At 37.5% G+C, this 136390-nt stretch overlaps 2 long non-coding RNA genes across 2 annotated transcripts; both read right to left on the bottom strand.

The window, feature by feature from the left end:
- Positions 1-15982: 15982 nt before the first annotated feature.
- On the bottom strand, positions 15983-61299 carry LOC120222489. Its single transcript, XR_005526060.1, has 4 exons — positions 61256-61299; positions 34992-35101; positions 28932-29088; positions 15983-16046 (listed from the first exon to the last, which is right to left on the bottom strand). It is a non-coding gene; the product is annotated as an uncharacterized LOC120222489 (long non-coding RNA).
- Positions 61300-64388: 3089 nt separating this feature from the next.
- Positions 64389-71778, bottom strand: LOC120222490. Its single transcript, XR_005526061.1, has 3 exons — positions 71700-71778; positions 65002-65189; positions 64389-64713 (listed from the first exon to the last, which is right to left on the bottom strand). It is a non-coding gene; the product is annotated as an uncharacterized LOC120222490 (long non-coding RNA).
- Between the last annotated feature and the right edge of the window lie 64612 nt (positions 71779-136390).

The raw sequence follows: 136390 nt of genomic DNA, 5'->3' as shown, positions 1-136390 counted from the left end.
AAAAAAAAAAAAAGTTAGGAAGATTCATCTGAGAGCAATGTGTAAGGTATAAAGATGTGAAAAGAGAAAGGTGGTAGCCACCGAAGTATAAATTTTTATATGATGGCATGCAAAGCTACTTAAAAAAAATCTCTAAGAATGAGATAATTAGTCAGTTGTTTTTAACTTATAAAAGTGATCAAAAAATGGTCAGAGCATGCTTTATTGTCTTTGCAGGTAAAGTCCAGATACTAGGACTGAAAGTTAGACATTGAGTAAGGTAAGGGTAAAAGACATTTATTGTGTGCTTACCATGTATTTTCCACTGTGCTCTGGTTACATGAAATCAGGAAACCTTCACGACAATGTTATGAGTTATATATCTTTACAATCTTCACTTCTGACTCACACAGCTAGTAACTGGTGTAAGCCCTTGCATAGGAATTCCCAGAGCCAACAATCACTATATCTCTAACTGCCCAATTCTCCCTATTTCTATTGTCTCTTCAACCTTGGTTGATTGACATAAACTCTTGGGTTTTAGTTTGTTCATCTGAAAGTGGTAAAATTAAATTAGATCACCTCTTCCCTCCTATTCAGTTCAAATACTGCCTCATTCATTAACTTATTCTAAAGTATAGGTGACTATTTCTGATTGTAAACAAATAGGCTTTCCTGCCACTCCTCATTCCATCCCAGTTTATGCAGATGGAGTCATCCCATCTTAACAGTAATCACTCTGAAATTCTCTAGACTTATTTTTATTATCTTATCCCAACCTTTTCTTATTGTTGGATTTGGATAGACTGGGGGGAAAATTTAAAACAACAAGCAGAAAAACAATAACAAAAACCCTCTGAAGAAAAAAAAGGAGAGATTCAGAGGAGGAAGAAAACAGAAAGAAGGGGGGTGTGGGGAGAAGGAAAGGTGAAATATGCCCAGGAGAAATTGATTGCCCTCAGCATCTTCAGCACATTTCTACCCCAGCAAAGGTGAAGAGTTTCAGGGGCTGGGTGAAAATTAAACAATCCCTTTAATATAGTATGATTAGCTCACAGTGCCCTGCACATGGTGAGCAATTACCACAACTACTACCACCACCATTATTACTGCCCTTAGTATCATTATTGTTATTATATTCTCTTTTGCCATGTGAGATTCATCTAGATAAAATTCTCCTTTAATTTTTCCCTCTCTTCCTCTGTCATCGTGTCCTCTATTTTTCTCTGTTTCCTTAAGACTCATGTAGCTTTCCTGTATTCATGCCAACTGGATGGATGAGGGTACATTCCAGGAACAGCATGCTGATTTAAATCTACTTTTTCCTCACTTTAGGATTCCTTGTTCTATAATCTTTAGACCAAACCTGGCCTTTCAAAGTCTAGCTCTATCAAACAAAGATTCCTGCTTCTGCATGAAGAAACTATTTCTAAAATGTGAAAATAGGGGCACCTCAGTCGGCTGAGCATCCAACTTTGGCTCAGGTCATTATCTAACGTTTCATAGGTTCAAGCCCCACACTGGGCTCTGTGCTGACAGCTCAAAGCCTAGAGCCTGCTTCGGATTTGGTGTCTCCCTCTCTCTCTGCCCACCCCCCACCCACTCACAATCTCTCTCTCTCAAAAATAAACATAAAAAATTAAAAAATAAAATAAAATGTGAATATAGGATTCAGTACATGCTTAAGATTACCCTTTGCTCTGGCTTCCCTCACCTCAACTTCTAAGGCTAGTTTTTAGTTTTTGTTTGTTTGTTTGTTCATCTGTTTGTTTTTCTAAACTAATGACCTAGGATTTCAGAAAAATTCAGTCTTTTGGAAGTGAGGGCTGAAAAAGATGATAAGACATGCCATTCAGATCACCCGTGAGGGCTGGGTGCTCAAGCTGCTGTGGACACACAGGTTGAATCCTTCCTCCTCTGAGAATTGTCTCAAGGGAGCTTCTCCCCAGGGAGCCTGCTTCCTTGCCTGCGGATCCTCTTTGTGGGGCCAGGAACACCCAGATCCCTTGTCTTAATTCCAGACAACATCGAAGGACCACCTCAGAGCTCCTTCTGTCCAATCCCACCCCCTTCTCTTTCTTCCACAGGTACCGTTCCTAAAAGCAGTCTCCAACAAAGCTTCTGCACATAAACCTCCAGCTTCCAGTCTATTTCCTGGCCACCTGACCAGCAAACGTGGAAGTTTTGGAACGACCCCTAAAGTTTCTGCTTTTCATTTGGTACTGAGAAAGAAACCGCAGAGATTGCAGAGATTCAAATGCCACGGTGGGGATGGGGGGAGTGGTGGTCTGGCTGACAAATACCACTAGCATTTGAAAAGACATGCCTCCTGAGGTTATATGACTTTATAGGATAAGTGTGCTTACTTGTTCCAAATGAGGGCTTGAAACTTGCCAGATCATCTGAAGCAAGTTTGAAATACAAACAATTTTAATGCCTGCTCATCATTAATCCAATATTCCACAGACCAGTATTGAACATATTAGCTATAAGAGCACAGTTTATTTATGAGTAAGGTGGGAGCAAAAACTCCCAGACTGAACTGATTCATCTTGTTTGCTGAACTCAAACAGCAGAGCCTCAAATTACACCCAAAGATACCCCGGACTTTGATGATGTTCACCAGGAGGTTTCAATTAATTTTGCAAAGGGGGTTGTTTCCTTGAAGGTACAAATGTAAATGCGACCACTGCTAAGAAGTTTCCAGCTCCTGGGCCACTGTGAATGACAGAAACAGCCAGTCTGTTTCAAGTTGGATTTTAAAGATGACTTCAAAGTATTAATCCTTGCATTTTTCCCTGCAAATTAGACCAATAGGAATTCAGTTCCTTTGACTTTGCTGGAATGACATAGACATATGATCTTTGTAAAAGTAAAAGACTTTTGTTTTTAAAAACAAAGAAGATAAAGTACATATCTTTCATCACCCTTCCTCATTGCCATATGCCCTTCCTTCTTCTCCAGAGCCCTATCCAGCTATCTTTGGGCTTTCCTTAAGGTGAAGCCTCATGTAAGGATTTTTAGAACTCACTAAGAAAAGTAATCTATTTAAATATTAAATTACAAAGTTCACATAGATATAAATGGAGTGTTTTTAATAAAATGTAAATCATTATCCATATAAAATAAGAAATACGGTTATGCATTCTTCAAAAGGTAGGAAACTCAAGACATACTTCAAGTGTTTCTTTGTAACACTCAGAAATGTAGAAAATATATACTCACAACTGCTTTTCCAATTCCATCATTTTATATATCCAGATATACATCTCAGTATGTGTGCTTATGCGAAATAACCGAAGAATTTCAGAATCATATCTGCATGTATAGATAGCAGGGAGATAAGATTGGGTGAATTACGTGTATAACACTCTGGTCTCTTAGTTCATTTTACAATTTTAATAGATATGAAATATTAACATCAAGTTATTGGGGTTTGTTTTACAAAGTATCTCTGACATCTATGCCCCTCCCTTTCCCCTCATCTTACACTAATTATTTTAAGATCTGGCCTTTGCTAAAGAAAACAAGCAAATGTGGGTGAGGCTATGTGGAAAGGGATTTTATATAAAACAGACATCCTATTTTTAGAGAAAGGAATCAGGCATCTTTGAGCTGCCCTGCAGAGGTAATATCCTTTAAACAATGAAAACAAGGGAGGTTACACAGAGAGTGAAGGGGAAAAAGAGACAGAAGTCAATTCCATTTGCCAAAACATGGTGAGTTTGAGCCGATCACGGCAATAACTGACAGAAAGAAGACCTCCAAACTACACATGTTAGTCACCCTCATGACCCGGGGACTGTTGAAGAGAATTCTCATCAACTTGGGAGTCCCTTTGCTCTGCTCCGCACAGGGATTATAGCTGATAAGTTATGACAAGCACCCAGTGGAAACCCAGTCAGCCAGGAAGGGCATCACCCCTTTTGGCTTATGCGTTCACATTACTTTGGCACTTATTATTATCATTTAAATATAATCTCACCTTAGAAGGGAAAAAAATCCCCCCATTTGCTGCCGACTTAAGCCTGATGAGGTAATTGAAATAACTTATTAAGGCTTCTAAATGAAAGGCTCCAGATATAAGAGCTGGCAGCATTGCAGAATGGAAACGTCACATGCCTCCCTTGGTGACATAACCTCATTAAACTGTGGACACACACACACACACACACACATACACACACACACACACCCATATACACATGGGGGGAGAAATGGATAAAGGACAGCAACAGATTTCAATCCAGAAAGGAAGGAGGAGCCGGTTCATGCCTACATTGCTGAACATCTATAACAGAATCACATCACCACAGCTCAAATCATAGCTATTTCCCCTTCTTACAAAGAGCAATCTGACAAGCCAGGCAGAAATGGAGGGGGGATAAATATAATCACGGATTCAAAGAAAATTTTTAAATTGACCTCTAGGTAGAAATACAACATTTTAAGACTTTCCCCTTTCTCCATTAAAAAAAAAGAAAATAAATAACAATGTCTTCTTCCCTTCATCTTGACAGGGTGAAGAGGTAGGAGGGACTAGAGACATGTAAACATAATGCGACCATGTTTTAGTCTCCCAGTTGAGGACTAGGTCACACCAAGTCTGTATGTAGTGTCTCCTGCCTGTTGGGTCCCTGTCCACCGAGGTTCTCACCAACCAGGGACCTTATCACTCCACACCAGCTCTCCAGACTGACACAGGGGAAGGATGGATGGTCTTATTACCTGCAGAAAAATTATCTGAGGCCATTTGAGCAACTCTTTGTTTTATCTTGAAGGCAGAGCACAGGGGCCATTTTAATATCCTTAAACTGCTCATCCATTGTAGGGATGACATTCCTTTATCTCCCCAGAGTTTAAAGGCTTATTAGAGAGTTGAGTGGTTTTCTAATCACAGAACAGCTCTTGAAATGTAGCTTTTCCTCTTTTGGGGTAAGTTTTCCAAAGTTGACTTTTCTTGTCTTCCGCTTCTTATTCAAAGGCTGCTGTTAGGCATTGTGCAGAAGACGAAATGAATGTCAAAAGATGAAATGATGACGGTGTACTGAATACCTATGATGCCTAAAGTAGCATGTCTTGTACTAGGGGAGTTCTGGTACTGGTCAGAAGGAAAAAGAAACTGAAGTTGGTGTATAGTCCGCTAGAGCTGCCATAACAAAATACTGGGGTTTGGTCGGTTTACACAATAAAAAAAAAAAAAAAAATCTATGTTCCCACAGTTCTGGGGACTGTTAGTCCAAGATCGAGGTGTCTGCAAGATTTGTTTCTGGTGGGGCATGTCTTCCTGGCTTCAGATGGCCATCTTTTTACTGTGTTCTTACATGGCTTTTTCTGTGTGTGCATACAGAGAGAGAGAGAGAGAGAGCGAGCTTTGGGGTCTCTTCCTCTTCTTATAAGGACAATAGATCTATGGTACTAGAGCCCCATTCTTATGATTCATCTAAAATGAATTACTTTCCTAAAGGCTCTATCTCTAAATATAATCACTCTGTGGATTAGGACTTACATATAAGAATGGGGAGGGAATATAATGCTTCTATGATTTTAAGACAGTGTGCACTTCATTTCCCTTAATATTTAAAGGTCCTGTTATGGATGAAATTGTATTTCCCAAAGAGATATGTTGAAGTCCCAACCAGCAGGACCTATGAATGTGAACTTATTTGAAAATAGGGTCATTGTTGCCACCTGGGTGGCTCAGTTGGTTAAGTGCCCAACTCTTAGTTTTGGTTCAGTTTTGGTTCAGGTCATGATCTCATGATTCCTGAGTTCCAACTCTACATCAGGCTCTGTCATCAGCACAGAAGGATTCTTTCTCCCTCTCTCTCTCTCTTTCCTTCCCCAACTTGTGGTTTCTCTCTCTCTCTCTCTCTCTCTCAAAAATAAATAATTAAACTTAAAAAGGTAAGAAAAATAGGGTCACTGTTGATGTTATTATTTAAGATGAAGTCATGCGGGAGTAGTGTGGGCACTTAATAGAATATGACTGGTGTCGTTGGAAAAAGAGAAGAAACACAGAGACAAGAGAAGACAATGCCATGCGAAAGCCTACAGGTGTCAGAGGAAGCATGGCCCTGATGACATCTGAGTTTTGGATTTCTAGCCTTCAGAAGTGTGAGACAATAAGTTTCTGTGTTAAGCCACCTCACATGTGGCACTTTGTTACAGATGTCCTAGGAAACTCACACAGGCCTCACGGTTCAAGATTTTCCTACTTTTCTGGCTACAAGTACTGCCGATTTCATACCAGCCTCATCACTTTAAATGCCAGCCAGGTTTCAATGACTTTCAACCATGTATATCCAGGGCAGAACTCTTCTGGAATCCAGCCACCTACTCGGCATTTCCAGTTGCTTGTGCAATGAGCAGCTCAAACGTTAGACAACCAACTCCTAGTTTTCTTCCCCAAACTTGTTCTGGCAATCCTACTCAAATCATCGATCCTGTAAGCAAATTCTGTTGGTTCTACTATCCAAATGTCTCCAACTTTTGCCCATTCCTCCCCACCTTCGCAGTGAGGCACCACCACCAGCCCAAGGCACCACCATCTTCTGGCCAAGGCACCACTGTCCTCTATGTGACAACCATGTCAGCATCTCTGATATGTGCATATTCTTACAGTTTATTCCATTCCTAATATCCATACTGGCTTTCTAAAAAGTAAGTGAAATGATATATCTTGTTTTATGATTCTCCATAGACTCACTCTGTCACTGAGAGGAAGAGCAAAATGCTTTTCAGTGGTTCTCTGGGTCCACCCTCTCCCTTTATCTATCAGAGCTCATCTGTTATTTGTCCCGTTGCTCACTTAGTGTATCCACTTTGGCCTTCATGCTGTTCTTCAAACCCAGAGTCATAGCCATCTTTTCCCTAGCAATACTTGTTACATAGAACCCACTTTGTCTTCATCTCCTTAATTAAATTTTTTGCTCAAAAATCTCTTTACAAATGATGCTTAACCTGACTGATCATTAAATAGCATGACCCTGATCCATCCCTCTCCATCCTTGCCCTGTTCTAATTCTTTTATCTAGATCACTATGCTTCTTATTCTATGTACTTATTATCACAGTTTTTATCTCTCTTCCACTGGAATATAAGCCTCAGGAGGGTTAAGACTTTTGTGTCTTTTATAATTTGATGCATCACAGGAGCTCAGAGTAATGCCCAGCACACATTTGGTGCTCAATGAACCATCATAGTCACCCCTCACAATCGCTCCTTGTGCACAAACTCACTCAGAATCACTCTCTTGCTAGAACACATGACTTTGATTTTTTAAACAAAGTTTGCCTTATATGTCAAAATTAATTCTATCCTCCCTCTACAAAAACAAAACAAAACAAAAAAGCCACAAATGAATTTACTTGAATATTTAAATCACGGAGTGATAAAGAACTTGTTTTTTATTTTTGAGATAAAAGTTGAGTTCCAGGGATCTCAGTGTTAATTCGTTGGCACAATCAGACGTCATGTTTCGGACTGTGATTCATGGTGGGGTGCTCCCTCACCAATGGGGGTAGCTCACAAACAAGCAAACCTGCTGAAATATGATGCACACTTGTGAAAATATCCACATCCTGTCCCTCCCTACTGAATCTATCCTTATGGGACATTTTGTGTCCCTCCCATTTAATTGGAGGCAGGCTTGGCCTCATAAGTAACTCTGGCCAATGTAATGTCAATGGAAGTGACTCTTGCTGCTTCCCAGCACAGGTTTTAAGGTCACGTGTGGTTCCACCCTCTCTCATATTTCTCTGCCCCAAGAACACCAGTATGCAGGATTAATACTTCTTCTTCCCCTGGATGCCAGCATGAAGAAGATGCGGGGCAGAGCTCAAGCTCAGCCTGAAGCAATGTGAAATATGCCTTTAGTGTGATCAGCAGATACTGACCAGTAGACTACATGATATTCACTAGGACGAAGTCCTCTTCCTGATCACTTCCTACGTGCCAGGAGCTAGGCAAACATTACTTTCTTGATTTTTATAACAACTCCATGGGACAGGTATGATAATCTTTCTTTATTTCCCCTTCAGGAAATTGGAGTATAGGGAAGCTATCTAAAGCTACACAGCCAGTAAGTGGCAGAGCCAAAGTTTAAACAAAAGGCTATCTGATTCTTAAACACAAGCTCTTAGTCTTTTCCATTAACATTTGATGTTGATTTAAAAAATAATAATAATAAGCATCCTAAAGTTAAAGCTAGTATAAGTACAGGAAGAGATTGAGCAGATAGTGGCAAAAGCTCAGATATCAGCATGTGGCATCTTTGCTGTCCCCCCAGCTCAGATTTTCCAAAGAAATATGTACAGTCCTTACAAGAGGGTTTTGACTGATCACGCAGACTCAGGCAGCAACCCCCGGCATGGGTGGCCAGGGACTTGGTTTTGTTTGTTTTATAATATGTTAGAACATTGCCAGCGAACATTTTTAAACTTTTTTTTCCCCTCTTAGCCAAACCAATTCCAAATGTTTGAAATGCTAAATTGTGGGAAGAACTAAGAGTAACCAGCAGTACACATTTTTTTCTTTTATGAAAAATAAACATTTTGAAGAAAAGCGAGATTCATCTCCTCACTTCATTGAGGAAGAGACAAAGGTAAACTATCACCCATCCTGGACATCATGGTACAGAAAGCACATTGGATTTTTTGTTTTTTATTTAAAATTTTTTTCCTTTTCTTTCTTTTTTTTAATTTACAAGATGCCTTTAGACATTATATAAACTTTGACATGATATAGACTCTGACATACCTTAGATATACTATAAACTCTGACTGATTTATAATGGAAAGTGACGTGAGTCTATATTAATTAAGATCGCTTTTAGTTGCAATAACAGGAAGTCAATCCAATTCTTCATTCCTCTCTATATCTATGGGCTTCGTTGGATGACACTGGAGTGTCTCTTTACTGTGGAAGGGAGGTACTTTCCCCAGTTGGCCCAAAGGACTTGCTTTGGCCAACAGGTTGAGAAAGGGTCAGCATGCTTGCACACTAAACCTCAAGGAACTTGTCTCATTTGTTCTCTTGCTCTCTGCTATTTCTATGGGATGAATGTGCCTCATCTAACACGATGATCCCAGGAGGAGAAATGTGAGGAAACACCAAATACCCGAAGCCATGCCTGGCCAAGATTGGATTACCCCTGGCTATACCCCCTGGCTAATTTGCATACTCCTGAGATCAATAATACTGATTGTTATTTGTTCCTAAGATATTTTATATATATATATATATATTTTTTTTTAATGTTTATTTCTTTTTGAGACAGAGACAGAGCATGAGCAGGGGAGGGGCAGAGAGAGATACACACACAGAATCTGAAGCAGGCTCCAGGCTCTGAGCTGTCAGCACACAGCCTGATGTGGGGCTTGAATGCAGGAACCACGAGATCATGACCTGAGCCAAAGTCGGAAGCTTAACCAACTAAGCCACTCAGGCGCCCCTATATTGTTTGTTATACAACAGTAACTGATTGATACACCAACACAAGGTAGCTGCAGTAAAAAAGGCTGTTTATTGGAGGATGAGAAGGTAGCTCCTAGAATCCGAGTTCAAGTGATAAATTTAGGCCTAGGGAAATGTCCAGGCCACAAATTGCATTGGAGCAGTGAGGTTAGTGGCCTTTGCCTCTTGGACTATGTCACAAGTCTCAGCTTCCGACTCTGTCTCTCTGTCATGTACAGATTCTCAGAACAGTTCATCTGATTGGCTCGACTTGGTTTACTTGACTTTCCCTTATCTAACAACATGGCTTGTTTGCTGTTAGAGCACCACTCTTCTGTGGCAAGCAGCTCCAAGAGACACTAGTGATTGGAGTGATACCTAGCCTAGAGCCCAGTGCACTGTGTCCACCTGGTACAGTTTACAGCTCAGTGTCAACCCTTAGGGAAAGAGTTATGAAATGCTCCTCAAGATGCATCAAGTCAAGGATGCCCACGAAGGGACTGTACTGTAGCTCCTACCCCAGATTTTACACTTGTCTTCTTTTTACTACCCACTCTTCTCCAAATTCCCAGGGCCCACAAACAAACAGAATTTTATACTAGAACCATGTTATATTTCCCTATCTGCCTAGAATTCTATTCCAGAAGCTTACATCAGCTGGACATAACTTCCTTGAACATAATACTTTAGTAAGGATCTGTCTGCCCCCATTTCATAGCCAATGTATGAAAATTTACTTAGCATATTAGTTTCCTGAGGCTGCCATATCAAATTACCACAAACTGGGGGTCTTAAAACAACAGAAATGTATTCTCTCCAAAGTTCCAGAGGTTAGGAATCCAGGTATCATGGAGCCATGCTTTCTTTGAAGGCTGTAGGGGAGGATCTGTTTTATGCTTCTCTCCTAACTTCTGGTGTTACTGCCAATCCTTGGTTTTCTTGTCTTATAGATGATTCACTGCAATCTTCGCGTCCACCCTCATACGGTATTCTTTCTTCATGTTGTGTGTCAGTGTGCGTTTTCCTCTCCCTGTAAGGACACCAGACACGGTGTATTCAAATCTCATCCTACTCCAGTAGGCCCTCAACTAATTATGTCTGCCAAGGTCCTACTTCCCAAAAGGGTCACAGTGGGAAAAATGTGAATTTGGGAGGGGGATGCAATTTCAGCTCAACACTTCTAGAATTATAAAATTCTGGAGTAAAAACAAAATTTCAGTGTTGATCAAGTCATATTGCTGCCTTAAAATTAATTCCTTCATTCTCTCTTGAATATCTTTCATTGATGGAGTGCTTAAGTCCTTAGAAGCCTATCAGATCTAATTTTGAAGAGCAACTCTTTAAGAATAAATTCAAATATCCATCAAAAAAAGTTAACTAAATAATGTATGTTATGTTCAAATAATGGGATACTATACAACCATTAAAATTATGAAGACTTATAGTCTTTGACACAAAAACTTTTACGGGGAGTTATTGGATGAAAGGTTATAAAACAATATGAAACAAATCAGTTTCATTTACTTAGAGATACATGTCCATGTATATTTTGAAGGATAAAAAGTAAAAAATACAGAAGTTACATTTAGGTGATGTGATTAGAGTTGATTTTTTTTTTTTACTTTATTTCTATAGTATCTGATTTTTATTTATTTTCTTAAAAATAATTAAGTCCTCCTTTTCTAATGAAAAAAATTTGCAAAAAAACTGTGTATTATTCTTTATTTTTATTAAAAATGCTCTTTCCACTAACTTCCATCATCCTTTCTCTGTTTACTCTATGACTTCAAAGTATTGTGAAATAAGATCTTTGTGAGGCTTTAAATCTCCAATACATGGGTGCCTGGGTGGCTCAGTTGGTTGAGTGTCCAACTCTTGATTTCGGCTCAGGTCATGATCTCATGGTTTGGTTCATGAGTTCAAACCCCACATCAGGGATCCTGCTTGGGACTCTCTCTCTCTTCTCATCCCCCCATACATTGTATCTCTCCCTCTCTCAAAATAAATAAACTTTAAAATAATTTTTAAAAAATAAAATATAAAACAAAAAGTCTCCAATACAATATTATTTTCAAAAAACTGAATACAATTTGGAGGCACCCACATGGCTTAGTTGGTTAAGTGTCTAACTCTTAATTTCAACTCAGGTCATGATCCCACAGTCATGGGATCAAGCCCCATATTGGGTTCCACACTCACATGAGATCCTCTGTCTTGCTCTGCCTCTCTCCCCACTCATGTACTTTCTTTCTCTCAAATGAAAAAATAAATAAATAAAACAAACAAAATTAATGTGTTCTGTGTTGCTTCATTCCTAACCTCACTTGTTTATTATAGCAAATGCATGACCTTCAGCCTAGGAGTAAAGGGAAGTAAACAGACATGATCACCAATGGTCATTTTTTAAAGTAGTGACTTCTATTTTTCCTTTTAAATTTTACCAATTTAGTAAGTATTATATCTCATAGTGTTTTGGTTGAATTTTTGTCAAAAGTGACATTAATACAGTCTGTCATTTGACTTTTGTCTTTCTGAACCTCATTAAGGTATAATGAGGCATATAAACCTGTCAATACTTTCTGTGAAGTTTTTGGAGGTTTTTTAGTACTGCTTAGAAAGAATTTCCTTTTTCCCAATTATGGGTAGTATTTTCTTACATTTGTTTTTCTGTATATACTTATTTTAGTAAATAAGGTGAAAAATTCTAGCAATATGGGCAAAGTGCCTCAGTCCTGCTGGCCTCCTTTTCATGCCTGTCATATCACAGGCAGTAAGTGGACTGTAGCCAGCTGAGATTCAAAGACCAGTACATCTAAATCTACAAATCACAAGGAACTCACAAAGGATGCTGAGCAATCCTAGTCTATAAAACAAGTTTGGTCACTTTCACAATTTCCCAGCTATTTATTCTGGTCAGAATCTACATTTTGGTGAGATAGAATAATGAGAACATCTTTGATAGCCATTCCATTAAGAAAGTTGTGTTCATTATTGTTCCATCTATATAACCAGTTCCATATGAGTTTGTATAAAATATCACCCGCAGTAGATCTGGAGCAAGTGTTATTAGAGTTATCATGATGTGTAATAATATAACTTTTTCTGATTGATGACTATGATCCAGACACTGCACTAAGAACTTTAACAGAATTACCGCAATTAATCAATAGAGCAGTCTATAAGAAAGGAATAACTTTCATCTTCATTTTCCACAAAAGAAACCCCACAAAAATTGAGGCACAAAAAGTTCAACTTATCCATCTTTCAATAGCTGATAAATAGCAGAGTCAGAGTCAAATACACATTACATTCCCCAAAGGAGAAAGCAAGTTATACTTATTTTAGATCATGTATATTTAAATGATGATAACAAAGAACAGAATATTACTATCGATAAAGAAGAAATGATGCTTCTGTGGTCTTTTCGGAACAAAGTTGATCCGCTAGTGACTATGTGGGGTTCACACTTCCCTACTGAGAGTCAAATGGTTAGAAGGTTACAGGAAATTACATTCTACAATATAAACTAGAGAAGAAATTAGCATTTCAAAGCTTACGTGTATCTGCTAGGGAAATCTCTAGAACAGATCTGCACCATGCTACATGAGCTGCTGATTGACGTTCAGTGAAATAAACAAGCTCGGTGGTCCTCGGAGGCTTCTCACAGGCATTCATCCCAGTCAAACGCTCCTCTCCATTCCCTGTCTATGACCCTGGCCCTCACTCCCAGTCCAAGCTTCCTCTCTTAGACCTTAACACACCTACATTGGCTCTCTTTGGATCATATGTTCTACAATCTATTGACTACTGTTTTTATACTTTGGAAGTATTAAGCCTATATTTGCATCTCTCATTTTATAAAACATTTACCCATACATCTTTTCTTTTAAGTCCTCCGGTTATTCCAGCAAAGTGGGAAAATGATACTCTCATTTTATAGTTGAGAAAATGTTACATGAATAGTCTTTTCACAATGTGCCGGCAAGACACTTCTCCAGCCCCATACACGCATCCTATCGGCAATGGTACTGGATATTTTTACCCAAGACATCTCTTTGCCTTTGGTCCTGCTCATTCTAAAACATTTCTCCTCAGGCCTTCTAACTTTATTTTGTTTTCAAATGTTTATTTATTTCTAGGAGACAGAGAGAGAGACAGCATGAGCAGGGGAGGGTTAGAGAGAGCATGAGACACAGACTGAAACAGGCTCCAGGCTCTGAGCTGGCAGTCAGCACAGAGCCCGACGCGGGGTTCGAACCCACGAACCGTGAAATTATGACCTAAGCAAAAGTCAGACACTTAACCGACTAAGCCACCCAGGCACCCCCGGCCTTCTAACTTTAAATCCTGATGATTATATGGAAACCAAGTTGACAATAAACTATGTAAGAAAAAAATAAAAATTAAAAAAATTAAAAAAATAAATCCTGATGATTTTTTTTCTCATTAAAACACAAAGTCTATTGAAAACATACACAAACTATTGTTGAGAGTGCTGCTATGAACATTGGGGTGCATGTGCCCCTATACATCAGCTCTCCTGTATCCCTTTAGGTAAATTCCTAGCAGTGCTATTGCTGAGTCATAGGGGAGTTCTATTGTTAATTTTTTGAGGAATCTCCACACTGTTTTCCAGAGGGGCTGCACCAATTTACATTCCCACCAACAGTGTAGGAGGATGCCCATTTCTCCACATCCTCAAGAAGATGTGGTTTATCTATACAATGGAATACTACGTGGCAATGAGAAAGAATGAAATCTGGCCACGTGTAGCAACATGGATGGACCTTGAGGGTGTTATGCTGAGAGAAATAAGTCAGGCAGAGGACAGATACCATATGTTTACATGTATAAGAGGATTTACGAAGAACCTAATGGAGGACCATGGGGGCGAAGAAGGGGAAAAATAGTGGGGGATAGGGAGGGAGGTAAACCATGAGAGACTCTTGAATGCCGAGAACAACCTGAGGACTGATGGGGGGGGGAGGGGGGAAGGGAGGAGATGGGCACGGAGGAGGGCACTTGTGGGGATGAGCACTGGGTGTTATATGGAAACCAACTTGACAATAAACTATTTAAAAAAAAAGAAAACATACAGAAACAAAATGTCAATTAAATGTATGTTTTTACATGAGTGATTATTTAAGCATCTCCAATATGAGCCAATTAATTCTAAGAACACCCTTTATCTCCACTCTTTTAATGTTAGCATAATTTCAGTATCAAGGCTGATACTCAGCTAACGGTGTCCTTAACATAGCTGAGAAGTTAAGAGTAAGTGACTAGATGTTACTAGAGTAAGTTAGAATTTTACAAGACAAGTACTTTGAAGCAAAACACTCATTTGAATAAGTACATTCTAGTTATTTTGCATTTAACAACAACAAGAAAGAAGTGTTAGTGCTTTATGTTTCACCTCCATAGCCACTTCATCTGATTGACTGGCAGAAATGTCAATGTCAGTGAATCTAGATAGAAAAATGGAAAGATAATCCATTTGGGAACATCAGTTCTGTGCCCTATGCTCCTTGAACTTAACAAACTCTTAAGGATAAGAATTCACATCCGAGGCACACAAGGCTTAATAAAGAAAAATACATCTGTATAAACAATTCAGTGTTCCTGCCTGAAGGTTTCCTCCATTTAACTGGTTTTCCTTTGATGTGATGCTCACTTCTGTTGCTCTCTACCCACATTTCTTGCTTAGTGCTCACTCCTTCTCAAAAGGATGCACCATTTGGAAAGCTGAAAGATTGCTTTGCAAGAAGAGTAATTAAAAAAAAAAAAGAAGGGTATTTGGGTGACTCAGTTAAGCATCAGACTTTGGCTCAGATCATGATACCCATGGTTCATGAGTTCAAGCTCCACCTCGGGCTCTGTGCTGACAGCTTACAGAGCTGACGGAACCTACTGTCGGCTTTGGAGTCTGTCTCCCTCTCCCTCTGCTTCCCCTCTGCTCCTGCTCTTTCTGTCTCACAAAAATGAATAAGTGTTAACAAAAATGTTGAAAAAACACATCCACTCTGTTTTTCCTCCTTGCTCTCTTAAGAAAAGTTATTAAAACTTTTCCTTAATTGGACTAGATATAGATTTCTTTTTTTAAATAGATCTAGATTTCTAAAGTAGAAGACACCTACTCATGATGTAACAACAAAAAACAAATGCTAATGTTAGTCTTACAAAAAAATACTCAGTTAAGCTTGATTCTATCTTAATGGTGACTAATATTGCAAAGACAAAATACAGTGGGTATGATTAGAAATTTCCATCAGCATATATACTCTGCTGCTGTGAATGCAACACCTAATTTGCACTTCACGCAACCAAGAGAAGGTGAACTAGATAATGGATCTGATTCTCTTCACTACCTGGGGCAGTACAAATGCATGCCTTCTGGAGTGCAGGGAGAAATGAAGAAAGGAACACGTTCCTGGAAATTTCCTTTATGTCTCTGAGCAACCAAAAAAACAATAAATTTGGTTAAAGCAGAATGCACATGTCTAGGAATCAGCAATCCTTACCAACTGAATCATTCCAGGCACCAGGCTGAGATCTTGACCAGAGTGAGGTAGAGCTAGTCGTCTTCTTTTCCTTCTTTTTCATGTTTGCACCTGTAAGGGTGAATCAAGCTATTTTTTAAAGCTACGGCTAGAAACATTTATTGTGCTAAATAAAATACATTGTTAGTCATCACCCAGGCTTTAAAAGAGTACTACTTAATTTGTGGCTAAAGTATTATTTAGGGCATTATTCTCCCATACAATGTGGGAAATTTGGATACACTGTGGTGTTGAGGAACAAAGAAGGGTTTTACAAATCAATTTTTTTTTTTAACATTTATATACATACTTGAGGGGAGGGCAGAGAGTTGGAGACAGTCCTGAAGCAGGCTCCAGGCTCCCAGTTCCAAGCTCTAAGGTCCAAGTTCCAAGCTGCGAGAGCTGTCAGCACAGAGCCTGAGGCCGGGCTGGAGCTCAGGAGCAGTGAGATCATGACCTGAGCCAAAGTTGGACTCTTAACTGCCTGAGTCACCCAGGCGCCTGTTTACAGATCAGTTACTATAGTTTTATCATTATATATACATCTATACTCCTATCTGTATTTATACCTGTACCAATCATGAAATAAAGTCAAGTAACAACCAATTATGTGGTAATAAAATACTTTTTGAATGTAGTAGTGAGTTATAGAAAGTACTGTCTGTACAGGTAGACATATATTTTCCTAGCAGTTATGCCATTTATTTCAAAGAACTTCAAAATTCACTTTAAGAAACTACATATTAACCTCTTTCTCTTGAGAATTTTGTGGTTTTCTGTTGCAATTTCCTGGGCTTGAACATTGGATTTGAACAAGACTGTGTCTTCATTGTCCATTTCGTAGCACTAGCTTAAAGACATTTGTCTATGTGATTCTGAAAAATTGCGTTACCTTTCTCTGGGATCATCAGAGTTTCCGAGAGAATTTTGTGTTATTTGGTTTTGCTTTCCACCCCCCTAAAAGGTGAGGCTTTTCATCAGCTTTCAGTAATTTTTTCAATGAAATTTATGGCTTAAATAAAATGAGCTCACCCAGTGGGTGCTATACAAGTAGCTTCCTGTGAATTCTCACGGCCAATTATTTTCAATGTACCAGTAGATCATAAATCTCAAAAGCCATAAAAATGTTTCTTCTCAAGGTATGCTCCGGTCTATAAATTCCAAGGTGGATAGCCTTCACCTCAAATTCTAAAAGTTCATTTTATCTTCCTTTTTTTATTTTTCATCATAAATGATTTCTTAGTGGCTGAGAATCATGTTTGAGGGACAGCAACGAGTCTTGAAATTTTCCTTTTTCTTTTTTTCAAAATATAAACATAAGGGGAGTAAATTTTATCCAAGTTTTGCTTTCTAAATAGCTTTAGGCATCCCTACTGACAGGGCATAAGTTACAGTAAAGGAAGACATGATTCCTAGAGTAAGAGAATAAAAGAAGGAAAAAAAATAAGGAGAAGAAAAGCAATTTTGTGTGATAAATTACACAGTTTAACAACAATTACCTTATTCCTTTATTTTTAATGTAAAACTTTCTGAGCTTAGAATGCACCTCAAATCAATTTCAGTACAGTCAGTAGTGTTCCATTTTTGTTTTCTCTTAAGACTTATTGAAAGGAAGTTATCTAAAAGATAATGTCCAAATATAGCAGAAACTATGTATTCAAGCTTGACTGTTTTTTCTAGACCTGGTCACCAACTGAGGTAGACAGAATATGAATGCATGTCCTGTGAACCTGGAAAGGTCATGAAAGTAATACATAAGATACTGAACAAGTATCCGATGGAATAGCCCAAAAGACCACTTCAAAAGCAAGCTGAAGGCTTTCAGACTCTCTCTTTTAAGAATGAAGTACTTGTCTCAAACTTTCAAGCGTCTGAGATAGTGTAAAATAGCAATAATAAATAAATCACGAGGTGATGAATAATTACATTTGGTAGAACGGAAGCTCAGGATCCATTGAAATATATAGACAAGAGAATATAATAAAAGGTTTGACATGTTAAATTCTGCTGCTAACTGTTTCAAAAGACATGCTTTACAATATGATAAAACTTAAAAAGAGAATATTTTCAGTCTCACGGGGAGTTACAAGCATGAAATAACCTAAAGGCAGCAATTATTCCTCTATCCTTATTTACTTCATTTCCACTTAACTACTTATAGTGTGGCTATTCATTTCCAGTTTTCCGAAGAGGATGATTTAAGAATTTGCCTTTTTAGACAATATTCACAAATAGATTCTAATTCTGTGATAGTGTAAAATGTGATTCTAAAACTTAGCCATGGTGGAGTACCTTTAAGATCTTTTTTAATATGCAACATTAGGGGCCCCTGGGTGGCTCAGTTGGTTAAGCGTCCAACTCTTGGTTTTGGCTCAGGTCATGATCTCGCAGTTTGTGGGTTCGAGCCCTGTGTCAGGCTCTATACTGACAGTGCGGAACCTGCTTGGGACTCTCTCTCCCCCTGTCTCTCTGCCCCTCCCCCACTTGCACTCTCTGTCACTCTCAAAATAAATAAATAACCTTAAAAAATGCAACATTAAAAATAATTTTCTTCCAAGAAAAGAGTTTAGAAAATATAATGAGGGGTTGTAGACTGGCTGTTAAAAAGCAAGGAAGATAAACCTTGCAAGGGCGTGGCACTTGTTTATTCTTTCAAGGCTTTTGTTTGCTATTGGTTTGTGTTGCTGTTTCTTTTGGTAATGGGTGGAGAGGGGTGCTTGGGTGGCAGTTTCAATGTCTGGATTCTGAGTGTGATTTTTTGAACCCCTTTACCAGTCATGTGTCCTTTTCATTGTTGAGTAAAGGACCTTTTGCTAGTTCTCCCTGGATTTCAGGTGGATGACTCATGGTAATAATAATACTTAGAAAAAGGAAAGGAAAGAAGAAAGAAAAACAGGCAAGAAAACCAACACAACTCTCACATCTGGCCCTACTGAGCTATTCTGTTCTGTTTGGCTAACAGCTGAGAATCAATCTGGGGTCCCTCTGGCTAAATTATGAACTGGTAGAGAAGGGCTGCTCTATTCGCTGTGCACACAAATGAGTTACATCCTGGGTAATAGAACTTCTTGAAGCAAAAGTGAGGTGAAGAATTCTGGATGAACTGAAGTAAGCATGACTTCTGTTCACACATACCATCTCAATTCTGTATATAAATTCCCATCTAATACATCATCTACAATGACAGTAGTCAACCATTGTAAAGAATTAAAAAAAATAAAGTTTTGCCACTGTGAGTTGCATACACATCTGCTGCCTTAGTTCATATTCTAGAATGTTATTGTGGATTAAGTATATGGTACCTTCAAAATGTGAAATAAATGAATGTTCAAAAAGGAAATGGAAGGCCAGTTTCTCAAGTCCAATAAGTGCTGGTAAAGTTATTGGGAGCCCTCCTCAAATGCAACTCTGTATTAGAAAATCAAGTGATTTAAAACAAAACCTAAAAAAGAACGATCTTGACGTTTAAGTTCATTATGGCCCGCGTGACAGCTGTGACTATGAATTACACTGATTGCCCTTGTAATGCGGTCAATCTTATTCAACTCTTGGACTTGTAAAAGTTGGATAGAAAATTTGTGTGTCTTGAAGAATTCTGGCTCTTCCCACGCAGCCCAAGTCAAAAGAAAACAATTGCTGCGTGCCTCTCTGAGCAGGCGTTCTTCCAGGCCCTGGGAAAAGTAGTGAGTGAGTAACCAAAAGCAGCATTCCTGTGAAGCTTACATTTAAGTAGAAAATAAGTAACTTAATTCCTCCATAGTATGTTAGAAAGTATTAAGTATTTGGAGGGAAAATAAAACAGAAACAAGACATTATAGATATGAAGTCTGGACTAGATATATCAGAGTATTATCTTTAGCCTTGAAGCTGGAAAACAGCACCAAGATGATGTACTAGGCAGACACTACTAGAAGTAGATGGAAAAGCGGTCTGGAGAAGGAGATCTGGAGTTTTAAAAAATGTAAGATGTAAGAGGGATGAGAACAAAGATCCAGCAAAAGAGATTGAGAAAGAGGAAATGGGATGGAAGCAGGAGAGTATGGTGTCCTGAAAGTCAACAGTACAAACATTTACAAGTGCAGTTGGTGATCGTGTATGTTAAAAGTCATGAAGAGGTCAAATACAATGAGTACAGAAGTCAAATTAAGGAGAACAGGCTGCATCCATATTAAATACCACTTGGACACCCCATGACCACAGGAAAAAAGATAAAACAGAATGTGAAGCAATAGCAGTTTTGCTGAAGGCATATTCTTAGGGTGAACTGTCTTGCATTTCTGTCAACACGTAAGCTGACTTGTTTTGTCTCTTGCCTCTCTCTGGAATGCCATTTGCTTCTCATACAACTTTTTTAGGGACTTTACCCCGATATTCCCCTTCTACCTCCTTGCTTAATCATTGTCTTCCTGTCCAGGCAATGAGGCCATTGAGAACAGAGCTAGGTGACACTTACCCCTGTTTGCTCCAAATCTATCATTATGCTTTGGGCAAAGCAAGGCTTCATGGTGTTTGTAATTGAAAACCAGAGGGAAGGGAGAGAGGTGGTGGGTGGAGGAGCAGAGGACCTAAAATGAGAGATAGAGAGAGAGGGAGAGCCACAGAGTCGAGGAAGGGAGGGAAGGAAGATGAAAACGTAGATTTGTCCACTAAACTTGGCATTAAGCCAGCTTACACAGCATTTAGACATCTGGAGAATTCTTCAGAGAAACAGGGAGTGACAGTAGGAGCAACAGACATACCGAGAAACCATCCTAATTTCCAGCAAATGGCCATTTGTTACCTAATTTATAAGAGTCTCCCTTTAGCACTACAGGCAAGGGCCAAGCTATGGGTGTTTCCCTAGTCTCTTTGGCATTTAGAACAGGGACTGTTTAATCTCAAATATGCAAGTTCATTTGGCAAAATTGCTCTGATTTTACCTAAAACCTTTGTTATTGTTTTTATTCTCCAAAAAAAAATTCACGGTCTTCTCTTGAGAGAAGTTACGAAGCCAATGGTTTTCATGAAGTCACATAAGTTTAGAAGAGTTATTAGCAAGACTCACAAAGGAATAGCAACAAAATTCTTCCAAAAAGTTCTGCCAAATGAATTTTCTGAAAGGATTTAATGAATAATTCCTCTTTCCTCTGAATATTAACTCCCCCAACTACTTCCATTTTCCTGCCAAATATCTGAAGGAAGAGTTTCTCCATGAACCCAGTAAGTCACTTTCTCGTTCTTTTTCTGGTAGAAATTTATTAAGTATCTATGCTCCTAGTGAAGATGAGGTACTATAGCAATTCTTCTTCTTTCTTTTTGTTTTTTGGGGTTTTTTTTTTTTTTTTGGTTTGTTTTTATTTGAGAGAGTGAGGGAGAGAATGAGTGAGAGAAGGAGAGAAAGAGAGGGAGAAAGCAAACCTTAATCAGTCTGCACACCCAGTATGGAGCCTGATGCAGGGCTTGAACTCACAAACTGTAATCAAGAGTTGGACACTTAACTGACTGTGCCACCCAGGTGGTCCCTTACATTAATTATTCTAAATTTACAATATCTGGCAAAGTTTCCTTTCAAACATAAATAATATTATTCATGGGACTTCTACCCCAAATGGGCATATCAGGAGGTTCTCAAGCTGTGGGCATACTGTTTAGAGAGATTAGAATAAGACACAAACAAGACATAACTTTCTTACACCCTCTCAGTGCTCATTTACTGAATATACAGTTAACTTAGCTCTCTCTGTATGTTTAACTCTGTTCTATGTTAAGGGAATAAAAAATAGTCCAAACTTGGTGCCAGATACTCAGGATAGATGGGATGCCTTGGTAGCTCAGTTGGTTAAGCATCTGACTCTTGATTTCAGCTGAGGTCTTGATCATAGGGTTGTTTGTACAAGACCCACATTGTGGTGTGTGCTGGGAATGAAGCCTAATTAAAGAAAAAAAAGATAATTGAATAAAGTAAAAATACTGGGGATATAAGTATTAACATATAGTTAATAAATTCATTATTATCAATGTCATAATCAACATCATCATCATCATCACAATAAGTAGTATTTATTGATTGCATGCTTTGTGCTAGGCAGCACCTGACACATACATACTGATTACCTCATTTTAATCTTCCCAATATCTTAAACTTATAAAATGAGAAAACAGAAGCTTTGAGAGGGAGAAAATCACATGTAAGAGCAGACTGAAATTCAAATCCAAACAGTGCTACAGATCCAGCATCTCACTCACAACATGACATTCCTTCCCAAGAAAAGAGTTTTGATTTTGAGGTCAAATAGACCTACTCTTAAATCCTGCTTGTAATATGGAAGCAACATAAGTATCCATTGATATACAAATGAATAAGGAAGATGTGGTACACACACACACACACATACACACACACACACACACACACACACACACACACAGGAATATTATGCAGCCATAAAAAATATAAGACCATGCCATTTGAGACAATATGGATGGACCTGGAGGGTATTATGCTAAGTGAAATAAGTCAGACTGAGAAAGCAAGTAACATATGATCTCACACACATGTGGAATCTAAAAAATATATATAAACAAACAAGAAGCAGAATCAAACCTATAGATGCAGGGAACAAACTAATAGTTGCCAGAGGAGAGGGAAGTGTGAGGATGTAGAAAATGGGTGAAGGAAACCAGAAGATACAGACTTCTGGTTACGGAATGAGTAAGTCATGGGTATAAAAGGCACAGCATAAGAATATAGTCAGTGGTGTTGTAATAGTGTTGTATGGTTACAGTTGGTAGCTATACTTGCAGTGAGCACAGCATAAGGTACAGAGAAGTCGAATCACTATGTTGTACACCGGCAACTACTGTAACATTGTGTGTCCACTATACTCAAAAAAAAAAGAAAAGACAAGGAAAGCATGCCTCTACCATTTAGTAATTATTGAAACTTGGACAGAAAAATGTAGACTTTACCTTTCAATTTTTTTTCTGTTTTTAAAATGAGAATACAAAAAATTAACCTCTTGGTTTGTTTTGAAGGATAAGTAAAACCTGGTTTGCAAAGGGCGCCTCATCGTGTCTGACGCACAGGGGGGATTCAGAAAGCTGTAACGACTGTTATCATTGTTACTAACGGTCTGATTCCTCCTGGTTGTCAAAGTGAGCCCTATAGCTGTTTTTCTCTTTTTTAAAACATGAATCAGTCCTTCCATAATTTCAGAGCTGAATCTGAAGTCATCAGATTTAATTCCCACATCCTCTGGCAATCCATTTTCATCTACTCATTCAAAACCTGGCATGAAATGTATTTATTTCATGAAACCTTTCCTTCAGCACTAAAGTGACTTGTTCCAACTACTTTAAATTTAAACTGGTTGACACATTGATTTATAATTGTTCCTGTACAATTTTCTCTGTCTAAACTTGTTTTCAACAAATAAATGTTAACAAGTCTCTCTTAGAAAAATCACATCTGGATTTTCTTAAATTAGGAAAGAGGAAAGACTCCTTGTGGACAGAGGCTACATTATGTTATATATGCATCAGGTTAGAAATGGGGTTACATAATATGGTATGTGCATTGGAATAGAAATTATAGGAGACAAGAACCTGACAGTGTGATAGAGTCTTTATTCAAAAGGGCTTACAATCTATAATGAGGAACTAAATAAATAAAGCCAGTATTATATTGAAAGGTAGATGTCACAAGACATTTAAAAGGAGAACATTTTTGTCACCAAGATAAGCCACACTGCAGCAGAAAAGTGCCTGGCTTTTAAAGTCCTGTGGATTTGGAATCAAACTCTAATATAGGTATTATTCATGACATCATCTCATCTAGGGAAAGTCACTTAACTTCTCCAAACCTGTAAAAGATCTAAAAAAGATGAAAGAGTGAAACTTTCTTCTAATGATATGTGGACTAAATAAGATCAAATGAGAAGATGGATTGGAAAACACTTTGCCCATCACCTGGCACACCTACTCAAAAGTCTGTTTTTTCCTTTCTCCTTCCACTATTTAAAACAAAACAAAACAAAGACTAGACATTGGCCCAATAATTACATCACTGGACGGTATTATTGGACTTAAGAATTCATTTTTCTGGATTTTCTCAGATTTAAAATGAATGCACAGATATTGTTTAATTGAAGTACAATGTGATGCCTTATCCTGAACCGTTTGAAGCTTACTAAAAAAAAGGAACACTACAAAAAAATGCATTTATATCTTCTGCAAAATCCTTGTTACAGGTATTTTCTATTATGTCCCTCAAAATGCCTTAAATTAATGCCCATCTATAAATCATGTGTAAAATTCAATGCCAAGTGTCTACTCCAAAGAACTAATACTTCTCTTTATGTACCAGAAGAATGATTTAAATGGGGATATTGCCACAAGAGAGGCCACAGATGGGCTTTACCCCTCATCCCCAGCCCCGCCACTGGAACCTACCTCTCTACCTTACAAAAGCAGCCTTTCCAAATCAATCCTGATGATAATTCTCGGTATGGAAAATGTTTGCTTTTGAGCATCTTACAAAGACTGAAAGGTATATCTTTATAACTCTTGGTCAGCACATTAATCTGCAACAAATTATTGAGGTACAACAATGTGCTTTTGAAGCAAATACAGCTTTAAGACCGTTCTAGCCACCCAACTTCCAATCATTTGTTCCACAACTAAGGACATAGTAAATTCACAAATGGATATAAATCATCATGTTTCCACTTTTCCCTCCTCTATTATTAAATTTACAGGTTTTTTTTTAACTCTGGAAAATGTTTTTTTTTTTCCTGATTTAAGTCAGATCGTATTGCACAAAATAGATTGAAATACTGAGTTCTTTTTCTCAAAACAATAGTCAACTTGGTCTTTGATGGGAAAGTCTTAGAAAGCTGCTTTCTTTCTGTTTCTTCTTCCTGCCCCCGTGTAGACTGCTAAGACTTTTAGGTATCACTCCCATAAATAAAAGTAAGTATAATTTAGTGCTGCATTTAAGTAACCATCTTGTCTCAACTTCCTGTTACAATTACCCGTTTATTTTTAAGTCCCCTAGACTAAATAAATGAACCCTTGTGATAAACCACCTCAAATCTTTTCTTGGTCATATGGAATTAAATTGAAATATATAGAAAGAGGACACTATAAGACTATTAGAAGTTTATTTGGAAAAAATGTCAGAAGTCATCTAACATAATCTCCAACTGATTTATGGATTCTTTCTAAAAACTCTAAAGTTTGTTGAGGGTAAAGGTCCCCACCATCTATTTTATTTTGTGTGCCCCATAGAACATGAAGTCCACCAATCTACACACAATGGGTTCTCAATAAATATTCCTGACAATTGTTGAAATACATAATGTATAACCTTGTTGGACCCAAGCTGTCAGTGCCTATTGGTGACTATAAATTATTTCCTGTGTTGAATATCCACCTTTTTAAACCTTAAATACTGCATAATACTGCTTGTTGATGCTCAAAACCAAGAATGGAAGCTTCTCAGAATTTACTAGATCATGGAGGGTGTAACTCAAGAACACTAATGTTACCTTAATGTAGCAGTCTGGGCGTTAATATGATATATTTGTGCTATTAAAGTTTAAGAGGTTTGAGGAGAAAAGGTTTTAGCACTGGTAGAAGACATTTTACAACATCTGGTTTGGCATTTCCTAGTATTTCTAGGAAATACTCCCTAGAAAGTCCTGCAGTCCACTCATGAAAAATGACAGAAAAAAAGTCTGTTTTTTTTTTTTCTGACTTGTATTAAATAAGAAGTTTCACATAAAGCTGAACTTGCCTGTCTCGTGGCCAATTTTCTAACAACAAAATGCATAGAACAATACAAAAAAAAATGAAGGAAATGGAATGAGGCTTAAAGAAATAAAAATGAAAAAGATGGATTCAAGAGGAAAGTTTCTCCCTACAAAGTAATAAAAATAAAAATGGAATAATGCACTCCCTGCAGTCCATGTTCAGTCACTGAGACAGGACGGCCCATGACAAACACAAAAATCTGCACAGACCTTGAAGACCTAGAAACCACCCTCTTGGCTTGGACATGTGAAAAACTGGGAAGTACGCCCATAAAGACAGCACAAGTGGTCAGTGACCAAACCTGTTAGAGCTTCAACATCATGCATGAGACAAAGATTCCTTAAGTATAGGGTTCTCACTAGAACAATATTTGCATTACTAAGGTACTTAGCAGAAAGTAAATACTAAATAAACTTTTGTGATTGCATTGATGGAATATTTTTTTTTTTCTTTTATCATTGGGAAGGGTTTTTTAGGGGTTAGTTTGTTTTCTTCTTTATCTCCTTTATGTTCCAATGAAAATAAAAATTTATGACTCTGGCACGTCATTCTCAGATTTCCTTAGAATCTCTATGAAGAACTCTATTATAGAATTAAATATATCCATAATTTGCAGTATTTTGTTATTGAGAAGCAGCATAGAATAGTAGTTAATTCCAGGAGTCGAGAATTAGACAAACAATTCTTTATTAACCAAATGACCCGGGACAAATGTCATCTTTCTGAGCTTCAGTCTCCTCATCTGTAAATCAGAGAAGACAATACTAACTGTCTCCTACGTTTACAGTAAGGATTAAAACAGATAGCACATACGAATGCTTCAATATTGATTGATCCATTTTTATGAGCATAACAAATATTAACTAGCTGCATTATGTTTCCTAACCTTAAGTGAGATGCCCCTTTGAATTGTGTATTTTAAATATGGTGTGTCTATAGGTATGTTTGCAACTGTTTCACAATTTACTAGAAAAAAACCCTGACTTTGATCATATGTGGGACTTCCATATTTAAAAACATTTTTTTAATGCTTATTTATTTTTGAGAGATATAGAGGGACACAGTGTGAGCCGGGGAGGGGCGGAGAGAGTGAGGGAGACACAGAATCCGAAGCAGGCTCCAGGCCCTGAGCTCACAGAGCCTGATGTGGGCTCAAACCCATTCAGATCATGAGCTGAGCCAAAGCCGGATCCTTAACCACTGAGCCACACAGGCGTCCCGGCACTTTAGCATTTCTAAATTTCAGGGTGTTTTTTTTTATTACTCCTTAATATCAAAACAAAATGGCAGCTGACAATTTTTTTTTTCCCCTAACGGGTACATTCTCGCGATTGCACTGGAATGTTTGCTTTTACAAGGAGTCTAAATGTCTGAGGTATAACTCCATATGTCTCACTTCCACTTTCTTTCACGATCTCAGCTCCCCATGTGTAAAATGAGTGCAGCGACATTTACTCTGCAAACACACAGGTAGTTTTGAAGACTGAAACAGATCGCATGTGTGAAGTCACTCTGAAAATACAAAATGTCTTATACATGTGGTTTTCAATTATTAATAAGAATAGATTTGTTAATAGCCATAATTGTATTAGTTTTTTTACACACTTTTCTTTATTCAAAGGACAAGGACGGCTTCTTTGTCTTTCTATTCTCTCAACAAGTCTTTTATTGATCAATTAGTATATGTGATGCAGAACTGTACTATGCAAATTATATGTGCTATCAAGTATTAAATGCAAATAAAATAGCTGCAAAGAAAGAAAATTATACACTATAAAATTATAAAAATGAGTGAAATAGACTATACACAGATGTGGCAAGATATAAACTTTCCATTAGGAAGTATTCAGAGTGCAATCTCTTTTATATAAGCACATGCCCACATGAAAAGCTCTGGAAGAATATAGGCCAAATTTCAACAGCGATTATTTTTAGACTTGAGGTTATGGAGGATTTTCCTACACACGGAGAACAAAATTATATCCCCATTTCTTTTTATAATTAGGCTGTACTATAATCAGAAAAAATATGAAATATGTGCTCCATAAATATATTTGTGAGAACTTTTTAAGCTACAAAATCTTATGTTCCAAGATAAGAAAAGTTCACTATGAAAAAAAGTTAGCGCAGAACCACTCGGTTTCAAGTAGAGGTGAGAAGCGTGGGGTTTTAGTGTCTCATCCAACTTTTGCCCACCTTTAAGAAGAAAGCTGGTCTCAGCTCTGAAGGACACAGTTGGAAACCAACAAAGTGAGTTGTGTCTACACAACATGGTAGATTCCTTGTGTGACAGTTCTCTAGAGGGAAACTGGAGCTTACTCTTTGTTTAGCATCACTTCGGTTATTCAAAAAGTAGGTAACAACAATGTAAGGCTATATTCAAAGTTTAGGGAAAATGAGAATTACATCTCATATCTGTATAACCTTTTGAAATTAAAAAAAAATGTTTTCACAAACATTGACACATTGAACTTCATACGAGCTCTATAAAGATGAACTTTCTTTTTAAGGTAGAAGAAAAAATTGCTTTGGTTTTTGTTTTTAAATGGCCATCAGATGGTAAAATCTGAACACAGATTCAAACCTTTAGTTTTGAAGCACTGATCTTTAGTAAGGCATATAGTCACCCTACTACTTGGTGTTTTAAAACATGTGGGACTTTTCATGTTGTCACAGGACTTAAGGGCGTCATTGGCATTTAGGGTCAGAAGCCAAGGATACTAAATCTCCTGCAATGTGCCAAAGAGTCATATGTAATGAATTTTTTTTTTTCCAACAAAATTTCAGTAGCAACCTTTCTATCGCTGTTGAAAAATAGCTTTACTATATTGCTGTGGTCTAGATTTTCTCAAAATAGATCTCCAAGTGGCTTTGTGGAATTTGTAGAATAGTTTGCTCTATGTAGAGCTGAAATTAGCACAACGTGTTTCTTCTGATTCATCTTCTGCTTCTGGCATTACTGTATTGGCAATAGGGAGTAGGAAGGAAAGAAGGAAGAAAGGGGGGAAGGAAGAAAGAGAGAGAGGTAAGGAGAAAGGGAAGAAGGAAGAAAAAGGAGAGAGAGAAAGGAAAGAAAGCAGACTGATGAGAACAGAAGGAAGGGAGAGTGGGATACAGAGAAATAAATTCAACTTAATCAAACACAAAAAAGGGAACTTGACTCACATTTCTTTCAACTGAAAGAAGGACTCTGTCCATCCATTATTCCCTCTTTGCCGCTGTTTGTGATATCCTTTGTTAATGGAAAAGTGACTGGCCTGGAAATCGACGTGTGGTAGCCCCAACTCCGCTATTAAATGTTCAGGCTACCGGTTTAGTTTTCCTAGGAATTCCCAAAAGAAGAGAAGAGAGGGAAGATTGACTGAAAAATGTTGAAAATATATTTTTATCTCTTCAGTAGTGCTTTACTAGTTCTCACCTCATGGAAAGCTGCATCTCTCACTTGTCCGTTACCTTGACTCTTCCCGCCCCCCACCCCCACCCCCACAGGCTTACAATTTTTCTCACTTAAATATGAAGAAGAGCCCAGAAGCTCAATCCCACAATCAGCGTTGAGAGGAAGATGGTTTGGGGACATGTGATATTTACCCTATGCTTTCACTCTGATTTCTTTTAGTTTTTGCAACTTTTTAATAAAGTATGTGGAAATCCCATTCACAGCATTAGTACACTGCCTTGTATCCAAGGCAAATATATATTTTTCTGATGGAATTAATTCATATCAACAGGTTCCAAAGATAAGGTACAACTCAAAAAAAGTATAGTTTTGGGGGTGCCTGGGTGGCTCAGTAGGTTGAGTGTCCAACTTCGGCTCAGGTCATGATCTCACGCTTCATGGGTTCTAGCCCCGCATCGGGCTCTGTGCTGACAGCTCAGGGCCTGGAGCCTGTTTCAGATTCTGTGTCTCCTTCTCTCTCTGACCCTCCCCTGTTCATGCTGTTCTCTCTCTATCTCAGAAATAAATAAAAAACATTTTAAAAAATTATAGTTTTGTATTGACTATTAGTATCGAAAATTTATCTGCCATTCTATAAAAAGTCAGTAGCTGCTTTTACATTGGTAGATTGGATGGGTTCTTCAAAAATTGGATTTATGCACAATAATTATTTGCATTACATTGAACGTTGCCAAAACACTTGCTGATAAAGCATAAAATGTTTTTGGTCACGTGTTTATCTTTTTTTAAAACATAGTATATATATTTATTTTGAGAGAGCGGGAGACCAGGAGCAGGACAGGTGGAGAGAGAGAGAGAATCCCCAGCAGCCTCTGCACAGTCCCTGTGAGCCAGAAGAGGGTCTCGAACTCACAAAAAGTAAGATCATGACCTGAGCAGAAATCAAGAGTTAGACTCTTTACCAGCTGAGCCACCCAGGCCCCTCACATTTTTATCTTAAAAAAAAAAGACAAGTCCTCAGATTTACCTTTCTTACTCTTGCCTCCCTGTTAAAATCATGTGCAGAGAAATGTATAATCTATTTTACGGTTAACTGACAATCCCACCATATGTATCTCTTTATCTCATCCTACTGGCTTCACCTCACTTCAACCTGCAGTCTGGTTTATTTACCAAGTACAATTGGCAAATGAGATGACTAATCAGTGTGTGCGTTAATTACTTTCCCATCTGTGTTCTCTTTCAGAGAAGAAGAAACAGAAATGGCAGGTAATTGAGGTGAACTATGGCCCTTTACCTCTGCACTACTTGGTTTCCTTTCTAACCCATAGGCCCCTTTGTTGCCAGGAATGTGTGGGAGAACCACACCTTGAGAGCAGTTTAATCAAATCCTGATCTAGGAAACCTTTACTCTGATTCTTGGTTCCAGTTTATTTTAAGCAAGCAATTGTTTTATTTAAAAATTTTTTAAATGTTTTATTTATTTCTGAGAGAGAGAGACACACACACAGACACAGCGTGAGCAGGGGAGGGTCAGAGAGAGAGGGAGATACAGAATCTGAAACAGGCTCCAGGCTCTGAGCTGTCAGCACAGAGCTCGACGCGGGGCTCGAACCCACGAACCGCGAGGTCATGACCTGAGCTGAAGTCGGACACTTAACCGACTGAGCCACCCAGGCACCCCATAGATTTGAAATTTTTAAAACAATTGAACGAGGTGTTCCTCATTCAGTCAGTTAGGCACCCGGCTCTTGATTTCAGCTCAGATAGTGATCTTGTGGTTTCTGAGATTGAGTCCCCTGTCAGTTTTGCACTGACAGAACAGAGCCTGCTTGGGATTCTCTCTCTCTCTCTCTCTCTCTCTCTCTCAGTCTCACTGTCTGTCTGTCTCTGTCTCTCTCTCAAAATAAATATTAAAAAAACAGTGAAGGAACAATTACTTGTATTTATAGTTTCTTGATCTACACTCAAGACACTCAATTTTCTCAGAAGGGGTATATGCTTTATGTGTGTTTGTGTGTGGGTGTGATTACGAGTGTGTATGTACTTAGAGAGACACAAAGAATTGGCAGAGGTAAAATAATGATTTTGTTCATTAATTTCCCCTCTTAAAAAACAACAACAAAAAAACAGTAACACAGATCTACTGTAAACATTATAATAAGAAAATGCTAAATGATTTAAAAAAAGCTTTCTTCAACCTTCTTTTATTTATTTCTGGGTAATAGCTGCTTAAATGTGATATTTCCACTCCAGAACTTTTTGTTTTATGTTCTGAGATAATAGGTAAGTAGGTAGATGAATACATGCACATACCTCTCTGTATGCATGTATGTTCATGTTGCTGTTAAAACCCAATTAAATTGCCAAAGATCACTGGGGATAAATGTATAGTTGGACAAAACTTAATTTCTTGGTTCAAAGAATTAAGAGCAGGCACTCCAGACTAACCATGGGATGCCTCTCGACAAGCCAGAGGAGAGAAGCATCAGGTGTATTCTTTGGGTTCTCACTGCAGGGTCCTGATTTGGACGGGGACCTAATGGAAGCTGGGATCAGTTCTGAACTGGCTGCAGCCTCTCAGGTGGAAGTAAGGAGCAATGGGATTTACTAGGGGTTGGAAGCTGTCAGAGGTGGGATAGGTTAGTCATTGGGTATCCCCAGTAGCAGACGGGTGTCCTCAAGCATGCCTGGTGCCTCAGTGGAAAGAAGTAGCAGTCACCCAGTGTCTCCCAAGGCAATTTCCAGCTGCTGCATGACTTTGGAAGATTGTTTCCTGATGACTTGGTGGCTGACTGTGTCTGCAGCTTCCTTTCACCCAGCCTGATTAACAGCAGAACTGCTCTTCTCTGTTTCAACCAAGCAGAATTTCACCACTCCCTAGGTTTTTCTCTTGTGTGATATATACCTTGGAAATGCAAAGTATACTAGATGAGTTTTCATTTACAAAATTAAAAACTAGGTTATAATATATGTATTTTAATTTTTTTTTCTTAGCAATCTGAATTTGCTCTTCTAAACCTGTATCTAAATGGTTATGGTCGTTATTTTTAATGGCTATATAACATTTAGGTATAATTTAACCAGTCCTCCACATTATGTATTTCCTACTTAAAATCACTTTGATATATATGTATGATTATTATATATAGTATAAGCACAATACAAAATATGTATATATATCTTTAAACACTTCAGCAAGTATTTTTACTTACAAATTTCTACAAATAAATTGTTAAGTATAAAGATATGTGTATTATTATTACTCAGGCAGTAGAGAAATGTAAATGTTCAGGTAGGAAAACCTCAGATCAAATACTGAAATTCTGCTACTATGCCTTGTCTTTCATTGACCATAATCTATAACTGATGCCAGGAGCAATGTGTTCTAGGCTTGATGTTACCATCGACTTGCAGTACAAGTTCAATTCCTCCATTGCAGAGTCTCTTAATACAACTTGTCTTTATGTAACAGAAAATCATATGATAATATAAGACTAGAAATTGAATTATTTTGGTGGTGAAATATTTTAATTATTTTAATTGTGGATTCTATTTATTGTACAATTTTATGGTACACCATCTTATAGAGCTAAGAGGAGCCTCTAACGATCTAAAGCAAAGCTATTTTATGAAAATTGTGTGAAAATTTTCAAAGCAAACTATCGGCCATGGTTTTCTTTGAATTTCTTATGGCTTTAGATTATTTCTTCTTTCTCCTGCTTTTTAATTCATATTAAAACATCTAAAGCACTCAGACATATGTAGCAAGTACTTTCCTAATAAATGTGAAGTAAACAAAATCTTCTCCTTTGCAGACAAAAAAGTCCTTCCCCTGTGGACCTTATCATTGAGAATAATTATTATCAGATAGTTTCCATCTTTCTAATTCCCTATTTTTTCACCTTTCCTCTAAAACCAACTTTTAGCATTCAATTTATCACTCTTAATTTGTATTTCCCTCAAGTAATATATTTCATTTCACTTGTGATTTGAGCTTTTTATTTGATTCAAATTCGTTGAGCTCAGTAAGTTTTAAATAACATTGCAAACTAAAATTTAACTCCACTCATTATTTTGGAATTCAGTGTGTCTGCCATTTCAGTCCGTGTATGTACAGGATTTCCTTCAAAACTTTGTGTTTCTAGATTTTGCTTCCCATTGGTCTGCTATCTCACTTAAACTTCAGATGACCTTGTTAACCTTGAAGTATCTAGACATCAATTAAGCTTAACAATTTTTATTGATAAACAGGATAGATAGCAAAGGATATATTAACTCTCAAAGCACTTGTACTCTAGATGACAAAATTTTCAACTAAGAATATTTAGAAATTAAATATTAAAACAAGAGGGGTGCCTGGGTGGCTCAGTCAGTTCTGTGTCCAACTATTGGTTTTGGCACAGGTCATGATCTCTGGGTTCTTGAGATCCAGCCCCATATTGGGCTTTGCGCTGACAGTGAAGAGCTATTGGGATTCTCTCTCTCCCTCTCTCAATGTCCCTCTCCCACTCACTACACACTCTCCCTCAAAATAAATAAATAAACATTGAAAAGCAAATAGGGAAATGAGCATTTATTGAAGTGATATAGTGGCAAGTTACTAGGGTTGATCAAAAGTGGGAAGACGTGGCTGTGCGCGGGCAGAATAAAGGCAGTAACCATGATTTTCCTTTGTTGGACCTTGAGTAGAAGGACATCAAAGGAACAAAATATATGAAGCTTTCATTTATGGAAAAAGTGGGAGATTGAAGTATATTGACTGCAGTCAAGTAACAGATGTTATGGTCTAATAGAAAAAGAATATTACTGGAGTCAGACACACCTAGGTTCAAACCAAGGATTCTTCTCTTATTAGCTATGTGACATAAAAAATAAATTAACATATATTTATTTTTTAATTTGAGAGAGAGAGAGTGGGAGAGAGGGGCAGAGGGGCAAAGGGACAGAGAGAGAGAATCTTAAGCAAGCTCCATGTTCAGCATGGAGCCCAACTCAAGGCTTAATCCCATGACCCTGGTATCATGACCTGAGCAGAAATTAAGAGTTGGATGTCTACCAACTGAGCTATGCAGGCACCCTGAAAAACTTTATAAAGTCTTTAGTCTCAGTTTCCTTATGTGACAAAAAGGAGATTTAAAATATATATTTAAATATGGGGTCCCCATACACTGCTGGTGGGAACATAAATTAGCACAACCATCTTAGTAAACCATTTGGCAACTTCTGCCAAAGCTGAATACATGCATATCGCCTGAACTATTCTTCTCATAGGTACACACTCAAAAGAAATGCTTCCATGTGTTCACAAAGAGACACATACAAGAATGACACATACTAGTAGTATTCATAATAGATAAAAATTAGGAACAATCAAAATGCAATTAACAATAGAATAGATAACTAAATTGTGATAGATGCATACAATAAGATACTACACAGCAACAAGAATAGGGGATCTATATCATGAGTCACAATAAACCAAATCTTGGAGGGGCATCTGAGTGGCTCAATTTGAGTCTCTGACTTCAGTTCAGGTCATGGCCTCATGGTCTGTGAGTTTGAATACCACACTGGGGTCTCTTCTGTCAGTGCAGAGCCCGCTTGGGATTCTCTTTCCCCCTCTTTCTCTGCACCTATCCCACTTGCTCTCTTTCTCTCAAAAATAAAAGACATCAAAAATATTATATACCAAATCATGGATTTATCTTACAAACACAACATTAAACAAAGACTGATGCAAAAGTACATACAATATGAAACCATGTATGTAAATTTTGAGAGTAGACAAAAGCCCTGTTGTCATTAGAAATCAGGACTGTGTTTACCTGAAAGGTGTGGGTTATGGGTACAACTGGTAGGGACCTGAGCAGTCTTCCAAGATTCAAGCGATGTTCTGGTACATGCTTTGGGTGCTAAAAACATGGATGTGTTCATCCTGTAAATAATCATTAAGTATAGCTTAATGTGCATTTCAAGCTGCATACTAACCAGTAAAATTTACATTGAAGGTATTTTTATCTGTATCTATCCTGACAATGTGTTGACAGAATTTTAGCTAATGTCATTATTTGTTTAATATCCTTCCTAATAGGTTATGAGAGAAAGATAGTGTTAGTTAAAAGAAAATAGTTTGGCAAATCGTTGAAAACTAGACGTACAACTAAGCATTCTCAGACATTTATCACAGAGAACTAAAGAATTGGGTTCACACCGAAACCTGTACAAAGTGTTCACAGTGGCCTTATTTGTTGTAGACCAAAACAGCAGAGATAATGCAGCCATCTTTAATGGGTGAATATACAAGCAGTGAATGAGCAAGCAGAGCTGTGGTACACCCATACCACAAAATACTCTCCAGTTATAAAGGAAGGAATTATTTATACAGAACAAGTTGGATGAGTCTCAAGGGAATTATAAGCTGATGGATGTGGGGAACCAACCTCAAAGGGTACATACATTATGAATCTATCTATAGAGCATCCCTAAAATGACACAGTTATAGAAATAAACAGATTAATCTTTTCCAAGAGTTAGAGAAGAGGCAAAGAGGTCAAAAGGGAGGTAGATGTTGTAATAAAAGGTTAATGTGAAGGGTCCTTGGAATGATAGAACTGTTCCATATTTTGACTATATTGGTAGGTACATGAATCTATGTTTTCCAATTGCATAGAATCAAATCTACACATACAAATGTGTACAGGAAAATGAACAAAATTTGAATAAGATCAGAGGATTATATCAGAATTAAGTCTTGGTTGTGATACTATACTAGTCTTTTTTTTTTTTTAATTCTTATAGTTTATTTATTTTTGAGACAGAGACAGAGACAGAGCACAAGCAGGGGAGGGACAAAGAGAGAGGGAGACACAGAATCTGAAACAGGCTCCAGGCTTTGGGCTATCAGTACATAGCCTGATGCGGGGCTCGAACTCACAAACTGCGAGATCATGACCTGAGCTAAAGTCAGATGCTTAACTGACTGAGCCACCCAGGTGCCCCGATACTATACTAGTCTTATAAGATGTTACCAATGAGGAAAACTGGGTAAAGTATACATGAGATCTCTCTGTATTCTCTCATAGAGCAGCCTGTGGATTGACGTTCTCAAAGTAAAAAGTTTAATTAACTTTTTGACAGTAAGAGAATGACCCCAAACTTGACAATATGCTAGATCTTGTTGAAGATCTAAAAAAGATTTTTAATTGGCAAGATCCCTCATTCAATGCAAGTCTACAAATTTGTAACTGGTCAGTATATTTGGCAATGTATGAACATTATTATTGTACTTCAGGGCACTCAAGTGGTTCAGTCAGTTAAGCATCCAACTCTTGATTTCAGCTCAGGTCATGATATCATGGTTCAGAGGATTGAGTCCCACGTTGGGCTACGTGTTGATGATGTGGAGCCTACTTGGGATTCTCTCTCTCCCTCTCTCTCTCTGCCCCTCTCCTGTTCTCTCTCTCTCTCAAAAATGAAAAAAAAAAACTTTAAATTTATTACAAATTTGTACTTGTGTGCTATTAGCAAAGCTAAGGGAAGAATATGTATTTGTTGGTGTGAGCATGGCTATGTGCACGCGGGAGGAGCAGTTATTAACTGAACACAAAGAGAATAGCATGAAGTATGTTCTGTGGACTTGCAGCTCTGCTGGAGGAGGAAATACACTGTCCTGCCAAGGTACATATGTCCAGGCAACCTGGTGGACACATTTCTCTAGTGGGAAAAGCACCTTAGGTTAGCCTTTGAAAATTGCATTTCTGATCATAAAAGCAGTAGGTACTTGCAGAATTTGGAAAATCAGAAATATAAGAGAAAGGATATTTAAATTGGCCTGATAAAGATTTGTTAAAAATTAGTACTGTATTGTAGACACATATTCTTTACTTCTTCCACTTATTCTATAGTGAGTATATTTCCCTGACACAACAGTGTTTTATTTTTTTTTAAATATCATTTGTAATGTTTGTATAATTACTTCTCTTACAGAAACACCAGAACTAACTGGTTTTATATTTCTGGAAATAAGGCTACAATTTTTTTGCCAAAGTAATATTTCCCATTCCATCAGTGCACACTATGACTTCCTTCCAGAATACAGTATGTAGAAGAGGTAAAAGGCACAGGAAGTGGAGAAGTCTGTCATCACTGTCTCAGCCAGGTGATCAAGGTTGACATCAGTGTGAGAGGACATGTTAATAGCACCCACACCTGATATGATGTGGTGAAAATGACATGTCACCTCTGCAGTCGTCCTCACAAAACCAATAAATCCAGTATAATCATTATAAAAACATAACACAAACCCAGCTGAGCTTCATTCTACAAAGTGCCTGATTTGGATTTCTTAAAACTGTGCAGGTCACTGAAAAGCGGGAGGAGGCTAAGGAGGTGTGACAACGAGCCGCAGTGTGGTATCATGGATGGGGTCCTGGTAAAGAAAAAGGAGATTAGATTTTCTTAAAAAACTAAGTAAATATGGAACAAGAAGTATAAACTTCAGTTAATAGTTATGTGTCAATATCGATTTATTCACTGTGACAAATACTCAGTATTCATTTCAGATGTTAATGAGAAGAGAACTGGTTAAAGGACATAGACAAACTCCTCTCCATAGCATGTGTGCAATTGTTACAGAAGTCTAAAACTATCCTCAAATCAAAAGCTTGTGTAAAGTATAAAATTGTCATGAGGACTTTTTTTTAAAGAATATTTTTCAGGATGCCTGGGTGGCTTAGCCAGTTGAGCATCCAACTCTTGATTTCAAGTCAGGCAATGATCCCAGGGCTGTTGGTTCAAGGTTTATGTTGGGCTCTGCAATGAGCATGGAGCTTACTTGGCATTCTCTCTCCCTCTCCCTCTCTCCCTCTCCCTCTCTCTCTCTCTCCCTCCCTCTCCCTCTCCCTCTCTCTCTCTCTCTTCTCTCTGCCCCTCTCTCTTGTTTGAACTCTCTCTCTCTGACTCTCTAAAAAGTAATTAATTAATTAATTAAAATAAATAAAATAAGATTTTTCAAGATTTTTCTTTTCTTTTTTTATTAATGTTTTATTTATTTCTGAGAGAGAGAGAGCGAGCGAGAGAGAGAGAGAGAGAGAGAGAGCAAGCGAGAGAGAGAGAGCAGGGGACGGTCAGAGAGAGGGAAACACAGAATCGGAAACAGGCTCCAGGCTCTGAGCTTAGCTGTCAGCACAGAGCCAGACGCTGGGCTTGAACCCACCAACGGTGAGATCTTGACCTGAGCTGAAGTCTGACACTTAACCAGCCGAGCCACCCAGGCACCCCAAGATTTTTATTTTCTTAATAAAAATTGCTAGAAAGAATATCTCTTGGTCTAGAGCTTTTAGCTGTGAATTTCTCACATCTCTTGATACACATTAACAAATCATTTTCCAAAAGTTTGTGCTTCCTAGACTTGTATGCAAATTTACAGATGCCTTTATCACCACACCTGCTATGAATATTTTCTTTAAAAATAACAACAGCAAAAAACTACTCTGCTCTACTCAATTGATTAAAGAAATAATACATCAACTTAATTATTGTTTCTTCTCAAAGATGAAATACATTTTTGACATTTGACATCTATAAACCTGTGTTTCTTTTCTTTTTTCCCAGCTTTTATTGTTTTATTTTAAAATCTCTCCAAACCGTAAGGCTATTAACCTTTCTTATATTTGTTGTGAATTTTTCAATATTTAATTTCTAATTTATGGTACTTTTTGAAGCACAATAATCTTAAATTTCTATATGTGGTAATTTATAGAACTTTTCTTTTGTGACTCTGATTTCCCTATAAAACGATACCTCATAGGGGTGCCTGGGTGGCTCAGTGGTAAGTGTCCAACCTTGGCTCAGGTCATTATCTCACAGTTTGTGGCTTCAAGCCCTGCATCGGGATCTATGCTGACAGCTCAGAATGTGGAGCCTGCTTCGGATTCTTTATCTCCCTCTTTCTCTGCCCCTCTCCCACTCTACTTTGTCTGTCTTTCTCAAAATAAAATAAACATTAAAAACTAAAAAAAAAAAAAAAAAAAAAAAAAAGGATATCTCATCCTTAAATTGGGACAATTTCCACCAACATTGTTCTAGTTGTTTTAATGTCATTTATTACATTTTTTGGTAATTTGTTTATATTTATGTATGGTTTGTAGAACTTGTAATTAGAAGAGTTAGTAAATTTGTGTTCTTTTTAACTAACGTGTTCCTATTGAATTTACCTCCTGGTTTGCTATGCTGTAAGTTCATGTGTTTGTCTATTTTGTGGATATTTTATTTGGTAGGTCTGTGTTTTTTTGTTCTAATATTAAAAGGCTTGAATTGTTATAGTTTCATTAAAAATGTATATAAGTGACTATAAATAGTGTGACTGAATACAAACTAGCTGTTATACTAAAGATGTTTCCTCATAACTCTCAATGATTATTTTTCTAAATGAGTCACAAATTCTTATTGTCAAGTTCAGGAAAAGTCACACTATGAGTTTTAGATTTGCATAAAACCTAAAAAAAGAAGAATTGGCTTATCATATTTAATTTTCCCATCTGTGGACTTGGTATTTCTCTCCATTTTTAAATCTTCTTTTGCATCTCTCAGCAAAAAATATTCAGATTAGCTCAGTTCAGAAGAGTTCTTATTACAATGACTTCCAAACATTGTTTTTGCTCCTGTTATGAATGAAAACTTTTCCCACACTATGTCCACTATCTGATTGTTAGTTGTATAAGGCAACCATCAAGTTTTATATGTTTATTACTTATGCAGATAAAACCAAATTTATATTTTACTTCCAAAAGTTTGATTCTGTTGGATTTTTCAGGAAGAAGTCCTTGTTAAATACAAATAATGATAGTTTTATATTCTCCCTGATATTAACCATAAATATTATTTTAGCTTCCTGCTTTATTACATTACTAGGCAGGCCATAAAAATGTTAAATAATAGTAGTCATCCTTTGTCTGATTTTAATGGGATTGCTGCTACATTTTCAAAAATGAATGATCTTGTGTATTGACTTTAATAATTATATTGAAGTGCTTTATGCCTTTTTTCTCTGGCTAGTAAAATTGGTATAGCATGGGAATCCCATGTAATGTTAAAGTTTAAAAGTTGGTGTTTCTGAAACTATCAATCTAGTGCCGCCAAAGGGCTTGCGATTTCTTGTTCACATTTTATCTGTCTCAATACTTTTGTTCAGTAGTATTTTTCTACCAAGGATATCTTTCCCTGGTTAGTTCCTGCACTTCCTTCAGAACTGTCTTCTGTATTCCCTCCTCCAAAAAGTTTTAATAGTTAGCTTGTTTCCTTCACCTAACTTGAGACTAGAGTACTCCCTGCATGGGCGGAAACACCTTAAGAAGGTCTAACACTACAATTGGCACACAACTCTGAAATTATTTGTACATCTGCTCTTAAACCATAGTCTCTTCAAGGGAAGGCACTTCATATTAGTCAACTGTATATTTCCAAGGACAATCACAGTGCTGGCAAAAGATTTTTAATTTTTTTTAAATGTCAGTGCAGAGCCTGACACAGGGCTCAATCTCATAAATGATGAGATCGTGACCCGAGCCCAGATCAAGAGTTGACAGCCGACCGAACCACCCAGGTGCCCCCTTTAAAAAATGTTTTATGTTTATTTATTTATTTTAAGAGAAAGAGGTGGGGAGGAGGGAGAGTGAGACAGAGAGAGAGAGAGAGCACGCAAAATTTTTTAAAACTGTTTTTGGAGAAAAAAAAAGTTATCTGATGATGATATCTTCAAATTCCGAAGGTGAGTCACAGATAATATGTTCCATTTGCTAAGCATTCCACTTTAGCAATTGTAATTTATCACTCTTTAGATAACTTGTATCCTGAGTTCTCACATTAATGAAAGAAATTCCTATTAGATTAGTCTTCATGACATGTTAAGGGCTTTGGAAAAATAAACCCTCATGACAAACTAGTAAAGCAAACAATATGACTTTTTTTTTCGATTCCACTTATACGGGAGATCATAAATTATTTGTCTTTCTTTGTCTGACTTATTTAATTTAGCATAATGCCCTTAAGTTCCCTCCAATCATTCTATCACAATGGCAGGATTTTCTTCTTTCTTATGGTTGAATAATATTCCATTGGGCTTGTGCGTGTGTGTGTGCGTGTGCGTGTGTATGTGTGTGTGTGTGTAGCATCTTATTTATCCATTCATCTATCAATGGACAAAGGTTGCACCCATGCCGTGCCTATTGTAAATAATGCTTCAGTAAATATTCTTTTTGAATTAATGTTTTCATTTCCTTTGGGTAAATAGCCAGAAATGGAATTGCTGGATTATATGGTAGTTCAATTTTTAATTTGGGGGGAAGCCTGATATTGCCTTCCATAGCAGTTGCACCAAATTACATTGCCACAAATGGTGTGCAAGAGGTCTCTTTTCTCCACATCCTCACTAGCTCTTGATTTTTCTTGCCTTTTTGATAACAGTCAATCTGACAGGTGGAAGGTGATCTCTCACTGTGGTTTTGATCTGCACTTCCCTGATGATTAGTGATGTTGAGGACCTTTTCATGTACTTGATGGTCATCTGCATGTCTTCTTTTTTTTTTAACGTTTATTTATTTTTGAGAGACATAAAGACAGAATGTGAGCAGGGAAGGGGCACAGAGAGGGGTAGATACAGATTCTGAGGCAGGCTCCAGGCTCTGAGCTGTCAGCACAGACCCCAATATGAGGCTCTAACTCACAAACTGTGAGATAATGAGCCAAAGTTGGATACTTAACCAATTGAGCAATTCAGGAACCCCATCTGCATAGAACCACCTGCTATCCATTCTTCCACTGGTGAGATAAATTTTACTACCAAGCAAATAATTGTTTGGGGTTCATAGTATAAAGTAGGCCAAACATGATATTACAGAGTTAGGTCTTGAGAAAAACTCTTAAGTCAATTGAATGTGAGAGTGCACAAGTCAAGGGCAAAAAAAAAAAAAAATCTGTATTACAGATAGTCTTGGGAATTGTTAAAACTTATAGGGCATCTGGGTGGCTCAGTCAGTTAAGTGTCCAACTCCTGATTTAGGCTCAGGTTATGATCTCATGGTTTGTGAGTCTGAGTCCTGCAGCAGGTTATATACTGACAGTGTGGAGCCTGCTTGGTATTCTCTCTTTCCTTCTATCTCTGCCTCCCCCCCGCCCCCACACACACTTACTCTTTCTTTCTCTCAAAAAAAAAATATATATATATATATATAAACTAAAAAAACAGATTTTTTAAAAAATGTCATTACTGGGCTTCAAGCACAAAACTGAATTAACATTAAGTTGGGTTTTATGAGATATACCACACAAAGACTTTCATTTATAAGGCTAACTACAGGCCCAGATAATTTAAAAGAATTTCCATTTTTAAAATTTATCTTTTAACATTAAATAGGTGCCTGATTATTGAAATAGATATAATTTTATTGTATTTTTAGAGCCTACACTAGAAATTCTTATTATATCTTTTAAAACCAAATCTCTAACTGTGAGAGATCACAAAATTATCCTGGAAATGACATATATTGGATTTGGGGACTCTGTCATACAAAGGAAACTTGTCCTTTCAACCAATCATAGTTTTGCTTTTGGTTTAAATTTTGGTCATCATTTGTTGATATTCTCAATTTAATCTCATTTCTTTTCTATTTTGAGAACAAACTGAATTGTCTTTAAGTAAGTTGATTAACTTAAGAATCCTTAAATTTCACTATTTTCCAAATTCGTTTCATCTATCCATTTTTAATTTGCCACTGAATAATTTTCCCCACTAACTTCCTCTAGCACTTCCGAGGCAAGGGACAGAACTTTGTTCAAATTTTAAATCAGTTATTTTATTCCACCTGCTTTTTATAAAAAATGTGAATAACACTGCTCATGTGGCATTTCACATCATCTTATCTCTAGCAGATGACGTTCTTCTTCCATTTTACATGTGCTGTCTTTCCTATGCTCCCTTCTATATTCAAACCACCTCAGAGATTCTACTGTCTACTTGGTTGTTATCCGTGACCTGCCAGAGAATCCTCACAGGAGCAAAAGATCTGTCCTTCTGGACCAGATTCATACTTAGTTCCAAAAAGCTCTGTCTCTCTTAGTGGAGCTAAGTGATAATGTTTATCTTGGGGTAAAAAAAGGCTCAGGGAATGCATGATATGTTTAAAGATGTAAAAGGCTATCATACTGTAGATAGAAGAGTCTCCTTCCATGATTCTGGATTGCTGATCAAATATAATTTACAGGGAGGAAATGTTTGTTTGATAACGTAGAACAACATGAGCTATAAAAATACAATGTGCTGCCTCTGGAAATACAATTTGTCATCACCGAAGTTTCCAGCCCACTTGCAAAGACCACTTTTCAGAGATCCTTGCATTTTAGGAACAGATGAGCCAGAACAAGGCTGCTGCTCAGCTCATATTTCTAATTGCCTGTGCTCCTCTCTCATTTTCTTTTACTGTAGATCAGATCTCTCCATGTGGTAGAGAAGCCGGCAGCTACAAGCCCAGGCATAACAATCTCATGGACAGAATGTTTCTTTTTTTCCCCCGTCTCCATGTTTCTTTCCAGGTAAAAGCCTCAGGCCCTGTTGGATCTTGAGCTCACAATTGAACCAGCTGTTATTGTTGGTGGGTAAGGTAGTACTGTTGGTTGAGACTGGCCCATACCTGTCCCTAGGGAAGAGGGGGTGAGGTCATGATTAAGAGCCTCCCCAAAGCATAGCTCATGGAAGGAGAATGCCAGGCAGATGAAAACACCATAAACCCAAACAGAGAGAGCAGAATAATAATACCTCCACAGAGATCTGAACGATTACCATTAAAAATAATTTCTCCTTAAGCACTGGCAAACACTCAATCGTTCTTTGGGACAGTCACAACAATTCAAAAGCGTTATTAGCATCTGATTTCAAATGATTAGAGTACTTGCCCTAAAGTTTCAGGTCTGGACATGAATTTTCATCTTTGTTATATTTAAGCTCCTTTTAATGTATTTTTAAAGTTTATTTATTTATTCAGAGAGAGAAAGAGAGAAAGAGAGAGGATCCCGAGCAGACTCCGCACTGTCAGCTCAGAGCCTGATGGAGGGTTTGAACTCACAAACCATGAGATCATGACCTGCGCCAAAGTCAATAGTCAAACACTTAAGCTACTGAGCCACCCAGGCGCCTCTGACTAAACTATTTTTAAAAATGCTTTCAAGTTTTTACTTCTCTTTGCAAGTCATACACGTACTGGATGTAGGCCTAAAACTGATAGCCTTTCTCTAAACGTATGAGTTTCTGTGTTGTTTACCACCACCAGCCCTGGGCCAAAATAGGGAAAACAATATGCAAGCCATCTGATTATTTTGGTTTTCTCCACTAGGAAATATAGCACTATAATTTCAAATTAACAAATGATTAGTCAAGGGGCGCCTGAGTGGCTTAGTCGGTTGAGCGTCCGACTTTCGCTGAGGTCATGATCTCGCAGTTTGTGGGTTCGAGCCCTGCGTCGGGCTCTGTGCTGACTGCCAGCTTGGAGCCTGGAGCCTGTTTCAGAGTCTGTGCCTCCCTCTCTCTCTGACCCTCCCCTGCTCACGCTGTCTCTCTCTCTCTCTCTCTCTCCTAGAAATAAATAAAACATTTAAAAAAAAAACAAAAAAAAATTACAAAAAACAAATGATTAGTCAAGCCATGACACTACGTGTGAGAGTGTAGGGTTTGGCTAGCATTTACTGGATTGAGAATTGGCCATGACACCACATGAGGAAGTATGACATGTAGGTCCCAGAGTTTCTGGTAAGAGGCCAGGTCGAGAGAAGGGCAAAGTGGTCAAGAAAACCACAAAGAAAACTGTGAGAAGACATTTCCAGCATGGCAGTGTTTGATAGATGAATTGTTTCACTTTTGATTTTAATTTTTTAACAGACTGTTAAAGGCAGACATTTTAATAAAGTTTCTATTAACATTTGCTGAAATGTTCCAACAGTTGTATTTAAGGAATACAAGAGAGCTACCAAATCTGTTAATAGTTTCAAAGGTATCAAGGAAATATTAGCCATATGGAATGGGGGTGGATTTCTTTATTTTTAATGGTTGATATAATGTCAGCAAAATAGAGGAATTTTTGTGAATATAGAAAGCCAGTTATACAAGAAACATAATTTGTTTACTGCCTTTGGATCCATGTCTTAATGTAAGAAACTGTTATCTATTAAAATATTATTTTTTACTTGGCTATATATATGTGTGTGTGTGTGTGTGTGTGTGCGTGTGTGTATACATATACATATCTTCTTGGGATTTTTTTTCATATTATTCACTAGTATTTTTATACCTCGGGGCTTATTGAAGTGGGGGCTGGATGAGGTGTAATGGAATACGTATGATGCCCATGGAGATAAGGATCATTATTTATCTGTTTGTTTAACTACCCAATTTTCCAATAATTAGTATTGAATCCTTAAAGAAAGGTAGGTATTTCAAGGGACAACTGTGGTTTTGGTGGAAAGGTTTTGGACTGTTTTGTAGAAGGCACATAAAAGTCGTCTAGGATTCTGTCTATATAAGCAATATTTTTGTGAAGATCTATTTTTCAAAGAAACAGACTCACTATCCTTTAGGTATTCCCACAGGGGCTTCAGAGCTCCACTTTTTCATAGGGGTGAGCCACTAAAAATGACTTTATAACACTTCCAAGAGAAGGCCTCACACAAATCCTTATAAAGGGTTTGTCGCTTGCTATTTTGTACTGATATGACCTGAGTTAGCCAAAGCTTCACCCTTCTATTGCAAGGTAACTCATGAGTCTCTAGAGATACAGTTTTTGTTGAATTCAGAATATACTCCATGGCAAAGCTGCCAAACATAATTTCAATGATCCTAGGGTTTCATTCTACTGGCATGCATGTGAAGAAAAGCTGGACTTATGCCCCCTGAAATGTGGGGGACTCACAAGTCCAGACTGGTTCGTGCCAGACCCTCTGACATGTAACGAACGGACCTTAGCTTGGGTAAACAGACTGTAAAGCCCAAGGTATAATGTTTGTGAAGGGACAATGATGGCGGGAAAAGATTCATTCCGTAGCTGGAAATCAGTATTTCCATCCCCCTACACTCATTTGACCCATCTTAAACCTCCCTCTCCTCTGGTGATTATTGAATGAATAAATGCACTATTTAACTCTATATTTGTATTTTTTACAAAGCCTTGGACCTCATCCTCTTACAAAGTTCAGGTAGGAAGGAATAAGATTGACATAGTTGATTTTTCTTGAAAGAAAATAGGTAGTAGTCCATTCTCTCCAAGGGCCTTACTGAATGCTTATTTTATGAATCTGATATAGAGAATCTTGTTTAACATTAAACCAGCAATTATTAAATTAATTCTTTTTGAGTAAAGTTTTTGAGTAAAACTTTCTGGGATGGCATACTTTTAAAATATGTCAGGCATTCCAATTGTGATGAAATCGCTCCTTTTTATGCAGGGCACAGGCATTTCATGTGAAGGACTTATGCTGAGGCACATTTGTTCAACGTGACAGAAACTCTAGCACCATTACACTGCCTAAAGTCCTATTATGTGTCTCCGTACTGCCCCAAATCACTGAGTGACAGCGGAGGCGGAATGTGTGGTCTTCCATGAAAAACAGAGATTGAATGGATCCCAAAGAATTGCCAGAATCCCCTCCCCCCTCCCCAGGTCACCAAGGAAATAATCATTTCTTTTATTCTTTCTCTTTCTTTTTTTTAAAGTAAGCTCTAGACCCAGTGTGGGGCTCCAACTCATGACCCCAAGACCAAGAATCAAACTCTCTACTAACTGAACCAGCTCTGCTCCCCAAAATAACTACTTCTTGATGGTATGGGGTAACTGAACTCACTGTGGCTGGTCAGCGAGGCTATGAAAGCTCAATAAAGGTAAGGGAATAAGACTATTAGTTTAGCGAGGATGCTGGCATCATCTCTCTATGTAAAGCATTATGCAACTAGTCTACTCTTCTTTAGAATATGGAGGGTTGCAAATATTTATAAATACCAATTTCAACAGTACACTGTCATTCCATTAAAATCTTCTCTTTTAGCATTGCCTGGGTGGCTCAGTCAGTTAAACGTCCAACTTTGGCTCAGGTCATGATTTCACAGTTTGTGAGTTCGAGCTCCTTCATTGGGCTCTGTGCTGACAGCTCAGAGCCTGGAGCCTGCTTAAGATTCTGTGTCTTCCTCTCTCTCCCTCTCTGCCCCTCCCCTGCTTGCTCGCTCTCTCTCCCTCTCTCCCTCTCTCTCTCTCTCAAAAATAAGTAAAAACTTTAAAAAAATTATCTCTATCTCTATAAGGCTATGTGTCCTCAACTTCACATTCCAACCAGTAAGGTAAGACCAGAACAATTTTAGTTGTTTCTGTTTTTTTGAATAAAAGAATGATAAAACAAGATAAAAATAATTCACCAAATCAACATTCAGTTGTGAACTTATTTTCAGTTTAATTTTAGCAAGAATTATTTTAAATATGTTGCCTTATTACATAGAGTGTTCATTAATTCTATTTCCCATTTGATTAGGAGTCCTTTCTTTTTCATATTTTCAGTAATACTAAATTTGTATAGCATTAAATGTTTGATGGTAATACAATCTTCCAAATACATTGGAAATTTTAAATTTTGAAGATTAATTCAAATATTTAACTATTATTGAACACCTATTAAATACTTGATACTCTATTGAGATTTAAGAAGATAATAACTGATTTGCACACTCAAGTGGTAGGAAAAAAGACATTAAATAATTTATAAGGTAGTGTGAGAAACTCATATTGAGATTCAGACTAAGGTGCAAATAAAGTAACATTCAAATAATTACAATGTACTGAAATAACAGAGAAGCATTCACAAGTGAGGTGACTTTGAGTAGGATTCTAAAGAAAGAATAGAATTTTTCTGTATGATCAAAGTTTAGAATATTTCAAGTTGAGGGTTCAGACATGGATTCCTGAAAGAGAAAGGCTTATACAGGAATCCAAAGTGGCTAATATGGGTAAAAATAAAGGGGTGCTAAGTGGCAGATGAGATTCAAACAGTAATGAGCAACCAGGCTTTGAAGGATCCTAACTATCACACTCATGAATTTAAACTTTGTTCAGTAGACATGGAGAAATAACTGATGGGATTTCAAGTAGGAGTTATATATCATTTTTGGAACAAAAATAAAATTTTGGGTATTAAATGAAAACTGGCTTGTTGGAAGGGAAAAAAACACATGAAGAAAATTCGTAAGTTGAGTGTGGCTCTTCAGATAAGAGATAATGGAGACCAGTCATTCTGAATATGAGTATAATATAAGAGCTACTAAAGTCCTGCCAGAGAAGCTGTTATTCTCAGAGACAGCTAAATCTAGATTCTGAGGCAAATGGTTGAATTTTCCTGTAAAGTGTATATTCCCATCTTCGCATTCCAACATTGCTATAGGACTTATAATGTGCTGGCTCATGCCAGCAGGTGAACCCACTAGCTTGACAATTCTCTCCAATAACCAAGTATGCTAGACCAACAGTTCTCACACATTAACTATCAGAATCATGTGAAGGAGTTGTTATATCACAGGTTACTTAGATATACCTCCAGAAATTCTGATTATACAGGTCTGGAGTGGGACATGGTAATTTGTCTTATCAGCAAGCATCCTGGTATTGCTGATGCTGTGAGTCTGGGGACCACACTTTGAGAACCACTAATAAAGCTTTGAAGAATAAGAAGGTATAAATGAAAGAAAGGAAAAAAAAACTATCATATACTTCAGCAAAAATATAGGGATGTGTTAGAGAGATATTCTTCAGAGAACTTCGAAAAGTAGAGCCAAATAATGAAATAACATAAAAGTCTAAATACAGAGGAGTGCTGGGTGGCTCAGTTGGTTAAGTGTCTGATTCTTGATTTTGGCTCAGGTCATGATCTCACAGCTCATGAGTTTGAGCCCTGCTTAGGGCTCTGACCTGACAGTGCTGAACCTGGTTGGGATTCCCTCTCTCTCTCCCTTTCTCTTTGCCCTTTCCCATCTTGTTTTTTCTCTCTTTTTCTCTCAAAATAAATAAATAAACTATTAAAAAATTCTAAAATAGAGGCTAAATTAATGGAATAACGTATCTATTACTGGATAATATATAATCATCAAAATGATGTTGTATAATCATATTTAAAGGAAGAGAAAATAATACATTATAAATTAGGACAGGAACTGTGGTTCTTTTGAAATAAAAATCTGTCTCTGCTAGTATACATGTACATATATAGATACGTGTATAGAACAAATGACTAGAAAGACATATCCCAAAATGTTAGCAACAGTGGTCATCTCTGAATGGAGGGATTTATGAGTTATAATTATTTTATTTTTGCTTCATATGTATTTTCTTAGCATGCCACTAAATACAATTAATTTAAGGTCACACATCTATCCTTAATATTGACGCAGGATATGCATTTGGGTTGATACGAAATACAAACGACTGACATCACCATCACTAATCCAGCAGGAAATAGAAAAGGCATTTTATTGATTAAATTTTCCTCAAAGGACTGCCTATATTGCTATGCTCTTTGCCACTTTAGGGACACAGAAAGACTTCACAAAACATGGAACCAGCTTTGAGTTTAGTTGACCTTCCATCCAGGCAGAAGAATGAAATCCCCAAGGGATTTGGACAGACACTCATAACCAAATGTATGCTAACCATGAGTAGCTGGTGTTAATGGCCAGAGGAAATAAAAATAGTCCAGGCAAAGGCCAAAGCCACATGAAACAGGCAACTAGGCTCCTTGAATGAAAAGAAGTAGAAGAATAACAGAGAAAAAGGATGGGGCAAGCAAAGAAACCTGGGGAGGGGGTGGGGAAGATTTAAGGTTCTTGTGGCATTTCAAATTATGTTAGCTTTACTTTCACACAGAATTGAATTTAGCTGCCAAAAATGAATCTCCTCTTTCTTTCTTTTTTTTTTTTCTTTCAAAATAGTATTAAATTTATTTCAACAGTCTGTCTGAGCTATTCAGTTTGGTTGTGAGCTGATGAAAATCCATCATCAGCCAATGACAGACTCTGCCTTTCCCTCACTCCAATTTAAGGCCTGAGTACAAGCAGCTAAAGCATTCATGTCAAAAGTCAGGCATGTCAAAGGCAAGTCTTCCTCCACTAAGATTAAAACTTGGCCTCTATTCCTACAGCCCAGAGTCACCTATCAAGAAATTCACTTCCTTGTCACCTTTCCAAGTGAGGAGCCATTCATTCCATCAGAAAGGTGTGTTAACGTCCCTGAAGCCAGACACACTCTGGCTCTGATCTCATCTGTCCCCACAGGCTAATCAACACCAGACTTGATCTGAACTTGACCGAAAGGCCATAGGGAGTAGTGATTGTTGCCATGGCTCACTCCCTGAACTGTGCCTTTCCTTGTATGCAATTGGGATTTCAGCAGGGATTTTTCCAAAAATCTACATCCTTTATCTCCTCGCCACTGTCACCATCTGGCATTTTTAGTCTGCTCTACTGGAATCTAACAGGGTGCAGTGTTTGATACTTGCCTTGGGGTAAATTGAAATGCTGGTAATTGAACCCCAGCCTATGCCCACAGTATCTGAATCCCTAGAGATAGGAACGGACGGACAATCTGGAGTTTGGAAAGACCCCCTCAGGTGATTCTGAAGCAACTAAATTCTGAATACCACTGACAAAATAGCTAAGCATCTGAGTATTAATTCAGACGGTTCTAGGACTTGCTAATTTTGTGCATTGAGAATCTCCATTTCCTCATCTATAAAACCAGGATAATAATACCTGAATTCCTCCTACAGTTGTGGGATTCAACTATACTTAAACCACTAAAGCACATAACAAGTCAATAGGTGTTAGTTATTATTATTTAGTGTGATGATAATATTTGCATATATGGCAGCTTGGTGAATAAATCATGGAGTTTTAGGGTAAAACTGAATTCAAATTCTACCTTTGATATATGTGGCTTAAAAAGGATAGGACAAATCACTTTTAAAAAGAGTATTGCTTGAGTATCTATCATAGAGCAAATAGTATTCTAAATCTTTGCCAGGTATTTATGAATGAGATAAAGATGTTGCTTATTATCATGGTGCTTCTGATATAGCAATGGAAACAAGTGAATAACAAAATACACTCACAGACAAACACACAAATAACAAAATAATTGCAGAGTTTGAAAAATCTATGGAGGGGTGCTTGGGTGACTCAGTCAGTTGAGTGTCTGACTCTTGATTTTGGCTCAGGTCATGATCTCACCATCGTGGGATGAAGCCCCATGTGGGGCTCAGTGCTGAGCATGGAGCCTACTTAAGAGTTTTACCCTCTGCCCTCCCCCCACTTGTGTGCATGCATACATAGTCTGCTTCTTTGGGTTTCTCTCTCTCAAAAAAAAAAAAACTATGAAGAAAATAAAGCAGATATTTGCATAGAAAGTTCTAGAAGTAGGTGGGACATAACTTTGGATAGGGTAGCCCAAAGTATTCTCTAAGAAGTTCACATTTGAAGAGCTCATGAATGACAAGAAAGACAGCCACATGGATGAAGATATTTGGTACATGCATTCAACATGGCTTATCACAGGTGATGTAAACCTTGACCACTTGGTTAAGGTTGTATTTGACAGGTTTCTACTCTATAAAAATATGATTTTCCTATATTTTATTCTTTGGAAGTATGTGACTAGGTTCAGCTCATTTATCTAACAATATTATACTAGAAGAAAACTCCCATTCCAATGGCAAACAGGCATGAAGGGTTCAACAAGAAAAGGGTTGGGTATAAACTTATAGACAAAAATTCCATCCAGAATTACTCTTTGGATGATCTTAAATTTATAGAAGATAAACATTTGACTGCATGATCATCATAAAGCCCAAGACAAGCTATTTCCTGATCTTGTTGAGGCTTGCTAATGTGGAAATCCCTGTCATTCTTAAGGTTTCTTTATTTCACCTCATCAGTTCATGTGAAATGATGTCTTCCTTCTGTTCAGAACTTACTCAGGACATATTTGAGCAAACCACAAATACGGTCTTTGCCACAGGCGCATTGCCCAGAGTAGGCTTCCAGATGTCACCTGCATGCATAGTAGAAACCAGGTGAAACAGGTAGACAGTTAAGAAAACTGAGTAAAACTCACATAAACCGAAATCTAACTCATGAATGTGATTCAGTTCCAATGCAGCCCTATACTTTTGAAAAATTCTGAACAGCTTTTTTTTCCTCAACTAATGAAATATATTTTAAAACTACTAGATCAATGGTTATCAATCTCTAGAGTATATTGGAATTTCCTGTAGGACCTGTCTAAAGCACAGATGTCTAAGCCATACCCCAGAGTCATTGAATCAGAAGCTCTGGGCTATGGCCAAAGAATTTGGAGTTCTAGTAAGTTCCCGGGTGTTGCTGATTCTGCTGATATTTTGGATAATCCTTGCCCTCCATAAATCATTGGATTCTAAATCTTTTTATTTAAAAAATGAAAACTCTGATTTTGGTGTGTTTATGAGCTTATGTTTTTCCAAGTTACAGTTTTTAAGAATATATATATATATATATTCTTGTATATCATATATATATGATAATACATACAATCATAATATATATATATGATTGTATGATGATTGGAAATTAGGGTGGTAAGAAGTCAAAAGTCCACTCTCAGTTTGGGACAACTCTTAGGGCCAACCCAGTCTTCTGAGTTTACTGTGGGTTTAGCTAAGGCCTAGGTTTTGATGGGGCTCAGGACATGCTACCTCAAAATCTGGCACCTTGGCATACTGAATGCATTAAACAGAAGTTTGATAAGATGGCAGAAGCAGAATGTCCCTGTGACCTCCTCCTCTCTTCATTTTTTTTCCCTGAAGCAGGTTGGAAAACCCTTCTGTGAGAGGTACCTTCCCTCTGGAGACAAAAGGACACCAAGAAGGTTCCAAACAAATAGGCCTTACTGAGTTTTCCACCATTTACCACAACTACCTCATGCCCCTAACGGTTCATGTCCCCCGTGACCGTGCATTCTTTATCAAATCTAGCATAAAAGTACATCAGTCTGGGGACACCTGCATGGCTCAGTTGATTGAGCACCCAACTGTTGATTTCAGCTCAGGTCATGATCCCAGGGCTGTGGGTTTGAGCCCCATGTTGGGCTCCATGCTGATCATGGAGCCTGTTTGGGATTCTCTCACACTTTCACTCTCTCTCTCTTTCACTCTCTCCTTCTGCCCCTCTCTTCACTCACACACACTCTCTCTCTATTTTTTAAAAAGATTTTTATTATGTTTTTTAAACTATATATTTGAGAGAAAGAGAGAGACAGAGAGAGAGAGAGACAGAGAGAGAGAGAGAGACAGAGAGAGCGAGCAGGGAAGAGACAGAGAGAGTGGGGCAGAGAGAATCCCAAACAGGCTCTGTGCCATCAGTACAGAGCCCAATACAGGGCTCCATCTCACAAACTGGTGAGCTCATCACCTGAGCCAAAATCAAGAGTTAGACACTTAACTGATCAAGCCACCCAGTTTCCCCTCTTTCTTTTGCTAAAATACAAAAATAAAAGTAAATAAAAAATAAAAAGAGGTAAGTATATCAGTCTGATTCTTTGGGTCTTTATTTCCTAATGAAGTCTCTTGTGTTATGTAAAATTTAAATAAGTTTGCACACATTTTTCCTGCTCGCCTGTCTCTGTCCAGTTTAAAGTTCAGATGCAGCCAGGGACACTAAGAGATGTGAGTAAAGTTTTCTCCTTCTCAAAGCTACAGCTGCTTTGTGGTTCAACTTCTCTCTCTGCCTTGTACTGTTTCCTTCGCTCCCAGAAACTTGCTGGTCTGCAGAGTTCTCCCCAACTATATGTTTTCTGCATAGAAACATCTGCCTCAGCCTCTGGGTGAAAACTGGCCAACACTCAAATGGGTTGGTGGTGACAGTATTTTGTTTGTTTGTTGCTTCGTGTTTAAGGTTGCACAACTAGACACGGAATTCTTGCAACTCTGACAAGAAGCAATCGTTGTCAGCCAAATACTACATAAATTCGTCTGCATATAGATCATCCTAGTTTGACTCGAAACAGGCTAAGTCTTAGATGGTGCTACCATTTTCACTCATATTAGATATCATGGCAAAACACAATAAATTTCACAGATTACTATACACTTCTCTCCACTGCCAACTTTGCTTTGTATAAAGATTTGGCCAAAGTATAGTAGTTCTCTTTCATTTAAAAAGAAAAAGAAAGTGGGGCGCCTGGGTGGCTTAGTCGGTTAAGCGTCCGACTTTCGCTTGGGTCATGATCTCGCGGTTCGTGGGTTCGAGCCCCACGTCGGGCTCTGTGCTGACTGCCAGCTCGGAGCCTGGAGCCTGTTTCAGAGTCTGTCACTCCCTCTCTCTNAAAAAAAAAAAAAAAAAAAAAATTAAAAAAAAAAAAAAGAAAAAGAAAGTGTAGGGAAAACTTTTAGATAATAGAGGCAAATAAATACAGGCAAATAAATAAATCTGTTTTTTAAAATATGAAAAACATTTTAATGTTCCAAACAATTGCTGCTTTGTAAACCCTTCTCCCCAGTACATATATTTGACCATTCATTTGGTTAGAGAATTTAGTTTTTAATTGCATTCAGAATGTTTATAATTTGCCTTTCAAAGATACTTGGGCTTATTAAAATGCCGTTCTCTATGCCAGCCAGTGTGACCTGTGTGTGACCACAAAGGTCCCTAGAGAAGGAACTGACCTTTGCTGTTCTTTCTTTCTCATATTTTCCCTGAAAGCAGGTATCACATCTGTCACTACTTGGCCACAGTAGACTGTGCTAATTAACTTATAAATTATGTTCATGTGCACTGCTCTTCTCCTGTGAGGCAGGCCTATTTGTTTGTTATGTTACATCAGAACAGGGTTAAAAAGGGCCACTGGTTATGCATAAACACTGACCTAAATGTTTGGACACTGGAAAGCATGTACTGTTTCTCTGTATTCCCCACTGTGCTTTTCTGTAACTGGGGGTCCATGTGCACTCGTTGAATGATCTGAATAGTCAAGGGAGGTATCTTTGTACACACTGGTAGCGCAGCCAAAGGAGCAGCAGGGGTTAGCTGTGAGACCATGAGAAACATGTAATCACTGAGGATTTGGGGAACAAAAATCTGACAGTATCTTTTTCTCCCCATTACCTACCAAATTTTACAGCCCCCATCACTCATCCTTTAGCGCTTCGCTTTGAGTTGGCTAATAGAGATCTGGCTGAAGCAAATACCCTTCAGGCATCTTTGGGATTTGAGAATAATGACTATATTTCCTCTTCAAATGAACATATTTGAAGCATAAAAATTCCATCCTTTGAGAAGGCATTAGCCATGGGTGAAGGGCCTACGATACACAATGGAAAATATAAGCATAAGTACAATTATACTTTTACTATATCTTAAAGAACAATAACAGAGTAATCTTGATGTACCACTTGCTCTAACCAAATCCAGGCAGTATTGCTGCACTAATTGGCCAAAATGTGAAGGTTCAAAGAGCTCGCCTAATTCCATTTGGATTTAATTATAATTTATTTGAGAATCAATCTTTTCCTGCCCAGATATGTTTCAGTGCTTGTTGAATTAATCTTTTAAGAAAGGATTAACAGATGTAGATAGAAGTATTCATCAAGGCTAATTTTGAAACACTAATTGTCATATTCGACAAGATTTCTATCAGTTGAAGTTGTGCATCAAATATAACCTCCAAATTGAGTGATGATAAGATATAAAAGTCATCAATATAATTCACCTGAGTTAGCAATTTCTTATTTATGATGCACTGCATTAAATAAAAAGTTCTTGCAGTGTAGTAGAGCGTGGTCTGAGCTGAGCCAGGAACCTGCTATATAAACAAAGATGAATTATTCAGGCTCTTTAAACACCTAAAACTTCATTTTAAAATTGGGAAGAATAATAGCTACTCTAAGTTCATTGACTTATTTTAAGAAATTAATATAATAGAGCATTTGAAATATTAGGCAAGGGCTATGAACTATACTAAGACAAATACCAAATAATCTACTAATATAGTTTTATATAAAACTATAATTCTCAAGAATTTGATCACCTACAAAAATATACATTTTGCAATTTTTTACCTAAAGATATTTCTTACATGACATTTGCTTGCAGTTATACTTCTCTACTCTAAAGATATTCCCTATTTGAGCGTCAAGTACCTCTGATGCTCTTGGTGAGTTACTGGTAAGTGAGACAGTAAGGCTTCATCTTCAATAATGACTAAATAATCAAAATTGACAGTATTGCAGAAACTACTTAAAGCTGAGTGCTTTAAATAGTTTTTAACATTTTGATGACTTTGAAAGTATAATACTGAATCTATTTAGCCACCAAATAAAATCAATACATTGCTTTTCCAATGATCATGTACACAGAAAAATGTAGGCATCTATAGAAGTGTGAACTTCCTAGGAGTCTATGATTATTTCAAAAGAAAAAGTTTTCAAAATAAAGCAAAAACAAAAGCAAAACCTCAAGTATCTAAAGACAGTGCCATCTTGAAGTGGAGACATATCAAATATTTTAATGGGGTATAACTATATATATATGAATGATGTTAATATTACCAAGTTACCAAGGGACATTTCCAGTGATAGGACATCAAATTAAGTTAAAGCAACCAATGGAATGTTCATGTTTATCTTGTTTAGTTCTAACAAATTTCATCTGGTGAATCTCTGAGATTTAACGGCAAAGGAAAAATAAGTCCTCTTGTTTCTTTATCCTTATTTTTTTTCTTAAAATGTTTATTCTCCTAGTTGTATCATCTTTATTCTCTTTGATAGTGATTAGTGTGAAAGGTGATTACTAGGATCTTCATGATTAAATGTGGTATTTGCGATACTTGAGGAGAGAAGAAAACCTTCGTAGTGACTTTTGACACAATTCCTAGTATAAAAGGATGCTCAATGTGAATTTTCCTACTGTCTCATTGTTTGGACTGAAAAATAAATCAAATACACACGACTCACCTATTCTGAAGTATAGTATTAGCTCCGTTAGGCATAGGATTGAATTAGTTTTGTTGTTATTTGATTATCATCCTATCGTCATTATTGTTGAGCTTGAACAAAACCAGGGTATATGGTACCCTATTTACTGATCATTAAAACTTGGTTTTGTTGCTCTTTGCTCATCTTTCATATTGAAGATATTTTAAATGATGACTAGAGTTGGAAAATACAGATAAAGAGCTACACAGGAGCAAATTTCAGTCCACAAACAGCAAGGCTAAAGAACATGTTTCCCAGGGTGCCTGGGTGGCTCAGTCGGTTAAGTGTCTGACTTCGGCCCAGGTCATGATCTCGTGGTTTGTGAGTTTGAGCTCCGCATCGGGCTCTGTGCTGACAAATAGCTCAGAGCCTGGAGCCTCCTTCAGATTCTATGTCTCCCTCTCTCTGACCTTCCCCTGCTCACGCTGTCTTTCTCTCTCTCTCTCTCTCTCTCTCTCTCAGAAATAAATAAAAACATTAAAAATTTTTTGAAATTTTTATTCATGTTTCCCATGAACCAGATATAAGGCAGATCTAGGCAATTGACATCCAACTCTAACAGAAGATAGGCAGCTGAAAGTATAGAACTGCCAGAGGGGAACACTTAAAATGGGCTTGTCAGAAAATGTCTTTCTGTGTCAAAAGAACGTCAGTAAGAAGATTCCTCTAGAGATATATCAGCAACCCACAAAAGTGTCCACCTCCCAATATGTTTATGCCATCAGAGCTATACCAGGCATGAGTTTTTCTGCACCTTTCCTCATCTTTAGTCACCTTCTGCTTCACCCTGTGGAGTTCTGAAGTGGAAGGAGGAAAAGAAAGAAGAGATGAAATGAGGGAAGAAAGGCAGCCAGCTCTGCATCTATGTGTGGTGTAAATTTCCAAGGATGAAGCTGGCTCAGCCCAATGAGGAGTACATAGAAGGCAGCCCATAAATAAACATATTCATTTTTCTCCTTCCTTTTTCTTTCATCTTTTATCAATGCTTACCCTCTACACAAATTTTCAACATCAATGTTATCTTTCTCGTCCTTATTAATTTTCTACTTTGACAAAGGAAGCCACTCAGCATCTGTCTATCTGCCTATCTAAATATCTGGCTAAATTTTATGACGACCTGAAATCTTATGAGAAGACTGAGCTTCAATGAGAAGCACTGAGTCAAGGAACAAAGAGCTGGAATGGAATTTTTCAGAACAAAGACTGGGCCAGGAGCCATACAGAACTAGGCAGACTTAAAACCTGACTTTGCAATTAACTGTCTTTCTGGTCTTATTATGAAAAGTTTTCAACCTATTTTGGCCTCAGTTCCTACCTCCTATTCTATTGTGGGACATAAAAAGCACATGTAAATGAAGATCACAGTAACTGACTGGGGAGACCTCCACATATCCCTGCCAACATGGCTATCATCGACATTATTCACATTTTCAGAATCCAAATATTAATGATACATTCTTGACAGAAGAGAAGGAACTTATGTAAGTTCATAGTTGTAAGTTAATATTTATGAAGCTCAATAAAAACTAAAAGCTACTGGAGGAATAACTAAGACATGATATTTTAGAAGAAATATCAATCTGTGGTCACGCCATTGAATGGTGGAGGAGTTTTCTTCAGAAAAATTATTAAAAAGGCAACAATGCCTATAATTATAATCCTCCCTCTTTTCCACCTTTCCCTCACCTTTGATACCAAAGTCCTTTGGATTCCTTAAATCTTTCTCAGGGATAAATAATTTGACCAAATAATTCTACTGGAGATAAAATAATGGTAGGACTTACAGTATGATCCTGCCTATAATACGTGGGTTTAATAAAATAAAACACACTGATTTCTAAGTTAAAAGTTTCAAATTCTAAGCATGTAATATGACCATATGCAAGGCAGCTGAAGATGTGTTACAGAAGGAGAGCAGTTCTTCAAATCTGACGTCATTGTAATAGTACCCACTAGCTTTGACTCCCAGTAAGGCAAATCCCTGTTTAAAGCTTTGTTGAATAGATTTCTAGTTCCCCACTTAAAATCCATTCTGCTTTGGTCCTTAGTAACAAAATCCTGATTTTATGTTAGTTCTCTCTGTGCCCAAACAAAACGTACCCTTCTCACCTCTCTTGCAGTACAGGTGGATAGGTAGTAAGTAGAAGCTGTTAGGTGAGACAATGCAGGAAGACTCCTCAAAGGGAGAATGGATGGGTACTTTTACCTCCTGCCCTTCCTATTTCTCTGCCTGAAATTCCACTGTGGTAACTGGAATAACAACAGCTATAAAATAATTTTAAGGACTGAAACCATGTATTAAAAATGGTAGGACAGTAATAAATTGCCTAGATATGGACTCAACATACTTGCCCTTGACTAATTATTTTTAAGTTCCTTTCATGTGAGATAAAAATAAATGTCTATCTTGATTAAGCCACTGTTATTTCTGAACTGCAACTCCTAGCTGATAGGAGTATTTTACCTATATGCAGTGTGTGGTGTCACAATAAAAACTGGCTTCGATGGAAAATCTAGAAGTCTAATCACTGAACAGGGAAACAGGCTAAGCGAGGAGATGAAGCTACAGTGGCTGTATATATGACACTGTATCAAGGTGTCTAATCAGTTCTGTGTGGAACAGTAATCTAGGCAGCCAAGAAATATGCAGAAGACTGGTTGGCAGTAGCCATGGTTACTGAAAATGTGACCCTGCATAAAAACCTGCTGACAAAGAATAGAATCTTGCTCAGATGTAGTGGATTGAAGAGAGCCACAATTTTTTGAGGCATTTCCTTTTAAGAGGAGGGGTCCATATTTCTTTCTCTTAAATCTAGGCAGGCCCTTTGACTGCTTTAAATGATAGAATACAACAGAAATTATGCCTTGTAGTTCGAGGTTTCACCCTTAAGAAACTGGCAAATTTTACTCCCTAACTCTTAGAAGGCTTATTCTCTGAACCAGAGCCACCATATAGGAAATCTAACTCCTCCACTGAAGGAGAGAACCCTGTGGGGAGGATCAGTATATGTGCTGCCGAAGCGAGCACGCTGTGGGGAGGATCAGAATGATATAGAGAGGGAGAAGAGCCCAGCCCAGCCTTTCAGCCAGGGAGCCATCCTTACCAATGAACCAGGCCAATAAATGATGCCACTTTGGGCCTTCCAGACCAGATCAGCCATCAGCTGAATCCCAAATCAAAATCATGGGGAACAGAATTGCTCCACAAAGCTGTGTCCAAATTCCTGACCTACAAAATCATGAACTATGATAAAATAGTTGTTGTTTTAATCCATTAAGATTTTGAATACAGTAGCAGAAAACTGTGAGTGAACCAGCAAGAGGTAAGTGCAAGAGCTAAGACTCAAGAAGAGACAAGAGATCTTACTGGGGAACACCAGAGAACTAGTGAAATATAAAAAATATAGTTCTATTAGGGCCAAACCTGTTGGGGAGAAGCCTTTTAATTGTGGGACACACACATATTCTTTTCAGTTAATTAGCTTATAAGACTATAGGTCCTAGATCAAAAAAGCTTATATAAATAAGTGGGAAGGAAACATATAAGAACCAATACAAGAATCCAGAGTCTGAGAACATAGTAACAAGCTCCACAGACCAAAGAAGGGAAACTCTACAAGGAATAGATGAAGGATTGAGGCCAGGGTTGACCCATGGAAATTAGTAGCAGATTCAACTGTAGGGATGCATAAGGAGCTGAGGTAGGAAAGAAGAGGCAAATGATCATGTATAAAAGGTGGATTTGTATCAGCAAATTGAGTGCAAATTGAGTTATATTAGTAAGAACTGAATTGCCATGAGAAAAGGGAAGGAGAGAGTTGAAGAAACATCAGGTAACTAGTAAAAGAAATCAAGAAAGTATGAAAGTGATCAGTGAAACTAATTGAGTTCCTATACCTTATGTCTTCCACTCCCCCTACTCCCTGACTATGGCAGATGTAAGGGGACTTTTTGCCTGGTTCAAATGTTTTGTATCTATTTGCAATATGAACTCTAGGGAAGATATGATGCCACTTACCATCAATAAAGGTGTGCCCAGTGGGATCCTCAACAAAATGGAAGATGAGACAGCAAAGTAAGGCACCAAATGTTTTCTCATGATATCCTAGGAAAGAATAATTGCCATAGACTGAGAACAAAGTGTTGGACAGAGGCTGCAGAGAGATTTCCAGGAATATGAACTACACTTCATTCGGGCTCATAGATAATCAACAGAGAGGCTCTTTACTGAAAGTTACTTTTCAAAACAGAAAAATAATTATTATAAAGATCCAGAAATGTTTAACAGAATGTGAAGGCAGCCATGTGGCTAAAGTTGAAGATGGAAAGCCAGTAGGCGCCCAGATGGTGCCCACTGTGTCTTGACCTTCTCTCCGTCCACCCGTTTTAGTCCTCCTCCCTTGCCCTGAGTTAGTCAGTTTTCCTTCTGTTGACAGATAAGGCTGCCATCCCACAGCCCCTGGGCTCCCATCTTCTCTGCTCGACAGATGTGCTGCCTTTAGGTCTCAATCCCAGCTTTCTAGGAGAAAGACCAAGGGAAGATAATTTAAGTTTTACGTCCACACCGATCTACTGTATTCAAAATGACCCAGTCGCATATATATACATGGCTGCTATAGACCCAACTCTGTCGACAGGATGAGCAATCCTCAGAGAGAAAGAACTCTTATGATTTGGGCATAGTACTTAAAGTAGTGGTCCACAGTATTGTATATGAGATTGTCTATTGTGCCACCATCAACACTATCATTTAGGAGATCTATGCCATCTTATAGGTATGAAACCTTGCAGGGTCCCTTAAAATCCGTAGTCAAGCACAGTCTCAGTAATATTTGGTTAATATTATTCTTTGGATTGCTTTCCATAGGTACACAAAATATCTGCACTATCCTACCAAATTACCCGTGATGAAGTATTGTCTTGTTGAATTCTTTGGCATTTTGTTTTTCTTCTATCTCAGATGATTTCCATGCTGAAAGTTTTCTTTTTTTTTTTTCCAAATTATTTGAGAGAATGATTAAAGTAGAAAAGATGAAAAACAATGTATTGCTTTATTGCAACTTTATACACCTTTATTGTAATCCATAAGCAGAAATAGGCCTCTGGATCATTTTATTTCCTAAACTAAAAGGCTTGTTTTTAATGTTAGACATTTCAATATGAATCTAAAAAAGGATCATATTAGTCCATTGGTAAGAAAAGTTTCTTTTCCAAAACCGCTTAAACTACTGTGTGCTTTTACTGTGGTGTTCATGGTAAAGACAACTTCAGAGTCATTTACCTCACGCTGATGTGGTCCTATAAATCTGCACATAGTTATTACCTTTGTAACCCAAGAGGCTGTCCCTGTGAATCAGCTCTGGTCTTTTATTTGGAATAGTACCACTGGATATGTCATTTGGGCTTTCATGTGGTTCTGTATATGTCATTGTTGAAATGCATTGCCTTGCTTTGTTCTGCCTGTTGAAGTAGAAACTAACCAAGCAAAGGTTGGACAAGATCACACAAGATGATTCACGCATAGTGTAATGGTTTGAGAGGTGGGTCTTTTTGTACTTGTGAATGCCAAAGACATTTGCAGCCATGATGGTTGGACTGAAGTGCAGTTCATTTTTTATTCTAATCATCACTTTTACTGTATTAATTCAGCAACCTCAGTCAACTGAGGCCCTTCTGTAGGTGTAAGATGTTGGAAAATTTGAGAAAGAAAATAAAGTATGAATGAAGCACCATGTTTGATGTATTTATTGACCACCAACTATCACATTCTTCTCTACTTGATCATATTCGAGTCTTTTTGTTTTTCTTTTTCCTATTCTGAGTTTAGATTCCTTAGTTGGTTTATGTCTAAGGGACAGGAAGGCTGAAATTTGAAACCCCACCAGGTTCCCTGTCCTTTTCCTTTCTGTGACTGTGAAGGGAAGCTGAATACTTCAGTAACACCATGTTTCAATTATTTTTATTTTAGACCACATGGGCAGACACTGCTCACCACTGTTTGACAGGATGTTGCTGTGTCTTCTTGGTAGGGGTCCACTGCCCATCAAAGAGAGAGAATTTGATTCTTTTGACTCTTAAAAAAAATGTTAGCCACACACACTCAGACAACACCTCACAGGGATATATGTCTGAGTGAGAACTTTTGAATGAAGTATGTTTTCTAGTTATTTTCTCTAACCAAAGAGGGGAATATATTACTTCTTGTGAGTTCTAGGCACTCAACTTGCTAACATGCTGAAAGCTATAGATCCATAGTCACTTACCTAAAACTTCTGAGCTCAAAGATAATTCAGAATTCAGAATTTTTCATATTCAATGTACTACTGTTATATAATAACTGAGATTGATCTGGGGAAAACTATAATAAAGCCCATTAATAATTCTGCAATGAAATATGTGGGTACTCATACTAAGGAAGATGGACAAAGATTGATAATAGTCTCATGTCAATTCTGGGTGGGTTTTCTACAAATCAGTTCAAGCCATGTCTCATTTTGACCCCCTAAAAGTTATAAAAGATTTTGGTATTAAGGTTTTTTGTTTGTTTGTTTTGGAATTAGAAGGAGGCAATGCTGTACCTAAATTCATAGGTTTCAGGCATGTTGTAGATGCTTACTACAGACTTACAGAAATAACTCACTGGTTGAATGAAAGGTTGATTAGTTATAATAAGTATGTGAGTGAGTGAATGGAGAGTCTTTGTCTTATAAGGTAGAAATAAAGAGGATAGAATATTTTATGGTTTAATAAGATCTCTAAACTTGAAACCAGAATTTAGAAGGGAAATTGTCTCAAATGAAGTAGTTTATTTATTTTGCTAGCCATCACTGCATAGAGCATTTGGGACCAGGGTACTCAGAGTTCATATTAGATTCTATGTATACTCAACGTGCTTCTATCTCTGATTACATTCTTAACCTTTCTTCTTAAAGCTTTGTGTAACCATTAATTACAGGTTACCTTTTAACACAGAAAAAAAAACCATGATATATAAGAAAGTAAATAGTTATAAGTACAGGCTATTCTTCTACAGACACAGATGTTGCTTTGTTGCTTCTTTAAAAGAGATTTTGCTAGCATTTAGTTATAGAAAATGATCTTTTGGTTTATAAAGTTTGTCACATCCTTTGTCATACTTTCAGTTGAAAAGTGTTCTGCACATTTTAAGGGGTTGTTATGTTTCGGAGATTTATTTTCTTGTATGTTTGATACTAATTAGAGAAAGAATATGACTAGAACACAAAAGCACACTGGAACAAGTTATATGTGTTATCTTCACCTGGAAGAATTCTCTCATGCCTCAAACTTGCCTTGTAGCTGACTGCCTGCGAATGAGGACTTCCTTGCTTCCCAGTCAGCAGGTCAGTTACTCGAGAGCTGTCATCTGGATCTCCAGGTTTCCCAAGAGCCTTCTTGAGTTATATCTATTGCCTCAGCATAGATGGCATTCCTTCCCATTCTCAAAAGAATCCTAGTCTGGATGAAAAATTTTATAATTACCTTAATTAATAAAAATTCTCATTTTTTCAAGTGCTCATGCTTTTCCAGCAAATTCATCCCTTCTCTCAATCTTATGATTGTATCACAGGGTGAACATTTCTGCCAGAAGCAACTATATTAAACCAGTTTTCTAGAGAACAGTTAGCTCTCGATGGAAAAGCATTTGCTTGTTTTAATTTTCTTTTTAAAGTGTTTTTCTTTTCCCCAATCAGGAAAAAAATATCTTTGTCTTCACCCACAGAGACTCTTAAAGTATGTTCTTACCATTTACCAAAGTCTTTCAGTTAAGCACCAATTTCCCCATGGAAACAAAGTCAGTGGAGCTCCAATAAAAATGAGTATACGTCCAATGTGGCAGAGGAACTGAACACTCCCCAAATGTTTGCATTGCAAGGCCACATGAAACGGCATCTTCTTCCCTGCTCACCAGCATGTTTCAGCATCCCTACAGTCTGCCAAGATTAATAGAGGTGTAAAAGCCATGTGTTCAGCATTGAATTTGTTTATTAAAGAGGGAGGTAGAGAGACATAAGTGCTGAGAAGGAACTGTTGAAAGGTAGGGTTATTCTGTTGCTGATAAAACAGAGAAAAAAAATTTTCCACTGGGCAGAAAATAGGGATTAGCTAAACAGATTGCTGTTTCCACTTTTATCTACAGGCTATACAGATATGTTTACTAGCATGATAAACGACTAAAACAGTCAACAGTGGAAGGGGGTGGGCAGAGTAACAGTAGCATCGTTATTTCTCTCTTTCCACAAAGAAAAATTATTTTTGCTTCCCGAATGCTACTAGATGGCTTCAGTCACTGCGCCCATAGTTCATGAATAAAACTTGAAAATGAACCCATTGGCTAACCTTATTGGCTCCCAGAAACACATCCATTTACTACTAAACAGAGTAATCCCCCTACCTGGAGTGGGAGACAGGTAGATTAACTCTATGGATTTTACCACTAAAACTAACAGAATGAGTCTTTGTGCAAAAGAAGGGAGTTTTCTTAATACAGACTCTACATGGAATCCTTCCAGACCTCACTCCATGTTTGAATCTAGTAGGATTTGCACACAAATATGGGCTGGTAATAACTACTATCCCGTTAACTTTAGAGGCACTGGAGCAATGCTATCTCAATTTCTCTTGACAGATCCTAAAGCATTTTCATGAATACTGGAATGGCTTTGCACTGAAAGTAATGATCAACAAAACAAAGAAAACAAAACAACGGTACTGCTCCCAAAAGAAGGGAGTGCCCTTTCTTTGTTTTAAAATGAGACAAAAATAATGTTCTAACCATCTGGCCTTCCAAGAACCTCATGTCCTTAGGGTTGACTGGGAAGATAAATTGCTAATTTATCGACCATGATTTATTAACTCATAATTAGGATATGTGGTTTGTTAACTATAAGTTTGCTATCAGAACATGAAAACACAGGGCAATGCAAGAAAATTCTAGACATGTGGTGACCTCAGACTGAGATCTAAAGGTTTTTTAAATATTTTTAAGTTTATTTATTCATTTTACGAGGGGAGGGGGCAGAGAAAGAGCAATCAAGAGAAAGAGAAAGGGAGACAGAGAGAGGGTGAGATAGGGAATCCCAAGCAGATGCTGTACTGTCAGTGCAGAGCCTGACGTGGGGATGCATCCCATGAGCCGTGAGATCATGACCTGAGCCAAAACTCAGAGCTGGACACTCAGCCCGCTGATCCACACAGACGTCCCTCAAACTGAGATCTTTTAGTTCAAACATATCACTTTTTTAAAAGGAGGAAACTGAGGTTAGTCAAAAACTGCTCATTGACTAATCTGGAGCCAGGAATTGTGTTCCTCAGTCTACCAAGGCCCTATCCAGTGCTTTTACTCCTTTATGCTTTATTCCAAGAAAAAAAAAAGAAAGAAAGAAAGAAAACAGTCTGAGTACCAATGTCATGAATATACCAAGTAATCAGGGTAGCAAGGAAAAGAAAACAATGTTCACAGCCAGAGAAAAATGCAAAGGTAGCTCTTTGCTGTAAATACAAGAGAGAAAAACTAGAATAGGATGATTTTCTCCTCTGACACAGCAGGGAAATTATCTAAGAGGAAGTCAAAAGTATGCAAATGTGATTGGGTGCTGAATGCAAAGAACTTTGAAACAGATTCTGAGCAGAAGCTGGTGGCTGGGGTCTTAATGAAGCCTTGCTGGATTCCAAGCCAAGGGGAAAGACATTCTTACCTCTCAGGCATTTGCAAGGGTTGATGACTATCAGACAAGGTTAATAGGTACAGAGGGACTTGCCACTTTAGGCCCACATTTCTGGTTCTGCTACAGAAACTAAAAATACCTCTACTGAGAAGGCTTTTTTTTTCTTTCGTTTGCAGATTTTTGTAGAAAATCCCTCTTTCCTTCAGTTTCCTTCAGCCTCAGTAACATCTTGCCTTGGAATGTAGTGCTAACTTTCTTGTCATGTTGCCCAAGAGGAGGAAAAAAGATATGAATGAGTGCTTTCAGGTGCCTTCAGGGTGGGGTTCAGTTATTTAGAATGATAGAAACCCTGAGGTGGAAGGAGGTTTAGAGACTGTTAGCCTAGCGGTTCTCAACTAGAGGTGGTGATTTTTGTCTCCTGCAGAACATTTGGCAAAGTCTGGACACATATTTGGGGGGAGTCACAACTGAATGGGAATTATAGTAGCATCAAGTGGGTAGAGTCCAGGAATGTTGCTAAACGCCCTACAATGCAGAGGATGGCCCCCACAACCAAGAATTTCCCCCAACTGACAATAGTATCTAGGATGAGACACTTCTGAATGATTTTGTGTCATAAAGGAGTATATGAATGCTCAGTGAGGTTCAGCCCAATCTTAAGCACTGGTCTCTTGACTCGGTTTCCAGTGCTCTTTTATATTGTAATTGGACCTATTATTTGCTCTATTAATTCTTGAGCCTGGTTCAGATTTTTCTCTTATAATACTCAATATTTTTTAAAGGAATGAATTCTCTTGTGATACATATATGATGTATAGAGTAAACTTATCTCGAATTTAAGAATAGTAATTGAGAAACAACCTCACCTTCTCAAAACAATAGGTATATGGAACGTTGACTCAAAATCAATCTGCTAGATTGTTCCTAAGGAAACTCTCATAGTACATAGTATTTCTCTTTCTTCATTGCTTCTTTTTTGGCTTTCTGTGCGGGGAAGATGAACTTATCAATAGTCCCCATTATGTGAACTTGCAAACTCCTTCTTCCTTGGCGAGTATGTATCCTCAAAACTATGTGAGTTAATTATTCACATAATTTTTATAATAACTAAAAGTTAATTAATTATTGACCTAGCTGCATCTCAAAAAAAATTTATTCTGTGAAAAGTTTCAGAAGATTTTATCCTCAATCTGAATTTTCCAGGTTTTAGTGACCTCGTACTTTCCATTATGTTGAAATTATATAAATGTAAAAGCCTCCTCTCCTGAAAAGGCAGGAACAGCATGAATTTCACACATTTGAGCCCTTCTTGAGCCAGGGGCCTTCCAGGTTAAGGGGAGCAGAAATTTTACCCCAAAACTTGCCTGTTTGGCATACAAATGATTCTAGGCTAATTGTTTTTAAGAAACAACAGACAGCACTCTGAAAACTAAGAAATAAAAAATATTTATACATGTAAGAAGAATCTCCACTTGTAAGGACCTCTCCTTCACTATACCAGGAAGAGAAGATATAGAAATTCTTATTAATGAAGAAGACAATGACTTACATTGGCGTAACAACCAGACAGACTTTTGTTTACTGAGCTTTCTTTGAGGAACTTCCCATAACTGTCCCCATATCCCCCAACATCTTTCTTTTGTCTTTAGCTGGTGATATTTAAGGTGATGGCCTGAGCTATTTCTGGGTATTACTCAGTTTCCCTGGGTTCTCCCCCATGTATACAGGAGGTTTACAGGTTATTAAACTTCTGTTTGTTTATCTTCTGTTAATCTGTCTTTTATTATGTGGGGTGGAGGGGTGGGTTCTCAGCTAAGAGCCTCAAAGGGTAGAGGGAAAATTATTTGTCATTCCCCCAAACAGGTTTCAACATGTCAAATTAAAGAGAAAAAGCAGAATGAATTTTCTCTTCTTTCCTGAGAGTAGCTCCTGAATAATCTCTAATCTTCTTAACAGAATATAAGTGGTCTACACTTTAGCTTTATTTTATTTAGCCTTTCTACAATCATATCGATCATTCACCTATAATACATGCCCATGATAAGTCTACTTATCAATTCCTTTCCCAATAAGCTACCTATCCTTCATTATTTGTAAGCAGTTTTCTGCAGAGGTTATTAAATTTTTGGAAAACCAGCATTCATATGGTTTCCAAATTTCCTAAGACCTTTTCTTTTTGAAAAACTCTGCATAACTTAATCTGTTTCTGCCCCAGTATGTAATGAACTGAAGATGGTTCCTGTCCCAATAATTCCAGGAAATGCACACGCACTGATATTGTGCACCTTGACCCAAAAATCTCAGGCTTGGCAAAAACAGAGAAGAGAAATTTACTACGGTATCTATTTACAAACCAAATAGAGTTAAAGATGTATATCCTTATTGACCTCTTATCTCCAAAGAAGGTTTAAATGCTTCCTCTTACATGAATTTCATTATGTTCTAAAAGTCTGCAAATTTTCAAGTTCATCTAAGAATTACAGTCTTAGAGCTGGTCAGAGGCTGTTACCAAAAGAAGGGATGCATTGTTATGAAATACATCAAGGGTTATTTTATTTAAAGACTGTGTGACTTCTGTACTCCATGTATATAATGTACTGTTTTATTTATCACAACTTGTTAACATCTGATTAAATATCTGTGCTATCATGATTTATAAGAAATGTATGTATATATGGTTATTCAGATGAACAAAATATATTTCTTACATACATTTGGTCTCCATACATGATTCCTGGCTCACAGCTCCCAAAACACTTGGGATTTCCCTCAGTGACAAGAGAAATAACATCCTGTGTTATAATATTTGATCTTTTTCCCTCTGTTCCTAAAAATGCTTCAAAGCCATGAAGGTGAAATGTGTGTCTTATTATTCAGAACCAGCCCATTTTCTCTAAAACTAGATTTATATTAATGAAGTGACTTTTGGAAAGTACCTAAAGTCTCTCTCTGACCCTCCCCTGCTCACGCTGTCTTTCTCTCTCTCCTAGAAATAAATAAAACATTAAAAAAATTAAAAAAAAAAAAAAAGGGGCGCCTGGGTGGCTTAGTCGGTTAAGCGTCTGACTTTCAACTTTCGCTCAGGTCATGATCTCACGGTTCGTGGGTTCGAGCCCCGCGTCGGGCTCTGTGCTGACTGCCAGCTCAGAGCCTGGAGCCTGTTTCAGTCTGTGACTCCCTCTCTCTCTGACCCTCCCCTGCTCACGCTGTCTTTCTCTCTCTCCTAGAAATAAATAAAACATTAAAAAAAAAAAATTAAAAAAAAAAAAAAAGGAAAGTACCTAAAGATGGGGACCAGTTACCAAAGGAATCGACCATGAATACAAGGTTGTAACTTTCAGCCCTACCTAATATCCAGGATAGTTAGAAAGGCTAGAGGTTGAATCAATAATCAATGGCCAATGATTTAATGTGTAATGAGGCATTTAAAAAAAGGGGGTGGGGGATCAGAGAACATCTAGCTTGGGAAAGCAGAAAGCTTCCATGTGTCACATGCCAGGCCCCAATGTCCATGAGAAGAGAAGCTCCATGTTCTGAACTTTGCCCTATGTATCTCTTCATTGGCTGTTGAATTGCGTCCTTTAATATCCCTTGCAATAAATTCAGTAATCCAGTGACTAAACCATTTTCTGAGTTCTGTGAGCCATTCTAGCAACTTAATTGAACCCACAGAGGGTGTCACAGGAACCTCTGATTTAGAGCCAGTCAGTCAGAAGTGCAAGTAACACCTTGGACTTATGACCAACACCCGAAGTGGAGAGGTGGGAATGGTCTTGTGGGTCTGAGTCCTTCACCTGGGGGATCTGATGCTGTCTCCAGGTAGATAGTGTCAACATTAACATCCTGCTGGTGTCTAAGAATTGATTATCAGATTAAGGAAGCCTCCACACATACACATGTGTTGGAATTGCTCCAGGAACCCAAAAGAATATCTTCAGTGCCTAACACACAATAACACTCAGAAAATTATGTGTTAGATAAATGAACCTGAATCTTCTATTTGATGTTGGGCCCTTAGAAGACAAGACTGATGTTGGTTAATTTGTGATTCTTTAACAAAAAGCACAGTGGTTGGCAAATATTCAGAGCACAAATAAATAATTCTTGAAATGAATTATCCCAATTAAAAAAAACAATAATCCTTCTGAGCTTTGTTTCCAGTATAAGACCTTGCCTCACATAGAGAAAATAACTAAGGGGGCACCTGGATGGCTCAGTCAGTTAAGCAACCATCTCGATTTCAGCTCAGGTCACGATCTCACGGTTGTTGAGTTCGAACCTCGCATTTGTCTGACTCGGAATACTATCTCTACATCTCTCTCTGTCCCTCCTCAGCTCTTTCTGTCTCTCTCAAAATAAATAAATCAACATTTAAGAAAAGAAAAAATGATAAAGTGTTTACAAAATTAAAATCATTGAAGAATGATACATTTATTTTTATCTTTTTTGTTTCCAAAATGTGACATGGCATCTCAGTTCAAATGCCACCTTTGGAATGCCATCCCTCTTCATACTTATTTCATTAAGCACACTGAGTCCAGGGTTAGACAGCCTTGGTTCAAGTCAAATCACTGAAAATATGAAAGGACTTAATGTAGCTAATGTGCACCAAGTAGTACATGGCACACAATAAATGCTATATGGATTAGCCATAATTTCCAAAGCCTTCTGCACAATTTTCTTGCAGTATCATAAATAGATAATTACCAGATAATTCCCACATTTAGACTGTGAACTCTACAAGGATCATTTAATGAAGCATTTCTCCCATTTTACCTTCAGCATCTTGCTTGGTGTCTGAAATTCTGCATCACTCATTCAACGCAGCAAACACTCATTGAGCTCTTATGTACCAGCTCTAGTCCAGGATTTAAAATACAAAAAAAAAAAAAAAAAAAAAAAATTGGTGCAAAATATGTGCCCTTGTAAAGTTCACAATGAACAGATGAGACAGAGAAGCAAATGGATTACAATAAAGAGGGACAACAAATGCTAAATGAAAATGAACATGACATTATGGGAGCAACAGGCTAAAAAGCTAGTCTACTTCATGGGTGTGTGTGCAGCTATGCCTGTGGGGCGGCATGGGTGAGGGTGGGGAAGTGAAGAGGGCAGGGGAGGGGTGGGAAGGAGATGGGTCAGGCACAGATAGTGCAAAGGAGGGAGCAGCAGAATTGAATCATTAAGGATTAGCAGGAGGAGAGAAAGGAGTGATCATTAGAGTTTTGTTTTGTTTTGTTTTGTTTTGTTTTGAATTTTTGGCATTAGGAGTTTCTGGTGGGGGAGGGGGAAGAGAGTATCTCCAGCCACCTGGATATGGTGTTAACCACTAACAGATATGTTAAAACCGGCAGATGAGAAAGAGCAGGATTCATTGCAAAAATTATATTTCTTCACCTTTAAGTTACCAATAATAACAAAGAGGTATGGTAAATTTGGTAACAATTTGCTATGATTAAATATTCAATGTATGTTTTTACTTTTTATTTTTTTACTACTGGAGTATAGCATACATAAATCACTTTCTACTTTCTTATTCAGGATCATAGTTGGTATTTGAGCCTATTCTTTCCTCACATACACACACCAAAAATCACTTGGGCATCTCCCGTTACACACATCCTAATGATCACACCTCACTTTCCAAACTGTTGCTTGTGATCATAACATCTTTAACACTTTTAGGATTCAGTGCATAATTTTAAGGCACTTAGAAGAAAGTCAGTGCTTTCTGTTTCCTGTTTGTTAAAGCATGTACTTACCATTTGTTTCTTAAACTCAAAATGTATCTGTTGAAGTTCAAAGGCTTCTCTTTAAGATCAGGTAGATACGCTTTAGAGAAATGGCTTATTCCATGCCTGAGTGATGGTCCATTTCTGCATATGAACTGATAATACCAATCTTTCCAAGCTGTTAAAGTGCTGATTTATTTGAAATACTATTTCACTTAATTGCCTGGCTTGGCATGTGATCAGACACCCCTCTCTATACAAAATAAACATTTTGTTTCAATTCTGTATAATCTTTCAGAAGAGTGTTATTTACAACAAGGGATCCAAATTTCAGGTCCAAATTCACCGCATGAGTTATTTTATTAGTCAAGATCCAATCAGGAGAGAGAAACCACATAGCAATTTGAATAGGAAAAGCTCAGTTTAAAGAATTATTAACGATCACAGTGTAATAAAATTAGAAAGGAGAAGAAGACACCTCTGAGGAATATCCAAAGGCTCAAGGAGAATGCCCAATTGAGGAACAACTTGAAAAAGGGCTTGGAGGGGATCCCTGTGGCTGAGATTCAGGTCTTATTGCACAAAGTGGGCTTGCAGTTGTACTGGAGGCTGAACGTGTTCTCTGGATCCCCAGACCAGAGCTAGTCACGTTGTCGGGCAAATAGGGAGCATCCTTCTGGGGTACAGGCCAGTCGAGGCTCACAGGTATATGCACGGGAGGACTGTGCGGGGTTTTGGAAGTCTGCTCACCAGCAGGATGTTGCAAGGCATGGTGTGACAGTGTCTGATTTGGGGGGATCCCCGAGGAGATCACCAGACTGGCCCTCCAGCTGCCAACTCTTTGAGGGACTGCATGCTCTAGAGTGAAGCATCTCTAGCAAGAATACTGTAGAACAAAAACAAAACAAAAACAAAACAAAAAAACAAACAAAAGCAAAGAGTAGCAGACTAGAACCAGGAAGAGAATCCAATGTTCCATCAGTGTCTCCACTGCAAGCTTTACACCTTGCTCCTTGCAAAGAATATACACGTAAACATCCAACCCAAACCTGTATTTTGCTTCACTCACTGAGATTTAGGAATTTATTTGTTACTGGAGCACAAAAGCCCAGGTTTGTAAGTAGGAGAATACCCTAATCAGATTTGTTTTCAGAAAGATGATTTATCCAAGTAAACATAAGCTCATAAGCTCATTTTAGTAAAGTCGAAGTGAATTAAAATAGGAACCACTCATCCCAACAATATGTATTGTTTACCTTATCCCTCCTTACCTGATGCTGCAGCGCTGTGGAGCGCTGGTGAGAGCAGTATCAGTGAAATGGTGGGAATACTTGAGAAATTTTACTCGACATAAGAAATTCAGAAATTTAAAAGTCCAAGAATTATCTTACAGATAATATAAAAGTCATGTGTGTTCCAGACTTTTTTTTTTTTTTTTTTGGCATATAGACCTCTCCTGATGAACACTAAAGCACATCCACAAACACCAAACACGGTGGCAATTGAAATATGCTCCCTGGTGTTGTGAGGTTTGTGATGTACGGGAACAAGTGATGACTGAGAATGATCATCACAGGTGCAACATGGTTGTACACGTTGATGACTTGGGATGGCTTGGGAATGTCCACAGATTCTCTGCACTGCATATGTGTTATGTCTACGCATGGTTACATAGAGTCATTATTTAATTCTCGTTAAAAACCACACTGCCTTGGCACAAATGTGATTCTTTTATTTGCCAATGCGGTTACTGAGATCTGGAAGAAATAAGGATCGTTTCTTTCTCTCCCTTTCCTCCCACCCCACCCTCCCTCCCTCCCTCCCTTCCTTCCTTCTCTTTTTCCCTTCCTTCCCTCCCTTCCTCCCTCTCTTTCTCTCTTTATCTTTCTTTCCTTCTTCCCTTCCCTTCCCTTCTCTTCTCTTTTCAAACAAGGGTCTTTTCTAAGGTCAAGGAGACACAAACACCTTAGAAAGGACTCTCATTGCCAATGCCCTGCACATGAGAAGTGGGCAAATGCTACAAATATTGTTGTCGTTATTTCAAATCACGCAGGGATACTATTTGCCTTACTGCCACAAAAGTCCTCCAAGACATTTATTGCTTTAATAAAACAGGGCCTTTGGTGCATAATTACAACAATTTATTATTTGATAAAATTAATAAATGCTACTTCTATTAATGCTCCTTTTGTGTCCTTTAACTGTGTTTTTCTATTTGTTAAGGTTTATTTCTCTGTCCCCATTCTAAGCTGTAATTCTGAACCAGTATTTTGAAATGTATTCAAATATTTATATATTTAAATTTACAACTTTGTATATCAACAATATAGTAATAATAACAGCAGACATTTACACAACACTGTAATAGACACATTTTTAAGCGTTTCACACATACAGGTTTCTTTGATCTTCTGAACAAGCTTAGCACGATGGGTGCTGTGCTTATCTGCATTTAACATGTGAAGAGACAGAGACAGGTTATGTAATTGGCCTCAGTCACACAGCTATTAAGCTGATGCAGCCAGAACTTGAGTCCAGATAACTGACTCTATACTCACTCATCTCTCTTAATTATAGAATTTTGCCTCTTTGAGAGTCTAATAAGTAAAAAAGTAATCACATCATCACAACGGAAAGCCTTAAAATTCAACTGAATCATCCTAGAGCAAAGATTCTGTTTATTAGTAGGCCTCTCCTAAAAATATTTTTATTATCTGGGACATGGCATCTATCTGAAACTTCAAATGTAACCAACTTTTAAGTCATAATTTATTCTCTGGCACATATTTTTTCTCTTCTCTCTCAGCTTTAAATTTCAGTGAAGTCTATAAGATTTGTAACAGTGTTTAAAACATGAAGTGTACTTTCACCTGATTGATTATTTAACGTTTGATTTTTATTTTTGTTTGAGTGGGGGGACCTGAATAGAACTTGGAAGCAGATTTTCACATTAAATTATGAAATTAGAGTAGCAACTGTCAAGGTCCAAATGCTTTTTCTGAAAGTGTATTCGTCCAGACAGCCACTCTCTACTGATGTAATTATACAGTAAAATGATTTGTATATGTGGGTTTACGTATATTTTTATATATTTCTCTAGGAAAAAAATGACAACTGAATTCAGACGCACACACAAAACAATTTAAAGGTTAGAATAATTAAGTAAAGAGGAATGAAATCTTTCAAAGTACCAAATATCCTGTGTCAGGATGGGGTGAGACCAGCGAGAAGGGGTGGGTGTGGGGAAGTGGTGGTTTTCAGTCCATGTATCACGTTTTGTTCACGTAATTCGTAACTTTGTATGTTGACGCTGGAAACAGTTTACGCTGCGTTACAAACAAAACAAAACGAAAAACCACACATCAATCGTTATATCCACAAGTCACAAAGGAGACTGGACTATAAGACTTGAACCTAATACTTTTTCAATAATATAAAAGAGTGCTCTTTAACAGGCTTGAATTGCTTACTTTTAAGCAAGGGAATTATCACTGAGTAACTATGGCCTAAAGAAAATATTAGCCATGGAGAAGACAGATACTATTACTGAATAGCTTACCCATGTCCTTTTTAAAATGAATCATTGTAGGCTTTTATTGGTTTAGTTTTCATCTGCTTGAAAATGCCTTCTCCTCCTTCTTTTTGGTTGGTTTGTTTGTTTTAAAAACCAGCACCACAGGGAGAGGAGTAAAGCACAGCTTTTCTGAAAAGTCTTTTGTGTCTCTTCTTGTTGGCCAAGGAATTAATCCCAGACCTGGCTGTTTGTGTGACAATGCTGATATCTGATTCTGTCACTCAAGGGAAAACAGGAAACTTTCCCTTGGCATCAATATTTCTGAACTTTCCTGGACTGGGTGAGATACAGACACTATTACTCTGAATTTCATTTTTTCCCTGGGAAGAACGGTTACCTTTGAAAATGTAAAATTCATATATTATTAACATAACTTTGATTCTTTGTTTGAAACGGTTCCCAAACCAAATGGAATTAAATTAAAAAATTTGAGTCTGGTCTTATAATTAACATTTAAAATTTCAAGTTATTTAGCCTGTTATTCACAGTTTGTGTTTTTATTTCTATATGTCCCCCCTCCCTACTGTTCCTTATCTTCATCTGTGTTATTTTAAACACTTTTATTGTAAAAGGTCACTATTAACATAATAGTCTCATGAGCATTGTTAAAGAGAAGAAAGATGCAAGTAAATAGCCATATTTTATCCTATAATAATTTTGATAACATTCTTGATTACCTGTTTTTAAATCTACAAAAATAAGGCTCCAAAATTGTTTAATTTCACTGTCACAACTATATGAAGATAACACATAAACTGGGAGCTAATCTGAGAAATAGCTTACTTATGCTGTGATTTGATATACCTATATATTGATATATCTATATATACATATATATAATTTAAAATTTTTAAAACATATAGAAGGCTATACTTGGACTATGATAGCCCAGCTTTATCTCTTGTATCTTATTCATAAAACTCATTCCTTTTATCTTATCTAAACCTAGGGGGGCTCCTGGGTGGCTCAATCAGTTAAGCATCTGACTTCAGCTCAGGTCATGATCTCACAGTTTGTGGGTTTGAGCCCCATGTCGGGCTCTGTGCTGACAGCTCAGAGCCTGGAACCTGCTTCGGATTCAGTGTCTCCCTCTCTCTCTGACCCTCCCCTGCTCACGCTGTCTCTCTCTCTCTCTCTCTCTCAGAAATAAATTTAAAAAACATTTAAAAAAGTTAAACATAGGGCTCAGAAAGAGTGCTGAGAAAAAATGTAAAAGAATTTTTTAAGTAGTATAATAAAGCAAAAAGTTTTAAAAAATACCTTCAATGTAGGTCATATAAAATCTCCATGTGTATATTTAGCCTATAGAGAGATTGAGGATTTATTAATTAACTTTTATTTAAGACTTGTATTTTCTTCCTCTGTGCATTGTGGAATGTTACTAGCTTACCTTAGTTGCAAGCTCTTTTCCAATTGTAAGTTCCTTGAGTTCAGATACTTTTATTTAGTAATTGTGTATAAAAGGAATCAACAATATTTGAGGAATAAATGAAAATTTATTCCTTGTGAAAGAATTTACTCCTTAATTTCCTTAATTTATTCCTTCCTTGTTAAGGAAGACATCTAGATTTCCCTCTCATTTCCTTCACATTCTGCCATGAAAATACCTACATATTGGCTTTCATCAGAAAAACGCATGGAGGACTTAATTTGCAGGGATAATCCAGCACTGAAACAATGATTCAGCATTGGATGCCAGAGGGCAGGGGGAGGGGCAGGAGGAATATACACAACAGGAATTTGTTCAAAGCCTACTCAGTAATGATTGCTAATGGATTAGTGTACTTCTTGAAAGCTGTTGACAATTGTTCTGCATACTTCAAACCTAGCTACTGGTGCAAACTTCTTTACCTCATATTGAGAGAGGGAAGGACGGCGTGCATTGTGTCTTAAAAACTGGCCTCTGACAAGCAAGAGGAAGAAGAAGCTCTCTCCAGGAAGCACAGCAACGGCCTTTCGGCCTTTCCATCTTTTGTAGGCGTTCCAAGTGCCCAGAATACTTTTCTTATTTTTCTGACCTTTCTGTTCATCAAGTGTGGCTAGCTCACCTGGCCTGGACATCTGGCTGCTTTGATATTGAGACTTCTTGGCCATGCTCCTCAGCCCTGAACAGGTGCACATGGACTATTGTGAGACATCTTCCTCCTCCTTGGAAGTCTAGTTTGATGCACAGACTTCAGCATGCTCAAACGACAGGCTTTCCCAGAAGCATGATTCTGACCTTGAAGCCACCTCTGATTGGGTCCCCCTGACCTTCGACTACTCTGATTGGTTCTCTCTATTCCCCGTGTCAGCTCCTCTTTCTTAAGATTCCTCGGTTTTCGGTTGAACCCGTTTTGCTCTCTGAAATGGGAGTGTGGCTGAAACGGGAGCTTGACTTACAGAGCATATGGAAATAGCCCTGTTCCTGCCCTGCCTTGCATCATACCTTGTACAAACACCATCAAAGAACCATAGAGATGGTTCATAGACTTTAAAAATGAGAGTAATAAGAAAGGTTAAAGAACACAAATTATTGAGCCTGGGAAAGAGAAGCATAAAGGACAGCCTAATAATGGTCTCCAATTATGCCACAGGTTATGTTAGCGTCTTAGTGCTACAAATTGCAACCAGTTGTCTTTCATCTCTACTGAAGACCGAAATCATAGATATGAGTGCAAATTACAACACAAGAGATCAGGATTAGGCACGAAAAGAATATCCTGATAGAGTTAGCTTATAGCAGTCTTCATATAAACAGAAAATATGAGGTAAATAGAACTCAATGTCATATTCTTGTTTTAATTTGGGTGAGTTGGATATTGAGCTCTTGAATGACTCAGGTTTTCAACTGGCTCACAGCAATCATAGTTAAGGGCACCTGCTTTCCAGGTGATAAGAATAAAGATTGAAGTTGACATGGTCCCTCAGCACTTTCACCTCTGACTCTTCCCATTTGTCCACCATCTTACCATAACTCCCCCAATGTATTAGTCTTGCTTTTCTGCTTCTAGTACTAAGTATGTGCCAGAAGTGTAAGAACCAAATAAGACAAGATATCTCTTCTTGGTGCCAATTAACAGTGAGGCTTATTTTCAAGTGTATCACATCACAAAATGAAACTTAAAAAAAGAAATCATTGTGCTATCACACGTCTTTCATTCATTTATTTGAAAGATATTATTTACCTTTTATTATTCATTTAAAACTTAAAAAAAAATTCCCTAAACAAAGCATATGGTGTTAGGCACTGTGCTGTCAGTGCTAATAAAATTGTATTAAGTTGTGGTACCATTTCTTAATTAACTTAATTGAAATTTTTCTACTATTTATTTGTATACTATATAAATTCATAAACATTTTTTAGGAGTGTAGTTCTGTTTTGTTTTGGGGTTTTTTTGGTAGATGGCCAACCTCTGCAGCAAACATTCTCGGACTCCCCAACTCCTCTGTTTTTTGGCTCTCATTTTAGGGCTTTTCTTCAATTCACATGAATTCAGAAAACCTTCTTTTTATGCATTGATGGTGATCTAATATCTATCACCAATGGCATCTGAGAACCAGGCCGGATATATGTCCATTTCTTCTTCAAAATTACCCATAAAGATTGCATCGAGCCAACTTTCAGAAATCAGTAAAGCCTATTTCCCTACGTGAACTGAAGGAGTATCACCCATGAGCTATATCTTGCTGTTATGCTAATGTTCTTTCGAGCACTCCCAAGGTAGATAATGGTCCCTCTCACTGAAGCAAGTCAGAGTGGTGAATAGCTCATTACCATACAGAGAGGCTTTGTTCACCTCTATCAAAAGTCCTGGTTTGTTTTTTACAAAATTCTGACTCTATCATTATCAAAAAATGTTGTCTGTATCCCTTGCAGTTCTGCTTTATACAAGTTTGTGGCCAAAAGGATGGATTCTTTGTTCAAATAGCCCTTAACATGACTGTGATGTCTAATAATGTGTGCTCACCTAACATTTTCCAGATTGGGTCACAAGTGTGACTCACTAGGAGCCGCCTTCTTTATACACTTGAAGCTCTCCTTCCTCTCATTGCCTTGTTCAGTGTCAATTTTATCTTTTGACTTTTGTTTCCTTACCTACAAAATGCCTTTCTTTGGACTCAGCACCTTCCATTCACTCCTGAGAGCCTAGATCAGATCTACTGGGATGCCTCATCCATTTGTAAAATTTTCAGCCTTAAGACAATACCAGCACCTCTTAAAATTCACTGGATTGCATTGTCTCTGGTCTTTCCCAGTTCTGGTAATCCATTAGAGCACACTGACAACTGCGGGTGTTCTGGAAATTTGCTGTGCTCAAAGGCTTCACAAGTTTTCTAGGAGATTCTAGTGCTCACCACAATTTGACAAAGTGAGGCTCAGGAACTTGTCATAGATCATGAGCCTTCTTAGAAACAATTTAGTAGAAACTAACTTTGAAAGGTTTGTTACGGTGTTTGAGGATGCCTTATCATCTTGTGTCAGAAATCACTGTTGTTGTTTGGTTGGGGATATAGAGGTGTTTATCCATCCTGAGCTCCACACTGTAAATCCATGTCTACATCTTACCCTCATCTCTTCATGTTATGTGATAGTAAGTCCTTTTCTGAAAATTCTTGGGCTAGAAACACAACTCTGTTTCAGAGCAGCCTGCTTTGCTGTATTTCATTTGGACACATTGTTAGATTTCTTCCAAGATGTACAAATATCCAGGGTGATATGTACTATTTGTAGGAACATCAACATTTAAGTATATGTTGGATATATTTGGTCTCTGGCAAAATTGAGTTTTAGAAAAAATCCAGTGATTATTGTTTGGCAATAGTGTATGAGTCCTTGAACCTTAAGAAGTTTAGAACTCTGTGTGATGAAATTAATCAGTAAATAAATAGTTAAATGGAATTTGTAATCTAAATAAAATCAATCAATACAACAAAAGAAGTACTAGAATAAAAAGTATAACAGGAATTTTATAAAATTATAAAATTATATGACAGGAATTTTATAAGATTAAACAAAAATGAGTGAGTGCATGAAGGAGTGAATAACTGGTGGTAAATTGACAAATCAATGGTATAAATGATGCTATATAATTTTACAGTAAAAAAATATTATTTTAGACTGGTGTGATTCCATAAAGTTTTCTGGAAATGGCAAAACTGATATAGAAATAAAAGCAAAATATTAGGAAAGGGCAGATTAAGATATAATTATTCAAACTTATAGTAGGGCTACTTGAGATCTGGCCGATTTCTTGTAGTGATTTCTTATGTAACTAATGGAAAATAAACATTTAATATTCAAATATGAAGAGACCTGAACAGAGAGTTTGAAACTTGGAAAGACAAGTTTCTCAACCTATGTTTTGTTTTAATTTTATTTTTGGGTTAACACACTGTGGCAGAGTAAACATTTTAAAAACATCATTTGTCAAAGTTCACAACAAAACCCTTCATACAGAAACCAATTGAGGGAGACAACGAGACAATAATGGGGTTACTGGCTCATTAAAAGCCATACAACGCTTATAGAGAAAGTCACATCAAATTGCTCAATGACCTTTGGCATAACAACATCTTGAGTCACTTCCACTGAATGTGTGCCTCAATGCCAGAACAAAACTGAAATGTTATGGTTCCAAAAAACGCCAGTTTTTACCTGCTAACCACACCCATAACATACATAAATACAGTAAGGAGAAAGAAAAGCAAAAGAAAAAGTAAGAGACCACAGCATTCAAACAGCTGTTGCTGCTTTCTGACTAATGGGCCTTATTTTGAGGGGGTAAAAAAGCAGCAATTCTCCATTAAACTCTGTGTGTATGCATGGAAGGCAGATTAAAAAGTGCCAGGGCTCAGGAAAACACTATTATACCCTCTCCCATCTGTTTAGTATAAAGAAAATTTTTTTCTTCTACCTCCCTTTTCCCTGAAAAGAAAAGAAAAAGGAAAAGTCTGGTTGCAGGGAGAGAAATTAAACTCGTAGACTGGGTATTTATGCTTTCCTGTCCAGCATTGAGGAACTTTGATGACTTACTTCATACTACACATTTTCATCACACAAAACATCACTTACAGCACTTATGTGATTACCTAATTAAGTCATTAAACACAAAGGTACTTATCATGAGATAATTACATCCTGGGGATAGAAAGAAACAGAACCTAGCTTGAAACAGGAGTCCTTCCTATTACAAGGGCTCCTTCATTAAGGAAACGGTATCCAAGCAGGCAGGTGGAGAGGGAAGCTGTGTGTTTCTCTGCTGAGAGAGCTGGGGTTGGAGGTCAGGCTGAAAAACCCTTGACATCCAAATTTTACTCAATTATGTAGACCCCACACTAATCTCTGCAAAGCTGATGGGCTTGTGTGCACGCCGCTCAGAATTCAGAGGGCTGGAAAGGTGCTCCAGAAAGATGTGAAGCACCAACCACAGAGCTGAATACACTTGTTACAACTCCGCTGGAGGTCTAATTGCTGAGAAAATTAAACATATAAAGACATACCTTTGCATGGCAAACTTAGAAGTCAAATGTTTCTCAAGATGGTCTTGAAAACCATCAGATCATATCACTTGATGGTTAACTAAAGGGGTAGAAATTTCCCAAGGGTTCCTCTCTTGCATCATATATACATCCACAAATTCATGTTGTGTGTGTGTGTGTGTGTGTGTGTGTGTGTGTGTGTAGATGATTATACAAACTCATATACACAGTCACATATAAGCATGATGACACAGATGGACCAACAAAGTGATCCAAGCCTGTAAACTTGTAACCAATAAATTGATGAGTTACATCACTAAGACAGCTTTGTACTATAAAGTGCTACATTAGAGTTTACAGGTACAAACACAAACATTCACACCCATGTACATGTATTAAGCTCTACTCGGAGAAGCTGTGGGTATTCCTTTGTAAACAGATTTTCCGATGCTAGTGATTTTATGTACACAAAGATATACTATATAAACACCTATAGCAAATGCAATGTAGTGTCTCAAAAGAAATAACATGAGCTATTAATGTTATTAATAATAATGAAAAGCCGTATTACCTAGGTATTTAAATAAAAGTCACAGTTTTCAAATAAAGGTGCTTATGAAAGAGGAAATATACAGAAAGGAAACAAGATTGATACTTAGAGAAGCAACCTGCTTTAGGATAAATTTAAAAAAAAAAGAAAAACGTGTATAGACCCTAAGGTTCTCTCTGGCTCTGATCACTTACGATTACTAAAATGTTTATACTTCAACTTTGAGATTAAAGTATAATTTTATCAATACTTTGGGGCTACCTTCTCCATGAAGAAATAGAATTGAGAATATATACATTTTAAAGGTGTAGTCTTAAAGGTGATGTAACACTAGCATTGGCCAGAAAGTCAGCTGATCTAAGATCTTGGTCAGCCTTTCTCCTACCAGCTTTGGTTTAAAGCAATTTGAGTCATATCTCTTTAACTTAGCTTTCACACACTAAAATAGGCCATCCAGATCTGTTCCTTTCTCTACCCATCTATTTCCTACCCCTCTACCATATAATACAGACATGCATCATAGGTCACACCTTCCCTTTTTAAAGTCATTTGGAAATTTATCCAATTAAAAAGATATATGTGACAGTCTGTGAAATGTTCATCATTTTTTTTTCAGCCACCTTATACTTCTTTGTTAGAATATGCAATTAGCTAGTTAGTGAAGACAGTGGGTTTATGATTTTGCGCTTTTCTCTGTATTTCCCAAGTACCCACTCAATGCCATGCAAGAACGTGTTTTGTGGATGAGAGCGAGGGCCTGACTAATGACAATGGCTTTACCTTCAAGATCTTGCATCCCAAGAAAGAAAAGTAAATGAACACCCTGTTTAAGGAAGAGTGTTACTGAATGCTAAGCTGTGTGTTGCCTAATAGGCATTGGAACTTTCAGAAATAACTTGAAGAAATTTACAGTTTGGACAAGGAGCAGAGAGAGAAGAAGGCTGTGCCAATAATGGTACGTATAGCAGTTTGAATGTCAGCATGGTAGCAGGGGCAGAGCACGGGGTAACAACTCAACCACAGAGGCTGCACGCAGAGAGCTGTGAAAATCTATTCTGCCAAAAGTCGTGGAGACATGAGCATCTTTTAGAGTAGTGGTGGAAGTTTAATCAGACCTAATTTCCAGAAAGCATGTAGATAAAAGGTGTCAAGATCCTTAAAAGTGTTTACATGAATTAACTCAGTTAATTTTGTATTTGGAGTAAGTTCCTAAAAGGAAAAAAAAAGACAAATTACAGCCAAAGTTTTAAGTAGAAAGACGTTTATTGTAGCGCTTCTTAAAATAAATGAGAATAATGATAGTAATTTAAATTTTCCAATAATGGTTATTAATTATACTAATTATAGTATAGCCACATGCTGAATATTATGGTCATTATTTGTACTGTTTTTTTTTTTTACAAGTAGTATAGTGCATTTCCTTGTCAATGAAATATGTATTAATTTATATGTGTGTATACATGTACACATACAGAAAAATCCTACATCACATAAAATTAAAATGTTCACAGTTACTAACTCTGGGAAGTAGAATGAAAGTGTTACATTTCTTCCTTTTTTATTTCTCTATTTTTATCACTATTCCAAAGTAAGTCCATAATATTTGTGTGATTAAATGTGCTAAAAGAATACCAGTTGAGATAATTTTATAACATATTTTATAACATAAAAAGTATCATTTTAATTTTAGGCAAAAAAATGGCAACTGCATTTTATTTGGCATTATTGACATTATTTCCCAATCCTTGCCTTTTTAATGGTCTTTATTCCTGGACTGTGTGTGTTATGTTCTCTTATTTGCATCTTCCCTCTCTGCTCAGTCCTGTTTCCAGAACTGGCCCCATGTCCTCTGCCAATCCATTAAAGATGCAGACATATCTTGAGGTTTTGCTTTGGTCCATATCTCTAACAACCCCCTACTTCTCTTCCTAGATTCAGCTACTACTAAGGTTGTAACTACCGCCATGTATTATTGATCTCCTACATTTTATCTTCAGCTAGTCCTGCAAGATATTTCCACATAGATATTCCACTTATCAACTTTAAGTTAGCCAGCATTCTTCAGAAATCTAACCTTCCCCCTTAACTCCTTTTCTTGGCCATGGCCCCCAAATTCATAAGCTGAGCTAGAAACCTGGAAACCATCCCTGATTTCCCTCTCTCACCCCTGCCCACTTCTCATCAATCACCCATTTGGCTGATTTTACCTCCTAAATATTTCTGGAATCTGTCACCTCTTCTTAAGTACAACTGTCTTGAATCAGCTCATATCATCACTTCCCCGAACCACTGCAACAGCCTCCTAACTGGTTTGCATGTCTCGAGCCTTATTCATTCTCAAATTCATTCTACAGAGATTCACCAGAAGATCATGCCTCAGCCATAAACCTGAGTAATTGACTACCCTCCCTTAAATCCTTCAGCAGCCCCCCGTGGCCTGCAGGAAAAAGTCCAAGTTCTTAATGTAGTTTGCAGGATCTTTCATATCATGGCCCTTGCTTTCTGAGAATTTCATCCCAATCTCCAACACGGAGAACGGCTTATATTTCCATCCATGCATCATACTCCCTTCATCATTGTATGACCCTTGTGCCTTAATGTGCTATCTTTCTTTCCATATGCAAGTCCATTTGGCAGCTGATTCCTACTTACCTGTTAAGACTCACCTGAGGTTTCTCCTTCTCCAGGAAGCGTTACTGCCTCATAAGACGATCAGTGGTATGCTGGCGCCAGCCTTATGAGATCATGAGTAATGATTATTAAGTTTTCAGGAATTTTCTGAGCCAGCCATTAAACATAGCCATTAATAAAAATTAATTTAGATAAATTTATGATTAAAGTTGTGCCCTCCCTCTCTCTTTCTCTGTCTCTCTCTTTTTAATTAGCTTGACTGAAGGCTTATCAACTTTATTGATCTTTTCAAGGAATAAGCATTCAGTTTTATTGATTTTTTCCATTGATTTCCTGTTTTCAGTTTCATTGATTTTGCTCTAGTTCTTATTATTTCTTTTCTTCTGCTTCCTTTGGATTTCCACGGTGCTTCTTTTTCTAGTTTTATAAGGTGGAAAGTTAGATTATTGATTTTAGATTTTCTTCTTTTCTAATATATGCATTCAATGTCATAAACTTCTGTCTGAGCACTGCCTTTTCTGTGTGCTGCAAATTTTGGTGAATTGTGTTTTCATTTTGTTCAAAATATTTTTTCATTTCTCTCGGCATTTTGTCTTTGATCCATGTGTTATCTAGAATTGTATTATTTAACCTCCAGATACTTCGGTGTTTTCCGGTTCGATCTCTTCTCTTTTCCTTTCTATATCTGTGTGCCTGCCGTTGTTTCTTTGTTTTATGACCTACATTGGTGCTCATCTCCTGTCATAAGATGTGATCCATTTAAGGTTAGAGAGTGTTTTAATCATCTTTGTCTCCAACCCCCATCCCAATGTCTGAGACACAGTTGGTGCTTTGTACAAATGGTTAAATGAACGAATAAAGTATCTGAAAAGAATTCATAGTCCAAATTTGGGAGGAAATACACCAAAAAAGTAAATAGTGCTCATTTCTGGACTATGAGACTATGGCTACTGGCTATTTTAAATTAAAAAAAAAATTTTTTTTAATGTTTTGTTTATTTCTAGGAGAGAGAGAGAGAGAGACAGCGTGAGCCAGGGGAGGGTCAGAGAGAGAGAGAGTCACAGACTCTGAAACAGGCTCCAGGCTCTGAGCTGGCAGTCAGCACAGAGCCCGACGCGGGGCTCAAACCCACGAACCGCGAGATCATGACCCAAGGGAAAGTCTGACGCTTAACCAACTAAGCCACCCAGGCGCCCTTACTGGCTATTTTAAAAGTGTTTTTATGATATTAAAAGAATGAGCATAGTTATATTAAAGCAATTGTTAATTTTATTGTTTGAAAAAGGCAAGAAAGGCTTTTGTTGAAAATTTGTCTTCCATTCAACTCTTATTATAGACCTACTGCCCAGAGCCATCTACTTTCTACTCTTATAGCTGTTTCTTCTGTTATTTACTTCCATACTTCTTAATACTATGCTTCTTACACTGCTACATGGATATTGCTTCTTGATTTATCTCTCACAATCATTCGAAGGTATAGCTTTTTTTAAAACACCATCACCCAAACACATGCACACACAACCCAACCTCTCAATATTTAAATCACAATCTTTGATTAAATCAACATTCAGTGTCTGTGATATTTTTTCTAATATTATTTATTTATTTATTTTTGAGAGAGACAGAGACAGAGAGCACACACGTGATGGGGGGAGAGGGTCAGAGAGCGAAGAGGAAAGAGAATCCCAAGCAGGCTCCACAGGCATCATGGAGCCCGAAGCAGAGATTGATCTCAGAAACCTGAGATCATGACCTTAGCTAGAATCAAGAGTTGAACACTTACCTCACTGAACCACCCAGGCTCCCCCAGTGTCTGTAATATTCTAGCTATGTAAATACTATCCATTACTAAGCCAGGTAATATACTTCACCTTTATTTCCTTTCCTTACAAATTTTTGTTTTCACTGAAGACACTATTTGCTTTACTTGATTCTACTAGTGCCAGGAGTCAGTCTTGAGAATAAAAGCTGCATACCCAAAATATACATAAAACTGTAGAATGAGGATGCTTGCTGACAATGGACTGTCTATTGTCATGGTTCTTTTATGTGAGAGAATAACTCCTTTTACTCTTAAGCACCACCATTATTTTGGATCTTCTGCTGTATGCCATTGAATCCAATGTGAAACAATCCCAATTTGTACCTTTTCCTTAATTATTTATATTTTCTGTCTCTTCTCTCTCTCACTCGCTCTCGCTCTCGCTCTCACTCATTCCCTCCTTTAAGAACACTAGTTTCTGAGCTTGAAAAAAACCTGTCTTAAAATAACCACTTAATTACATTATCTTGGACGCCTGCTTTATTTCTCTAAGCCTGTACTCCTTCATCAATAACATTAGGATGCTAATACCTACCTCAAAGTCTTACTTAGAAGTTTCAATGATAAAATTCATGAGATGCTGGTAGTGATGCTTTGCTGGAGTAGCAGCAGATAGTAGGAATAGGATAAAGGTCACAGGAACAACACTAACAATAGGGTAACTTCTTTCTTCGACTGCCATCATTTACTATCGCACAATTCAACAACCCTCCTTACCTCTTTACTTACATATACCCTTAATGAATATGCCATATATATATATGTTCATCTCAGTTTAATTTTCTCTGTTCTTGTTTTGTTTTGTTTTGTTTTTTTGCTTCCCCTTCTTTGTCAATTTTGGCAGTCTCCATTACTATTTTATGTGCCTAAGCCCATAATCCTTTCTTGAATCTTCTTCCTTAATTTCCTCAGTCCCAGGGATGTCTCTCCTTTCTCCAGAAACCTCTGTAATCAGAATATTCTTATGTGCAAAATGGAATGGAGACTTGAAAATGTGACCTTTCTCAGCTTGACTCTGATCATGCATATCAAAAACAAAGTGCATGAAGTTAATATTTTTGTATTATTTGACATTAAGGTTTATTTTCAGACAGCAACGTTGTGTCTGTAAGTAATGAGCTCAAATGCTTTTAAGTAACTTGATTATAATCTATCAAAGGAACTGTGTGAAAGTTGGCAAAGAAGAATTACATAAACGTTTAAAACTATGAAAGTATATGGCTTTCTGTATATTAATATTATAATGGATGAGATGGTTTTGGACAAGTAAAGAACTGAGTTACTCTATTTATCATGGGATATTTAAAATTTTAATTTCCTCTCTATTTTAAAGTCAGATATAATAAATGGGATTTAAACAGCAAATTTTGTTTCACTTTTTTGCTTTTTTTTTCTTCCTATAACTGAAGCCTTCTAGTGAATGTTTATCTCTCTCTCATGAATAACCTCCATTTTACAGATGGGTTCATTCTAGCTCATTATTTTATACCTCACTATATGTTACAATTCCAGTGAATAACATTGTATCTTATGTAGCCAAACCTGATCCTAAATCATTACAGAAGATCATAGAGTGAAACCAAATAGAAAATAAGAGAGAGTAACTTTCTTCCAATGTAAGGGAAAATGTCTAGGGTAGGGAACACCAGAGGTCAAGACAAAAGTCAGTGCAAGTAGTGAAAGAAATGAGATCCCATTATTTATTAAGAATCTCCTATATCAGTCATTGAACTAGCTGATTTACAGCTACAGTTGAAATATTTCAAAAATTGCCTTTATCTTAAGTCCTGATTTTGGTTTTTGTTTGTTTGACTTTTAGCACTTCAAAAAAGTCAAAACTTGATGCCAAAATTTTTTAACTCCTGATAAAGCTTCTTTTAAAAATGTTTTTTATTTATTTCTGAGAGAGAGACAGACAGCATGAGCAGGGAAGGGTCAGAGAGGGAAGGAAGCACAGCATTCAAAACAGGCTCCAGGCTCTGAGCTGGCTGCCAGCATAAAGCCTGATGCAGGTCTCAAGCCCACAAACCGTGAGATCAAGACCTGAGCCGAAGTTGGATGCTTAACCGACTGAGCCACTCAGGTGCCCCAAACTCCTGGTAAAGCTTAAGAGAAAACATATATACATATATATATGTTTGATGTATGTATATTATATATCTATATATAATAGAGACATGGCATTCCATATATATATTACATATATATGGAATGTGTATATATATATATATATATATATGGAATTGAGTAACTACTAAGGAGGTCACACTGATTTGACCCACAGCTTTTCTTAGACAGCAAAGAAGATGGGAAAATTGTGGAATTTAAGCTACAGATCATATGTTTTAATTTTTGGAATATTGATTGATTGTAAATGAAAATGGAAGTTCCATTTTCCTTTGCTCAACTAAAACAGTTCCCCACAAAGACTCTAGGACCATATTAACATCTTCTATCTTATGTAAATCAGAAGTTAATGAACATAAAAACCATTAGTCTTCACTTATGTACTATAATTGAATCGATACAATTGATTTTAAAGTTCAGAAGCACTCCACGTTTCAGTAAAGCATATAGAAGCTTTTAAGATTCTAACTCAGCTCCATAAACAAACCCATCAGATTGATAAGAATTCCCAGAAGAAATGAAACACAGCATTAGTGTGCTCAGAATTCTCCTTTCATGACATGAGATCCTGCTTTTTTTTATAACCTCAGTCCTGACCTATTGAGGAGAAAGCATAAGTTATGCAAAACAGAATTTAATAAAGTTTGCATGTTCAAATGACATAAAGTCTCTATTCTTCCATAAAATCACAAACAAACATATATACACAGAGAAACACAGACCAAGAAACAACTGTGTAGAGACTGCAATATATTCAATAATTTGCATAAAACAAGTGAAATTTTCATTGGAGTCTGAAAAGAAATATCATGGGATCATGTTCAATGGGATCCTGTTATTCTTTCTGAATGATGGTGATTTCTGCTTCCCCACTGAGACTTCTGGGAGTTCTGTACTTACCTCACAGTAGTGTGAGCCATGTGGTCACTTCCTATAAAGTCATCACTCTCTAAGGTCATCAGATATATGGAGAAAAGGCCAAGAAGCCTTTTCACTGAAGCCTTTAATCAGAAAGTCAACAGCAACACACCATCAATTTAGATAGAAAAAAACAACGACTTAATGTCTAATTTCTGAACAATGGTTTCCACTGAATTAAGCCTTGCTTTAATGAAAAGAGAGTGCTGCTTAATTGGATTTGTAGTTTTCTCTTTTAATAGATGCCATTGATTTTCCCAAATAGGTAGCATTTCTCTGAAGTTTAATTAATTATCAAGAAATAGCAGTTTACAGTTTTACCCACTGCCATCATCATTGGATTGGTTTTTTAACTTACCTTTTTTTTCTTTTTTCCTCACCATGTAGCATTGAGGAGTCTGAAGCAAACATTGAATTAAATTTATGGAATTTGACCATCTGGTCATCTCAAAAACAACTCAAAATTCAAGAGGAATTAACTTATGTATATTCTACAATATTTGCAACAAAATCTGATGAAAGGGAGCATTAAAAAAAAACAAGATACTTCTCTAGGGGAAAAAAATCCAGGCTAACCCACCAATTAGAATTACTTTTATATTTAATTTTTTTGCTTTAAAATGTGTTTATTCATGGTGAAGTTTCAAAATTCCAACATTTTAATATTCATCTTGTACTAGTAAGTGTTTATACTTGAAGCCACTGGCTATAAGTACTTTTCCAAATTTCTAAAGGACCACCACCCCAAAAGCAGAGGGGACAAAACAGACACAGTTATGTCAAATATATGTACTCTAGTAAAAAAAAAAAAAAAGAAGAAGAAGAAGAAGAATTTCTTCTGTTTGCCTCTCCATAAATTTCTGACAATGATGGACATTCACATACACTCTGAATTCAAGATCTACAGACTGAGATTGCCCCAACTCTCCCAACTGTTCAGTCCCTGATATTTGTTACAGCAATGCAAGGCTGCACGGTTTGAATTTAAACCACACATTGCTTTTCCCTTTCATTTCTGGCCAGCCGCCCAAAGCCATGCAGCAGGTGCTGTCTCGAGAATGTCACCATCTAATAAAAGTATTGTAACATAACACAGAGACAATGGAATTCTCTTTGGATGCACTTTACTTTTCTTGACAGATCACATTCCAAATAGGAAAGTGTCTCAGGGCTTAAGGCAGAACAGTATATATGTTTTATCATTAAAAAACAAACAAACAAAAAAAACCCACTCCTATTAGCTTTGCTTGGGCAATGACCCCCAGTGTTGGGTACAAGAGTCAGGCAAGCAACTGTCAGCTGCCGCACTGCACAGAGCTGAAGGGGAAAGGTTCAGGCAAAGTTCTCCAAAAGGCAAGCTTTTTTACTCCCTTGGAGCTTCATAGAATGACACCTTAATTGCTTTTCTAAGTGGGTTATGTGGGAATGATATAAAGAAAAAACAGTTTTGAGGGAGTGTGGGTGATTTAAGTGTTTCAATTCAATTCAAGCGATTCAAGGGAGTAAGAAACCAGAAAACTTAAATTATGCAAATGAAAGGAATCAGAACCAAGGCAGTAACAACCTAGAGATTAGATCCCACTGCTTTGGAATCCAAAGGCTTTGGGTTTAAGGACCAGACACCCTGGCTATGTCAATGTTGTTCATGCTTTTGTCATACTTCCATTGGGACTAAAATATGAAAACAGAAAGTGAATGTCTCAAGAAAAAAATAACTAGTTGGACTACTTGTCTTAGAAGCAGACATCATCTTCTAGCAAATTGTGTTATACAGTGCACATACCAGACACATATAATGCAGATGTAAAATTCAAAGAAAGAGATTTTATTTTCATTTAAATATTGGCTTGAATTCTTTTGACTTTCCTTAGTAGTCTTTGGGAGAAGATTCTCTTTGGGACTGGGTCAGGCATATAGCTGGCGATCCAATAATACCCATAGAGGAGTTGTACTTTTACATGGATTCAGCTATATCTCAGGTCAGACCATGTCTTTCTTGAAGCATTACTATTTCATGAGATAAAAAGAAATTCAGAACACTGCCTATGGGAACTGTGCAGGTAATATTCCTAATGGAAATATATCACCATTACCTCCTAAGCTTATATGAGTTACATCCCCGGAGTCATCCCTTCTTTCAATAGACAAACAAGAACTTCAGTAGAAATCTCAATGTGCCTTTATAATAGCCAGACTTTTAAGCATCTGCTCTGCAGCTGTCTATTATTTTATGATCCTCTCATACAGCTAGCATTGGTGAAGAGAAGACTGAGCACCTGCTATGCTCTAAGACTATATATTCAATAGTTCATTGACCCTTCCAAACTGGTAAAATAATTGATTTTCTATTTTTAGATGAGGAAACTTAGGAACAGAGCAGTTAGTAACTATCCTTAGGTCACAACTAACAGGTATAGAATCATGATTGGAATCTATATTTGACATAAATGCTATGTTTTATGCATTATAAGACACTTCCTTAGTAGAATATATGTATGCTAAATTCCACTCCTTAACATACTAATTGTCATACGATAGATAGTATCATCACTGAAACTCTTCTCTTACTTAGATTTTTTTTTTTAACAGAACTAAATTAAGCTGAATAAAACTCAGTGTCAAATAAATCTCAGAAGGTTTGGGGATTGAATGGAAGTAGAAATCTTGCCAAGTTTAACAGCCCACTCTAAACCTTCTGGGCAGTAAGTTTACAGCACAGATTGAGATTTTTAAGATTCAAGATTCCTTGTATTTGACAAGCTGTGATGTCCTATATAGAAGTAGAAAGTCATGTAAAAGAATTCTTTGGACATCAGAGGGCTCATAAACAGGATCAGATCAGGTATTTTTGCACACATTACATGTAATCTAAAAATGTTTTTAAATTTGGTGTTATCCATTCAATTCATCCTCTGCTGGATCATTTCTCACTGGGAATTTCATGACTTCATTTGTCCATAAATATTCTCCTTAAAAATTAATGTATATGCAGAATACAGATGAACAAATTAAGGAGTAAAGAGGGAATTGTAGCTTATAAAGACATGGGATACATTTATGAAGAATTGGTAGAGTTATTTTTCATTATTATTCTGCAAGATATCTGGTAAACCCAAAACCAAAACATCCTCTCTTTGTTCGGTGTTTAAATTTGGATGGTAGTTTGAATTTAGCTACTTTTCTTCTTAAATTCTTTGGTTTGACAAACTAGGCTTTGTGTCCTATGACAACAGCTTTTCTCAAGAGATTTCTGGTACTTTCTGATTCTGGTTGGACTGGAAATACCACAAAAAACAACTTTCCTTATGGTATTTTGGCACTTCAACCATCAGGACCAGATGGTACACAGAAGTGCAGAGGAAGCATTGAATATGAATAATGATACATTTTTTAAAATCATCCAGTCTTCCCCAACTTTATTGCATTTTAGATGAAGGTTCATGCCAATTTACACTCTGATCTGAACATGTTCATCCATTTCCAATGGCAGGAAAGTAGATTTCAGGATTATAGGGTTTAGATTTAAAACAATTCCTATTCTTGATTTTGCCCCTGAAACTCAATTACCACAGTGCTTGTTTAGACAAAGAAGCAGAGCCCTAAAATGCGGTCTTCAGAGCAAAGTATAAGAAAGACTACATACGAAGTTCTAAATTTGACAATGAAATTTGAACAAAATGGACAAGCAGCAGCAGCATCCAGCAAGGACAGCAATGACGTGACTATACGTGAGCATTTCATTTGGTCACAAATGTGGCCAATAAATGTTCCAATATATGTGGCGAAATATTTGGTGGAAGGTGAGCTGAGTTCTCTAAAGAGAACTGCAACTCAGATTTTAAATGTGGTATGATATTTTCGAACAAGGGTAGTTAAAATGTTGCATTGGATGCTGATATTGTTCTTATTCGTTCCTATTCCTCATTATTTTTTTTTTTATTCCTCATTATTTTTTTTATTCCTCATTATTTTTGTTTCAGGATATGGATTCTGGGGTGGTAAGAATAATTCAACAGTGACTTAGTCTCACCAAGCCATTTATAGAAAATAGTGGAGAAATATCTATCTGTAATCGTCCTGTTCACACCACTGAAGGAAGTGCTAAAAAGCAAGTAGCTAGTGGTTAGTGAAGAAGATTTAAGGTGCAATTGGACCAAAATAAAAATCAAATAAAAGAGTAAGAACAGATACTGTGAACTACCTTTTTTCTAAAATTTGCTGCTTGGAACATTAAATTCACTAGATGCTAATAGCTTTGAGACATGCTGGGATAAATAAAATCAAGCTGGTCTTTGTTGGTTCCTTTTTACAATGTGTATTGAGATTCTCCAAGAGAATGATAAACTGGGCTGGTTTCCCAAATGTTATATGTCCATAGACTCTATTCCTGGACCCTGTGACCACCTTGCGAAACTAATGAGCCAAGTTTCAAGGATTGACAACCTACTCAAGTTTTAAGGATGATAAACTTTTAAGGATTCTAGGGTCATCATCCTATTTTGATAGGTACATATTTAAAGACAGATACATTTGTAAACCCTCAGCAAAAAAATACAAGAAATGTTCTTTCCTTATTAGGTATTCAATATTGCTTCAATGAGGCATTTTTACAAGATCAAAATTTGGGATTAAATCAGACAGTTGTGATTAGAAGTCTAAGTGCAAAAGTAGAGTGGACATCACAAGTTCACCAATCCCATTTATCAACAGTAAAAGTAAAAAAAAAAAAAAAAAAAATCCAAAATGCCATTGCTATGTTATTTTAGCTCACATGATCTTTGATAATAAATTTTAATAATTGATATTGGTCCTTCCTGAGGTTTCAGTATATAAACAGAAAATACAGATTCTTTTTCTTTTAATTTTTTGACATAATGAACAAAAATAAAAGCAATCTTAAGTAAAATCTTCCAATAGAAATAGGGAATGGCCAGGTTTCTTTGTAGTAATCTTCTTTGTGAAAAGATAAAGTTTTAATCAACAGACATTATCAAAAGTGAATGAATGTCTAAAAGAAAGAAATTTTCACTTTTAATTTTTTCTTCTAACTTTGCACCTGAGAGAACTAACAAACTAAGTATCCCTAATGTTACCTGAGGAAAACACATCTGACTACCAAAAAAAAAAAAAAAAAAAAGAAAAAGAAAGAAAGAAAAAGAAACAAAACAAAAAAACCCCATGAATTAATTAGAGAATCTTAATCTCAAAAATGAGAGTCCAATCCCCATTGCTGTTTTGATATAAAAGGTATTTTTATATGAATATCTGGGAATACAATGTTTACTTGCTTCAGACAAACCTTGGTTAAATGATTTGACCATTCTTGAACTCAAAGCAAAGATTTAAAAGTAGAGAGCTTTGTTGGAATTTTGTGAAAAATAATACTTTTACTTCAAGCCTATTTTAGTTTAATAAAGCAGTTCTTTTGCATTAGCAACTTTCTGGAAGAAATAAATACCGAAAACAAAAAAAATAGGATTTTGTAGATTCTATTTGAAGTATTTATTTCATGAGAAACTCATGCATTTGTTGAACTTAAGGACAACCTCTTGACTGCTCCCTCATATGTCCAAGTTTACATATTGAACATGACAAAACTTTGGAATCTCATTCTCTTAAAAATAGGGAATATGATTAAATGTTTGAATTATCTAAAACATGGTTTTTGGGGCGCCTGGGTGGCTTAGTCGGTTAAGCGTCTGACTTCGGCTCAGGTCATGATCTAACAGTTTGTGGGTACAAGTCCCGCATCAGGCTCTGTGCTGACAGCTCAGAGCCTGGAGTCTGTTTCAGATTCTGGGTCTCCCTCTCTTTCTGCCCCTCCTCTGCTCGTGCACTATCTCTGTCTCAAAAATAAATAAACATTAAAAAAATTTTTTTTAAATCAGTTAAAAAATAAATAAAACATGTTTCTCAAATTTAAAGCTGTTGATATTTATTTATTTGCTTGTTTGTCTGTTTATTTAGTTATTTAGATAGAGAGGGTGAGCTGGGGAGGGGTTGAAGGAGAGGGTGAGAGACTCTGCCCAAGGCAGAGCTCCATCTCACAACCATTAGAGAATTACCTGAGACAAAATCAAGAGTCAGATGCTTAACTGAATGAGTCATCCAGGTGTCACAAAGCTATTGACATTCTAGGCCAGATATCATTTGTTGTTGGAGGATGTCCTGTGTTTAGCTGCATCTTTGGCCTCTACCCACTAGATGTCAATACCATGCTCTCCCACCCATTGTGACAACAACAATGTCTCTAAACATTCCCAAGTGTCCCCTGGAAGGAAACATTGCCCAAGGTTGAGAACCACTGGTCTAATATGCTTATGTCTCCCTAAACATGAATTTATAAGTCTAGAAACAATTCCTATGTGCTTTCTGCCCTCTTGTCATTTATAGAAAAGAAGATCCTTGGAACACACTTGAAAGGGTATTGACTTCTATCCAAATTGAACTTCACTATGGTATTGTTTTCAAGACTGTAGTCCCTGTTTTATAAGGTCATCAGTGCACCATAAGGATTTTCTCTAACAACATACCTGCACTTTATAGTGTTCTGCAAGAAAATGGAAATTGTTTCATTTTTGAATAACAATGCACTGTAATGGACAACCTCTGTGCCTTCTGTGTCATTGAACAATTTATGTTTTGAAATGTATTATTTGCACAGATTTTAAAGTTTTAAATAGATTAAAGTCCATATTTAGTAGTCACTTCTGATCCCATCCAGGTCAAAGCCCACATTTTATCATAAGAGTTTTTAGGTCCATTGTGGTGAAGACCTAGTTAACCTATAGCTTCAGCACTCTTAATGCCTTGTCTCACAAATCACATTCTAAAACATTGCGGTGCAGTTCACATCATACCCTATTCTTCCTCGTACTTCGGTGCCTTTGTACCTGCCATTGTCTATTCTGGAACTAATTTTTTTATCCTCTTTCATTTCCTGGCTAAATTCTTAACACATACATGAAAACACATTGTGTTTTAAACAAACAACACAAATGTAAGTCGTAAAATATTAGTATAGATCAAAAATATTTCCTTCAGTTACCTAAAATTCAAGTGAAATGCTTTCCCAATAAATTTTTCGGCCTTTTTTTTCTCTGATGTTTTCCAATATGAAATTAAATGCTGTTGATTCTGAGAAAGTCATTTAGACTTTTCAGGGAAAAATATTGACAGGTAATTTCATAATTATATTTAAACAACACAGAAACATACGTGGTAAACCCCTGGCATCATCTGACATCACTAAGAAGTTCTACAGATATTTAGAACTGGTAGATGAGAGATAATTTCCAATGTCTCTGTGTTTACTTAACCTAACTCTAAATATAATGGTAAAATACACATATATAGCAGCTGTGATCATTTAAACCTTTTGCTGTTTTTGTTTTCTTTGCCTAACTCATGTATTTAGATGTTTTCACAAACAAAATGATTACCCTGTAGCATTTGGGTGACCAACCCACCCATGGATGTTTTTCGAAATGGGACGGGTGGTGTGCGCAGGCTTATGAGCTGCTTCTAAGAGGTGAACAAGGCTATGTGACTATTTTTCCATCTGTTCTTTTGTGATTTACACAGATTCCATGCAGATAAAGAGGAGCTGCTACATCTGACACAACTCCCCAAGCTGCATTATAAACAGCAGGGAAGGCCACCTGCTACTCTCCAGCTTATGTTACATCAAAGCAGCCCGGATCACTCGCCGTGATTGGCTGACAGTAGGTCTCCAATGGCAAAAGTCTACCCAATTCCACACAAAGAAATTAGCAGGACCCAAAGCTCTGAAGTATTACCCACAGGCTTGTAAATTTGGGGTGTGAGTGGAAGGCTATTACCTAATCTTTGTTCATTCATATTTTAGAATTCCATACTTTTTCTCAACTACTTTGGTAATTTATTTTATTATTTTTAGACACAGCGTCCCCTCTCCCTTTTATATCACTGTCTTGTAGAGTGCCATGGGCTACTTTTGAAGATGAGGGAGGGGAAAAAAAAGGTGAACAATGTTTTGTTTTGTTTTTTTTATTTATTTCTAGGAGGGAGAGAGAGAGACAGCGTGAGCAGGGGAGGGTCAGAGAGAGAGGGAGTTACAGACTCTGAAACAGGCTCCAGGCTCTGAGCTGGCAGTCAGCACAGAGCCCGACGCGGGGCTCGAACCCACGAACCGCGAGATCATGACCTAAGCGAAAGTCGGACGCTTAACCGACTAAGCCACCCAGGCGCCCCAAAGGTGAACAATGTTTTAAGATGCATGCTACAGCTGTACATTTCTCTTCTCTTTTCCTGGTCTCATTTTCTTTGAAGGCACCAATGGGGAAATTTCTTGTTTTTGTATTATTTTGTTTTTGCATTATTTTCTTTTGTTTAGGAACAGTGATCCTATTTTTGAAGACCTGTGATAACAAACTGGAAAGTTGAAGTTATTAATGACTTCTGGACCAGGTAGATTTTAACAAGTGAAGCCTAATGACAAATGTGCAGACACAGCTGCTGTCTGCACAGTCCCACCAGCCTAGTCCTCATCAAATCAGGGGACAGCCCGTCACAAGCTTGAAACGTATCTTGAGAGCATCTTCCTCTCAGCGACTCTGAGTTATTTCATTTTCCACCTTGACAACTTGATCAATTATAGCAACAACCACAGAGATTTGAGGCGACTTGTTTAGCACCCTGATATGACATCAAACTGGAAGAATTTTAAGACATCCAAGCTATGTTAATGCACGCATGACCCGTGTTTTCTCAATTACAAGTTTACAAAATGCGTTAAGGATTAAGATGGCATAATGCCACATATAATTTGGTATTTATAATCACTCTTACCATGGTGTATCTTTTTTTAAAGTTTGTTCCCAAATTTCCTACCAAAGAACTTCAAGCACCAGATTGAATTTTCAGTTCCAGGTTAAGTCCACTAAGTGCTGAAGGGTACAAACCCCTTTGCACCTTGGATGTTCGCCGCATGACTTGAAGAATATAAGAAATATTTAGTGAATAACTAAATAATGGACAAGGAATGGATCTAAGTGGTAAGCCTCTATAAGAGCATACTTTGGTGTTATAATTCCCTATCTATGATATTCCATCTAAATCTAAGGATTTAAAATTGTTGCGGGGGCGGGGGTGCTGGGTGGCTCATTTGGTTAAGCGTGGGACTCTTGTTTTGGGCTCAGGTCGTGATCTCAGAGTTTCTTGAGTGTGAGCCCCCAGTAGGGTTCTGTGCTGGCAGGGCAGAGCCTCCTTCGGATTCTCTCTCTCCCTCTCTCTGCCCCTCCCCTGCTCACGCTGTCTCTCTCTCAAAAAAAATAAATCAACTTTAAAAGCTGTCACCTGAGGGTTGGAATCCTAAGAGAGACACGTCAGTATGCAGATGTTTTTGCCAAGTTCAAATCATCCAGACCCCTCGAAGGAATGACAGCTTTGCTGATGTCACAGACAATCCTCAGAGTGTCTAAGGTGTTTCAGAACTGGCAGTGCCTGCCCAGGGCTATATTTCAGCCCAGAGATATTTTGGCAAAACTTTGGCCACAGCTGCAGAGGCAAGAGTGTCCGAGGTGCACTGGCAGCTGGGTGTGGGGTAACCTTGCTTAGTACTTGTCCTGCTGCTCAGTTCACACTTGATCCTTGTGGAGATGGATGGATCCATGAGCAGCAGGAAATCAAATGAGTCTGTGTTGAGAGGAGAGGAAGCAACAGCAACAGTAACAAAGGATCTCAAACCCAATAAAGGCAATTAGGAAAACTTCACTTAAACAAGAGAAGAATTTAAAGATTTTTTTAAAATGTTTTTTTATTTATCTCTAAGAGAGAGAGATAGCGTGAGCAGAGGAGGGTCAGAAAGAGAGGGAGACACAGAATCTGAAATAGGCTCCAGGCTCTGAGCTGTCATCACAGAGCCCCACATGGGGCTCAAACCCACAAACCTTGAGATCATGACCTAAGCCGAAGTCAGATACTTAACTGATTGAGCGACCCAGGTACCCCAACAAGAGAAGAATTTAGCACACTAAACGGCCAGCTCGTTGGTAGTGGTACAAGTGGACTGTCTGGTGGCCTCTGGGATGGTTGTGGGTAGGAGCTAGTGATTGAAAGAGAGAATGTGGAGGAGAGATTTACAATTCTTAAAAGAAGATTTCACTTTGCATTTTTTGTTTTTTTTTAATGTTTTTTATTTATTTCTAGCAGAGAGAGAGAGAGAGAGAGAGAGAGAGAGCGTGAGCAGGGGAGGGTCAGAGAGAGAGGGAGTCACAGACTGAAACAGGCTCCAGGCTCTGAGCTGGCAGTCAGCACAGAGCCCGACGCGGGGCTCGAACCCACGAACCGTGAGATCATGACCTAAGAGAAAGTTGGACGCTTAACCGACTAAGCCACCCAGGCGCCCCAGTGATGTGCTGTTTTAAAAGCCTCCCATGGACCCTAGCAGAGACTAGAATTAAAGAAGACAAGTGGAAACCAGGGGTTAATGTGTTAAATCCAAGTGAGAAAAGATGGGTGACCCCAGGAGGGGTCGGAAATGTGGCTGGACTATGTATGTACATTGAAGGTCCAGGTGACAGGGCTTGATAATGGATCGGATGTGAGGTGTGACAGGGGAGAGGAGTCAGATGACTTCGGAGTGCCCGGCTTTTTTTTTTTTTAATGTTTTTTATTTATTTCTAGGAGAGAGAGAGACAGCGTGAGCAGGGGAGGGTCAGAGAGAGAGGGAGTCACAGACTGAAACAGGCTCCAGGCTCTGAGCTGGCAGTCAGCACAGAGACCAACGCGGGGCTCGAACCCACGAACCGTGAGATCATGACCCAAGCGAAAGTCGGACGCTTAACCGACTAAGCCACCCAGGCGCCCCTCATTTTGCATTTTTGAAGAACTCACAAAGGTGGTCCTAGGGGAGGAAAGGAGTGGCGCATGGTTGGAAACGGTTTCCCCTGCAGCCTGTGGTAAAAGATCAGAGAGGAAATTGTCAAGTAAAGAAGTCTTGGGATTTCAGACCTATTTGGGCATGAAGGCACTGAATTTAAGGAGATGAGAGAGACAGAGAAACTGACAGAGATAGTGACAGAAACAGTGAGAGAGAATACAAGGGTGCCAAATTCACCGATTCCTGTCCTGAACATAAATCCAAAGTCAAAAAACTGTACTCCTCTATTTTTAATTGTCAAAACGCTTTGAATGTATTTATTTATTTTTAGCAATCCATTCTGAACATTCCAAGAAATCCACTGAAACTTGCCAAATTTTGTTTGATTTATTTGTTTAATTAAAGGGTGTGCAGGGAGAAGAAATTCTCCCAGCCTGCTCTCAGGAGCCCTCTCTCAACACAAATCAGTTATTTGAATTTTTCACCCCGTGTTAAGCTGTGGATTTAAGGTCATGTGTTCTTCTGGCAAGAATGTGTCCAGTTCCTGGACTAATTTGGTCCTCGGCAGTGGTCTCCTGCACCCCATTGGGATGGTGTGGTATTCGGAATGTCTGTTTACACGATGGCCTCCTGCACCTGGGATGGCTCAGGGGGAGCTCAACTAGGAACAATGAGCAGGAGACTAACAGGAACTAAGCCAAGGTCAAGGAGCCACCATCCCCAGAAGCAGTGCTTATCCACAAACACCCTGCAAACCGCTGCCACCTCAAAATGTCCCCCTGTCCTCTTTGAAGAAGGAAATGCTGTCACAACCTATTAGTCACAGAAATGTTCCCTGGGAGTCAGTGTGTTTAATACATCAACTGGTAATTAATTGAAAAAAAATAGAAATACCCTTTGATCCTCTTATATTACTTCCCAGGAAATGATCCCACTGATATGCTCATGCACATGCTCAAAAGAATATGTTCAGGATGTTTATTGCAGCATTGTTTGCAATAGCAAAAGGCTGGAAAGCAAAAGAAATGACCATCAGCAGGAGGCTTAATTAAAATATAACACCTCTGTAGAGTGGAGTATTATGAAGCCATTAAAACAGGCAGATATAAGAGCCACAGGTGCTGCTAACAATGATCTCCAAGATTGGTAGTTTAAAAAAAAAGGTATGCATAATATGTAAGGATACACATATATGTGAACATGGAAATTTTCTGGAAGGATCCAACACAAGTTAACTATTGTGACCTCTAAGAAGAGGCTGAGATTAGAGTGAGAATTTACATTCTTCTTCTTTTTTAATTTCATACTGTTTCATAGTTTGAATTTTTTTTATTGTGCACATATATTGAGGGGGAAAAAACAGTAAAAATGTAGTAGTAAGGCTGGCCTTGTGAGTGGGTAAGATGGCCAAGACCACGGCATGGGGCAAAGGCAAGATCACAACTATGGTCTCCAAGTCCTAGTGCCTTCAATATCTTTAATACTGAAGTGTGACCCTCAGTAATTTGCTAAGACTCTCTGAGCTCATGTGTCCTTTCCTGCAATATAAACATGATGAAAAATACCTATTTCTTTTGGACCCTGAAGATAAATCAAACCACTAGTTGTTGAAGGTATTAGTGTGAGAGATATCACACTATTTTACTCTCATATAATGTTTTAATAGAGCTACAAAGACAAATTCTTTAAGCTTAGCTACTCCATTTCTGAAACTAGAATCGTAAATAGAATCTAGCCTATCATGTTGTCATGGGAATTCTATGCAGAGCATCTCATTGTTTCTGGCACACATCAAATTGTCAAATAAATATTAGTGACCATTATTATCATCAGGAACAGAGTACCTACTATGGTGGATTTGAGTTTGGGTGACCCGCACCTGTCTTAATTTGGGTTGCTCCAAAAACAAACCTTAATGAAATGTTATAAATCGGAGGAGGGAGAGGTGCAGGTCAAGTGTGCCTCTGTGACTGAGCCAGCACTGTGGGCACCTGGGCACCATTGCACTTGGGCATGCTTGGGAAAGCCACGTGGAACAGGTGTGGTTGAGGGAGAGGATGCTGGCTAGCTCATGTACCAACTTTAAACTCCCATAGTAGAGTTGTCCTCTAGATTCAAAGTACCTTGCCCTTCTTGTTACGTCTGTGCACAGCTCCATCAGCGCTAGAGAAGGTCATTTGATGGAAAACAGAGCAGCCAGCCTGGAATTGGGAATCTGTCGACATGCCAGAACTATCTACAGTGGAAGGTGAACGGAGGTGGGCTCGGAGGACATGGCTGTAAGGCATCAACAAGGTCGGCTCCACCCTGTGACCCCCGCCTCAGAGAACTGTGCTCTGTCAGCTTGGTAGGAATTCTAGAGCCCCGCATTCTCTCTCAAGTCCTCCTTGACACATCTCTATCGGTATGCTTTCTGCATATTAAAAAAATAACTATCTTCTTTTGTGTATCCTTCTCCCACTGAAGTTGGAATTCATTAAGAATGGAGGCTTGTGGCACTTGCCCCCTTGTAGCTTCAAAAGAGCTAGCAGAAGGATGGTTAAGAATGAATGAAGCGGCAAATAAATGAATGGATTTTTGTCCATTGTTGCTTACTTGTGAAGTGTTGGAAGGTGGATGTAAATCTGGGTCTTTTAAGCTACATTCTCTCCACTGCCACCTATTCACTAACACACAAACTTCCCATGTTGAATTGTCTTTTCTTCCCATCCATCCAGCATCTCTCCTTCTGTCTTTGTTTCATATTTCTTTCTATGTTCTTGTCATGTTCCCTTTGGTCACATCCACAAAGGGCATTGTGCACTCTCTTAAATCTTGCCATTGATTACATTGTAAATACACTGTATTATCTTGAACTGAGTTTTCTGGGAAGCAGAACTGGAGGGAAGGGGTTTATGTGTAATTCCAGGTTGCAAGAGTAAGTGGGGTGATACAAACACACAAAAGGACATACACAAAAAGGAATTGTCCAGTCAGCTGGCTCTGAGCATGGCTGTTTCCACTCCCCAAGAGACGGTCCTCTGAGAAGCTGTACTCACTCTAAGTATCATCTAACTATGGAGAAAGAAAGTAAGAATTTTATGGGCTTCCATTCCTACTGATGAAGTTGATCCAATGTTCCTAACACAGGGATCCTCTATGCCTTCCCTATACCTTTCTGAATTGCACATGCAGGGTAAGGTAGAGTCCCATAGTGTTCATGTCTCAAAATCAGCAAATAAATTCAGAGAATGGAGGTGAGAGGTGCTCATGTGGGCATGAGGCAAGGTCTTATCAGGTGGCACTTATGTGGAAGCTGATCAGTGGCCATACAGAACTGACTGGCACGGTGACATCTAGAACATGACACAGGTGAGATGAAAATCTGGACAGGTATTTATCAGGTGTCTGAAGGAATCCTCCCCATCTCCACTCTAGCTATTCATGCCAGTCAGAGTACATAACCCTCCCATAATAAAACAATAAAAATTGTTTTTGTGAAAACAATGTGTCCTCACTTCTCTAAGGGGTGACTAATAAGTCCAATCTACCCCAGTCTTCTACAAGGCAGTGGCAAAGAGTAACCTTTGAGGGTTCCCTGGTAACTCTGTCAGTTGAGCATCTGACTCTTGATTTCAGCTCAGGTCATGATCTCATGGTTGTTGGATCGAACCCTGTGTTGGGCTCAGCATTGAGCATGGAACCTGCTTAAAATTCTCTCCCTCTCTCTCTCTCTTTCTCTCTCTCTCTCTCTCTGCCTCTGCCCCTCTCCCCCACTCACATTCTCTCTCTCAAATAAAAATAATAATAAATAATAGCTATCTCTGAAAAAAAACTTAGTCAAGAGAAGTAACAACCTGAAATCTCTACTTTCAAAGCTGGTCCACAGGCATTAATTAGTGTTTTTTTTTTTTTTCTTTCTCTGCCACCCATTCTAGATGATCTTACACTCAGCCAGCACTTTGTCTTGTCTGAGTTTCTTACCTGATAGTGTTATCCACTGATTCATCGCTGAGGGTTATAATTCCTTAGATGCCTTGCCTTTGCCATGTGATGGTTGCTACAGTACCCCTTTATCCTTATCATTGGGCACAGAAACACCAAGAGATACTACAGGGATCTCTGTGTGTGGTACACGTGCCCATTGTATGACAGCCAGTATAGACCCTCATGGCAATCAGAACTGATCACCAATGAGAGCAAGGTTACAATGTTCTTTACCTGACGAGAGGCCACTGACATAAGGATCATCAAGTGGCCATGTGGAAGTCCCAGTTTCCAGTTCAGTAGAAGCTTTACCATGTTCCCTGGTTGAAGCAGGAGTTAACTAGAAATGAGAACCCCCATCCTAGATAAGCTTCATGGGAAACACAAATTCCAGAGGTGGGTCTTGGAGAGGATGCTAATAATGACCAGTCTAGTTCTATGGTGGCATCTCCTAATTTCACTTTAGCTTACAGAGAAAAGCCAACACTGAACTTCACGAGGATACACCCCATCAATACATTACCTATGGCCTTAGTGAAGGGACTAGCCTCTGTAGAGTACAATTGAGTAGAATGTTCTCAAGTCTTCAATGGCAAATCCATTCTAACATCTCTACCCTTCTCAGTCCCTGACTACTTTTTCAATCTTACACCAAGAATGTTTCTGTCTGTCCACCTTATTTATTTGGGCATTCATTATCAGGTCCAAGCTTTGAGTAGCCACTTGAACAGACTATTAAGTCTATTTGCCAGAATATTGACTCTCTAGCCATTGACTCTCCAGTTTCTCAATAATAATACATTCTCCCCTAAACAGCCTTATTTTCCACCTCCCATCTCCAGTGTTTTCAACATCCACTATTATACCTGTTTTGGTTGTGGCTGGCACATATTAGCCAGAACCTATAATTTCTTTAGCATGTAAGTAATTTTCTTCTGGAGCAGAAAATATATTCCCTTACCTGTGCTGTGCTAAGACCTAATACTGGCTATCAGGGACAGAACAACACAGGTACATCTTGAGGTAGACAAACATAATCCTGCAAGTAATTTGCTTTGAGGAAAGCTTCAAAGTAAGGGCAGGATGTTCTCCTCTGTCATGGGAAAGGAACTGATTATGTCAGCCCAGAGGATTTAGGAAAATCCAGGTTTTGAGATTTTCGGTATCAAACCACTCTTATGATTCCTGACTTTGGCACAGAAGACCTGTCAAGTATGGGCATTCTGTTTCTTTTGTAAGTCTGCCTCTCTTAGAATTACATCCAGATCTTGATTTCTAACATAGTGTACACAGCAACTGCAGGAGATAAAAAATGTCCTTAAAAGCTGTCATGGAGGAATATTGGCTTTTACAGCACAGCATGGGTTGACAACTGACTTCTCTGAGCCTGTAGTTATTACGAATGCAGTTAATAGACACCAGCTCACTCTGTAATCTTTACTATTATTACTGTCTTCATGTATTCCAAGTACCACTGCTGCCACTTCTCCAATGCTCACCTTTCTACTGCGCCTTATCCTAACTGACCAAAGATAAAAACCTGAGTAACTGTGATTCATGTTTGGGGTTATAGATACCCTATTACTACCAGAAATGAGTAATCTAGCCACCAAATCAGATCCTGAAGGTATATTTTCTGGATTCTCTTTGAGTGCCTACTTTTGTAGGCACTGGGTTCACTAAAAGAGAAGGTTGAGGGAAAAGGCTTTTGTGCTAGTACTTTATCCTATTATGAAAGCCCAAGAAATGGGAGTAAGAAACAAGATAGTCAAGTGAGTAAGGAGGGAGAGTCAATATCAGGTAGCTGCTGTTATATGCTTATAATTGCTTAATCCAATGGGATAGCCTTCTGAAAAGCTATATACACAGCACCTTAGATGAGTCAGCTCCAAAAAGAGAAGGAATGATTTATCCATCAGCTCCCAACTTCCACTGGACAACAATTTACCCCATAGAACCTGAATTCCCCCACACTTGTAGGTTGCATATGCATGAGCATCAAATTGACTTAGACGGTGTCCCAAGCTTTGCCAGTTCCAGCTGATCTGGTGTGCCCGGGATCAGGGGGCTTCCCAGAATGAGAAGTGTACAGCCCTAAAAGGAGGAAAGTCCAGAGCAAACCAGGACAAGTTGGTCACGCTATCCAGGTGTGAGAGGAGAGGTATTTGAATAGAGGCACTGAAAGGTTGTGTTTGTGTGCAGTTAATCAGAGATCTTGTCATCTCCGTGGCAGCTAGTACAAAGATTGGGAGGCTAGAATGCTATAAAGTGACACATAAAAGATGTCTGAAATGGTATTTTAATTTCTCTCAGAAAATTGATTCAACCATTGAATAAAATAGTCTTATTTTAATACAATTGTCTTGTTTTATTAATATCTACCTTTCTTGTTTTATTCCCTCCAGGACAGTCAAATCCTTAATCCATAATATATTAATAATTTATTTATGCCTTTCTTCAATTCATATGAACCCTTTTTCTCATTCTTTTGCCTAGTTTATGGTAAATCAAATTATGAAAGAAACATTTAAAGCCTATTTTCCATGGCAATCGAAAGATAATATTATAGTCAGTTTTGTCATCTTGATTAAACACTCCAAATGACTTTTTTTTAAGTAAGAAGAGAAAAAAGTACAAAACTTTGGCAAATGCAGCCAGCCAAACTTGAGGAAGCCATGCTAGGGCAGCATCCATAGCAGGGTGAATGGCATCCTTATCCGCTCCTTTACAGAACTGTGGTTCACATTATAGTAAGTTTTATGTGCTTGTAAATGAAATCATTTGAGGGTCTCATGGCACAGATCATACAAAATTTGCAACATTTGGCACAGCTTTTACTCCATTCTGGAAATACCTTACAAATGAGCTAGGATTTCAAGAGTAAGTTCTATCTTCCCAGGACAGGAAGTTAGCTGTCCTAAAATTTATACACATGAGAAAGTACTGGGGAACTGGTAATCAAGATGCATTTACTCTTGGGGTATGGAAGTGAACACCACATCTCAATTAGCATTGTGGATTTTTTTTTTCGTTCTTTTTTCTAATCTGCAGATATCAGTCATTTAAGACACGAGAAAGAATTGGGCTTACGTATGTAAGTAAGCAAAATGCAGTATGGAAGAATTATGCTGTGATTTTACTTGTCTGCATTTTAAACACTTTGTACATGCTCTGCTCAAAATCATGATGAACTAAAATAAGTAATTAAAAAAATCTATTTTACTTCCTCTAAGTCCAAAGGTTCTTTCTACTATTAACAACAAAGTATTTGCAATGATAATAGCAGACACTTGTTCAGGGATGGAAACAGCTTGGTGTTATATAAAGAACACAAGACTAGATATATGTTGTGGAATTGTGTCTCCAAAAAGATATGTTGAAATTCTAACCTGTGAATGTGATCTTATTAGAAATAGCCTTTGCAGATGTAATCAAGTTAAGATGAGGTCCTACTGGGTTGGGATGGGTCCTGACTAATGACATAAGTCCTTATAAGAATGCCATGTGAAGACATAGGAGAGACAAAGAGAATGCCACAAGATGGGAATGACAGAGCAGAATTACAATGATGTATTTGTAAGCCAAGGATTGCTGGCCAGCTACAGAAGCGAGGAGAGAGGCATGGGAGAGATTCTTTCTTAGAACCTCTGGAAGGAATCAACTGTACTGACTCTTTGATCTTAGACTTCTAGCTACCAGAAATGTGAAAGAATAAAATTATGTTGTTTTAAGCCACTCTGTTTGTGGTATTTTGTTATGGAAGCCCTAGGAAATAAACGGTATAGAGCTCTAGCTGCTACTAAAATACCTGATAGTGAGCAACATTGGGACCTTGGGAAAGACCTGTCATTTTCTGGAGCCTTCTTGTACTCACCTGCAAAGTGACTGAAGGGCTTCATATAAATAATCTACAACACCCTTTCCAGGTCTCAGTTTCCTGGAGTCTAAACTTTCAACAAAAAGAAAAAGTCTGTCTCTAGTTTAACTTTTCTAGTGGAAAAACTGAAACTTTGGGGTCCCAATGAACATGGGTCCAGACAGCTCTTGAACAGATCTGGTAGGATGTAAATTCCACCAGACTGTAAAAATTTGACTATTTTACCCATTATTTCCCTGATGCCTAGAACATTGCCCATAGCAGGCGCTGATGCATTTATTTATTTTTGAATGAATAAATGTATCAATGAACAAATACATCTGTGTTCAAACAGTTCTCTTTGGTAACTGTTCATTGACTCTTCACCAAGTTTGACTGTCACAGTAGTTGCTAAAATTCATGAACATCGAGTTAAAGAAAAGGGTTATTGAAAATAAAAATAGAGACTAATTCCTGGGAATTTATTCTCTTATCTCAAATAACTCTGCTTTAGTATCATTTTTGCCAAGTTTTAGAGACAAAAATATTCTTAATTTATTCTGAACTAGCAGGCCAAGTACTTCAGAAGCATTTCTACTAAACAGTGATGATGAAGGAACAAAATTAGTTTGAAAACATTTACCCATCCTTGTGAGAAAGCCATTAATTTCTAAGCAGATAACTGCAATCCCATAATAATTATCCATTCAGGGCTTGAAACACACCTAAGCAAAATGCATGGGGGATCACTGTGTGTTTAAACATAAATTAAGTCAGAAACGGTGTGTTCTGGCTTCAAAACAAAAGCTCACCAAATAGAATCTGCATCCAGCAGTCCATTGTCTTTGGGGGAGAAATATGTCAGTCAATGTGCTTCTTTTTTATATGGACACAGACAGGAAGCATAGGCTTTGGTGCTAATTGTCAAATGCTGGGTAAGCCACAGTTGTTCTTTCATCCACACACAAAAGAAAGGGGTACATAGTAGGCTATCTCTAAGGTCCTTAGCAAAGTTTCAGTATCAGACTCCTGTGGAAATCCTGCATTTCAGAAAAGGCATTAGACTCTAGCACTGAGAAACAACACTCTCCTTATTCTATATTACATTTGCAGAAATAGTTCTCTCCCCAAATCCTGTGCTTCGGATCACAGGCTATGGTGCCCCTGTGGGTAGTTCATATGCTATCCCTCTGGAGGCATATTCCAGACAGAGATGGCCCTCCCCAATCATTCTGCCCATTTTCCAGACCATTTTCTTCTCTTTGAGGAATAGCACTACCACGAGTTTTGAATATTTCTCCCAATGCAGACTAACAAGCTGGCATAAAGTTTTCAGGACAAAACTGCTGATGTATTGCCTTGATTTCCCAAGTCTAACATTATAAGAAAGTCATTTCTGCTCTTGAGCTTTCAAATAATTGACTGATCTTTCTACTGAAGAGGCACATCTGCTTAGCTAAAATATTCCACAGTTGTATGTGGCCTCACCATTCCAACTGAGGTATGAAGCTATTACAATAGGACTCCTGTTAACAACAAAACTGGGTGCCATCCTTCACTCTGAAGGTGACATCTGCGACTGTCTATCCTTCATTGGATGCCTGCAGGGAAACACCTCAGCACTAGCGACCTGTGAAAAGTCACGCAATGCCAGATCTCAATCTGCATTGCAACTGCCCATTGGAGGTTTCCCTTTATAGAATGGTACCAGACAAATCGGAAGAAAAAGCCAATAATATCTCCCAAAGAAAGGCAGTATTACAGACTCATCTTGCCAAGAAATCCATCAAGCGCCTCTCCGAGTTAACGTTCATATTTAAATATTTTGTGGAAAATAACCACCACTCTACTAGCCAAGGTCTTTGAAAAGCCCTGGGAAACCGGAGGCTTTTACAACAACAAGAAAGTGAAAGAAAGTAAGGCGAAAGAGGTAAAGGGGTTTATACCTACCTTGTTCGATATTAAATTACTTTCAAAATTGTATTTTTAGTAGAGAAATGAGGGGGACCCAGCATATGGCATGCCTTTCAAGTGTCAGGTATCAGTTGAGGCTGTATGTGTGTGTGTGTGTGTAAGTGGGGTCAGGAATGTGACCCAGGAGTTTTTACTGAAATCAATGAATATTTACATATATATTTTGATCATCCAAATGACCCTGAGAGCTCAGTTTAATAGTCCTACTTTATAGATGAATAAACTGAGAGTTAGAGAAACAAGACCACATGGCAGAGATCACAAGAAAATCAAGATTTAAACCACTAGTGGCCTGAGCCCACTTTATCCCTCCACCTATTATGTCTCCAAAGTACTCAAGTGAGTTACATTGTCAATTATCTGAAAAGAAGAGACATTTGGCCAACAGTGACTCAATTCAGGTCTGCGTCTCTTCTTCCCAACAATTAATATTCCAATAAGAGGAAATAAAATATTTATACTCTTTGTGGGAGGATATCTTTGAATCATAAACAATGAAATAAAAACCAACATCTTCTTCTAAGATAGTCTTTTTTTTAATGTTTATTTGTTTTGAGAGAGATAGAGCATGAGCAGGGAATAGGCAGAGAAAGAGAGGGAGACACAGAGAATCTGAAGCAGCTCTAGGCTCTGAGTTGTCAGCACAGAGCCCAATGTAGGGCTTGAACCCATGGACCGTGGGATCATGACCTGAGCCAAAGCTGGTTGGATCAGTGACTGAGCCACCCAGTCACCCCTCTTCTAAGATAGTCTTAAGCAATACATGTATTAAGAATTTCATACAAAATATCAGCCTATGCTTTCTAGATCACTCTTGAAAACACAGAATAATTATTTAGTGACTATATATCAATGCTTTGCAACCTGACTGAATGCAAATAACTTGGGGAATTTTTTTTAAATACGAGTAATTTTTATGTTTCAGCTATAAGTGAAGCACTATTCCTTATTCTTTGAATACTATAGTGAATCAGACAAAGTCCCAGACCTCATCGTGCTTAAATTTTAATGAGACCAAAACAACCAGCCAAACAGAAAAACACATAAAACCATTTCATGTAGTGATAACTGATAGAGTGTAAATAGATCAGACTAAGAGGTAGAAAATGGTGAGAGACAGTAAGACAAAGCGTCTGAGTGATGTTTGAACAGAGAGCTAAATGAAGCCAAGGAGCAAGCCATGTGGACCTCTGGGAAAGACATTCCAAGAGAAGAAAGGAGCCACTGCAAAGGCATCTTCTTGGCATGTTTGGGGATGGACAAGCTGGTCCTTTTTTTTTTTTTTTTTTTCCTGGAATCTCAAGAGTGAAGTGGAGCTCTATAGGAAGTGAGATTGGAGGAGTGGGCAGATAGATCCTCTGGGACCTTTTGTGCTGGATCCTGGGAGGAGAGAGACCAGTTAGGAGTTTAGCATTCCGGGAAAGGTCAAGTGGTGACTTCAACTAGGCTGGTGGCAGTGGAGATGGTGAGAAATGGTTGTGTTTGGATAGGTTTTGAAGGTAGAGGTACAAATTTAGGTGGTGTATTGGGTGTGAGGTTTGAGAAACATAGAGAAGGTAATTTCCAGTTATCAGAATAAACGACAAGGTGAATGCTCGTGCTTTTTAACCAAGACAGGCACCCTGAGTAATAAACAGGTTTGGGAGGTGTATTTGGTAATAGGGACTAAAGGATGAGTAAGAGTTCCCTTTTAGAGACGCTAAGGCTGAGAGGTTTATTGGATTTGTACATGGAACTGTCAAATAGACTATTTATAGAGGAACCTGGAGTTCAGGACCGAGCACAGTTAATCTTGGGAGTACCCAAGGAATCTGGATTTTTAAAAATTCCCCATAGTTTAAGACCATGGTTGTAAAAAATTCCTAAATGTGGTGATTCCCACCATTCAGTCCTAAAAAGAGTCTTCTTTTTTCTCTCTATAAACTTGCCTGAAGGAAATCTATTTTTGCTCATAAATCTGCCTGATGGCAATGTAATTTTTTTAAACTTTAATTCCAAAGTTTGATTATATCTCACTGAACATTAGCTTGCTGTTCCGATGGTTTTTATTTATTTATATACTGGATCTGGCAGCATCCATGATTAGTTTATGCTGTCTGGGATCAGGATGCTTTGGTTTATTTATGCAATACCATTCTTCTGTCAGTATTAACAGAATAAATCCAAGACCTATTTGTTGAATGTGTGGGTGTGTGTTTCTGAGAAGCATAGATAGAGCGGTCTTTTTTAAAGAAAGAATTAAAAAGCATATGCTGCTGGCTTCACAGAGTCTTCTGAAATGATCTCCTGGCTTAGAGATCCAAAAGTTTAAAACCTTATGAATCTCGCCTTGCAAAAAGTTTTCCAAACTAATTTGGCCAATAATTATGTCATTTGGCCCGAGAGACCTGCATTGGCTTTGTCCATATTTATCCATATCACTCTGTGTTACTCCTTAACTTGCCATAGACCACATGTCAAACCATATCTGTAATTAAGCACCAAATAATTCTCCAAGGGAAATGGAAATAACTGTGATTGTGACACACACAACTCTTTTATGAAATTTACTGAATGACATACATTGTTTCTGCTTGACACCTCTTAGGCTTACGACCTTTGTGATATATTTTTCCTTATCTATATGTTGTATCTAGACTTTAGGGTTGCAGTTAAAGGAGGTTGTCATAAAGTTGTTTATTCAGTGATCATCCTCATAAAGCACTGTTGCAAGATAGGAACTGAATAGAAATTCAATTCTATTCATTCCAGTGTTACATACAATGGAGATGATTGATTTTAACTTATGGTGACCTAGGAAAGAGAAATCTGGGGGGGTTACAGAGGTAGAACCTTAATATCCTTAATATCTCCCTCCTCTGCACCTGCTCTAGTAGGGGATCTCCTCTTTCCTCTCAGCAAGAGTCCCTCTGCCCAAGAATTGAGGGAATTCCAGTTTTCATCTGTATCAATTAGAAATGACTGTCACACAGTAATGATATCTGTGCAATATAAAAGTGTTCAATCATAATTTAAGGAGCAAGTCATGGCTCTGTCATAACAAAATGATCTCAACCTCCCCCTTGCTTCCACAATTGCACAGCTAACATTCTTGAATTCATAACAGAAATGTGACCTATAAAATGCCATCAGCATAGACATCCCCCAGTATGATGATAACGTAGTCCAAATAAATGAGGGATTATGAAAAAGGAAGGAAACAATAAGAATGATTTTTAAGCCCTATTCTTACATAAAGTGAGTGGAACTCTAAAAGGAAAGATTTCTAGCAACTTAATCATAAGAAAACATTAATAGACACTAAAGATACAGTCAATTTCCTGTTGAAATGCGCCAGTCAAGGGCAAAGTTCAACACTGTAGTCTATTTATATTTAATGAAATTATAAATTTTAATTCAGACCCTAGTTTGTGGTTTTGATTTCTTCATTTCTTATCCATGCCTGCATCTGGGAACAGTGAGATATAGATGTATCATGTTTCCTCTTATTTCCAAATGTATCCTCAATAACATTTAAATCAAATGTAATAAAGGAGAATGGAGTACCCCTTTTAGACTTGTGTTTTGCCCAAAATAAACAGTGAGAAGATTTATTAGTAGAAACATCAGCTGAGGAGCCAAAGAGATCTTAAATTTTGTGATTTTCTTATTAAGGTGGACTGATTTGAGTGCACATCAAAGGAAATTATTGTAGCAATTTGCATGTAGAGTGGGTACAGACTATGCTTCCCCATTATCATCTTGTTCTTGAGTTTCAGTTTTGACCAATGAATCTCTTCACGTCTGAGTTACTAAGCAACTAAATTAATGGGCACATCTATACGGATCAGCACAGCTTCTGTTGATCTCCCATTGACTTGACCATGCCTTTTACCACATGCCCAAACTTGGGGCACAGTAGAAAGCAGAGTTAAAGAGGTACAGTTACTTGAGCTTTCCACATGAAAAAAAAAGCAAACTTATGTTCAATTTTTCTTTTCAGGACACATTATTCTCCACAGGCTTCTAAAGAGTGTATTCTAATTCACACTTAAAATTGTAAATTTATACTCAAGGATCAAAACCAATCACAATAACTGCCGCTTCCTCGATTCCTTACCATTTAAATGTGTGTGCTGTTAGTTGGCTAGAAGGCCAAGCTCTGACATGGGATGAGTTAGAGAAAAATGGACTGGAAGTTGATATCAACACCATATCTCTAACCCCCAATCTGTTACTAAATCTCTGGGTATATTCGAACAAACCATTTCCTTTCTTTGTTAAAAGTGTGTCCTATTTATATACTTTATTTTACATGGTGAGAATGAGGGTAAGATACAAAATATTTCTTTCCTGCTATTCTGTTAACAAACATTTCTTTCGAGGCTAAGTTTGTGCACTATGCTAAGTGTGCAGAACATAAAACATTTCACTCATACAGATGGTTTCCTCTGAGTCTATATTAGAGAAAAATAAGGCATATACATATGTATCAGTAAATCAAGGTAGAATGTGGGCATTGTTCTAGAGCTGGAAATGAGGATGTACTATGATGACATGCTATGGCAATACCTTAGAAGGAAACTGACTTAGCTTCAGGGCCTTAGGGAGATTCTCTGGAGGAGGTGTCCTTTGAGCTGGGTTTGATCAATAGATATCAGTAAGTTTTGTGGAAATAGAGAACAGTAGGAGGTAATTCAGAGATGGTAAAATACCAAGTATAATTCAGGAACAACAAATAATAATCCTAGTAACATTTATTTAATCTTGAATGTTGTACTGGGATTAATCTAAGCTCTTTGTGAATATTAACTACTCGATACTTATAATGACTCGATGAATATATACCATCATTATTATCCCTGTTTTAGATATTAAGAAAGTGAAACACAAGAGATTTAAGTTGCTTGTAAAGGTCACTCACTAATTTGGAAAACCAAGGTTTGGATTTAACAATGTGATGCCAAAACTTACACTCTTAGCAACATCTTTATAGGGTAGATCAGACTCACACATGGTAATAATTATAGGAAATGTGTGAAAGAGAGTGAAGGGAATAAAGTCACAACACAGTTTTAAAAAGATGATGGAAGCTCTCAACATTCAGGCTAAGGATTTGAAATTTTGAAAATAGATAACAATAAAGTTATTTAACCCTTTGGTTGATAATAACATAACCAAAATCACATGAATATTATTTAGTATAAACAAACGCTTAGTATTCTTTGGGTCAGAAATAACAGACACTCTCTAGCTACCTTAGGAGGGAAAAAAAGATTTGAAAAACTAAGCTTAGAAATGAATAAGAACTAGACAGATTTGGTCATCTCTGCTGATGGTGTTCATTGGTTAAAATAACAACCACCAGTGGTCACTATTACAATGTCATTTTTTCCAATTTTGCATATGTTGGGTGGGTTACTTGGTAGCCTCAATTTGGGTGAGGAGTCCATACTTGAACAACTAACCCTCTCTGGTTCCAACTCCAAAAATATACAGTAGGAACACGTTAGCGTATCAGGCCAGTTCTCAAAGCAGGAAAAATGATGAAGAGTAAGGGAGATGTATCAACTCTAATACTTAAAGAGTTCAAAAGCCTCAGTGTTCAGAATGAAAAAGGAGAGGCTGGAATTGGGGAGACCCATCACTTTGCAATGGTGATGGTCTTAAAGCTAGGTTATCATGTGTCTATTTTAGGATAAGGAATGCTGACTTGGAAAATAAACAAGTGTGTGATGATTGGAAATAGGCAGGGATTAGGAAAAAGTGAAGTGTCAACAGGCATGCTGAATTCATGAGCCCATGTGACATGGAAGAGGTCATCTCCATATACTTCAGTCCTAGATGCTCAAAGACAACCGGCACTCATAGGCACACTGGGGACATGAATACTACCCATGCTAGGGGTTATTTGCATAGGGTTATCTTTTCCATGTCCTCTGCATGTGTTCTTTAAAGTTGACATAAATTGTAAGGCATATATGTTATGTAAGTTTCACCTGTAACAATCTTTTAAAATTCTTTAACTACAGATCCCCTTTGGGTTAGATGAGAGAACTGCCATTGTATTAAAAATATCAATACAGATATTTCTTTTATGTTTCCACTCTAAGTGGAACACTGCAAAAGGTGCTGGAAATTAAAATATGTGAGACAATATTTGTTCTCAAGTGACTTGTAGTCTGGAAAGAAATAAGGACACAAAAGGTAAATTGTGAGCCTCATGCCTGAGATAATAGATGATACAGCAATTTGGGGGAGGCTAGGATGTCAGGAAATATTTTGTAAGGCAGATGAGATTTGAACTGAGTCTTTTAAAGGGACTTCAAGAAGATTCAGATATATGGGCAAGATAGCTAGATCACTGTTGGTACAATGGGTTGACACAGAGAAGTCCTGGATAAAAATGTTAGAAATAAGAACTAGCAGTGGGTCCCTTCTATGTGTCAAGCACAGTGAGATATGCTTCAGTTAAGTCATGCCATTTAATTATCTCCAAATTCTCCCAACCAAGGTGCAATTTATTTTCTCCATTTTACTGATGATGAAACTGACAGAGAAGTAAAATGTGTTGTTCAGATCACAAAGGTTGAGAATGTCATAACCCAAATGGTAGCAAGCCATGTTCTTTAAGATCTATCACTTGGTTTCCCAAATGAGGGATTAACAAAAATGAGTTCTATTTTCTATTGTCCAGGTTTTCCCATTTGCTACTATGACAACTTTGTAGATGCACCTCTTCCCCATCCCACTCGAACCCATCAAATTTTCTTGTCCTTTTCTTAATGTTTATTTGTATTTGAGAGAGACAGAGAGACAGAGTACAAGTGGGGGAGGAGCAGAGAGAGAGAGGGAGACACAGAATCTAAAGCAGGCTCCCAGCTCTGAGCTGTCAGCACAGAGCCCAAGGAGGGGCTCAAACCCACAAACCATGAGATCATGACCTGAGCCAAAGTCAGACGTTTAACTGAGCCACCCAGGCTCCCCTAACCTCTCAAATTTTCAACTGCAAATCTCTACCTCAAATATCTATGTTAGGCATTTCATAGTTAACCAGTGTTTTAACTTTCAAGTCACTATCTTTAGCCGCAAGATCTCTCCTCACTTCCAAACTTAGATTTCCAATTGGACATTGGACATTTCCATCTCTTAAACATATTTCTATTTTAAGTTCACAATAATTGGCACTCCTCTTGGAAACTCTTTCTTCTCCAGTTTAGTGATTTCCACCACAGGATCCACCAAGCTCCCAGTAATCCGGCCCCCCGAATCAATCAACTTGGCATCTTCTTTCTCTTTTTTATTTTATTGGTGATCAATAAATACAGCCAAAGAATGGTCTTCTACTTCCCACCCCTTTCTCTACTTCTCACCCCTTTCTACTCCAATGACTTCTATTTTTAGCTGTTGAAGGAATGTTCCTTTACTTATTTTTTTGTTATTTTTTAAGTTTATTGATTAATTTTGAGAGACAGAGAAAGCATGAGAAGGGAAGGGGCAGAGAGAGAGGGAGAGAGAGAACCCTCTCTAGGTGCAGAGCCCAATGTGGGGTTTGAACTTAAAAAGCCATGAGATCATGACCTGCGCTGAAACTGAGTCAGACACTTATCTGATTGAGCCATCCAGGTTACCCGAAGGAACATTCCTTTTTTAAAATTTTTTAATGTTTATTTATTTTTGAGAGAGACCGAGACAGAGTGTGAGTGGGGAAGGGGAAGTGAAAGAGGGAAATCCAGAACCTGAGCTGTCAGCTTAGAGCTCAAAGCGGTTCTTGGACTCTCAACCTGCTGGATCATGACCTGAGCGGAAGTCAGACGCTTAACTGACTGAGCAACCCAGGCACCCCAGAATGTTCCTTTAAACATCTGGTAGTTTACCTACTGCCTATTAAGTTAGGTGTTAGCTACTACGAATTCCAGCCTCCAAGATCATAAGGAAGTCTACAGTACTGATAGAAATTCCACTTCTATGTACATCTTTCCTTCTTCACTTTGTCCTCAAATCAAATGTCTTATTTCTGTAACCACTCACAAATCCTGCTTAATTTTTTGTCTTTGTGCCTTTTGTGCTTCTGGTGTCATCATCCTGAATGTCTTGTCTCTGTTATCAGTCAGTTTATAGTACATTTTTTCTCTAGTAACAAATAGCTCCAAACCTCAATGGTTTAAAACAATAAAGGTTTATTCCCCACTCACATTCATGCTTATCATGCTTGGCTTGTGGTTTTGCTTCATGTCCCCTTCATCCTCAGAACAAGGCAAATGGACAAACTATTATCTAGAACACAATAGTGTCTTAGCAGAAGGAAAATAGAGATAGTGGAACCATGTGTTGACTCTTAAAGCTTTTCCTTGGAAATGGTGCACATTTTATTAACCAGAGCAGATTATTTGAGGAAATCTGACCAATTGGCTTAGAATTATAATTATTATCCAAGGCCAGCCCATCAGGGAGAGGCAGTGAATGCATTCTACTATAATACCATCTACTACACTTTACTATCTCCAACATCAAAATGCTAATTACCCATAGTGGCCATGTTACTAACATGCTTTTTCAGATTCTCCCAGGCAAAAATAATTTGAAAACACAAAGCATTTTTATGCTGCTTCTCTCAAATCTTTGTGTGTACATTGCAAATTCTGCTATGATTCATGAGCTACGGCATGTAACACTTAGCACAATGCCTTGCACACAGTGTATGTTATAAATGTTTATTGAATTGAATTTATTTTATCTTCTATGAAATAAGGAGGCACTGAATATTTTTATGCTGAGAAGACTATGAACAAAATATATTTCAAGCTGGTTAATATAGCAACTGAAACAACATTTGCTTCTTTAACCATCTTAGTGTTTGTTGATAAATATATTCTCACAATATGCAGAATACATAGAGTTAAATATTTTCATAGTTTGGTCTCCAATAGATCACAAAACCCAAAATTATTCTAATTCAAGTTTTTCTAAATGATTTCTCTTGTACCCATATTGACTCAGTGCAACAAAAGTAGAATTGACATGGCAATGGCAGTTGTTTTAATAATGAAGTAAAAAGGGAACTACATATTATATCTTAATCTTTGAGTTCCGGGTTGTATATCACTGTCAGCATATAGCTAATATCTGGTGTGAAGTGCCTAAGAATTATTCAATCAACAGTTGAATGCCTGATTGAATGAAAAATAAGTAAATTGTTGATAAAAAATATTTGGTAATGATAAGCTACTAATTAACAGATATACATAAAGGTATAGTAACCATTGCAAGTATGATATGGCATCAAATGTCAGAAGTACTTAACTCCTCCATGTATGAAGCTTAAAAAATGATTTATTGCCTAGAAAGACATGGAAACTTTAGATATAGCTATCTCTTATTTAACAATGTGGGCAAGAGAACAATCACTCTTTTTTTTTTTTTTACAAGAATATCAGTTTGCATGTAATATATTAAGGCTTATGATATATTTCTTAAAAATATGTATATTTTTAATTTAATGTTTATTTTTGAGAGAGAAAGAGAGCACGAGAGAGCAAATGGGGAAGGATCAGAGACCGACACAGACACAGAATCGGAAGCAGCCTCCAGGCTCTGAGCTGTCAGCACAGAGCCCAACACGGGCCTCAAACTCACTGCAGTGAGACTATGACCTGAGCTGAAGTTGGACACCCAACCGACTGAACCACCTAGGTACCCCTCTTAAAAATATTTTTTGAAAGAAAAATGAAACAGAACAACCTCAAGCTGTTCTTATGAGGTCTTCTTTAACCCATTGAACCTGAGAAATATATATGATGGCTTCCATTTCATTCCCAATGTTTGTAACTTAGTAAAAGTTAATCATGTGTCCATTTTGTCACCATATACAGCACCACCAGCAGCACTGTGAATGACCTAAGCGAGTAAGATCAAACATTTTAGAGTCTGTTGTATTTGAATAGAACAATTCATGTAAAGCAGATGAATTCCAGGTTTTCAATCAGAACTTGAACAATAGTCAGGAAACCTGCCAAGCTCCAAACTCATAAACACTAGGTCAAAACAATAATAAAAATATTGTCTCACAGTATTCTAAAATGAGAAGCTGTCTGTAGAAAATTCCTTGCTTGAAATCTTTGTAATTATCAAGCATTTCATTTTCCACTTAAACAGTCAGTTACTTATTTAAAAATCCTGCATTGTCAATATGTATGTTCAGAGATAATAAGCCTAGATATGAACACTAGTTTCGGTATCTAACCAACTTTTTTTCTTTGAATAATTTAAATCATAAAAATTATACATACATACATTACTGGGAAATATTTTATGTTTTGCTGCATGCAACTGGTACATTGTAAAAGCTAAAATCATATAACTTTTATTACTGAATAACGTATCAGAATAGGAGTTACATACGAGCAAGTGTCAAGACATTCCATGAAGGTAAACCCAGCTGAAATTTTTGCTGAATAAATCCAATTGAGCTCTTAACACTTTTCACAACCAAACTGTTTCAATATTTATATCTGTGATGAGAGTTCTATAGAATAAACCCTAATAACAACACTAATGATAACAGTTAAAATGTATTAAGCCCTTAATATAGGCAGATACATGACCGTCTTCTTTATATATTTCATTTCATTTAGTCTTTACAAAATGCTTAAGTAGGAGTTAAGTAGAAGAGGAAGCTAGCACACAATTTGGTTAAAAGACTTGTATAGTGTCATACAGCCAGTGGGCAATGGGGCCGGGGTTTGAATGTGCCCGACTGAGTGCAGAGGGTGCCTTCTTAACAGGAACACTGCATTGGTCAGCTTGGTACACTTCTGTGGTAAATAAATAAGCTCGAATTTCCATATGAAATATTCACATTGCAGTTTGGAAACACATTTTTCTGATGAGGGAAGTCTCTATATATCATTGTAATCCTAGTCACAGGATTACCATCCAATACACAATACACAAAGATAGATGCAAAAACATAAAGAAACAAGACTTTATAACTATTAATTCATTTTCTCATTTATTTCTGTATTAATTATTTATCAAGCACTTATTACATGCCAGTCCTTAGTTAGACTTGTATTAGTTTCCTGTTGCTGCTGTTAACAAATTACCCCCAAATTAGTGGCTTAAATGAATTTATGCTCATACAGTTCTGGAGGTCAGAAATCTAAAATCAAAGTATAAACAGGGCTTCATTCCTTCTGAAAGCTTCAAAAAAGAATTTATTTCCTTGTTTTCTCTAGCTTCCAGAAGCCCCTTGCATTCCTTGGCTTCTATCTCTTTCCTCCATCTTGAAAGTGTATCATTCTGAACTCTGGCTTCATTGTAACATCATATATATATATTTTTTTGGTCTGATTGTTGTTCTTATTGCCTCTTTCTTATATGGCTCTTTGTGTTTACATTGGATCCTCCTGGATAATTCAGGATAATGTTATCATCTCAAGAATCTTAATCACAGCAGCAAATTCTGTTATGCAATGGAAAGTAACATATTCACACGTTTCGGGAATGAAAACATAGGCATCTTTGAGGGAAAGTTATTATTCAAAAAACCACATGGTAAAAAGTCCAGATATTACTCTGGAGATATTGAAGGAGCCATTGAAGGGTATAAAACAGGGAGGGAAAAAAATTTGAATTTAGAAGGAGTACTTTGGCAGGCCTGAAGAGGAAAGCTGTTGGTGTAATCCTTTTGAAATGACATAAAGTCTGAGCCTATAGAGTAGAAGTGAAGATTGAGAGGAGAGCAGTGATCTGAAGAACATTTAGAAATGGGGATCAATTAGGACACAGTGAAATTGTCCACAAGTAATCATTTCTTCTTTTGGAGCTACATAGCCATATCTGCAAGAGATAAAATGCTGTGTTGTATAAAAGGTTTTTAACCTTGTGATAAAAATGCATCTTTAATTTAGAACAACATGGAAGACACCATGTGACATAGCTATGGGGCATAATCCCACGAATTTCTTCATTTTCTGTGGAATAACATTAGTCACCCATACTCAATTGAAGGAAAACCTAACTATTCTCCTTTATTTATAGACACTATCAGAATTATTTGGCAATATTAGACCTAAAATCCAACTATAATATATTAATTGGTTTCTGGCCTTAGGGAAGGAGTCCATTTAATCTGAAGTGTTACATTCGAAGATGATCTATTGCTAGGCATGTATGAATTATCTCCATTTAATATACTAACACCTGCATGATTCAGGTTTTCCTTATTGTAAATATGAATATCTCTTATCAAGATTCAATCCTATTCGGTAAAATTGTTTTTTTATATCACATGTTGCTCTTGGTGATATTTTTATGCCTGTTCATAACAGGTGCAGTGTATTATACTCATATACTTTCCCCATTCACTAGACACCATTCACAAACATGCCAAGCCGTTCATAGAAATTCATTCCAAGGAGTTGTTTCCAAAGTTTCTGCCAATAAAAGGAATTTTTGAATTAGAAGAGAAGAACTTGTGAGAATTTGTCAGATGGCTGGTGGCTGGGATTAGTTTTAAGCATTTTGGACCAGATGTCATCCACAATCAATGTAAACCAAACACTTTTATCCACTAATCTCATTTGTGTTATTTATCTTGGAGAAAGAAAAATGTAACCTATATGCTTATACCAACCTATGTGATTCATTTACATTTAAAATCTTTGAAAAGTTACTTTAGAAAGAAAGGCTTGGTACCCAAAATAACAGCTCACTTTGGATAAGACTGAAAACCTTTGTGAGAGGGTGGCAGAATGGTGGGGGGAAAAAGCTTCCAAAATCCCAATGGCATATTTTGCCAGCTTAGACACAGAAAGATCTTGAGTATGGCAGGCAAGTCTAAGTATTAATATTCTAGTAGCTTTAAAAACCTTATTATTAGGTATTGGGTGGCAGTAAAATCAGGTAAGAAATAAGGGGCCACTGAAAAGAGAGCCCTATTTTGCTACCACACTCCTTGGGGACTCTTTTCTCCTTCCACTTTGCTCTAGCCTGTAGACTCTGGCAATGAGGTGTCCAGAGCGCTAGCCTTGAGCCACGACATTTCCAGCAGGCAAAGTATCCACGTTTTCTTTCTTTCTTTCTTTTTTTTTTTAAATGCTTTATTTATTTCTAGGAGAGAGAGAGAGACAGCGTGAGCAGGGGAGGGTCAGAGAGAGAGGGAGTCACAGACCGAAACAGGCTCCAGGCTCTGAGCTGGCAGTCAGCACAGAGCCCGACGCGGGGCTCGAACCCACGAACCGCGAGATCATGACCTAAGCGAAAGTCGGACGCTTAACCGACTAAGCCACCCACGCGCCTCCTATCCACGTTTTCTGACTGCTAATGGACCGACTGCTCTCGGATGAAATAAGCCGTTGGGAGACGTGTGTTGCCCAAGATTCTGTCATTTCATTTCTTACACTGAATGAAATAAAACCAAGCATGTTGCACAGAAGGAGTGAGACATGCCCTCTGCTCACTCAGGCCCGGCATTCTGAAACTACTGCGAGCGTGTTCAAAATCTAGTAAAAAGGGCTTTCTGAGTTTTCAGGTCAGTGGTTATTTTTATGTTGGCCTCCATGCTCAGCAGCCATAAAAGGTGTGCTGGAATTCCATAGTGGTTTTTAAGATGCTCAAGTACAGCATGACTTTCCTTCACTATACGCTGCATCAAAAGGGTTGAGATATGATTGTGAGGCCCTTTTATCTAGAAAGGTAACTTTCTTTTTGATTTATCAGTTTTATTGCTATCTAATGATATTATAATGCCCAGAGAAGACTCAGAATATATGAGGAGTACCTGTGAAATTTGGTGGCTAGCTGTTTTCAAGATGCCAATGAAAGGCAATTCTACCTCTAAAACGGCTTTTGTGAAGCAACCAACTGTAGTTGCTTGTTTGAATGCAATGTTTGTTTCTTTCTCTCTTTCTTTTTTCCATCATTCCTTCTTTCCTTCCTTCTTCTTTCCTTCCTTCCTTCCTTCCTTCCTTCCTTCCTTCCTTCCTTCCTTCCTTCCTTCCTTCTTCCCTTTCTTTCTTTCTTTCTTTCTTTCTTTCCTCTCTTTCTCTCTTTCTTTCTCTCTCTCTCCCTTCCTTCCTTCCTTCCTTCCTTCCTTCCTTCCTTCCTTCCTCCCTCCCTGCCTCCACAATATTTATTTCTGAGACAGAGAGAGAGGCAGAGCATGAGTGAAAGGGGTAGAGAGAGAGGGAAACACAGAATCCAAAACAGGCTACAGGCTCTGAGCTGTCAGCACAGAGCCTGATGCGGGGCTTGAACTCACAAGCCACAAGATCATGACCTGAGACAAAGTCAGATGCTTAACCTACTGAGCCACACAGGAACCTCTGTTTTCTTAATTTTATCAGTCTAGAAAACATTTTTTTTTAAAGTACAGCAGGGAAATTTTGGGAAAGTATGTAATATTTATTGGGGAATGCAAATTGCCTGGGCAGAAGTTCTGGGCCTTAACAAAGTTACTCAACTTAGTTTTTCTGCTTCTCCTGGGGTCAGAGCACCTGCCTATATAATCAGGATATGAAGAAGAGCTTCTGTGAAGATTAGACTTTTGGAATTGTATTTAATTCAATAAATGTCAATAGGCCTGATGTAGAGGTCAGGCTATGTGTGAGGCCCTGGGGATACTCAGATGAGCTCCCTTCAGCTCTTACCCACCAGGAGTTCACTTTGGATGCACACACAGAAACACCGAAGAGCATTAATAATAATTGTTGAAGAAACTGCAGAAAAGAGCTTATGGAAGTTATTATGACATGTATAGCTGAAATTTGGTATGTAGATTTTCCAACTCTAAATCCATTGCTCTTGTCATATTGTAATAGGTCAGGATAATACCCTGGACCTGTGATGCATATGCATCATGAATCAATCTTCATCATGGCCTTGCAAATGACCACTGTCATAGACTGAGTGTTGGGGTCCCCTCAAAATCCATGTATTAAATACTGACTCCTAATATGATATTTAGGAGTGAGAACTTTGCTGGATGATTAGGTCATGAGGGCAGGGCCCTAATGAATGGTATTATTACCCTCATAAAGATACCTCAGAGAACTCTCTTGCTCCTTCTGTCATATGAGGTTATAATGAGAAGGCAGTCTTCTGTGAATCAGGAAGTAGGCCCACCCCAGGTACCGAGTCTGTTGGCACCTCGATCTTGGACTACACAGTCACCAGAAGTGTGAGACATATTTTTGTTTATGAGCCACCTGGTCTATGGTATTTTATTATAGAAGTGTGAACAGACTAAAACAACCAGGGAACACTAAAATATGTCATTAATTTGTATTCTTAAGACTATTTTCTGATCACCAATCTTCTTTATGGAAAATAATCCCCACTCTTGCCAATGTTCTACAATGGCTTTGTCTTCAGGAACATAGTCAACCAGCAGATAGACATAGTAGAAAGAGGTTCTGCACTTTTGGTGAGAGGATGGATGAGAATCCCAACTATGCCACTTAATCTAACTGGGCACTAATGTGTTCATCCACATAACCAAGTTCCTAACTTATAAGGTTATTCTTAAGATTACAAGAGCAAACATCTGCAAAAATCATACCTCAAATATGTGTCATTTGTAAGCATGAGAATTTAAGTTTTCTTCCTATCGCCGTTTTCTTCTTCACCTATAATATAACAGAGGCAGGAATGCAGACATATTTAAGAAATGTACCCAAGTTTCTGGTCACCACGAAATGACAGGCATCATATTTCCTATAAATTATTCAAAGAGAACTCCCAAAGATCCTTACTCTTTTTTTAAAAACTTTTTTTTAAATGTTTTATTTATTTCTGAGAGAGAGAGAGACAGTGCGAACAGGGGAAGGTCAGAGAGAGAGGGAGACACAGTATCCGAAACAGTCTCCAGACTCTGAGCTAGCTGTCAGCACAGAGCCTGATGCAGCCTCGAACCCAGGAACCATGAGATCATGACCTGAGCTGAAGTCGGATGCTTAACCAGCTGAGCCACCCAGGCACCCCATCAAAGATCCTTACTCCTGATTGGCTTGCATATTCTTGCATTCAATAATTACTAATTGAGTACCCACTCCAGGATTGGCATTGGAAAATATCATTACAAATATGATAATATCACTCTAGGTTTTCTGACATTTCAATTCTAGAAGCGTTGTCGAGTGCCGTTATGGGCTAAGCACATAGCAAGGGATGGAGGTAGGTCTTTGAACAAGAGTTAGTACTTCTCTCCATATAACTTTCAATGTAACGGTGGAAAGAGTGCTGTATAAGTTAAAAAGACCATGTGAGCTCAGTAATAGGGTGCAAGGAAATACACAGGAGGACCGACTAACTGGACATGACCAATGGGGGATGAGTCAAAAGACTGTACAGAAAATGTGACATTAAGATCGTGATCTGAGGATATGAAGGATAAAGGAAATAGACAGTTAGGAAAGAGAAGAGGGAACTTGCAAGGTTAGGAGAGGGTATAGATGTGGAACAATGGAGAATTTCAGCAAAAGACGATTATGGTCAAAGATCATTAAGCGATAAGAGAGCAAAGCACACTAGTGGATGAAAGAGAGTCAGGAAAATGGAAGCACAAAACACAAGAAATGTTGAAAACTGAACCTGGAAAAAGAAGCTGGACCCACACCATGAAGGGTCTTTTGAGCTACATTAAAAATTTTGAATATATACTGAGGATAATGGAAAACTATTGAGGGATGTTATATATGATAGTACCATGATCAGGTTTGTGTTTTACTTTTATTGCCTCACAAAGCCTGCAGAGCACCTTTGTCTACTTTTCAATGTCTAAGCATAGAGGAATTAGGTCTTAAAATTTAGAGGATAAAAAACACTATAGGCAGGAGGAAAAAATGCAGAAAAATACGAATAATGGACAAGCTATTTCAAAAGCAGAGAAATCACATATTTTTATTTCTTTCTTATTAATCATATTTGTGATTATTAAAGATATGTGATGACTAAATTTATATGATTAGTATCCAAACTCCTGCTAGACTGTATGATTAAGAGGGTGTGACCATGTTACCTGGGTCAACATTATAACCCCAGTGTTTAGGGCAATACATCGAACTAAATAACATACACATTTTGAATGACTGAGCCCAGGGATAAAAACAGGCTGCAGGCCTTAATTGGCATTGGTGTTATAACAGAATGCAGTGTTAACAAATATAAATTAAGAAAGAAGAGGGACGCATGGGTGGCTCATTCGATTAAGGGCCAACTTCGGCTTAGTTCATGATCTCACGGTTCATGAGTTCAAGCCGAGCTTTGGGCTCTGCACTGACAGCTCAGATCCTGGAGCCTGCTTTGGATCCTGTGTCTCCTTCTCTTTCTGTCTCTCCCCTGCTCATGCTCTGTCTCTGTCTCTCTCTCTCAAAAATAAACTTTAAAAATTTTTAAAAAAAAGAAAGAAGAAGAATATATAAATCATTTTAGAAAATTTCAAATATGTAAACTTTTTTTTCTTTTATCTCCTTTTTTTTGTCTACAAAGTAAAAAAAAAAAAACAACTCCAAGCTCATCGGAAAAGTGATTCCTTTATGTCATACCCAAGAAGTACTGAGAACTGAGGCTTTGTAATTTTTGTAGTTGCCATTAGAATTATTATAGGGTAATATTTAAAAGGTCAATTATCTTTTTTTTATTAAGTTTTTAAAACTTATGAACTAGCTTTATTCTCAATTCTGAGAAATCATGTAGAGTGTTTAAAATATTTTTCATTTCAAATCAACCTCAATAATTGCATCGTGTGCTAAAGAGTCTCAGAATACCTGTGATTATGGGTATTAATTCACATGCATTAAAAACAGCCATCTCTAAGTAGACCTGTTATGCCTCTTCAGAGTACAACAAAACAGGAAGTGAAAGATTCCATACTTTCTTTAAATGCAAAAGAAATACATGCAATCAGATAAAGTATGTCCCATTGGGAATTTAGCCAAAGCCACAAACCCCCGCAGGGAAATTAGTCTATATCAGCCTCATTTAAACACACTAGAAGCCAGCATAACAGAGAATGTGGAAACAAAAATTATAATGTGAATGTGGCTTATTGCAAAAAGCATCAAAATTAAGCATCTAGTCTATTATCTGTCAAAACAATGCTTCCCTATTTCACTTAATCATTACTGTGTTTTAAAAAAACAACCCTACAATCTTTTCTTCCTCCCTAAAGAAGTGATTCTGGATATTTAGAGAAAAGTGTATGATTGCTCGTATTTAAGTGTTTTGAATTCTAAGAGTCAGGTTCCTTTGTTGAGTTAATCAACAAGCTAAGCACAACACTTTCATCCTTCCCAGCAAAAAGCAAAAACCACAGTCATTGCTGCTGATGCCACATAAATGGCCCTCCATTTAAAGATCAGAGCTGGCAGCTTGTGAAAGATTTTTGTCCTCTCACTTGCTACGCGTTGCAAGGTGAGAGGGTCATGCTATCTGCTTTTTCACATCTGGAATGTTGCTTACAAATGCTACCACGCATATACCATTGATATTATTAGTGCATGCACCATTATTAGAGGCATAATTAATATGCCTCAGTTTTACATTGCTATGCACTTTTTAACAGAATCTAGTTTCTGCAACTGTCTCGAATGCAAAATAACAAGGGGGATTTCATTCTTATTGTGAGCTGAGACAATGAGTTTAACAGAGAGGCCCTAACTCACAGTTGGGGAAAAGATCAAATGAACGAATTCTATGAACAAACAAAAAAAAAAATAAAGTTAGACAAACAAAATGATGGCTGGAGTTAAAGGTAGTTTTATGTAATGCAACTACATAAATGAAAGCCGCTTAAATAGCATTCCATGCTGCTCTCTAATTAAGTTATTTTTGGTTTTTTTTGGTCCTCAAACATGATTATTTTAAGGTAATTGTTTTGAAAATAAACATTTGAATTAATGTCTGAATTTAATGGTTTCCATTTTCAAAAATTAAGTGACTGAAAAGCTATCTAACGTTCTCTTGGATATATTACTTTAATAAAATAATGATATATTGTTATGACTGAATGATCCTTAGAGAATCTGAGGTTCTAATACTTTAATGAGACAACCTCAACCAATTTGAGAAAATCTAATGTTTTTTAAAGAGGAAGGTCCAATAAAAACCCACAGAGAATCCTTCTTTCCCTAAGACACAAGATGGCACAAGCGAATATTCTCAGAAGTCCCTCACCAATACAAACATCACTGTCAGTCTGGGTCATGGATATCACCTAACTGGCTTCATTACTTTGATTAACCTATAGTTAATTAATCCTGTGAAAGCTACTGTCTGATTGTTAACATTGGCTTCATTTTATATTTCTGTATTGGCACAAATAAAACTCTGGCATACTTATCTTCGTAACAGTTAAGTCTCTAAATTCCTACACTGTTATGACTAGAAATGACTATGACATCGTATGTATTAGAAGCAGTTTTTGAGGATATCCCTTATGTCCAAGAAGAAGTAAGAATTAGGAAACCTCACTCTGGTTTGGTTCTGCTACCTAAGATATGGGAATCTGGAGAATCACTTTGCTTTATAAAACAAGGCAAAAATAAAATACGCCTATATTGCAGAGCTATTGTGAGTATCAAATATTAGTTTTAGGAACATGACTTTTCAGAATAGTTACAACCTTAATTTTCTGCAAAACAAAATGTTTTCAATATACATAAATCACTTCTTAATTATAAAATCATTAATGATTGCTGTCATTTATTATATACCAGAGGTAGTGAAAAAATTTTTTATCTTTTATATTAATTAACCAACATGCTCACTGAGGTTATCCTGAGTCAAAATAAATCTTATGTTAAAATTCATTCTCCATCTAGTAGATGACACAGCATCTTTGGTAATCACTACAAAATTCTTGGAGGAGCTTTGCTCTCTCAAACTCCTGTCTGACTGAAAACTACTTTGCTAATATATTATTCCAGTGTTTGTATGCATAAGCCCATATTGAAAGTTCTCCTGACTCCTTTATGTCCCAAATAGAACACCTCTATAAACAGAAATGTGTATATCAGGCTCCTGAGATCAGGACAACATAAGAGCTTTAAATTGCTGGACCATAAAAAGTTTAAAATCTAATATTTTACATCATTTTCTAAAAATCCTTCAGTGATATTACCACCAAGTATCTTGAGGCTGCTTTTTTGTTTCAGCTTAGCCTCACTCGGGTCTTCATCCGTCCTCTCTCTCCTCTCTAACCTCTGCTCTTCTTCCTTATCTCTAATCTTTATCCTCAAAGACTGTTAAAGTCCTTTTCAAAGCCATGCAGCTTCTCTTGTTTGTTCATCTGATTCTAGATCATTCCCTGAGGACTCCATCAGCTAGTATGGAAGCAGCCACTTAAGGACTTTCTCTACAACCAGGTCAGACTTTCCATAGAGAAACTTTAATGCCAGTGTTTTGTTGCTGTTGTTGTTGTTGTTTTAATTACTCTCTGCCCAAACACACTGACAGGAATACTATGAGATAAACATAATTGTTGTCATTGACATTTTGCAGATAAGGAAACAGGTCTCAGTAGTGTAAACCAGAAGTCCACAGAGACATATGCTTAATGACTGGGAGAGTCAGCCTTGCTTCATCTTTGAACATTGTCAACTTGGCCCTCAGATCACGCCTTGATTTCTGATTCCCACGTTAGTTCTTATTTGGATTTGGTCCTTCTGCTTTGTCTGCTCTTTATCTGTAGCTGACTCTGCATCTTTTCTGGAATATCTCCTGCCAGCTTTTCCCATCCTCGTTTCTGAATTCAACTTCACACCCTATTTTCAACCTTTAGCAGGATTCCATATCTGCTAAAGATGGGAGATACGTCAGCATCAATCTGATGAGTTAATGCACATAAAAATGCTTTATACACTGTAAAACTTTCACAAAACATAAAGCATTACTGATGTTGAAATATGCTACATATACTTCATTTAATCAATAAAAGCACATAAGTGAGTTATTTTAGAGTCTTGAAACTGAATGGCAGTTTATAATAAATATCCTTAGTAGAAACTGTTATGTAATGAAGCATCAATACTAATAACAATCTATCACAGACATCCAACACAATCCTACTAATTATCTTAAATAAAATGTGGGGTGTGTTCAAAAGAAGCCAGAAAGAAAAATGATCAGAAAGAATAAACTCACAATTTATGCAGTTTATTTATTTATACAATTATCTCTTATTATGTGTAAGAGTTCCTTTCTCAGGAAATGAAGAACTGTGAAGTCAATGTATTCACTACATTCTTAGAAGTAAGCAGAGAAATGAAATGCCATGGTTCTTGAGTTCCAAACAAAGGCCCTGATAAATTTAAACAAAATAAAAAAACATGTTAACTACAAAGGGCTTTTTATTTCAGGTGAACCCACTAAAAGGTATGGGAAAACGTTGTAGCTATGGACTCTGAGACGATGAATAAGTTCCTTATTTGCTCAATACACGTAAGATGATGCATAGAAGATTTGGAACTTCTCTGCATGTTGATTTTCTCTCTGATCTAGAGGTCAATGTCATGGTTGATGGTCAGTGAACATCTAGTCCACAGTCTGCTTACTGGAATAGAGTAAACTAAATGTCTGGTTACAGAAAAATGAAAAACTCATTTTCCCATAAACTCTTATAATATATCAGTCTAACAAAGTAGGATTATATTAAAACTAGAGAGTCTCTATGTTTTATTTTTATTTTGGAAGTTGGAATGCAGTGAGGAGGATAAGTTGTTAATTACAGCAAACTGTTCTCAGTGTAGGACAAACGCATTGCTGTATCCTCTTGAGACATAGAGAACTGTTGGTTTTTCAGTTTTCTCTCTCCATAATGCTGAATAGTGCCCTAGTGAAAGGCTCAATTTCTGCTATTTCCCAGTAATCTAGATTTGGAAGAATCCAATAAATTACAATTGGTCAGCTGAGTCTAAAGACAAATGGAGTTGTCTGCTTTGGGCCAGAGAAAATTTGCCTACTAAAACATATGCAGAGATTGGTTGCTGACACTTTACATTGGTGTCATGAACACTGGGACATAACAATCAAGACAGCTGCCCAGAGAAACAGATTCCACACCACTGCCTGCTACTATCATGCGTTGCTTGTTTTATAAGCTTACATTAGACACTAGTAGATCAAAACTCTAAATAAAAATGTATAATATTTGAATGAGTCGATATGCCAATGGTCATTTATCAGATTTTCATTATTTTCAGTACACTGGCTTAATCTAACTAAAACAAACAGAAAGAGGTGCCTGGGTGGCTCAATCAGTTGAGGGTCAGGCTCTGGATTTTGGCTCAGGTCATGGGGTTGAGCCACGTGTCAGTTTCCATGCTGAGTGCGGAGCCTGCTTAAGATACTCCCCCTCTCCCTCTGCTTCTCTCCCTTGCTCACATGCTCTCTCTCTCTCTCTAAAAAAAAAATAATAAAATACATTAAAAATCAAAATAAAACAAACAAAACAAAACAAAACAAAAAGCCTAAGATTGCCTTGCATCTAAAGTACTGTAGCAACTCACTGTTGTTTCACATTTTATTCCCCACTGCATATCTGTATTGACTTATAAGTAAAAGCTAAGGCCAAATGCAATTCTTAAGAGTTCTGTGTTCCACAAAGGATAAAACGTTTTGATTTGTGTTTTGCATCATCCAAAAAATATTCAAAGTAGAATATGGTGGAACGCAGTTCAGTGATAAAAATGATTGGTTACTGTAATATCTAAAAAGACAACAAATGGACAACATGCTTTCTATCTATCTGCTTTCGCAACAATCCTATGTAAGATTCACATTTGAGCCACTGTGTATACACATCATAACATTTAGATATTAGAAGATTATGGGTAGAAATGCTTTGGATGCAAAGAGTATATACATTATTGTGTTCTCTGAAGTTCACAAAGCCACAGCAAACTAATCTGATAATGCTAAAGTTAACCTGGTAATTTCTAACTAAAAAGGAGGAACAACAAATGGAGAATGAGCAGCTTTAGACATGATGTACTTTTCAGTTAAGCACTCTGTTAATCTTGGTCATCATTTGACTATAAACCCAGATGATAGCGCTTTAACAGTTCACATTGTTTTATTAAGTTTTTCCTGGTCTCATGAAATCAACACTTTGAGAATCAATGTACACAGGTTTAGGCTTTGGAAGAAACATTCATGAATTTGCTTCAAAGGAAGATTGATATTGTGTATCATATACTGCATGTCATATAGTAGATAAAACCTATGACTTGCCTAGATGAGACCCCTGGGTTCTAAATATGGCTCTGTTTCAAAACCATCTACTGGACTCAGTTTGTTTGCTTTGTTATCTATTATAATGATTAGGAAAAGGAAGGATGGACACTATAAGACAGGAAAGAAATTCCCGTCATCCTGTCTGCATAGGGATGTTTAAAGACTCAAAAGTGCTCCTGCATGTGCACATCAGCATGCACAAAATACAAGCCTAAGGGACATCTAAAGTCATGGAGTCTGGTCTTCTCAGATTATAGACAAGCAGCAGGAGATTGGAGATTTAAGATTTCCCCAAGGGCATCCAGAAATTTAGTAGCTAGAATTCAATTCTTTTGACTTTCAGCCCAGGGATATTTCAGATTTTTTTAAAGTTTTAATTTATTTACTTTGAGAGAGAGAGAGACAGTTGGGGTGGGAAGAGAGAGAGAGAGAGAGAGAGAGAGAGAGAATCCCAAGCAAGCTTCACACTGCCAGCATGGAGCTGGATGTGAGGCTCAAACTCATGAAGTGCAAGATAATGACTTGAGCCTAAGTTCAGAGTCAGACCCTTAACCTACTGAGCCACCCAGAAGCCCTAACAGATTCTTCCCATAGATCTTCCATTCACAACATTTCTTTAGTTACTATCAATGGCGTTATTAACATCTTACTGGTGGTAAATACAGTAAATGGTCGTCTAGTAGTACTACTGACAACACTTATCTCTTTGAAACTTTCCCTTCTTTGTTTCACAGCCAATAATCTGCCTCTTTTATTGCTCTTCTCTTTCTTCTTTCTTCCTCATTATCCCTGACCATATCTATATGAATCCCATCAAAGTTCATTCTCAACTTAACACCTTAGTAGCTTCATATTTTCATGGTTTTAACTATCTTTTCAAATGGATGACTATAAAATTTGTATGTACAACTTTTTTCAAAATTAAGGACTAGTATATTCATATGCAGATGTTCTAATGCAGATGACAAAATAATAATAACTTTGGACAGCAGCAACTTTGAGATTAAGAAGACAATAAGTAATGCCTTTAAAGTCTAGGAGAATGACTTTCAACCTAGAAATCTCAACCTAATCAAATTATGAAACAAGTGCGACTAATTAAATAGACTAATGGCACATTCAGACATGGAAAAAGTAAAAATATTTAATTTTCAGTGTTCTTTTTCATAGGAAATATCAAGAGTAGGTTTTTTAGCAAATGAGGGAGGAAAACAATAACAAATGAAGATGTGGGCCTACAAAAAAGGAATATTTGAAAGAGCAGAAAAGAGTAAATATTTTTAAATATATATATTTTCCAAATATTGCATGAGACATATTTAAACTAAAAAAAAGTATTTGTTTATGTTTATCTGACATTCAAATTTAAGTAGAGGTCCTACATTTTCTTTCTACATTTTGCTACCCTAATCTGGAATCCTGATGGAACCTCAGAAATAAAATTTTCCAGATAAACTTCAAGTTTCCCATACCTCATACCTCATAATACCAGTAAAATACCAATTTCCACTGTCATGATATATTGAGGTGTTTTAGTGATACAATTATTTCCCTGAAAGAAAGCCACCCAAACTATGTTTTACAAACCAATTTATTATATTTTATCTATGGATTTGATGACTTTTATGACATATCTGAGAAAATTAAATCCTATTCAAGAATGTATTATAAATGTTTCTTAATTTTTTTCTTATACTGGAAAATACCAGCAATGAAGGGCAAATGATTATTGAAATCAGTGAATTAGTAGTTCAAATCATGCATTTTTTTCTATATGAAA

The sequence above is a fragment of the Hyaena hyaena genome, unplaced genomic scaffold (assembly GCF_003009895.1).
Source record: "Hyaena hyaena isolate Hyena2069 unplaced genomic scaffold, ASM300989v1 scaffold_880, whole genome shotgun sequence".
NCBI lineage: Eukaryota > Metazoa > Chordata > Mammalia > Carnivora > Hyaenidae > Hyaena > Hyaena hyaena.
Note: the sequence above shows the minus strand (reverse complement) of the source record. Positions and strands in the feature narration are given on the sequence as shown.